We start from the raw sequence: 131,963 nt of genomic DNA on the forward strand, positions 1-131,963 counted from the left end.
TTTTAATTAATTTATTTGCAAATTATGGTGGAAAATAAGTATTTGGTCACCTACAAACAAGCAAGATTTCTGCTCTCACAGACCTGTAACTTCTTCAAGAGGCTCCTCTGTCCTCCACTCATTACCTGGCACCTGTTTGAACTAATCAGTATAAAAGACACCTGCCCACAACCTCAAACAGTCACACTCCAAACTACACTATGGCCAAGACCAAAGAGCTGTCAAAGGACACCAGAAACAAAATTGTAGGAATTGTGAAAACTGAGTTTAAATGTATTTGGCTAAGGTGTATGTAAACTTCCGACTTCAACTAGGTGGTGTCAGACGAAGGCCCCAAAAATGGTTGAAGACTCCAGCCAACCTAGTCATAGACTGTTTTCTCTGCTACCGCACGGCAAGTGGTGCCGGAGCGCCAAGTCTAAGACCAAAAGGCACTTTAACAGCCTCTACCCCCCAAGCCATAAGACTGCTGAACAATGAATCAAAATGGTGACCCGGACAAGCAGGCTGTCATGTGCCTTTTACTGAGGAGTGGCTTCTGTCTGGCCACTCTATGGTAAAGGCCTGATTGGTGGAGTGCTGCAGAGATGGGAGAACCTTCCAGAAGGACAACCATTTCCACAGAGGAACTCTGGAGCTCTGTCAGAGTGACCATCAGGTTCTTGGTCACCTCCATGACCCTTCTCCCCCGATTGCTCAGTTTGGCCGGGCGGCCAGCTCTAGGAAGAGTCTTGGTGGTTCCAAACTTCTTCCATTTAAGAATGATGGAGGCCACTGTGTTCTTGGGGACCTTCAATGCTGAAGAAATGTTTTGGTACCCCTTTCCCTGATCTGTACCTCACAACACAATCCTGTCTTGGAGCTCTATGGACAATTCCTTCAGCCTCATGGCTTGGTTTTTGCTCTGACATACACTGATATTGTGATGTCATTATGGAGTATTGTGATGTCATTATGGGGTATTGTGATGTCATTATGGGGTATTGTGATGTCATTATGGGGTATTGTGATGTCATTATGGGTTATTGTGATGTCATTATGGGGTATTGGGATGTCATTATGGGGTATTGTGATGTCATTATGGGGTATTGGGATGTCATTATGGGGTATTGGGATGTCATTATGGGGTATTGTGATGTCATTATGGGGTATTGTGTGTAGATTATGAGGATTTTATTTAATCCATTTTAGAATAAGGCTGTATTGGGATGTCATTAAAAGGGAAAGGGGTCTGAATACTTTCAGAAATGCCCTGTGTCTGGTATTGTGTATTAGACCTCGGTATTGTGTTGATATGTAGTGTATTGATATGTAGGCTCTGTGTGATTGATATGTAGGCTCTGTGTGGATTGTCATTGATATGTAGGCTATTGTGTATTGATATGTAGGCTCTGTGATGTCATTTGATATGTAGGCTCATTATGTGTATTGGGATGTAGGCTCTGTGTGTATTGGATATGTAGGCTATGTGTGTATTGTGTTGATATGTAGGCTCTGGGATGTATTGTATTGGGATGTCATTATGTGTGTATTGGGATGTCATTATGTGTGTATTGGGATGTATTATGGGCTATTGGGATTGATATGTAGGCTCTGTGTGTATTGTGTTGATATGTAGGTTCTGGTGTATTGGGATGTCATGTAGGCTCTGTGTGTATTGATATGTAGGTTCTATGTGTATTGTGATTGATATGTAGGCTCTGGATGTATTGATATGTAGGCTCTGGGATGTATTGTATTGATATGTAGGTTATGTGTGTATTGGGATGTAGGCTCTGTGTGTATTGGATTGATTATGTAGGCTCTGTGATGTCATTTGATATTAGGCTCTGTGTGTATTGATATGTAGGCTCTGTGTGTATTGATATGTAGGCTCTGTGTGTATTGTGTTGATATGTAGGCTCTGTGTGTATTGATATGTAGGCTCTGTGTGTATTGTGTTGATATGTAGGTTCTGGGTGTCATTGTGTTGATATGTAGGCTCTGTGTGTATTGATATGTAGGCTCTGTGTATTGTGTTGATATGTAGGCTCTGTGATGTATTGTGTTGATATGTAGGCTCTGTGTGTATTGTGTTGATATGTAGGCTCTGTGTGTATTGATGTCATTAGGCTCTGGGTGTGTTGATATGGAGGCTCTGTGTGTATTGTGATTGATATGTAGGCTCTGTGATGTCATTATGTTGATATGGATGGCTTATGTGTATTGGGATGTCAGGCTCTGTGTGTATTGTGTTATGTAGGCTCTGTGTGTATTGATATGTAGGCTCTGTGTGTATTGATATGTAGGCTCTGTGTGTATTGATATGTAGGCTCTGTGTGTATTGATATGTAGGCTCTGTGTGTATTGATATGTAGGCTCTGTGTGTATTGTGTTATGTAGGCTCTGTGTGTATTGATATGTAGGCTCTGGGATGTATTGATATGTAGGCTCTGTGTGTATTGTGTTGATATGTAGGCTCTTGTGATGTTTATATGTAGGCTCTGTGTGTATTGATATGATGTCATTGTGTATTGTGATGTGATTATGTAGGCTATTGTGTGTATTGGATATGTAGGCTCATTGTGTGTATTGTATTGATATGTAGGATGTCTGTGTGTATTGTATTGATATGTAGGCTCTGTGTGTATTGTATTGATATGTAGGCTCTGTGTGTATTGATATGGAGTCATTATGTGTGTATTGATATGTAGGCTCTGTGTGTATTGATATGTAGGTTCTGTGTGTATTGATATGTAGGCTCTGTGTGTATTGATATGTAGGCTCTGTGTGTGTTGATATGTAGGTTCTGTGTGTATTGATATGTAGGCTCTGTGTGTATTGATATGTAGGTTCTGTGTGTATTGATATGTAGGCTCTGTGTGTATTGATATGTAGGCTCTGTGTGTATTGATATGTAGGCTCTGTGATGTATTGATATGTAGGCTCTGTGTGTATTGATATGTAGGCTCTGTGTGTATTGTGTTGATATGTAGGCTCTTGTGTATTGTGTTGATATGTAGGCTCTGTGTGTATTGATATGTAGGCTTATGTGTGTATTGATATGTAGGCTCTTGTGTATTGATATGTAGGCTCTGTGTGTATTGTGTTGATATGTAGGTTCTGTGTGTATTGATATGTAGGCTCTGTGTGTATTGTGTTGATATGTAGGCTCTGTGTGTATTGTGTTGATATGTAGGCTCTGTGTGTATTGATATGTAGGCTCTGTGTGTATTGTGTTGATATGTAGGCTCTGTGTGTATTGATATGTAGGCTCTGTGTGTATTGTGTTGATATGTAGGCTCTGTGTGTATTGATATGTAGGCTCTGTGTGTATTGTGTTGATATGTAGGCTCTGTGTGTATTGATATGTAGGCTCTGTGTGTATTGTGTTGATATGTAGGCTCTGTGTGTATTGTGTTGATATGTAGGCTCTGTGTGTATTGATGTAGGCTCTGTGTGTATTGATATGTAGGCTCTGTGTGTATTGTGTTGATATGTAGGCTCTGTGTGTATTGTATTGATATGTAGGCTCTGTGTGTATTGATATGTAGGCTCTGTGTGTATTGATATGTAGGCTCTGTGTGTGTTGATATGTAGGCTCTGTGTGTATTGTGTTGATATGTAGGCTCTGTGTGTATTGTGTTGATATGTAGGCTCTGTGTGTATTGATATGTAGGCTCTGTGTGTATTGTGTTATGTAGGCTCTGTGTGTATTGATATGTAGGCTCTGTGTGTATTGATATGTAGGCTCTGTGTGTATTGATATGTAGGCTCTGTGTGTATTGATATGTAGGCTCTGTGTGTATTGTGTTATGTAGGCTCTGTGTGTATTGATATGTAGGCTCTGTGTGTATTGATATGTAGGTTCTGTGTGTATTGTGTTGATATGTAGGTTCTGTGTGTATTGTGTTGATATGTAGGCTCTGTGTGTGTTGATATGTAGGCTCTGTGTGTATTGTGTTATGTAGGCTCTGTGTGTATTGTGTTGATATGTAGGCTCTGTGTGTATTGATATGTAGGCTCTGTGTGTATTGATATGTAGGCTCTGTGTGTATTGATATGTAGGCTCTGTGTGTATTGATATGTAGGCTCTGTGTGTACTGTGTTGATATGTAGGCTCTGTGTGTATTGATATGTAGGCTCTGTGTGTATTGATATGTAGGCTCTGTGTGTATTGTGTTGATATGTAGGCTCTGTGTGTATTGATATGTAGGCTCTGTGTGTATTGATATGTAGGCTCTGTGTGTATTGATATGTAGGCTCTGTGTGTATTGTATTGATATGTAGGCTCTGTGTGTATTGTGTTGATATGTAGGCTCTGTGTGTATTGTATTGATATGTAGGCTCTGTGTGTATTGATATGTAGGCTCTGTGTGTATTGATATGTAGGCTCTGTGTGTATTGTGTTGATATGTAGGTTCTGTGTGTATTGATATGTAGGCTCTGTGTGTATTGATATGTAGGTTCTGTGTGTATTGTGTTGATATGTAGGCTCTGTGTGTATTGATATGTAGGCTCTGTGTGTATTGTATTGATATGTAGGTTATGTGTGTATTGATATGTAGGCTCTGTGTGTATTGTATTGATATGTAGGCTCTGTGTGTATTGATATGTAGGCTCTGTGTGTATTGATATGTAGGCTCTGTGTGTATTGATATGTAGGCTCTGTGTGTATTGTGTTGATATGTAGGCTCTGTGTGTATTGATATGTAGGCTCTGTGTGTATTGTGTTGATATGTAGGTTCTGTGTGTATTGTGTTGATATGTAGGCTCTGTGTGTATTGATATGTAGGCTCTGTGTGTATTGTGTTGATATGTAGGCTCTGTGTGTATTGATATGTAGGCTCTGTGTGTATTGTGTTGATATGTAGGCTCTGTGTGTATTGTGTTGATATGTAGGCTCTGTGTGTATTGTGTTGATATGTAGGCTCTGTGTGTATTGATATGTAGGCTCTGTGTGTGTTGATATGTAGGCTCTGTGTGTATTGTGTTGATATGTAGGCTCTGTGTGTATTGTGTTGATATGTAGGCTCTGTGTGTATTGATATGTAGGCTCTGTGTGTATTGTGTTATGTAGGCTCTGTGTGTATTGATATGTAGGCTCTGTGTGTATTGATATGTAGGCTCTGTGTGTATTGATATGTAGGCTCTGTGTGTATTGATATGTAGGCTCTGTGTGTATTGTGTTATGTAGGCTCTGTGTGTATTGATATGTAGGCTCTGTGTGTATTGATATGTAGGCTCTGTGTGTATTGTGTTGATGTGTAGGCTCTGTGTGTGTTGATATGTAGGCTCTGTGTGTATTGTGTTGATATGTAGGCTCTGTGTGTATTGATATGTAGGCTCTGTGTGTATTGTATTGATATGTAGGCTCTGTGTGTATTGTATTGATATGTAGGCTCTGTGTGTATTGTATTGATATGTAGGCTCTGTGTGTATTGATATGTAGGCTCTGTGTGTATTGATATGTAGGCTCTGTGTGTATTGATATGTAGGTTCTGTGTGTATTGATATGTAGGCTCTGTGTGTATTGATATGTAGGCTCTGTGTGTGTTGATATGTAGGTTCTGTGTGTATTGATATGTAGGCTCTGTGTGTATTGATATGTAGGTTCTGTGTGTATTGATATGTAGGCTCTGTGTGTATTGATATGTAGGCTCTGTGTGTATTGATATGTAGGCTCTGTGTGTATTGATATGTAGGCTCTGTGTGTATTGATATGTAGGCTCTGTGTGTATTGATATGTAGGCTCTGTGTGTATTGATATGTAGGCTCTGTGTGTATTGTGTTGATATGTAGGCTCTGTGTGTATTGTGTTGATATGTAGGCTCTGTGTGTATTGATGTAGGCTCTGTGTGTATTGATATGTAGGCTCTGTGTGTATTGATATGTAGGCTCTGTGTGTATTGATATGTAGGCTCTGTGTGTATTGATATGTAGGCTCTGTGTGTATTGTGTTGATATGTAGGCTCTGTGTGTATTGATATGTAGGCTCTGTGTGTATTGATATGTAGGCTCTGTGTGTATTGTGTTGATATGTAGGCTCTGTGTGTATTGATATGTAGGCTCTGTGTGTATTGTGTTGATATGTAGGCTCTGTGTGTATTGATATGTAGGCTCTGTGTGTATTGTGTTGATATGTAGGCTCTGTGTGTATTGTGTTGATATGTAGGCTCTGTGTGTATTGATGTAGGCTCTGTGTGTATTGATATGTAGGCTCTGTGTGTATTGTGTTGATATGTAGGCTCTGTGTGTATTGTATTGATATGTAGGCTCTGTGTGTATTGTGTTGATATGTAGGCTCTGTGTGTATTGATATGTAGGCTCTGTGTGTATTGTGTTGATATGTAGGCTCTGTGTGTATTGTGTTGATATGTAGGCTCTGTGTGTATTGATGTAGGCTCTGTGTGTATTGATATGTAGGCTCTGTGTGTATTGTGTTGATATGTAGGCTCTGTGTGTATTGTGTTGATATGTAGGCTCTGTGTGTATTGTATTGATATGTAGGCTCTGTGTGTATTGTGTTGATATGTAGGCTCTGTGTGTATTGATATGTAGGCTCTGTGTGTATTGTGTTGATATGTAGGCTCTGTGTGTATTGATATGTAGGCTCTGTGTGTATTGTGTTGATATGTAGGCTCTGTGTGTATTGATATGTAGGCTCTGTGTGTATTGATATGTAGGTTCTGTGTGTATTGATATGTAGGCTCTGTGTGTATTGTATTGATATGTAGGCTCTGTGTGTATTGATATGTAGGCTCTGTGTGTATTGATATGTAGGCTCTGTGTGTATTGATATGTAGGCTCTGTGTGTATTGTGTTGATATGTAGGCTCTGTGTGTATTGTGTTAAGTTAATATAATGTGTTAAGTTAATATAATATTATGTTCAGTTAATATAATATAATATGTTAAGTTAATATAATATGTTCAGTTAATATAATATAATATAATATTATGTTGTTTAGTTAATATAATATAATATTATGTTCAGTTAATATAATATGTTAAGTTAATATAATATGTTCAGTTAATATAATATAATATAATATTATGTTGTTAAGTTAATATAATATGTTAAGTTAATATAATATGTTAAGTTAATATAATAATATGTTCAGTTAATATAATATAATATAATATTATGTTGTTAAGTTAATATAATATGTTAAGTTAATATAATATGTTAAGTTAATATAATATGTTAAGTTAATATAATATGTTAAGTTAATATAATGTTAAGTTAATATAATATTATGTTCAGTTAATATAATATAATATGTTAAGTTAATATAATATAATATAATATTATGTTCAGTTAATATAATATGTTAATATAATATAATATGTTCAGTTAATATAATATAATATAATATTATGTTCAGTTAATATAATATGTTAAGTTAATATAATATGTTAAGTTAATATAATATAATATAATATTATGTTGTTAAGTTAATATTATGTAAAGTTGCGTCACAAAATGTCTCCATTGACAGACAAGTCCGTCAACCAATCAGCTGAGCAGCCTGATCTCTTGTGTATAATTTCTATGAACCATAACATCTATCAATTCATCATCGATCCAGAGGGCTTTAACAGTTATCACGTCTTCACACACACACACACACACACACACACACACACACACACACACACACACACACCAGGTCTCCAATCCAGTCTGTTAGAGAGGCAGCCTGGGAAACAGAGATCCCCAGAGCCCCTCCCTGAGTCTGAATGAATGATTTAGCTGAAAAGATGAGTCACACTAATATGACCCAGATCCCTGCAACTCACACAGAGGGTTATGGGTAAAGAGTTGCGCTGCAGGCTGGTCCCCGGTCTCCCCCTCCTCTCCTCGCTTTCTCCCTGCGTCTGTGTCAGTCTCTCTCCATTTTGTCTCACTCCCTCTCCGTGTCACCCTCCCTCCCTCACTCCCTCTCTGTGTCACCCTCCCTCCCTCACTCCCTCTCTGTGTCAGCCTCCCTCCCTCTCTGTGTCACCCTCCCTCCCTCACTCCCTCTCTGTGTCAGCCTCCCTCCCTCCCTCCTCCCTCTCTGTGTCAGCCTCCCTCCCTCCCTCCCTCCCTGTGTCAGCCTCCCTCCCTCCCTCCCTCCCTCTGTGTCAGCCTCCCTCCCTCCCTCCCTCCCTCTGTGTCAGCCTCCCTCCCTCCCTTTTCCCTCCCTCTCTGTGTCAGTCTCTCATTTTGTCTCCCTCCGCCTGTGTCAGTCTCTCTCATTTTCTCTCCTCCCTCCCTCCCTCTCTGTGCCTCCCTCCCTCCCTCATTGTGCCTCCCTCCCTCCCTCCCTCTCTGTGCCTCCCTCCCTCCCTCCCTCTCTGTGCCTGCCTCCCTCTCTGTGCCTGCCTCTCTCTCTCTCTCTCTCTCTCTCTCTCTCTCTCTCTCTCTCCCTGCCTCTCCCTCTCTGTGCCTCTCTCTCTCTCTCTCTCTCTCTCTCTCTCTCTCTCTCCTCTCTCCCTCCCTCCCTCCCTCCCTCTCCCTCCCCCTCTCTCCCTCCCTCCCTCCCTCCCTCCCTCCCTCCCTCCCTCTGTGCCTCCCTCCCTCCGCCTGTGTCAGACTCTCTCTTCTCTCAGATTCTATCTCTATATTTTCTCCTCTCTCCAGTAGTGGTGATGGGGGCGATGGAAGACCGTGTCAAATGGCTGCTGCTTCCAACCACATCTGAAACCTCTGTTGCCATGGCAACACCAGCTGCAGCACAGAGCCAGCCACTCCCCTCCTCCCTCCCACCAGCCGGTCTGGAGGGGGGATCAGAGTGTGTGTGCGTGAGTGTGTTGAGGCATGTCATTGACAGAGACAGCCTACTTGTGAGAGACTGGGGACAGGCGTAATGAGAGGTGAGGGGACGGGGGTAAGGAGGGGTGAGGGGGCAGGGGACGGGGGTAAGGAGGGGTGAGGGGGCAGGGGACGGGGGTAAGGAGGGGTGAGGGGGCAGGGGGCTATGTGGGGTGGGTGTGTCTGGTGGTCTGGCTTTGATCATATGAGCTGTGATCATCAAGGAAGACTGAGAAAACTGATGAATACTCTGGTCTGAACAGCCTGATAGAACAGAATGATATACATCTCTGGTCTGAACAGAATGATAGAACAGAATGATATACTGCTCTGGTCTGAACAGAATGATAGAACAGAATGATATACTGCTCTGGTGTGAACAGAATGATAGAACAGAATGATATACTGCTCTGGTGTGAACAGAATGATAGAACAGAATGATATACTGCTCTGGTCTGAACAGAATGATAGAACAGAATGATATACTGCTCTGGTCTGAACAGAATGATATACTGCTCTGGTCTGAACAGAATGATATACTGCTCTGGTCTGAACAGAATGATATACTGCTCTGGTCTGAACAGAATGATAGAACAGAATGATATACTGCTCTGGTCTGAACAGAATGATAGAACAGAATGATATACTGCTCTGGTCTGAACAGAATGATATACTGCTCTGGTCTGAACAGAATGATATACTGCTCTGGTCTGAACAGAATGATTGAACAGAATGATATACTGCTCTGGTCTGAACAGAATGATAGAACAGAATGATATACTGCTCTGGTCTGAACAGAATGATATACTGCTCTGGTCTCAACAGAATGATATACTGCTCTGGTCTGAACAGAATGATATACTGCTCTGGTCTGAACAGAATGATAGAACAGAATGATATACTGCTCTGGTCTGAACAGAATGATATACTGCTCTGGTCTGAACAGAATGATAGAACAGAATGATATACTGCTCTGGTCTGAACAGAATGATATACTGCTCTGGTCTGAACAGAATGATATACTGCTCTGGTCTGAACAGAATGATATACTGCTCTGGTCTGAACAGAATGATAGAACAGAATGATATACTGCTCTGGTCTGAACAGAATGATATACTGCTCTGGTCTGAACAGAATGATATACTGCTCTGGTCTGAACAGAATGATATACTGCTCTGGTCTGAACAGAATGATATACTGCTCTGGTCTGAACAGAATGATATACTGCTCTGGTCTGAACAGAATGATATACTGCTCTGGTCTGAACAGAATGATATACTGCTCTGGTCTGAACAGAATGATATACTGCTCTGGTCTGACAGAATGATATACTGCTCTGGTCTGAACAGAACAGAATGATATACTGCTCTGGTCTGAACAGCCTGATAGAACAGAAAGATATACTGCTCTGGTCTGAACAGAATGATATACTGCTCTGGTCTGAACAGAATGATATACTGCTCTGGTCTGAACAGAATGATATACTGCTCTGGTCTGAACAGAATGATAGAACAGAATGATATACTGCTCTGGTCTGAACAGAATGATAGAACAGAATGATATACTGCTCTGGTCTGAACAGAATGATAGAACAGAATATACTGCTCTGGTCTGAACAGAATGATATACTGCTCTGGTCTGAACAGAATGATATAACAGAATGATAGAACAGAATGATATACTGCTCTGGTCTGAACAGAATGATATACTGCTCTGGTCTGAACAGAATGATATACTGCTCTGGTCTGAACAGAATGATATACTGCTCTGGTCTGAACAGAATGATATACTGCTCTGGTCTGAACAGAAATGATATACTGCTCTGGTCTGAACAGAATGATATACTGCTCTGGTCTGAACAGAATGATAGAACAGAATGATATACTGCTCTGGTCTGAACAGCCTGATAGAACAGAAAGATATACTGCTCTGGTCTGAACAGAATGATATACTGCTCTGGTCTGAACAGAATGATATACTGCTCTGGTCTGAACAGAATGATATACTGCTCTGGTCTGAACAGAATGATAGAACAGAATGATATACTGCTCTGGTCTGAACAGAATGATAGAACAGAATGATATACTGCTCTGGTCTGAACAGAATGATAGAACAGAATGATATACTGCTCTGGTCTGAACAGAATGATATACTGCTCTGGTCTGAACAGAATGATATACTGCTCTGGTCTGAACAGAATGATATACTGCTCTGGTCTGAACAGAATGATAGAACAGAATGATATACTGCTCTGGTCTGAACAGAATGATATACTGCTCTGGTCTGAACAGAATGATATACTGCTCTGGTCTGAACAGAATGATATACTGCTCTGGTCTGAACAGAATGATATACTGCTCTGGTCTGAACAGAATGATATACTGCTCTGGTCTGAACAGAATGATATACTGCTCTGGTCTGAACAGAATGATATACTGCTCTGGTCTGAACAGAATGATATACTGCTCTGGTCTGAACAGAATGATATACTGCTCTGGTCTGAACAGAATGATATACTGCTCTGGTCTGAACAGAATGATATACTGCTCTGGTCTGAACAGAATGATAGAACAGAATGATATACTGCTCTGGTCTGAACAGAATGATATAGAACAGAATGATATACTGCTCTGGTCTGAACAGAATGATATACTGCTCTGGTCTGAACAGAATGATATACTGCTCTGGTCTGAACAGAATGATATACTGCTCTGGTCTGAACAGTCTAGAACAGAATGATATACTGCTCTGGTCTGAACAGAATGATATACTGCTCTGGTCTGAACAGAATGATATACTGCTCTGGTCTGAACAGAATGATATACTGCTCTGGTCTGAACAGAATGATAGAACAGAATGATATACTGCTCTGGTCTGAACAGAATGATATACTGCTCTGGTCAGAACAGAATGATATACTGCTCTGGTCTGAACAGAATGATAACTGCTCTGGTCTGAACAGAATGATAATTCTGTCTGAACAGAATGATATACTGCTCTGGTCTGAACAGAATGATATACTGCTCTGGTCTGACAGAATGATATACTGCTCTGGTCTGAACAGAATGATAGAACAGAATGATATATACTGCTCTGATAGTCTGATATACTGCTCTGGTCTGAACAGAAAGATATACTGCTCTGGTCTGAACAGAATGATATACTGCTCTGGTCTGAACAGAATGATATACTGCTCTGGTCTGAACAGAATGATATACTGCTCTGGTCTGAACAGAATGATAGAACAGAATGATATACTGCTCTGGTCTGAACAGAATGATAGAACAGAATGATATACTGCTCTGGTCTGAACAGAATGATAGAACAGAATGATATACTGCTCAGGTCTGAACAGAATGATATACTGCTCTGGTCTGAACAGAATGATATACTGCTCTGGTCTGAACAGAATGATATACTGCTCTGGTCTGAACAGAATGATAGAACAGAATGATATACCTCCTGAACAGAATGATATACTGCTCTGGTCTGAACAGAATGATATACTGCTCTGGTCTGAACAGAATGATATACTGCTCTGGTCTGAACAGAATGATATACTGCTCTGGTCTGAACAGAATGATATACTGCTCTGCCTGGTCTGAACAGAATGATATACTGCTCTGGTCTGAGCAGAATGATATACTGCTCTGGTCTGAACAGAATGATAGAACAGAATGATATACTGCTCTGGTCTGAACAGCCTGATAGAACAGAAAGATATACTGCTCTGGTCTGAACAGAATGATATACTGCTCTGGTCTGAACAGAATGATATACTGCTCTGGTCTGAACAGAATGATATACTGCTCTGGTCTGACAGAATGATAGAACAGAATGATATACTGCTCTGGTCTGAACAGAATGATAGAACAGAATGATATACTGCTCTGGTCTGAACAGAATGATAGAACAGAATGATATACTGCTCTGGTCTGAACAGAATGATATACTGCTCTGGTCTGAACAGAATGATATACTGCTCCCCCTCAGAATGACTGCTCCTGAACAGAATGATAGAACAGAATGATATACCCCTCTGGTCTGAACAGAATGATATACTGCTCTGGTCTGAACAGAATGATAGAACAGAATGATATACTGCTCTGGTCTGAACAGAATGATATACTGCTCTGGTCCAGAATGATATACTGCTCTGGTCTGAACAGAATGATATACTGCTCTGGTCTGAACAGAATGATATACTGCTCTGGTCTGAACAGAATGATAGAACAGAATGATATACCCTGGTCCCAGAATGACCTGCTCTGGTCTGAACCCCTGGTCTGAACAGAATGATATACTGCCCTGGTCTGAACAGAATGATATACTGCTCTGGTCTGAACAGAATGATATACTGCTCTGGTCCAGACCTCATCTTTTCTTTCCATTTGACATTTTGGTCATTTATCCCCTCTTAACCAGAGCAACCTCTGAGCTCTAAGCTCCTAATCAAGGACACACACCATGACCTTTTTCCGGAGAGTCAAATCAGCGACCTTTCGGGTTACTGGCACAACGCTCTAAACCGGTAGGATACCTGCCTCCCCGCTCTCCCCCTCCCTGACCTCCCCGCTCTCCCTCCTCCCTGACCTCCCGCTCTCCATCCCCTCCCTGACCACCTCTCTCCCCCCCTCCCTGACCTCCTCTCCCTCCCTGACCTCCTCTCTCCCCCTCCCTGACCTCCTCTCCCCCCCGACCTCCTCTCTCCCCCTCCCTGACCTCCTCTCTCCCCCTCCCTGACCCTCTCCCCTCCCGACCTCCTCTCTCCCCCCTCCCTGACCTCCTCTCTCCCCCTCCCTGACCTCCTCTCTCCCCCTCCCTGACCTCTCTCCCCCCTCCCTGACCTCCTCCCCCTCCCTGACCTCCTCTCTCCCCCCCCCTCCTGACCTCCTCTCTCCTCCCTCCCTGACCTCCTCTCTCTCCCCCTCCCTGACCTCTCTCTCTCCCCCTCCCCCTCCCTCTCTCCCTCCCTGACCTCCTCTCTCCCCCTCCCTGACCTCCTCTCTCTCCCCCCTCCTGACCTCTCTCCCCCTCCCTGACCTCCTCTCTCCCCCTCCCTGACCTCCTTTCTCCCCTCCCTGACCTCCTCTCTCCCCCTCCCTGACCTCCTCTCTCCCCCTCCCTGACCTCCTCTCTCCCCTCCTTTCTCCCCCTCCCTGACCTCCTCTCTCCCCCTCCCTGACCTCCTCTCTCCCCCCTCCCTGACCTCCTCTCTCCCCTCCCTCTCCCCCTCCCTGACCTCCTCTCTCTCCCCCTCCCTGACCTCCTCTCTCCCCCTTCCTCTTGTACTCAGTCGCAACATGACACAAACACAAGTATGCAAGTACACAAACACACATTGTAAAACCCCCGTGGTAGCCAGTCTATGCAGTTTGTTGGTCAGTCTCTCTCTCTCTCTCTCTCTCTCTCTCTCTCTCTCTCTCTCTCTCTCTCTCTCTCTCTCCCTCTCTCTCTCCCCCTCCCTGACCTCCTCTCTCTCTACCTCTCTCTTGAAAACAGATTGAATGAATGAAGGACAGGACACAAACACACGACGGGGGTCACACCGGTCTCAGAGGTCACGGCACTGCGCTGCACAGCTGTAAAAACACACCGGATAAAAGAACACGCTGTGAGAGGGAGGAGAGAGGACCCGGGGGAACGCAGAGCAAGTTCCTACATAAACACAAGCTAGCCCAGGGGGTGAAAGGTAGAGGAGAGAGGACCCGGGGGAACGCAGAGCAAGTTCCTACATAAACACAAGCTAGCCCAGGGGGTGAAAGGTAGAGGAGAGAGGACCGGGGGAACGCAGAGCAAGTTCCTACATAAACACAAGCTAGCCCAGGGGGTGAAAGGTAGAGGAGAGAGGACCCGGGGGAACGCAGAGCAAGTTCCTACATAAACACAAGCTAGCCCAGGGGGTGAAAGGTAGAGGAGAGAGGACCTGGGGGAACGCAGAGCAAGTTCCTACATAAACACAAGCTAGCCCAGGGGGTGAAAGGTAGAGGAGAGAGGACCCGGGGAACGCAGAGCAAGTTCCTACATAAACACAAGCTAGCCCAGGGGGTGAAAGGTAGAGGAGAGAGGACCTGGGGAACGCAGAGCAAGTTCCTACATAAACACAAGCTAGCCCAGGGGTGAAAGGTAGAGGAGAGAGGACCGGGGGGAACGCAGAGCAAGTTCCTACATAAACACAAGCTAGCCCAGGGGTGAAAGGTAGAGGAGAGAGGACCTGGGGAACGCAGAGCAAGTTCCTACATAAACACAAGCTAGCCCAGGGGTGAAAGGTAGAGGAGAGAGGACACCTAGCCCAGGGGGGAACGAGAGGAGAGCAAGTTCCTACATAAACACAAGCTAGCCCAGGGGGTGAAAGGTAGAGGAGAGAGGACCTGGGGAACGCAGAGCAAGTTCCTACATAAACACAAGCTAGCCCAGGGGGTGAAAGGTAGAGGAGAGAGGACCCGGGGAACGAGAGCAAGTTCCTACATAAACACAAGCTAGCCCAGGGGGTGAAAGGTAGAGGAGAGAGGACCTGGGGGAACGCAGAGCAAGTTCCTACATAAACACAAGCTAGCCCAGGGGGTGAAAGGTAGAGGAGAGAGGACCCGGGGAAGCAGAGCAAGTTCCTACATAAACACAAGCTAGCCCAGGGGGTGAAAGGTAGAGGAGAGAGGACCGGGGAACGCAGAGCAAGTTCCTACATAAACACAAGCTAGCCCAGGGGGTGAAAGGTAGAGGAGAGAGGACCCGGGGAACGAGAGCAAGTTCCTACATAAACACAAGCTAGCCCAGGGGGTGAAAGGTAGAGGAGAGAGGACCTGGGGGAATGCAGAGCAAGTTCCTACATAAACACAAGCTAGCCCAGGGGGTGAAAGGTAGAGGAGAGAGGACCTGGGGGAACGCAGAGCAAGTTCCTACATAAACACAAGCTAGCCCAGGGGGTGAAAGGTAGAGGAGAGAGGACCCGGGGGAACGCAGAGCAAGTTCCTACATAAACACAAGCTAGCCCAGGGGGTGAAAGGTAGAGGAGAGAGGACCCGGGGAACGCAGAGCAAGTTCCTACATAAACACAAGCTAGCCCAGGGGGTGAAAGGTAGAGGAGAGAGGACCTGGGGGAAGGAGAGAGCAAGTTCCTACATAAACACAAGCTAGCCCAGGGGTGAAAGGTAGAGGAGAGAGGGGGGGGAACGCAGAGCAAGTTCCTACATAAACACAAGCTAGCCCAGGGGGTGAAAGGTAGAGAGAGAGGACCTGGGGGGTGAGCAAGTTCCTACATAAACACAAGCTAGCCCAGGGGGTGAAAGGTAGAGGAGAGAGGACCCGGGGAAGCAGAGCAAGTTCCTACATAAACACAAGCTAGCCCAGGGGGTGAAAGGTAGAGGAGAGAGGACCCGGGGAACGTAGAGGAGAGCAAGTTCCTACATAAACACAAGCTAGCCCAGGGGGTGAAAGGTAGAGGAGAGACATAAACACAAGCTAGCCCAGGGGTGAAGGTAGAGGAGAGGGGGAACGCAGAGCAAGTTCCTACATAAACACAAGCTAGCCCAGGGGGTGAAAGGTAGAGGAGAGAGGACCCGGGGGAACGCAGAGCAAGTTCCTACATAAACACAAGCTAGCCCAGGGGGTGAAAGGTAGAGGAGAGAGGACCCGGGGGAACGCAGAGCAAGTTCCTACATAAACACAAGCTAGCCCAGGGGGTGAAAGGTAGAGGAGAGAGGACCTGGGGGAACGCAGAGCAAGTTCCTACATAAACACAAGCTAGCCCAGGGGGTGAAAGGTAGAGGAGAGAGGACCCGGGGAACGCAGAGCAAGTTCCTACATAAACACAAGCTAGCCCAGGGGGTGGGTGAAAGGTAGAGGAGAGAGGAGGGTGGGGGAACGCAGAGCAAGTTCCTACATAAACACAAGCTAGCCCAGGGGGTGAAAGGTAGAGGAGAGAGGACCTGGGGGAACGCAGAGCAAGTTCCTACATAAACACAAGCTAGCCCAGGGGGTGAAAGGTAGAGGAGAGAGGAGAGAGGAGGTGAAGGGTAGAGGAGAGAGGAGAGAGGAGGTGAAGGGTAGAGGAGGGAGGAGAGAGGGGGTGAAGGGTAGAGGAGAGAGGAGAGAGGAGAGAGGGGGTGAAGGGTAGAGGAGAGAGGGGGTGAAGGGTAGAGGAGAGGGGGTGAAAGGTAGAGGAGGAGAGAGGGGGTGAAGGGTAGAGGAGAGGGGAGGGGATGAAAGGTAGAGGAGAGAGAGGGTGAAGGGTAGAGGAGAGAGGTAGAGGAGAGAGGGGGTGAAAGGTAGAGGAGAGAGAGGGTGAAGGGTAGAGGGGAGAGGTAGAGGAGAGAGGTAGAGAGGAGAGAGGGGTGAAGGGTAGAGGAGAGAGGTAGAGGAGAGAGGGGGTGAAAGGTAGAGGAGAGAGAGGGTGAAGGGTAGAGGAGAGAGAGGGTGAAAGGTAGAGGAGAGAGAGGGTGAAAGGTAGAGAGAGGGTGAAGGGTAGAGGGTAGAGGAGAGAGAGAGGGTGAAGGGTAGAGGGTAGAGGAGAGAGAGAGGGTGAAGGGTAGAGGGTAGAGGAGAGAGAGAGGGTGAAGGGTAGAGGGTAGAGGAGAGAGAGAGGGTGAAAGGTAGAGGAGAGAGAGGGTGAAAGGTAGAGGAGAGAGAGGGTGAAAGGTAGAGGAGAGAGAGGGTGAAAGGTAGAGAGAGGGTGAAAGGTAGAGGAGAGAGGAGAGAGAGAGGGTGAAAGGTAGAGGGTAGAGGAGAGAGAGAGAGGGTGAAAGGTAGAGAGTAGAGGAGAGAGAGGGTGAAAGGTAGAGAGTAGAAGAGAGAGAGAGGGTGAAAGGTGTAGAGGAGAGAGGGGGCGAATGGTAGAGAGAGAGGGTGAAAGGTAGAGGAGAGAGAGGGTGAAAGGTAGAGGGTAGAGGAGAGAGAGAGAGGGTGAAAGGTAGAGGGTAGAGGAGGAGAGAGAGAGAGGGTGAAAGGTAGAGGGTAGAGGAGAGAGAGGGTGAAAGGTAGAGGGTAGAGGAGAGAGAGAGGGTGAAAGGTAGAGGAGAGAGAGGGTGAAAGGTAGAGGAGAGAGGAGAGAGAGGGTGAAAGGTAGAGAGTGAAAGGAGGGTCAGGCTGCTCTACACCACTACAGACTGGGAGGGTCAGGCTGCTCTACAACAGACTGGGAGGGTCAGGCTGCTCTACACCACAACAGACTGGGAGGGTCAGGCTGCACTACAACAGACTGGGAGGGTCAGGCTGCACTACAACAGACTGGGAGGGTCAGGCTGCTCTACACCACAACATACTGGGAGGGTCAGGCTGCTCTACACCACAACAGACTGGGAGGGTCAGGCTGCCCTACAACAGACTGGGAGGGTCAGGCTGCACTACAACAGACTGGGAGGGTCATGCTGCACTACACCACAACAGACTGGGAGGGTCAGGCTGCTCTACACCACAACAGACTGGGAGGGTCAGGCTGCTCTACACCACTACAGACTGGGAGGGTCAGGCTGCTCTACACCACTACAGACTGGGAGGGTCAGGCTGCTCTACACCACTACAGACTGGGAGGGTCAAGCTGCTCCACCACTACAGACTGGGAGGGTCAGGCTGCTCTACACCACTACAGACTGGGAGGGTCAGGCTGCTCTACACCACTACAGACTGGGAGGGTCAGGCTGCTCTACACCACAACAGACTGGGAGGGTCAGGCTGCTCTACAACAGACTGGTAGGGTCATGCTGCACTACAACAGACTGGGAGGGTCATGCTGCACTACACCACAACAGACTGGGAGGGTCAGGCTGCTCTACACCACAACAGACTGGGAGGGTCAGGCTGCTCTACACCACTACAGACTGGGAGGGTCAGGCTGCTCTACACCACAACAGACTGGGAGGGTCAGGCTGCTCCACCACAACAGACTGGGAGGGTCAGGCTGCTCTACAACAGACTGGGAGGGTCAGGCTGCTCTACACCACAACAGACTGGGAGGGTCAGGCTGCTCTACAACAGACTGGGAGGGTCAGGCTGCTCTACACCACTACAGACTGGGAGGGTCAGGCTGCTCTACAACAGACTGGGAGGGTCAGGCTGCTCTACACCACTACAGACTGGGAGGGTCAGGCTGCTCTACAACACTACAGACTGGGAGGGTCAGGCTGCTCTACAACAGACTGGGAGGGTCAGGCTGCACTACAACAGACTGGGAGGGTCAGGCTGCACTACACCACAACAGACTGGGAGGGTCAGGCTGCTCTACACCACAACAGACTGGGAGGGTCAGGCTGCTCTACACCACAACAGACTGGGAGGGTCAGGCTGCTCCACACCACAACAGACTGGGAGGGTCAGGCTGCTCTACACCACAACAGACTGGGAGGGTCAGGCTGCTCTACACCACAACAGACTGGGAGGGTCAGGCTGCTCTACACCACAACAGACTGGGAGGGTCAGGCTGCTCTACAACAGACTGGGAGGGTCAGGCTGCTCTACAACAGACAGGGAGGGTCAGGCTGCTCTACAACAGACTGGGAGGGTCAGGCTGCTCTACACCACTACAGACTGGGAGGGTCAGGCTGCCCTACAACAGACTGGGAGGGTCAGGCTGCTCTACACCACAACAGACTGGGAGGGTCAGGCTGCTCTACACCACAACAGACTGGGAGGGTCAGGCTGCTCTACAACAGACTGGGAGGGTCAGGCTGCTCTACACCACAACAGACTGGGAGGGTCAGGCTGCTCTACACCACAACAGACTGGGAGGGTCAGGCTGCTCTACAACAGACTGGGAGGGTCAGGCTGCTCTACACCACAACAGACTGGGAGGGTCAGGCTGCACTACACCACAACAGACTGCTCTACACCACTACAGACTGGGAGGGGCAGGCTGCTCTACACCACTACAGACTGGGAGGGTCAGGCTGCTCTACACCACAACAGACTGGGAGGGTCAGGCTGCTCTACAACAGACTGGTAGGGTCATGCTGCACTACAACAGACTGGGAGGGTCATGCTGCACTACACCACAACAGACTGGGAGGGTCAGGCTGCTCTACACCACAACAGACTGGGAGGGTCAGGCTGCTCTACACCACTACAGACTGGGAGGGTCAGGCTGCTCTACACCACAACAGACTGGGAGGGTCAGGCTGCTCCACCACAACAGACTGGGAGGGTCAGGCTGCTCTACAACAGACTGGGAGGGTCAGGCTGCTCTACACCACAACAGACTGGGAGGGTCAGGCTGCTCTACAACAGACTGGGAGGGTCAGGCTGCTCTACACCACTACAGACAGGGAGTGTCAGGCTGCTCTACAACAGACTGGGAGGGTCAGGCTGCTCTACACCACTACAGACTGGGAGGGTCAGGCTGCTCTACAACACTACAGACTGGGAGGGTCAGGCTGCTCTACAACAGACTGGGAGGGTCAGGCTGCACTACAACAGACTGGGAGGGTCAGGCTGCACTACACCACAACAGACTGGGAGGGTCAGGCTGCTCTACACCACAACAGACTGGGAGGGTCAGGCTGCTCTACACCACAACAGACTGGGAGGGTCAGGCTGCTCCACACCACAACAGACTGGGAGGGTCAGGCTGCTCTACACCACAACAGACTGGGAGGGTCAGGCTGCTCTACACCACAACAGACTGGGAGGGTCAGGCTGCTCTACAACAGACAGGGAGGGTCAGGCTGCTCTACAACAGACTGGGAGGGTCAGGCTGCTCTACAACAGACAGGGAGGGTCAGGCTGCTCTACAACAGACTGGGAGGGTCAGGCTGCTCTACACCACTACAGACTGGGAGGGTCAGGCTGCCCTACAACAGACTGGGAGGGTCAGGCTGCTCTACACCACAACAGACTGGGAGGGTCAGGCTGCTCTACACCACAACAGACTGGGAGGGTCAGGCTGCTCTACAACAGACTGGGAGGGTCAGGCTGCTCTACACCACAACAGACTGGGAGGGTCAGGCTGCTCTACACCACAACAGACTGGGAGGGTCAGGCTGCTCTACAACAGACTGGGAGGGTCAGGCTGCACTACACCACAACAGACTGGGAGGGTCAGGCTGCACTCCACCACTACAGACTGGGAGGGTCAGGCTGCTCCACCACTACAGACTGGGAGGGTCAGGCTGCTCTACACCACTACAGACTGGGAGGGTCAGGCTGCTCCACCACAACAGACTGGGAGGGTCAGGCTGCTCCACCACAACAGACTGGGAGGGTCAGGCTGCTCTACACCACAACAGACTGGGAGGGTCAGGCTGCACTACACCACAACAGACTGGGAGGGTCAGGCTGCACTACACCACAACAGACTGGGAGGGTCAGGCTGCTCTACACCACAACAGACTGGGAGGGTCAGGCTGCTCTACACCACAACAGACTGGGAGGGTCAGGCTGCTCTACACCACAACAGACTGGGAGGGTCAGGCTGCTCTACAACAGACTGGGAGGGTCAGGCTGCTCTACACCACTACAGACTGGGAGGGTCAGGCTGCTCTACAACAGACTGGGAGGGTCAGGCTGCTCTACACCACTACAGACTGGGAGGGTCAGGCTGCTCTACAACACTACAGACTGGGAGGGTCAGGCTGCTCTACAACAGACTGGGAGGGTCAGGCTGCACTACAACAGACTGGGAGGGTCAGGCTGCACTACACCACAACAGACTGGGAGGGTCAGGCTGCTCTACACCACAACAGACTGGGAGGGTCAGGCTGCTCTACACCACAACAGACTGGGAGGGTCAGGCTGCTCCACACCACAACAGACTGGGAGGGTCAGGCTGCTCTACACCACAACAGACTGGGAGGGTCAGGCTGCTCTACACCACAACAGACTGGGAGGGTCAGGCTGCTCTACACCACAACAGACAGGGAGGGTCAGGCTGCTCTACAACAGACTGGGAGGGTCAGGCTGCTCTACAACAGACAGGGAGGGTCAGGCTGCTCTACACCACTACAGACTGGGAGGGTCAGGCTGCCCTACAACAGACTGGGAGGGTCAGGCTGCTCTACACCACTACAGACTGGGAGGGTCAGGCTGCCCTACAACAGACTGGGAGGGTCAGGCTGCTCTACACCACAACAGACTGGGAGGGTCAGGCTGCTCTACACCACAACAGACTGGGAGGGTCAGGCTGCTCTACAACAGACTGGGAGGGTCAGGCTGCTCTACACCACAACAGACTGGGAGGGTCAGGCTGCTCTACACCACAACAGACTGGGAGGGTCAGGCTGCTCTACAACAGACTGGGAGGGTCAGGCTGCTCTACAACAGACAGGGAGGGTCAGGCTGCACTACACCACAACAGACTGGGAGGGTCAGGCTGCTCTACACCACAACAGACTGGGAGGGTCAGGCTGCTCTACAACAGACTGGGAGGGTCAGGCTGCACTACACCACAACAGACTGGGAGGGTCAGGCTGCTCTACACCACAACAGACTGGGAGGGTCAGGCTGCTCTACACCACAACAGACTGGGAGGGTCAGGCTGCTCTACACCACAACAGACTGGGAGGGTCAGGCTGCTCTACACCACAACAGACTGGGAGGGTCAGGCTGCTCTACAACAGACTGGGAGGGTCAGGCTGCTCTACACCACAACAGACTGGGAGGGTCAGGCTGCTCTACAACAGACTGGGAGGGTCAGGCTGCACTAAAATAGACTGTGTGTGTGTGTGTGTGTGTGTCGTGTGTTGCAGAACCACATCAGTCTCTGAGTCAGCACTCCCGTCGGCTGCAGCAGTAGTAGACCTCAGGACCCGGTTAGAGGAAAACTCCCCGGACTGTAAGCACACAAGGAACATAAAGCCCCAGGTCTACATTTTCCTCCTCTGTCTCTGCTGCTAAAGCCACTTTCTACCACTCTAAATTCCAAGCATCTGCCTCTAACCCTAGGAAGCTCTTTGCCACCTTCTCCTCCCTCTTGAATCCTCCTCCCCCTCCCCCCCCCTCCTCCCTCTCTGCAGATGACTTCGTCAACCATTTTGAAAAGAAGGTCGACGACATCCGATCCTCGTTTGCTAAGTCAAACGACACCGCTGGTTCTGCTCACACTGCCCTACCCTGTGCTCTGACCTCTTTCTCCCCTCTCTCTCCAGATGACATCTCACGTCTTGTGACGGCCGGCCGCCCAACAACCTGCCCGCTGACCCTATCCCCTCCTCTCTTCTCCAGACCATCTCCGGTGACCTTCTCCCTTACCTCACCTCGCTCATCAACTCATCCCTGACCGCTGGCTACGTCCCTCCCGTCTTCAAGAGAGCGAGAGTTGCACCCTTCTGAAAAAACCTACACTCGATCCCTCCGATGTCAACAACTACAGACCAGTATCCCTTCTTTCTTTTCTCTCCAAAATCTTGAACGTGCCGTCCTTGGCCAGCTCTCCCGCTATCTCTCTCAGAATGACCTTCTTGATCCAAATCAGTCAGGTTTCAAGACTAGTCATTCAACTGAGACTGCTCTTCTCTGTATCACGGAGGCGCTCCGCACTGCTAAAGCTAACTCTCTCTCCTCTGCTCTCATCCTTCTAGACCTATCGGCTGCCTTCGATACTGTGAACCATCAGATCCTCCTCTCCACCCTCTCCGAGTTGGGCATCTCGGCGCGGCCCACGCTTGGATTGCGTCCTACCTGACAGGTCGCTCCTACCAGGTGGCGTGGCGAGAATCCGTCTCCTCACCACGTGCTCTCACCACTGGTGTCCCCAGGGCTCTGTTCTAGGCCCTCTCCTATTCTCGCTATACACCAAGTCACTTGGCTCTGTCATAACCTCACATGGTCTCTCCTATCATTGCTATGCAGACGACACACAATTAATCTTTCCTTTCCCCTTCTGACGACCAGGTGGCGAATCGCATCTCTGCATGTCTGGCAGACATATCAGTGTGGATGACGGATCATCACCTCAAGCTGAACTCGGCAAGACGGAGCTGCTCTTCCTCCCGGGAAGGACTGCCCGTTCCATGATCTCGCCATCACGGTTGACAACTCCATTGTGTCCTCGTCCCAGAGCGCTAAGAACCTTGGCGTGATCCTGGACAACACCCTGTCGTTCTCAAATAACATCAAGGCGGTGGCCCGTTCCTGTAGGTTCATGCTCTACAACATCCGCAGAGTACGACCCTGCCTCACACAGGAAGCGGCGCAGGTCCTAATCCAGGCACTTGTCATCTCCCGTCTGGATTACTGCAACTCGCTGTTGGCTGGGCTCCCTGCCTGTGCCATTAAACCCCTACAACTCATCCAGAACGCCGCAGCCCGTCTGGTGTTCAACCTTCCCAAGTTCTCTCACGCCACCCCGCTCCTCCGCTCTCTCCACTGGCTTCCAGTTGAAGCTCGCATCCGCTACAAGACCATGGTGCTTGCCTACGGAGCTGTGAGGGGAACGGCACCTCACTACCTCCAGGCTCTGATCAGGCCCTACACCCAAACAAGGGCACTGCGTTCATCCACCTCTGGCCTGCTCGCCTCCCTACCACTGAGGAAGTACAGTTCCCGCTCAGCCCAGTCAAAACTGTTCGCTGCTCTGGCCCCCCAATGGTGGAACAAACTCCCTCACGACGCCAGGACAGCGGAGTCAATCACCACCTTCCGGAGACACCTGAAACCCCACCTCTTTAAGGAATACCTAGGATAGGATAAAGTAATCCTTCTCCCCCTCCCCCCCTTAAAAGACCTAGATGCACTATTGTAAAGTGGCTGTTCCACTGGATGTCATAAGGTGAAAGCACCAATTTGTAAGTCGCTCTGGATAAGAGCGTCTGCTAAATGACTTAAATGTTAAATGTAATCAACAACTCCACATCTGAGGCCCAGACGAGAGACCAGAGCAGAGGAAGGAGACACAGGATCTCTCTATACAAAATGAGTGATCTCCGAAACACGACAGATATGATGCCCTGAAGACCACCCACAGCCCAGGTTGCTCTCTCTGTCTCAGTTGTGGGTCCAACCTCCAACCAGGACCAAACCTAGAAGGGTGTGGGACACTTTGAAACCTCCTGAGTTGACGACTCAGTCCTGGACGAGCTCCCAACGCAGCCCAACATCCTGGTGACCAGCCCAGCCGTAACGTAGTCTAGTCAGACAGATATGATGCCCTGAAGACCACCCACAGCCCAGGTTGCTCTCTCTGTCTCAGTTGTGGGTCCAACCTCCAACCAGGACCAAACCTAGAAAGGTGTGGGACACTTTGAAACCTCCTGAGTTGACGGCTCCCAACGCAGCCCAACATCCTGGTGACCAGCCCAGCCGTAACGTAGTCTAGTCAGACAGATATGATGCCCCGAAGACCACCCACAGCCCAGCCGTAACGTAGTCTAGTCAGGGTCATATCCCTGTAACGTAGTCTACAGCTGTGTCCGTGGCCTTGGTGTGCTCTGTCCGTGGCCTTGGTGTGCTCTGTCCGTGGCCTTGGTGTGCTCTGTCCGTGGCCTTGGTGTGCTCTGTCCGTGGCCTTGGTGTGCTCTGTCCGTGGCCTTGGTGTGCTCTGTCCGTGGCCTTGGTGTGCTCTGTCCGTGGCCTTGGTGTGCTCTGTCCGTGGCCTTGGTGTGCTCTGTCCGTGGCATTGGTGTGCTCTGTCCGTGGCCTTGGTGTGCTCTGTCCGTGGCCTTGGTGTGCTCTGTCCGTGGCATTGGTGTGCTCTGTCCGTGGCATTGGTGTGCTCTGTCCGTGGCCTTGGTGTGCTCTGTCCGTGGCCTTGGTGTGCTCTGTCCGTGGCCTTGGTGTGCTCTGTCCGTGGCCTTGGTGTGCTCTGTCCGTGGCCTTGGTGTGCTCTGTCCGTGGCCTTGGTGTGCTCTGTCCGTGGCCTTGGTGTGCTCTGTCCGTGGCCTTGGTGTGCTCTGTCCGTGGCCTTGGTGTGCTCTGTCCGTGGCCTTGGTGTGCTCTGTCCGTGGCCTTGGTGTGCTCTGTCCGTGGCCTTGGTGTGCTCTGTCCGTGGCCTTGGTGTGCTCTGTCTGTGGCAGACAGTGTGCTCTGTCTGTGGCCTTGGTGTGCTCTGTCTGTGGAAGACAGTGTGCTCTGTCTGTGGCCTTGGTGTGCTCTGTCTGTGGAAGACAGTGTGCTCTGTCTGTGATTGATGGACTCTGTCCGTAAGGTATAAAGGTGCTCTGTCTGTGTGATACGATGGACTACCTTAAACTAGACAGTATAAAGGTCTGTGATACGATGGACTACCTTAAGCTAAGAGTATAAAGGTCTGTGGATACAGATGGACTCTGTAAACTAAGAGTATAAAGGTCTGTCTGTCCGATGGACTACCTTAAACTAAGAGTATAAAGGTCTGTGATACGATGGACTACCTTAAACTAAGAGTATAAAGGTCTGTGATACGATGGACTACCTTAAACTAAGAGTATAAAGGTCTGTGATACGATGGACTACCTTAAGCTAAGAGTATAAAGGTCTGTGATACGATGGACTACCTTAAGATAAGCTAAGAGTATAAAGGTCTGTGATACGATGGACTACCTTAAGCTGAGAGTATAAAGGTCTGTGATACGATGGACTACCTGAAGATAAGGTAAGATAAGTGTATGGAACCACCAGACAGGACCAGAATGTGAAAACTAAAATATTTATTGAGCAGAAACACTCAGAACAACATTATGCTTTAATCAAAAATATCTCTGGAACAGTAGCAAGGTCAATGGGTCAGAGGTCAGCACCCCCCCCCCGAAACAAAACAAACGTAAAGCAGGGTTCGCTCTGCCATGATCACATCTCAGTCTATTAACTGATGGAGACACCTGGTACTAGATAACAGTCTGGAAGAGGAGGACGAGAAGTAGAGGATGAAGGTCTGTAGAGGAGGAGGGGGTTATAGGTGTCTGTAGTAGAGGAGGAGGAGGAGGGTTACAGGTGTCTGTAGTAGAGGAGGAGGGTTATAGGTGTCTGTAGTAGAGGAGGAGGAGGGTTATAGGTGTCTGTAGTAGAGGAGGAGGGTTATAGGTGTCTGTAGTAGAGGAGGAGGAGGGTTATAGGTGTCTGTAGTAGAGGAGGAGGAGGGTTATAGGTGTCTGTAGTAGAGGAGGGGGTTATAGGTGTCTGTAGTAGAGGAGGAGGAGGGTTATAGGTGTCTGTAGTAGAGGAGGAGGAGGGTTATAGGTGTCTGTAGTAGAGGAGGAGGAGGGTTATAGGTGTCTGTAGTAGAGGAGGAGGGTTATAGGTGTCTGTAGTAGAGGAGGAGGAGGGTTATAGGTGTCTGTAGTAGAGGAGGAGGAGGGTTATAGGTGTCTGTAGTAGAGGAGGAGGGTTATAGGTGTCTGTAGTAGGAGGAGGAGGGTTATAGGTGTCTGTAGTAGAGGAGGAGGGTTATAGGTGTCTGTAGTAGAGGAGGAGGGTTATAGGTGTCTGTAGTAGAGGAGGAGGAGGGTTATAGGTGTCTGTAGTAGAGAGGAGGAGGGGTTATAGGTGTCTGTAGTAGAGGAGGAGGAGGGTTATAGGTGTCTGTAGTAGAGGAGGAGGAGGGTTATAGGTGTCTGTAGTAGAGAGGAGGAGGGTTATAGGTGTCTGTAGTAGAGGAGGAGGAGGGGTTATAGGTGTCTAGTAGAGGAGGAGGAGGGTTATAGGTGTCTGTAGTAGAGGAGGAGGGTTATAGGTGTCTGTAGTAGAGGAGGAGGGTTATAGGTGTCTGTAGTAGAGGAGGAGGAGGGTTATAGGTGTCTGTAGTAGAGGAGGAGGGTTATAGGTGTCTGTAGTAGAGGAGGAGGAGGGTTATAGGTGTCTGTAGTAGAGGAGGAGGGTTATAGGTGTCTGTAGTAGAGGAGGAGGAGGGTTATAGGTGTCTGTAGTAGAGGAGGAGGAGGGTTATAGGTGTCTGTAGTAGAGGAGGAGGAGGGTTATAGGTGTCTGTAGTAGAGGAGGAGGAGGGTTATAGGTGTCTGTAGTAGAGGAGGAGGGTTATAGGTGTCTGTAGTAGGAGGAGGAGGGTTATAGGTGTCTGTAGTAGAGGAGGAGGGTTATAGGTGTCTGTAGAGGAGGAGGAGGGTTATAGGTGTCTGTAGTAGAGGAGGAGGAGGGTTATAGGTGTCTGTAGTAGAGGAGGAGGGTTATAGGTGTCTGTAGTAGGAGGAGGAGGGTTATAGGTGTCTGTAGTAGAGGAGGAGGAGGGTTATAGGTGTCTGTAGTAGAGGAGGAGGAGGGGTTATAGGTGTCTGTAGTAGAGGAGGAGGAGGGTTATAGGTGTCTGTAGTAGAGGAGGAGGAGGGTTATAGGTGTCTGTAGTAGAGGAGGAGGAGGGTTATAGGTGTCTGTAGTAGAGGAGGAGGAGGGTTATAGGTGTCTGTAGAGAGGAGGAGGGTTATAGGTGTCTGTAGTAGAGAGGAGAGGTTATAGGTGTCTGTAGTAGAGGAGGAGGGGTTATAGGTGTCTGTAGTAGAGGAGGAGGAGGGTTATAGGTGTCTGTAGTAGTCTGGAGGAGGAGGGTTATAGGTGTCTGTAGTAGAGGAGGAGGGTTATAGGTGTCTGTAGAGGAGGAGGGAGGTGTCTGTAGGAGGAGGGGGTTATAGGTGTCTGTAGTAGAGGAGGAGGGTTATAGGTGTCTGTAGTAGGAGGAGGAGGGTTATAGGTGTCTGTAGTAGAGAGGAGGAGGGTTATAGGTGTCTGTAGTAGAGGAGGAGGAGGGTTATAGGTGTCTGTAGTAGAGGAGGAGGAGGGTTATAGGTGTCTGTAGTAGAGGAGGAGGAGGGTTATAGGTGTCTGTAGTAGAGGAGGAGGAGGGTTATAGGTGTCTGTAGTAGAGGAGGAGGGTTATAGGTGTCTGTAGTAGAGGAGGAGGAGGGTTATAGGTGTCTGTAGTAGAGGAGGAGGAGGGTTATAGGTGTCTGTAGTAGAGGAGGAGGAGGGTTATAGGTGTCTGTAGTAGAGGAGGAGGAGGGTTATAGGTGTCTGTAGTAGAGGAGGAGGGTTATAGGTGTCTGTAGTAGAGGAGGAGGAGGGTTATAGGTGTCTGTAGTAGAGGAGGAGGAGGGTTATAGGTGTCTGTAGTAGAGGAGGAGGGGTTATAGGTGTCTGTAGAGGAGGAGGAGGGTTATAGGTGTCTGTAGTAGAGGAGGGAGGGTTATAGGTGTCTGTAGTAGAGGAGGAGGAGGGTTATAGGTGTCTGTAGAGGAGGAGGAGGGTTATAGGTGTCTGTAGTAGAGGAGGAGGGTTATAGGTGTCTGTAGTAGAGGAGGAGGAGGGTTATAGGTGTCTGTAGTAGAGGAGGAGGAGGGTTATAGGTGTCTGTAGTAGAGGAGGAGGGTTATAGGTGTCTGTAGTAGAGGAGGAGGGTTATAGGTGTCTGTAGTAGAGGAGGAGGAGGGTTATAGGTGTCTGTAGTAGAGGAGGAGGGTTATAGGTGTCTGTAGTAGAGGAGGAGGAGGGTTATAGGTGTCTGTAGTAGAGGAGGAGGAGGGTTATAGGTGTCTGTAGTAGAGGAGGAGGGTTATAGGTGTCTGTAGTAGAGGAGGAGGGTTATAGGTGTCTGTAGTAGAGGAGGAGGAGGGTTATAGGTGTCTGTAGTAGAGGAGGAGGAGGGTTATAGGTGTCTGTAGTAGAGGAGGGAGGGTTATAGGTGTCTGTAGTAGAGGAGGAGGAGGGTTATAGGTGTCTGTAGTAGAGGAGGAGGAGGGTTATAGGTGTCTGTAGTAGAGGAGGAGGGTTATAGGTGTCTAGAGGAGGAGGGGGGTTATAGGTGTCTAGTAGAGGAGGAGGGTTATAGGTGTCTGTAGTAGAGGAGGAGGGTTATAGGTGTCTGTAGTAGAGGAGGAGGAGGGTTATAGGTGTCTGTAGTAGAGGAGGAGGAGGGTTATAGGTGTCTGTAGTAGAGGAGGAGGGTTATAGGTGTCTGTAGTAGAGGAGGAGGAGGGTTATAGGTGTCTGTAGTAGAGGAGGAGGGTTATAGGTGTCTGTAGTAGAGGAGGAGGAGGGTTATAGGTGTCTGTAGTAGAGGAGGAGGAGGGTTATAGGTGTCTGTAGTAGGAGGAGGAGGGTTATAGGTGTCTGTAGTAGAGGAGAGGTTATAGGTGTCTGAGTAGAGGAGGAGGAGGGTTATAGGTGTCTGTAGTAGAGGAGGAGGGGTTATAGGTGTCTGTAGTAGAGGAGGAGGAGGGTTATAGGTGTCTGTAGTAGAGGAGGAGGAGGGTTATAGGTGTCTGTAGTAGAGGAGGAGGGAGGGTTATAGGTGTCTGTAGTAGAGGAGGAGGAGGGTTATAGGTGTCTGTAGTAGAGGAGGAGGAGGGTTATAGGTGTCTGTAGTAGAGGAGGAGGAGGGTTATAGGTGTCTGTAGTAGAGGAGGAGGGTTATAGGTGTCTGTAGTAGAGGAGGAGGAGGGTTATAGGTGTCTGTAGTAGAGGAGGAGGGGGTTATAGGTGTCTGTAGTAGAGGAGGAGGAGGGTTATAGGTGTCTGTAGTAGAGGAGGAGGAGGGGTTATAGGTGTCTAGTAGAGGAGGAGGAGGGTTATAGTAGTAGAGGAGGAGGGTTATAGGTGTCTGTAGTAGAGGAGGAGGAGGGTTATAGGTGTCTGTAGTAGAGGAGGAGGAGGGTTATAGGTGTCTGTAGTAGAGGAGGAGGAGGGTTATAGGTGTCTGTAGTAGAGGAGGAGGAGGGTTATAGGTGTCTGTAGTAGAGGAGGAGGAGGGTTATAGGTGTCTGTAGTAGAGGAGGAGGAGGGTTATAGGTGTCTGTAGTAGAGGAGGAGGGTTATAGGTGTCTGTAGTAGAGGAGGAGGGGGGTTATAGGTGTCTGTAGTAGAGGAGGAGGGTTATAGGTGTCTGTAGTAGAGGAGGAGGGGTTATAGGTGTCTGTAGTAGAGGAGGAGGAGGGTTATAGGTGTATAGGAGGGTTATAGGTGTCTGTAGTAGAGGAGGAGGAGGGTTATAGGTGTCTGTAGTAGAGGAGGAGGAGGGTTATAGGTGTCTGTAGTAGAGGAGGAGGGTTATAGGTGTCTGTAGTAGAGGAGGAGGAGGGTTATAGGTGTCTGTAGTAGAGGAGGAGGAGGGTTATAGGTGTCTGTAGTAGAGGAGGAGGAGGGTTATAGGTGTCTGTAGTAGAGGAGGAGGGTTATAGGTGTCTGTAGTAGAGGAGGAGGAGGGTTATAGGTGTCTGTAGTAGAGGAGGAGGAGGGTTATAGGTGTCTGTAGTAGAGGAGGAGGAGGGTTATAGGTGTCTGTAGTAGAGGAGGAGGGTTATAGGTGTCTGTAGTAGAGGAGGAGGGTTATAGGTGTCTGTAGTAGAGGAGGAGGAGGGTTATAGGTGTCTGTAGTAGAGGAGGAGGAGGGTTATAGGTGTCTGTAGTAGAGGAGGAGGAGGGTTATAGGTGTCTGTAGTAGAGGAGGAGGAGGGTTATAGGTGTCTGTAGTAGAGGAGGTTATAGGTGTCTGTAGTAGAGGAGGAGGAGGGTTATAGGTGTCTGTAGTAGAGGAGGAGGGGTTATAGGTGTCTGTAGTAGAGAGGAGGAGGGTTATAGGTGTCTGTAGTAGAGGAGGAGGAGGGTTATAGGTGTCTGTAGTAGAGGAGGAGGAGGGTTATAGGTGTCTGTAGAGGAGGGGGTTATAGGTGTCTGTAGTAGAGAGGAGGAGGGTTATAGGTGTCTGTAGTAGAGGAGGAGGAGGGTTATAGGTGTCTGTAGTAGAGGAGGAGGGGGTTATAGGTGTCTGTAGTAGAGGAGGAGGAGGGTTATAGGTGTCTGTAGAGGAGGAGGAGGGGTTATAGGTGTCTGTAGTAGAGGAGGAGGAGGGTTATAGGTGTCTGTAGTAGAGGAGGAGGAGGGTTATAGGTGTCTGTAGTAGAGGAGGAGGAGGGTTATAGGTGTCTGTAGTAGAGGAGGAGGAGGGTTATAGGTGTCTGTAGTAGAGGAGGAGGAGGGTTATAGGTGTCTGTAGTAGAGGAGGAGGAGGGTTATAGGTGTCTGTAGTAGAGGAGGAGGAGGGTTATAGGTGTCTGTAGTAGAGGAGGAGGAGGGGTTATAGGTGTCTGTAGAGGAGGAGGAGGGTTATAGGTGTCTGTAGTAGAGGAGGAGGAGGGTTATAGGTGTCTGTAGTAGAGGAGGAGGAGGGTTATAGGTGTCTGTAGTAGAGGAGGAGGGTTATAGGTGTCTGTAGTAGAGGAGGAGGAGGGTTATAGGTGTCTGTAGTAGAGGAGGAGGAGGGTTATAGGTGTCTGTAGAGGAGGAGGAGGGTTATAGGTGTCTGTAGTAGAGGAGGAGGAGGGGTTATAGGTGTCTAGTAGAGGAGGAGGAGGGTTATAGGTGTCTGTAGTAGAGGAGGAGGAGGGTTATAGGTGTCTGTAGTAGAGGAGGAGGAGGGTTATAGGTGTCTGTAGTAGAGGAGGAGGAGGGTTATAGGTGTCTGTAGTAGAGGAGGAGGAGGGTTATAGGTGTCTGTAGAGAGGAGGAGGGTTATAGGTGTCTGTAGTAGAGGAGGAGGAGGGTTATAGGTGTCTGTAGTAGAGGAGGAGGAGGGTTATAGGTGTCTGTAGTAGAGGAGGAGGAGGGTTATAGGTGTCTGTAGTAGAGGAGGAGGAGGGTTATAGGTGTCTGTAGAGGAGGAGGAGGGTTATAGGTGTCTGTAGTAGAGAGGAGGAGGGTTATAGGTGTCTGTAGTAGAGGAGGAGGAGGGGTTATAGGTGTCTGTAGTAGAGGAGGAGGAGGGTTATAGGTGTCTGTAGTAGAGGAGGAGGAGGGGTTATAGGTGTCTGTAGAGAGGAGGAGGGTTATAGGTGTCTGTAGTAGAGGAGGAGGAGGGTTATAGGTGTCTGTAGTAGAGGAGGAGGGTTATAGGTGTCTGTAGTAGAGGAGGAGGAGGGTTATAGGTGTCTGTAGTAGAGGAGGAGGAGGGTTATAGGTGTCTGTAGTAGAGGAGGAGGAGGGTTATAGGTGTCTGTAGTAGAGGAGGAGGAGGGTTATAGGTGTCTGTAGTAGAGGAGGAGGGTTATAGGTGTCTGTAGTAGAGGAGGAGGAGGGTTATAGGTGTCTGTAGTAGAGGAGGAGGAGGGTTATAGGTGTCTGTAGTAGAGGAGGAGGAGGGTTATAGGTGTCTGTAGTAGAGGAGGAGGAGGGTTATAGGTGTCTGTAGTAGAGGAGGAGGGTTATAGGTGTCTGTAGAGGAGGAGGGTTATAGGTGTCTGTAGGAGAGGAGGAGGGTTATAGGTGTCTGTAGTAGAGAGGAGGAGGGTTATAGGTGTCTGTAGTAGAGGAGGAGGAGGGTTATAGGTGTCTGTAGTAGAGAGGAGGAGGGGTTATAGGTGTCTGTAGTAGAGGAGGAGGAGGGTTATAGGTGTCTGTAGTAGAGGAGGAGGAGGGTTATAGGTGTCTGTAGTAGAGGAGGAGGAGGGTTATAGGTGTCTGTAGTAGAGGAGGAGGGTTATAGGTGTCTGTAGTAGAGGAGGAGGAGGGTTATAGGTGTCTGTAGTAGAGGAGGAGGAGGGTTATAGGTGTCTGTAGTAGGAGGAGGAGGGTTATAGGTGTCTGTAGTAGAGGAGGAGGAGGGTTATAGGTGTCTGTAGTAGAGGAGGAGGAGGGTTATAGGTGTCTGTAGTAGAGGAGGAGGAGGGTTATAGGTGTCTGTAGTAGAGGAGGAGGGTTATAGGTGTCTGTAGTAGAGGAGGAGGAGGGTTATAGGTGTCTGTAGTAGAGGAGGAGGAGGGTTATAGGTGTCTGTAGTAGGAGGAGGGGTTATAGGTGTCTGTAGTAGAGGAGGAGGGTTATAGGTGTCTGTAGTAGAGGAGGAGGGGTTATAGGTGTCTGTAGTAGAGGAGGAGGAGGGTTATAGGTGTCTGTAGTAGAGGAGGAGGAGGGTTATAGGTGTCTGTAGTAGAGGAGGAGGAGGGTTATAGGTGTCTGTAGTAGAGGAGGAGGAGGGTTATAGGTGTCTGTAGTAGAGGAGGAGGAGGGTTATAGGTGTCTGTAGTAGAGGAGGAGGAGGGTTATAGGTGTCTGTAGTAGAGGAGGAGGGTTATAGGTGTCTGTAGTAGAGGAGGAGGGGGTTATAGGTGTCTGTAGTAGAGGAGGAGGAGGGTTATAGGTGTCTGTAGTAGAGAGGAGGAGGGTTATAGGTGTCTGTAGTAGAGGAGGAGGAGGGTTATAGGTGTCTGTAGTAGAGGAGGAGGAGGGTTATAGGTGTCTGTAGTAGAGGAGGAGGAGGGTTATAGGTGTCTGTAGTAGAGGAGGAGGAGGGTTATAGGTGTCTGTAGTAGAGGAGGAGGAGGGTTATAGGTGTCTGTAGTAGAGGGAGGAGGGTTATAGGTGTCTGTAGTAGAGGAGGAGGGTTATAGGTGTCTGTAGTAGAGGAGGAGGGGTTATAGGTGTCTGTAGTAGAGGAGGAGGAGGGTTATAGGTGTCTGTAGTAGAGGAGGAGGAGGGTTATAGGTGTCTGTAGTAGAGGAGGAGGAGGGTTATAGGTGTCTGTAGTAGAGGAGGAGGAGGGTTATAGGTGTCTGTAGTAGAGGAGGAGGAGGGTTATAGGTGTCTGTAGTAGAGGAGGAGGAGGGTTATAGGTGTCTAGAGGAGGAGGGTTATAGGTGTCTGTAGTAGAGGAGGAGGAGGGTTATAGGTGTCTGTAGTAGAGGAGGAGGAGGGTTATAGGTGTCTGTAGTAGAGGAGGAGGGTTATAGGTGTCTGTAGTAGAGGAGGAGGGTTATAGGTGTCTGTAGTAGAGGAGGAGGAGGGTTATAGGTGTCTGTAGTAGAGGAGGAGGAGGGTTATAGGTGTCTGTAGTAGAGGAGGAGGAGGGTTATAGGTGTCTGTAGTAGAGGAGGAGGAGGGTTATAGGTGTCTGTAGTAGAGGAGGAGGAGGGTTATAGGTGTCTGTAGTAGAGGAGGAGGAGGGTTATAGGTGTCTGTAGTAGAGGAGGAGGGTTATAGGTGTCTGTAGTAGAGAGGAGGAGGGTTATAGGTGTCTGTAGTAGAGGAGGAGGAGGGTTATAGGTGTCTGTAGTAGAGGAGGAGGGTTATAGGTGTCTGTAGTAGAGGAGGAGGAGGGTTATAGGTGTCTGTAGTAGAGGAGGAGGGGGGTTATAGGTGTCTGTAGTAGAGGAGGAGGAGGGTTATAGGTGTCTGTAGTAGAGGAGGAGGAGGGTTATAGGTGTCTGTAGTAGAGGAGGAGGAGGGTTATAGGTGTCTGTAGTAGAGGAGGAGGAGGGTTATAGGTGTCTGTAGTAGAGGAGGAGGAGGGTTATAGGTGTCTGTAGTAGAGGAGGAGGGTTATAGGTGTCTGTAGTAGAGGAGGAGGGTTATAGGTGTCTGTAGTAGAGGAGGAGGGTTATAGGTGTCTGTAGTAGAGGAGGAGGGTTATAGGTGTCTGTAGTAGAGGAGGAGGAGGGTTATAGGTGTCTGTAGTAGAGGGAGGAGGAGGGTTATAGGTGTCTGTAGTAGAGGAGGAGGGTTATAGGTGTCTGTAGTAGAGGAGGAGGAGGGTTATAGGTGTCTGTAGTAGAGAGGAGGAGGGTTATAGGTGTCTGTAGTAGAGAGGAGGAGGGTTATAGGTGTCTGTAGTAGAGGAGGAGGAGGGTTATAGGTGTCTGTAGTAGAGGAGGAGGAGGGTTATAGGTGTCTGTAGTAGAGGAGGAGGGTTATAGGTGTCTGTAGTAGAGGAGGAGGAGGGTTATAGGTGTCTGTAGTAGAGGAGGAGGGTTATAGGTGTCTGTAGTAGAGAGGAGGAGGAGGGTTATAGGTGTCTGTAGTAGAGGAGGAGGAGGGTTATAGGTGTCTGTAGTAGAGGAGGAGGGTTATAGGTGTCTGTAGTAGAGGAGGAGGGGTTATAGGTGTCTGTAGTAGAGGAGGAGGAGGGTTATAGGTGTCTGTAGTAGAGGAGGAGGGGTTATAGGTGTCTGTAGTAGAGGAGGAGGAGGGTTATAGGTGTCTGTAGTAGAGGAGGAGGAGGGTTATAGGTGTCTGTAGTAGAGAGGAGGAGGGTTATAGGTGTCTGTAGTAGAGGAGGAGGAGGGTTATAGGTGTCTGTAGAGAGGAGGAGGGTTATAGGTGTCTGTAGTAGGAGGAGGAGGGTTATAGGTGTCTGTAGTAGAGGAGGAGGAGGGTTATAGGTGTCTGTAGTAGAGGAGGAGGAGGGTTATAGGTGTCTGTAGTAGAGGAGGAGGAGGGTTATAGGTGTCTGTAGTAGAGGAGGAGGAGGGTTATAGGTGTCTGTAGTAGAGGAGGAGGAGGGTTATAGGTGTCTGTAGTAGAGGAGGAGGAGGGTTATAGGTGTCTGTAGTAGAGGAGGAGGAGGGTTATAGGTGTCTGTAGTAGAGGAGGAGGAGGGTTATAGGTGTCTGTAGTAGAGGAGGAGGGGGGTTATAGGTGTCTGTAGTAGAGGAGGAGGAGGGTTATAGGTGTCTGTAGTAGAGGAGGAGGGTTATAGGTGTCTGTAGTAGAGGAGGAGGAGGGTTATAGGTGTCTGTAGTAGAGGAGGAGGAGGGTTATAGGTGTCTGTAGTAGAGGAGGAGGAGGGGTTATAGGTGTCTGTAGTAGAGGAGGAGGGTTATAGGTGTCTGTAGTAGAGGAGGAGGAGGGTTATAGGTGTCTGTAGTAGAGGAGGAGGAGGGGTTATAGGTGTCTGTAGTAGAGGAGGAGGAGGGTTATAGGTGTCTGTAGTAGAGAGGAGGAGGGTTAGGTGTCTGTAGTAGAGGAGGAGGGTTATAGGTGTCTGTAGTAGAGAGGAGGAGGGTTATAGGTGTCTGTAGAGGAGGAGGAGGGTTATAGGTGTCTGTAGGAGGAGGGTTATAGGTGTCTGTAGTAGAGGAGGAGGAGGGTTATAGGTGTCTGTAGTAGAGGAGGAGGAGGGTTATAGGTGTCTGTAGTAGAGGAGGAGGAGGGTTATAGGTGTCTGTAGTAGAGGAGGAGGAGGGTTATAGGTGTCTGTAGTAGAGGAGGAGGAGGGTTATAGGTGTCTGTAGTAGAGGAGGAGGAGGGTTATAGGTGTCTGTAGTAGAGGAGGAGGAGGGTTATAGGTGTCTGTAGTAGAGGAGGAGGAGGGTTATAGGTGTCTGTAGTAGAGGAGGAGGAGGGTTATAGGTGTCTGTAGTAGAGGAGGAGGGTTATAGGTGTCTGTAGTAGAGGAGGAGGAGGGTTATAGGTGTCTGTAGTAGAGGAGGAGGGTTATAGGTGTCTGTAGTAGAGGAGGAGGAGGGTTATAGGTGTCTGTAGTAGAGGAGGGGGTTATAGGTGTCTGTAGTAGAGGAGGAGGAGGGTTATAGGTGTCTGTAGTAGAGGAGGAGGAGGGTTATAGGTGTCTGTAGTAGAGAGGAGGAGGGTTATAGGTGTCTGTAGTAGAGGAGGAGGAGGGTTATAGGTGTCTGTAGTAGAGGAGGAGGAGGGTTATAGGTGTCTGTAGTAGAGGAGGAGGGTTATAGGTGTCTGTAGTAGAGGAGGAGGAGGGTTATAGGTGTCTGTAGTAGAGGAGGAGGAGGGTTATAGGTGTCTGTAGTAGAGGAGGGGGGTTATAGGTGTCTGTAGTAGGAGGAGGAGGGTTATAGGTGTCTGTAGTAGAGGAGGAGGAGGGTTATAGGTGTCTGTAGTAGAGGAGGAGGAGGGTTATAGGTGTCTGTAGTAGAGGAGGAGGGTTATAGGTGTCTGTAGTAGAGGAGGAGGAGGGGTTATAGGTGTCTGTAGTAGAGGAGGAGGGTTATAGGTGTCTGTAGTAGAGGAGGAGGAGGGTTATAGGTGTCTGTAGTAGAGGAGGAGGAGGGGTTATAGGTGTCTGTAGTAGAGGAGGAGGGGGTTATAGGTGTCTGTAGTAGAGGAGGAGGAGGAGGGTTATAGGTGTCTGTAGTAGAGGAGGAGGAGGGTTATAGGTGTCTGTAGTAGAGGAGGAGGGTTATAGGTGTCTGTAGTAGAGGAGGAGGAGGGTTATAGGTGTCTGTAGTAGAGGAGGAGGAGGGTTATAGGTGTCTGTAGTAGAGGAGGAGGGTTATAGGTGTCTGTAGTAGAGGAGGAGGAGGGTTATAGGTGTCTGTAGTAGGAGGAGGGTTATAGGTGTCTGTAGTAGAGGAGGAGGAGGGTTATAGGTGTCTGTAGTAGAGGAGGGGGGTTATAGGTGTCTGTAGTAGAGGAGGAGGAGGGTTATAGGTGTCTGTAGTAGAGGAGGAGGAGGGTTATAGGTGTCTGTAGTAGAGGAGGAGGGTTATAGGTGTCTGTAGTAGAGGAGGAGGAGGGTTATAGGTGTCTGTAGTAGAGGAGGAGGAGGGGTTATAGGTGTCTGTAGTAGAGGAGGAGGAGGGTTATAGGTGTCTGTAGTAGAGGAGGAGGAGGGTTATAGGTGTCTGTAGGAGAGGAGGAGGGTTATAGTAGAGGAGGAGGGTTATAGGTGTCTGTAGTAGAGGAGGAGGAGGGTTATAGGTGTCTGTAGTAGAGGAGGAGGGTTATAGGTGTCTGTAGTAGAGGAGGAGGAGGAGGGTTATAGGTGTCTGTAGTAGAGGAGGAGGAGGGTTATAGGTGTCTGTAGTAGAGGAGGAGGGTTATAGGTGTCTGTAGTAGAGGAGGGGGGTTATAGGTGTCTGTAGTAGAGGAGGAGGGTTATAGGTGTCTGTAGTAGAGAGGAGGAGGGTTATAGGTGTCTGTAGTAGAGGAGGAGGGGTTATAGGTGTCTGTAGTAGAGGAGGAGGGTTATAGGTGTCTGTAGTAGAGGAGGAGGAGGGTTATAGGTGTCTGTAGTAGAGGAGGAGGAGGGTTATAGGTGTCTGTAGTAGAGGAGGAGGAGGGTTATAGGTGTCTGTAGTAGAGGAGGAGGGTTATAGGTGTCTGTAGTAGAGGAGGAGGAGGGTTATAGGTGTCTGTAGTAGAGGAGGAGGAGGGTTATAGGTGTCTGTAGTAGAGGAGGAGGAGGGTTATAGGTGTCTGTAGTTATAGGTGTCTGTAGTAGAGGAGGAGGGGGTTATAGGTGTCTGTAGTAGAGGAGGAGGAGGGTTATAGGTGTCTGTAGTAGAGGAGGAGGAGGGTTATAGGTGTCTGTAGTAGAGGAGGAGGAGGGTTATAGGTGTCTGTAGTAGAGGAGGAGGAGGGTTATAGGTGTCTGTAGTAGAGGAGGAGGGTTATAGGTGTCTGTAGTAGAGGAGAGGAGGGTTATAGGTGTCTGTAGTAGAGGAGGAGGAGGGTTATAGGTGTCTGTAGTAGGAGGAGGAGGGTTATAGGTGTCTGTAGTAGAGGAGGAGGAGGGTTATAGGTGTCTGTAGTAGAGGAGGAGGGTTATAGGTGTCTGTAGTAGAGGAGGAGGGTTATAGGTGTCTGTAGTAGAGGAGGAGGGTTATAGGTGTCTGTAGTAGAGGGAGGAGGGTTATAGGTGTCTGTAGAGGAGGAGGAGGGTTATAGGTGTCTGTAGTAGAGGAGGGGGTTATAGGTGTCTGTAGTAGAGGAGGAGGAGGGTTATAGGTGTCTGTAGTAGAGGAGGAGGGTTATAGGTGTCTGTAGTAGAGGAGGAGGAGGGTTATAGGTGTCTGTAGTAGAGGAGGAGGAGGGTTATAGGTGTCTGTAGTAGAGAGGAGGAGGGTTATAGGTGTCTGTAGTAGAGGAGGAGGAGGGGGTTATAGGTGTCTGTAGTAGAGGAGGAGGAGGGTTATAGGTGTCTGTAGTAGAGGAGGAGGAGGGTTATAGGTGTCTGTAGTAGAGGAGGAGGGGGTTATAGGTGTCTGTAGTAGAGGAGGAGGAGGGTTATAGGTGTCTGTAGCAGAGGAGGAGGGTTATAGGTGTAGTAGAGGAGGAGGAGGGTTATAGGTGTCTGTAGTAGAGGAGGAGGAGGGTTATAGGTGTCTGTAGTAGAGGAGGGAGGGGGTTATAGGTGTCTGTAGTAGAGAGGAGGAGGGTTATAGGTGTCTGTAGAGGAGGAGGAGGGTTATAGGTGTCTGTAGTAGAGGAGGAGGAGGGTTAGGTGTCTGTAGTAGAGGAGAGGAGGGTTATAGGTGTCTGTAGTAGAGGAGGAGGAGGGTTATAGGTGTCTGTAGTAGAGGAGGAGGAGGGTTATAGGTGTCTGTGTAGAGGAGGAGGAGGGTTATAGGTGTCTGTAGTAGAGGAGGAGGAGGGTTATAGGTGTCTGTAGTAGAGGAGGAGGAGGGGTTATAGGTGTCTGTAGTAGAGGAGGAGGGGGGTTATAGGTGTCTGTAGTAGAGGAGGAGGAGGGTTATAGGTGTCTGTAGTAGAGGAGGAGGGTTATAGGTGTCTGTAGTAGAGGAGGGTTATAGGTGTCTGTAGTAGAGGAGGAGGGTTATAGGTGTCTGTAGTAGAGGAGGAGGGGGGTTATAGGTGTCTGTAGAGAGGAGGGTTATAGGTGTCTGTAGTAGAGGAGGAGGGTTATAGGTGTCTGTGGTAGAGGAGGGTTATAGGTGTCTGTAGTAGAGGAGGAGGAGGGTTATAGGTGTCTGTAGTAGAGGAGGAGGAGGGTTATAGGTGTCTGTAGTAGAGGAGGAGGGTTATAGGTGTCTGTAGTAGAGGAGGGGGGGTTATAGGTGTCTGTAGTAGAGGAGGAGGGTTATAGGTGTCTGTAGTAGAGAGGAGGAGGGTTATAGGTGTCTGTAGTAGAGGAGGAGGAGGGTTATAGGTGTCTGTAGTAGAGGAGGAGGAGGGTTATAGGTGTCTGTAGTAGAGGAGGAGGGGGGTTATAGGTGTCTGTAGTAGAGGAGGAGGAGGGTTATAGGTGTCTGTAGTAGAGAGGAGGAGGGTTATAGGTGTCTGTAGTAGAGGAGGAGGAGGGTTATAGGTGTCTGTAGTAGAGGAGGAGGAGGGTTATAGGTGTCTGTAGTAGAGGAGGAGGGTTATAGGTGTCTGTAGTAGAGGAGGAGGGGGTTATAGGTGTCTGTAGTAGAGGAGGAGGAGGGTTATAGGTGTCTGTAGTAGAGGAGGAGGGGTTATAGGTGTCTGTAGTAGAGGAGGAGGAGGGTTATAGGTGTCTGTAGTAGAGGAGGAGAGGGTTATAGGTGTCTGTAGTAGAGGAGGAGGAGGGTTATAGGTGTCTGTAGTAGAGGAGGAGGAGGGTTATAGGTGTCTGTAGTAGAGAGAGGAGGAGGGTTATAGGTGTCTGTAGTAGAGGAGGAGGAGGGGTTATAGGTGTCTGTAGTAGAGGAGGAGGGTTATAGGTGTCTGTAGTAGAGGAGGAGGAGGGTTATAGGTGTCTGTAGTAGAGGAGGAGGAGGGTTATAGGTGTCTGTAGTAGAGGAGGAGGAGGGTTATAGGTGTCTGTAGTAGAGGAGGAGGGTTATAGGTGTCTGTAGTAGAGGAGGAGGGTTATAGGTGTCTGTAGTAGAGGAGGAGGAGGGTTATAGGTGTCTGTAGTAGAGGAGAGGAGGGTTATAGGTGTCTGTAGTAGAGGAGGAGGGTTATAGGTGTCTGTAGTAGAGAGGAGGAGGGTTATAGGTGTCTGTAGTAGAGGAGGAGGAGGGTTATAGGTGTCTGTAGTAGAGGAGGAGGTTATAGGTGTCTGTAGTAGAGGAGGAGGAGGGGTTATAGGTGTCTGTAGAGGAGGAGGAGGGTTATAGGTGTCTGTAGTAGAGGAGGAGGAGGGTTATAGGTGTCTGTAGTAGAGGAGGAGGGTTATAGGTGTCTGTAGTAGAGGAGGAGGGGGGTTATAGGTGTCTGTAGTAGAGGAGGAGGAGGGTTATAGGTGTCTGTAGTAGAGGAGGAGGGTTATAGGTGTCTGTAGTAGAGGAGGAGGGTTATAGGTGTCTGTAGTAGAGGAGGAGGGAGGGTTATAGGTGTCTGTAGAGAGGAGGAGGGTTATAGGTGTCTGTAGTAGAGGAGGGAGGGTTATAGGTGTCTGTAGTAGAGGAGGAGGAGGGTTATAGGTGTCTGTAGTAGAGGAGAGGAGGAGGGTTATAGGTGTCTGTAGTAGAGGAGGAGGAGGGTTATAGGTGTCTGTAGTAGAGGAGGAGGGGGTTATAGGTGTCTGTAGTAGAGGAGGAGGGTTATAGGTGTCTGTAGTAGAGGAGGAGGAGGGTTATAGGTGTCTGTAGTAGAGGAGGAGGGTTATAGGTGTCTGTAGTAGAGGAGGAGGAGGGTTATAGGTGTCTGTAGTAGAGGAGGAGGGTTATAGGTGTCTGTAGTAGAGGAGGAGGAGGGTTATAGGTGTCTGTAGTAGAGGAGGAGGGTTATAGGTGTCTGTAGTAGAGGAGGAGGAGGGTTATAGGTGTCTGTAGTAGAGGAGGGGAGGTGTCTGTAGTAGAGAGGAGGGGTTATAGGTGTCTGTAGTAGAGGAGGAGGGGGTTATAGGTGTCTGTAGTAGAGGAGGAGGGTTATAGGTGTCTGTAGTAGAGGAGGAGGAGGGTTATAGGTGTCTGTAGTAGAGGAGGAGGAGGGTTATAGGTGTCTGTAGTAGAGGAGGAGGGTTATAGGTGTCTGTAGTAGAGGAGGAGGAGGGTTATAGGTGTCTGTAGTAGAGGAGGAGGAGGGTTATAGGTGTCTGTAGTAGAGGAGGAGGGTTATAGGTGTCTGTAGTAGGAGGAGGAGGGTTATAGGTGTCTGTAGTAGAGGAGGAGGGGTTATAGGTGTCTGTAGTAGAGGAGGAGGGGGTTATAGGTGTCTGTAGAGAGGAGGAGGGTTATAGGTGTCTGTAGTAGAGGAGGAGGAGGGTTATAGGTGTCTGTAGTAGAGGAGGAGGAGGGTTATAGGTGTCTGTAGTAGAGGAGGAGGAGGGTTATAGGTGTCTGTAGTAGAGAGGAGGAGGGTTATAGGTGTCTGTAGTAGAGGAGGGGGTTATAGGTGTCTGTAGTAGGGTTATAGGTGTCTGTAGTAGAGGAGGAGGAGGGTTATAGGTGTCTGTAGTAGAGGAGGAGGGTTATAGGTGTCTGTAGTAGAGGAGGAGGAGGGTTATAGGTGTCTGTAGTAGAGAGGAGGAGGGTTATAGGTGTCTGTAGTAGAGGAGGAGGGTTATAGGTGTCTGTAGTAGAGGAGGAGGAGGGTTATAGGTGTCTGTAGTAGAGGAGGAGGGGTTATAGGTGTCTGTAGTAGAGGAGGAGGAGGGTTATAGGTGTCTGTAGTAGAGGAGGAGGAGGGTTATAGGTGTCTGTAGTAGAGGGAGGAGGGGGTTATAGGTGTCTGTAGTAGAGGAGGAGGAGGGTTATAGGTGTCTGTAGTAGAGGAGGAGGGGTTATAGGTGTCTGTAGTAGAGAGGAGGAGGGTTATAGGTGTCTGTAGTAGAGGAGGAGGGGGAGGTGTCTGTTAGAGGAGGAGGGTTATAGGTGTCTGTAGTAGAGGAGGAGGAGGGTTATAGGTGTCTGTAGTAGAGGAGGAGGGGGTTATAGGTGTCTGTAGTAGGAGGAGGAGGGTTATAGGTGTCTGTAGTAGAGGAGGAGGGAGGAGGGTTAGTAGAGGAGGAGGAGGGTTATAGGTGTCTGTAGTAGAGGAGGAGGAGGGTTATAGGTGTCTGTAGTAGAGGAGGAGGAGGGTTATAGGTGTCTGTAGTAGAGGAGGAGGAGGGTTATAGGTGTCTGTAGTAGAGGAGGAGGGTTATAGGTGTCTGAGTAGAGGAGGAGGGTTATAGGTGTCTGTAGTAGAGGAGGAGGGTTATAGGTGTCTGTAGAGGAGGAGGAGGAGGGTTATAGGTGTCTGTAGTAGAGGAGGAGGAGGGTTATAGGTGTCTGTAGTAGAGGAGGAGGAGGTTATAGGTGTCTGTAGTAGAGGAGGAGGAGGGGGTTATAGGTGTCTGTAGTAGAGGAGGAGGAGGGTTATAGGTGTCTGTAGTAGAGGAGGAGGAGGGTTATAGGTGTCTGTAGTAGAGGAGGAGGAGGGTTATAGGTGTCTGTAGTAGAGGAGGAGGAGGAGGGTTATAGGTGTCTGTAGTAGAGGAGGAGGGTTATAGGTGTCTGTAGTAGAGGAGGAGGAGGGTTATAGGTGTCTGTAGTAGAGGAGGAGGAGGGTTATAGGTGTCTGTAGTAGAGGAGGAGGGGGTTATAGGTGTCTGTAGTAGAGGAGGAGGAGGGTTATAGGTGTCTGTAGTAGAGAGGAGAGGGTTATAGGTGTCTGTAGTAGAGGAGGAGGGGGTTATAGGTGTCTGTAGTAGAGGAGGAGGAGGGTTATAGGTGTCTGTAGTAGAGGAGGAGGGGTTATAGGTGTCTGTAGTAGAGGAGGAGGGTTATAGGTGTCTGTAGTAGAGAGGAGGAGGAGGGTTATAGGTGTCTGTAGTAGAGAGGAGGAGGGTTATAGGTGTCTGTAGTAGAGGAGGAGGAGGGTTATAGGTGTCTGTAGTAGAGGAGGAGGAGGGTTATAGGTGTCTGTAGTAGAGGAGGAGGAGGGTTATAGGTGTCTGTAGTAGAGGAGGAGGAGGGTTATAGGTGTCTGTAGTAGAGGAGGAGGGGGTTATAGTGTCTGTAGTAGAGGATAGGGGGTTATAGGTGTCTGTAGTAGAGGAGAGGAGGGTTATAGGTGTCTGTAGTAGAGGAGGAGGAGGGTTATAGGTGTCTGTAGTAGAGGAGGAGGAGGGTTATAGGTGTCTGTAGTAGAGGAGAGGAGGGTTATAGGTGTCTGTAGTAGAGGAGGAGGAGGGGTTATAGGTGTCTGTAGTAGAGGAGGAGGAGGGTTATAGGTGTCTGTAGTAGAGGAGGAGGAGGGTTATAGGTGTCTGTAGTAGAGGAGGAGGGGGGTTATAGGTGTCTGTAGTAGAGGAGGAGGAGGGTTATAGGTGTCTGTAGTAGAGGAGGAGGAGGGTTATAGGTGTCTGTAGTTATAGTGTCTGAGGAGGAGGAGGGTTATAGGTGTCTGTAGTAGAGGAGGAGGAGGGTTATAGGTGTCTGTAGTAGAGAGGAGGAGGGTTATAGGTGTCTGTAGTAGAGGAGGAGGGTTATAGGTGTCTGTAGTAGAGGAGGAGGAGGGTTATAGGTGTCTGTAGTAGAGGAGGAGGAGGGTTATAGGTGTCTGTAGTAGAGGAGGAGGAGGGGTTATAGGTGTCTGTAGTAGAGGAGAGGTTATAGGTGGTAGTAGAGGAGGAGGAGGGGTTATAGGTGTCTGTAGTAGAGGAGGAGGAGGGGTTATAGGTGTTAGTAGAGGAGGAGGAGGTTATAGGTGTCTGTAGTAGAGGAGGAGGGGGTTATAGGTGTCTGTAGTAGAGGAGGGGGGTTATAGGTGTCTGTAGTAGAGGGGGGGGTTATAGGTGTCTGTAGTAGAGGAGGAGGGTTATAGGTGTCTGTAGTAGAGGAGGGGGTTATAGGTGTCTGTAGTAGCGAGGGGGTGGTCCATAGTGCATGGGCATGTTGACGTCTCACATTGTTCAGGTTGTTGTTGACCTGGTTGAGGGGGGTGGTTCCTGAGGGGGCAGGTGGAGGAGCGGGGCACAGGGGGCGGGGGCAAGGGCTGGCGATGAGGCAGAATGACACGAGGAGGGACCAATAAGGGCGTCGCACCGCCTGCGGAGGGGGCTGCTCGAGGTCGCTAGCAACCACCACAGGTTCCGGGGGCGGGCCCACTCTCTTCCCTGAAGTCTCTGAGAGAGAGAGAGAGAAATGTCAGTTAGTCAGGGTGATGGTCAGGACGATAGTCAGGGTGATAGCTGTTAGTCAGGGTGATAGTCAGGGTGATAGCAGTTAGTCAGGGTGATAGCAGTTAGTCAGGGTGATAGCAGTTAGTCAGGGTGATAGCAGTTAGTCAGGGTGATAGCAGTTAGTCAGGGTGATAGCAGTTAGTCAGGGTGATAGCAGTTAGTCAGGGGGATAGCAGTTAGTCAGGGTGATAGCTGTTAGTCAGGGTGATAGTCAGGGTGATAGCTGTTAGTCAGGGGGATAGTCAGGGTGATAGCTGTTAGTCAGGGGGATAGTCAGGGTGATAGCTGTTAGTCAGGGGGATAGTCAGGGTGATAGCAGTTAGTCAGGGTGATAGTCAGGGGGATAGCAGTTAGTCAGGGTGATAGTCAGGGTGATAGCAGTTAGTCAGGGTGATAGTCAGGGTGATAGCAGTTAGTCAGGGTGATAGCAGTTAGTCAGGGTGATAGTCAGGGTGATAGCAGTTAGTCAGGGTGATAGTCAGGGTGATAGCAGTTAGTCAGGGTGATAGTCAGGGTGATAGCAGTTAGTCAGGGTGATAGTCAGGGTGATAGCAGTTAGTCAGGGTGTTAGTCAGGGTGATAGCCAGGGTGATAGCTGTTAGCCAGGGTGATAGCCAGGGTGATAGTCAGGGTGATAGCCAGGGTGATAGTCAGGGTGATAGCCAGGGTGTTAGTCAGGGTGATAGCCAGGGTGATAGCTGTTAGCCAGGGTGATAGTCAGGGTGATAGTCAGGGTGATAGCCAGGGTGATAGCCAGGGTGATAGTCAGGGTGATAGCCAGGGTGATAGCCAGGGTGATAGTCAGGGTGATAGCCAGGGTGATAGCTGTTAGCCAGGGTGATAGCCAGGGTGATAGTCAGGGTGATAGCCAGGTGTTAGCCAGGGTGATAGCCAGGGTGATAGCCAGGGTGATAGCCAGGGTGATAGCCAGGGTGATAGTCAGGGTGATGGCTGTTAGTAGATTACCCATAGTTCCTGAAGGACAGTATTACAGCATCAGGGTGATAGTCAGGGTGATAGCTGTTAGTCAGGGGGATAGTCAGGGTGATAGCTGTTAGTAGATTACCCATAGTTCCTGAAGGACAGTATTACAGCATCAGGATGATAGTCAGGGTGATGGCTGTTAGTAGATTACCCATAGTTCCTGAAGGACAGTATTACAGCATCAGGGTGATAGTCAGGTGATAGCTGTTAGTAGATTACCCATAGTTCCTGAAGGACAGTATTACAGCATCAGGGTGATAGTCAGGTGATGGCTGTTAGTAGATTACCCATAGTTCCTGAAGGACAGTATTACAGCATCAGGGTGATAGTCAGGGTGATGGCTGTTAGTAGATTACCCATAGTTCCTGAAGGACAGTATTACAGCATCAGGGTGATAGTCAGGGTGATAGCTGTTAGTAGATTACCCATAGTTCCTGAAGGACAGTATTACAGCATCAGGGTGATGGCTGTTAGTAGATTACCCATAGTTCCTGAAGGACAGTATTACAGCATCAGGGTGATAGTCAGGGTGATGGCTGTTAGTAGATTACCCATAGTTCCTGAAGGACAGTATTACAGCATCAGGGTGATAGTCAGGGTGATGGCTGTTAGTAGATTACCCATAGTTCCTGAAGGACAGTATTACAGCATCAGGGTGATAGTCAGGGTGATGGCTGTTAGTCAGGGTGATGGCTGTTAGTAGATTACCCATAGTTCCTGAAGGACAGTATTACAGCTGTTAGTCAGGGGGATAGTCAGGGTGATAGCTGTTAGTCAGGGGGATAGTCAGGGTGATGGCTGTTAGTAGATTACCCATAGTTCCTGAAGGACAGTATTACAGCTGTTAGTCAGGGGGATAGTCAGGGTGATAGCTGTTAGTCAGGGGGATAGTCAGGGTGATAGCAGTTAGTCAGGGTGATAGTCAGGGTGATAGCTGTTAGTCAGGGTGATAGTCAGGGTGATAGCTGTTAGTCAGGATGATAGTCAGGGTGATGGCTGTTAGTAGATTACCCATAGTTCCTGAAGGACAGTATTACAGCATCAGGATGATAGTCAGGGTGATAGCTGTTAGTAGATTACCCATAGTTCCTGAAGGACAGTATTACAGCATCAGGGTGATGGCTGTTAGTAGATTACCCATAGTTCCTGAAGTATTACAGCATCAGGATTTATAAAGAAACACACTGACCTGCGTTCTTCTTGTTGAGCTCTTTCTCGCCCTCTTTCTGAATGTCCTGAATGATGCGCTCGTCATCTTGCTGTAGGGAGACACACACACATTAGCTGGTCCTCTGTCAGCTCAGCTGGTAGAGACACACACACACACATTAGCTGGTCCTCTGTCAGCTCAGCTGGTAGAGACACACACACACATTAGCTGGTCCCCTGCTCAGCTGGTAGAGAGACACACACACATTAGCTGGTCCTCTGCTCAGCTGGTAGAGAGACACACACATTAGCTGGTCCCCTGCTCAGCTGGTAGAGAGACACACACACATTAGCTGGTCCCCTGTCAGCTCAGCTGGTAGAGACACACACACATTAGCTGGTCCTCAGCTCAGCTGGTAGAGACACACACATTAGCTGGTCAGCTGGTAGAGAGACACACACACATTAGCTGGTCCTCTGCTCAGCTGGTAGAGACACACACACACATTAGCTGGTCCTCTGTCAGCTGGTAGAGACACACACACATTAGCTGGTCCCCTGTCAGCTCAGCTGGTAGAGAGACACACACACATTAGCTGGTCCTCTGCTCAGCTGGTAGAGAGACACACACATTAGCTGGTCCCCTGTCAGCTCAGCTGGTAGAGACACACACACATTAGCTGGTCCCCTGCTCAGCTGGTAGAGAGACACACACATTAGCTGGTCCCCTGTCAGCTCAGCTGGTAGAGACACACACACATTAGCTGGTCCTCTGCTCAGCTGGTAGAGACACACACACATTAGCTGGTCCCCTGTCAGCTCAGCTGGTAGAGACACACACACATTAGCTGGTCCCCTGCTCAGCTGGTAGAGAGACACACACACATTAGCTGGTCCCCTGTCAGCTCAGCTGGTAGAGAGACACACACACATTAGCTGGTCCTCTGCTCAGCTGGTAGAGAGACACACACATTAGCTGGTCCCCTGTAAGCTCAGCTGGTAGAGCATGGTGCTAGCAACGGCAGGGTAGTGGGTTCGATTCCCGGGAACCACCCATACGCAAAACGCATGACTAAGTCGCTTTGGATAAAAGCATCTGCTGAAAGCCATATTATATTATTATAATTAGGTGTTGGCCAAGAACGCCTTGCTTGGCTAGCGCGTTAGCTCTTTGTTGGTTTGGAATGGCTAGCGCGTTAGCTCTTTGTTGGTTTGGAATGGCTAGCGCGTTAGCTCTTTGTTGGTTTGGAATGGCTAGCGTGTTAGCTCTTTATTGGTTTGGAATGGCTAGCGCGTTAGCTCTTTGTTGGTTTGCAATGGTTGGGGGTCCCCGAGGAGAGGTTTGGAACGGCTGGGGGTCCCCAAGGAGAGGTTTGGAACGGTTGGGGGTCCCCAAGGAGAGGTTTGGAACGGCTGGGGGTCCCCAAGGAGAGGTTTGGAACGGTTGGGGGTCCCCAAGGAGAGGTTTGGAACGGCTGGGGGTCCCCGAGGAGAGGTTTGGAACGGCTGGGGGTCCCCGAGGAGAGGTTTGGAACGGCTGGGGGTCCCTGAGGAGAGGTTTGGAACGGCTGGGGGTCCCCGAGGAGAGGTTTGGAACACTGGGGGTCCCCAAGGAGAGGTTTGGAACACTGGGGGTCCCAGAGGAGAGGTTTGGAACGGCTGGGGGTCCCCAAGGAGAGGTTTGGAACGGCTGGGGGTCCCCGAGGAGAGGTTTGGAACGGCTGGGGGTCCCCGAGGAGAGGTTTGGAACGGCTGGGGGTCCCCGAGGAGAGGTTTGGAACGGCTGGGGTCCCCGAGGAGAGGTTTGGAACACTGGGGGTCCCCAAGAAGAGGTTTGGAACGGCTGGGGGTCCCTGAGGAGAGGTTTGGAATGGCTGGGGGTCCCCGAGGAGAGGTTTGGAAAGGCTGGGGGTCCCTGAGGAGAGGTTTGGAATGGCTGGGGGTCCCCGAGGAGAGGTTTGGAATGGCTGGGGGTCCCCGAGGAGAGGTTTGGAACACTGGGGGTCCCCAAGAAGAGGTTTGGAACGGCTGGGGGTCCCTGAGGAGAGGTTTGGAATGGCTGGGTGTCCCCTGAGGAGAGGTTTGGAATGGCTGGGGGTCCCCGAGGAGAGGTTTGGAATGGCTGGGGGTCCCCGAGGAAAGGTTTGGAATGGCTGGGGGTCCCTGAGGAGAGGTTTGGAACAGCTGGGGGTCCCTGAGGAGAGGTTTGGAACACTGGGGGTATCCTATTTAGTTAGCTTGCTGTTGCTAGCTAATTTGTCCTGGAACATAATCATGGAGGTGTTATTTTACCTGAAAAGCGCAAGGTCCTCTACTCCGACAATTAAACCACACATAAAAACGGTCAACCGAATCGTTTCTAGGCTTCTTCTCTGGACGTTATATTGCGACTGGCAAATTTAATAAATTAGGTGCATTATCGCCACCGACCTTGTTCGTCTTTCAGTCACCCACGTGGTTATAACCAATGAGGAGATGTCACGTGGGTACCTGCTTCTATAAACCAATGAGGAGATGGCACGTGGGTACCTGCTTCTATAAACCAATGAGGAGATGTCACGTGGGTACCTGCTTCTATAAGCCAATGAGGAGATGTCACGTGGGTACCTGCTTCTATAAACCAATGAGGAGATGTCACGTGGGTACCTGCTTCTATAAGCCAATGAGGAGATGTCACGTGGGTACCTGCTTCTATAAGCCAATGAGGAGATGTCACGTGGGTACCTGCTTCTATAAACCAATGAGGAGATGGCATGTGGGTACCTGCTTCTATAAACCAATGAGGAGATGGCACGTGGGTACCTGCTTCTATAAACCAATGAGGAGATGGGAGAGGCAGGACTGGCAGCGAGATCTGTGTCAGAAATAGAACTGACTTCTATTTTAGCCCTTGGCAACGCAGACGCTGGTTGGCATGTGTGCGAGCAGTGTGGGTGCAATAATTGAATAATATAGATTTCTAAATTTATTTTGCACCGACGGATTAAATATGTTTTCATTCTACACACAATACCCCATAATGACATCACAATACCCCATAATGCCATCACAATACCCCATAATGACATCACAATATCCCATAATGCCATCACAATACCCCATAATGACATCACAATATCCCATAATGACAAACCAAAAACAGGGTAAGAGTTTTTTCCAAATGTTTAACAAATAAAAATTTGAAACATCACATTGACATTAGTATTCAGACCCTTTACTCAGTACTTTGTTGAAGCACCTTTGGCAGCGATTACAGCCTCTAGTCTTCTTGGGTATGACGCTATAAACCTGGTACACCTGTATTCGGGGAGTTTCTCCCATTCTTCTCTGCAGATCCTCTCAAGCTCTGTCAGGTTGGATGAGGAGCGTCGCTGTACAGCTATTTTCAGGTCTCTCCAGAGATGTTCGATCGGGCTCTGGCTGGGCAACTCAAGGACAGACTCAAGGAGGATCAATGGGAACAGGATGCAGCTGAGCTCAATTTCGAGTCTCATAGCAAAAGGTCTGAATACTTGTGTAAATAAGATCTGTTTTTTATCTTTAATAAATGTGCAAAAATGTATAAAAACTCTTTTTTGCTTCGTCATTATGGGGTATTGTGATGTCATTATGGGGTATTGTGATGTCATTATGGGGTATTGTGATGTCATTATGGGGTCTTGTGATGTCATTGTGGGGTCTTGTGATGTCATTATGGGGTATTGTGATGTCATTGTGGGGTAATTGTGATGTCATTATGGGGTATTGTGATGTCATTGTGGGGTAATTGTGATGTCATTATGGGGTATTGGGATGTCATTATGGGGTATTGTGATGTCATTATGGGGTATTGTGATGTCATTGTGGGGGGATGTATGGGGTATTGTGATGTCATTATGGGGTATTGTGATGGGGTATTGGGATGTCATTATGGGGTATTGTGATGTCATTATGGGGTATTGGGATGTCATTATGGGTATTGTGATGTCATTATGGGGTATTGTGATGTCATTATGGGGTATTGTGATGTCATTATGGGGTATTGTGATGTCATTATGGGGTATTGGGATGTCATTGTGGTTTTAATCTATTGTAGAATAAGGCTTTAATGTGGAAAAAGTCAATTGGTCTGAATACTTTATGAATTATACTGTATATAATAGGTAGGGTTCACAGTGGGGTCTGTGTGTGTGTGTGTGTGTGTGTGTGCTCACCGTGGGGTCTGTGTGTGTGTGTGTGTGTGTGTGTGTGCTCACAGTGGGGTCTGTGTGTGTGTGTGTGTGTGTGTGTGTGTGTGTGTGCTCACCGTGGGGTCTGTGGGGTGTGTGTGTGTGTGTGTGTGTGTGTGCTCACCGTGGGGTCTGTGTGTGTGTGTGTGTGTGTGCTCACCGTGGGGTCTGGTGTGTGTGTGTGTGTGTGTGTGTGTGTGTGTGTGTGTGTGTGTGTGCTCACCGTGGGGTCTGTGTGTGTGTGTGCTCACCGTGGTGTCTATGTGTGTGTGTGTGCTCACCGTGGGGTCTGTGTGTGTGTGTGTGTGTGTGTGTGTGTACTCACCGTGGGGTCTGTGGGTGTGTGTGTGTTACTGTGGTGTGTGTGTGTGTGTGTGTGTGTGTGCTCACCGTGGGGTCCGTCCAGAGGGAACACTTGCGGCAGTGTCTACAGGGGGCGCCAGGGGACCGGGCGTGCTGACAGAAGTGGTTGTATCCACTGATTGGCTCTCGGCACAGGTAACACATGTAGCTTCCACAACGACACCACATCCTGTTGCATCCCTCAGACTTCACCAGACCTGTTCCACACTTCACACACTTCCTGACCCGAGCTGCTGTCATCCGCTCCTCACTGTAGGGGATAGAGAGGAGTTAGGACCCTAGTTGGGACCCTAGTTAGGACCCTAGTTAGGGCCCAACACCAGACCTGTTCCACACTGTAGGGGATAGAGAGGAGTTGGGACCCTAGTTAGGACCCTAGTTAGGGCCCAACACCAGACCTGTTCCACACTGTAGGGGATAGAGAGGAGTTAGGACCCTAGTTGGGACCCTAGTTAGGACCCTAGTTAGGGCCCAACACCAGACCTGTTCCACACTGTAGGGGATAGAGAGGAGTTAGGACCCTGGTTAGGACCCTAGTTAGGACCCTAGTTAGGACCCTAGTTAGCGCCCAACACCAGACCTGTTCCACACTTCACACACTTCCTGACCCGAGCTGCTGTCATCCGCTCCTCACTGTAGGGGATAGAGAGGAGTTAGGACCCTAGTTGGGACCCTAGTTAGTGCCCTAGTTAGGACCACAGTTAGTGCCCCAGTTAGTGCCCCAGTTAGGACCCTAGTTAGTTAGTTAGTGCCCTGAATAGTCAGATCTGATGGTTCTGGCAGGCCACTTCCTGTCTGTCAGCTGCAGGAAGTCTGAGGAGCTGTGGACAGCAACAACAGGAAGTACTGGACGTGTATGGTAAGTGTGTTTGTAGTGAGTGTATTAACACTGTGTGTTTTAGAGTGTGTGTGTGTGTGTGTGCGTGTATGTGTGTGTGTGTGTGTGTATGTGTGTGTGTGTGTGTGTGGAGAGACAGGAAGCACCCGCCTGCTAAACTTCCTGCCCAGTCATCCGGGAAACAGAGCTGTTTACCCAGTACCCTCTCTGTTGTGAGAGGAACAGGACACAGAGCAGGGTTTAGCTCCATGCCCGCACGAACACCTGGGGGGTAATTCACTATGAACGAAACAGAACCAACCGAGTTCGTCCATTTAGAAACACTCATGACCAATCACAGCCCAGAGAGTCAACAAGGTCATTGTCCAGACGACACAGCTGGTATGTCACTAGGTCGGCCCCTGTGACCAATCACAGCCCAGAGAGTCAACAAGGTCATTGTACAGACGACACAGCTGGTATGTCACTAGGTCGGCCCCTGTGACCAATCACAGCCCAGAGAGTCAACAAGGTCATTGTACAGACGACACAGCTGGTACGTCACTAGGTCGGCCCCTGTGACCAATCACAGCCAAGAGAGTCAACAAGGTCATTGTACAGACGACCTAGCTGCTATGTCACTAGGTCGGCCCCTGTGACCAATCACAGCCCAGAGAGTCAACAAGGTCATTGTCCAGACGACACAGCTGCTATGTCACTAGGTCGGCCCTGTGACCAATCACAGCCAAGAGAGTCAACAAGGTCATTGTCCAGACGACACAGCTGGTATGTCACTAGGTCGGCCCTGTGACCAATCACAGCCCAGAGAGTCAACGAGGTCATTGTACAGACGACACAGCTGATATGTCACTAGGTCGGCCCTGTGACCAATCACAGCCCAGAGAGTCAACGAGGTCATTGTACAGACGACACAGCTGGTACGTCACTAGGTCGGCCCCTGTGACCAATCACAGCCCAGAGAGTCAACAAGGTCATTGTCCAGACGACACAGCTGGTATGTCACTAGGTCGGCCCCTGTGACCAATCACAGCCCAGAGAGTCAACAAGGTCATTGTACAGACGACACAGCTGGTATGTCACTAGGTCGGCCCTGTGACCAATCACAGCCCAGAGAGGTCAACAAGGTCATTGTACAGACGACACAGCTGGTATGTCACTAGGTCGGCCCTGTGACCAATCACAGCCCAGAGAGTCAACGAGGTCATTGTACAGACGACACAGCTGCTATGTCACTAGGTCGGCCCTGTGACCAATCACAGCCCAGAGAGGTCAACAAGGTCATTGTACAGACGACACAGCTGGTATGTCACTAGGTCGGCCCCTGTGACCAATCACAGCCCAGAGAGTCAACAAGGTCATTGTACAGACGACACAGCTGGTATGTCACTAGGTCGGCCCCTGTGACCAATCACAGCCCAGAGAGTCAACAAGGTCATTGTACAGACGACACCTAGGTCGGCCCTGTGACCAATCACAGCCAAGAGAGGTCAACAAGGTCATTGTACAGACGACCTAGCTGCTATGTCACTAGGTCGGCCCTGTGACCAATCACAGCCAAGAGAGTCAACAAGGTCATTGTCCAGACGACACAGCTGGTATGTCACTAGGGGGCCCCTGTGACCAATCACAGCCCAGAGAGTCAACGAGGTCATTGTACAGACGATTACAGCTGATATGTCACTAGGTCGGCCCTGTGACCAATCACAGCCCAGAGTCAACAAGGTCATTGTCCAGACGACACAGCTGGTATGTCACTAGGTCGGCCCCTGTGACCAATCACAGCCCAGAGAGTCAACGAGGTCATTGTACAGACGACACAGCTGATATGTCACTAGGTCGGCCCTGTGACCAATCACAGCCCAGAGAGTCAACGAGGTCATTGTACAGACGACACAGCTGGTACGTCACTAGGTCGGCCCCTGTGACCAATCACAGCCCAGAGAGTCAACAAGGTCATTGTACAGACGACACAGCTGGTATGTCACTAGGTCGGCCCCTGTGACCAATCACAGCCAAGAGAGTCAACAAGGTCATTGTACAGACGACCTAGCTGCTATGTCACTAGGTCGGCCCTGTGACCAATCACAGCCAAGAGAGTCAACAAGGTCATTGTCCAGACGACACAGCTGGTATGTCACTAGGTCGGCCCCTGTGACCAATCACAGCCCAGAGAGTCAACAAGGTCATTGTCCAGACGACACAGCTGGTATGTCACTAGGTCGGCCCCTGTGACCAATCACAGCCCAGAGAGTCAACAAGGTCATTGTCCAGACGACACAGCTGCTATGTCACTAGGTCGGCCCCTGTGACCAATCACAGCCCAGAGAGTCAACGAGGTCATTGTACAGTGACACAGCTGCTATGTCACAGGTCGGCCCTGTGACCAATCACAGCCCAGAGAGGTCAACAAGGTCATTGTACAGACTGACACAGCTGGTATGTCACTGTCGGCCCCTGTGACCAATCACAGCCCAGAGTCAACAAGGTCATTGTACAGACGACACAGCTGGTATGTCACTAGGTCGGCCCTGTGACCAATCACAGCCCAGAGAGGTCAACAAGGTCATTGTACAGACGACACAGCTGGTATGTCACTAGGTCGGCCCCTGTGACCAATCACAGCCCAGAGAGTCAACAAGGTCATTGTACAGACGACACCTAGGTCGGCCCTGTGACCAATCACAGCCAAGAGAGGTCAACAAGGTCATTGTACAGACGACACAGCTGGTACGTCACTAGGTCGGCCCCTGTGACCAATCACAGCCCAGAGAGTCAACAAGGTCATTGTACAGACGACACAGCTGGTATGTCACTAGGTCGGCCCTGTGACCAATCACAGCCAAGAGAGGTCAACAAGGTCATTGTCCAGACGACACAGCTGGTACGTCACTAGGTCGGCCCTGTGACCAATCACAGCCCAGAGAGGTCAACAAGGTCATTGTCCAGACGACACAGCTGGTACGTCACTAGGTCGCCCCTGTGACCAATCACAGCCCAGAGAGTCAACAAGGTCATTGTCCAGACGACACAGCTGGTATGTCACTAGGTCGGCCCTGTGACCAATCACAGCCAAGAGAGGTCAACAAGGTCATTGTACAGACGACACAGCTGGTACGTCACTAGGTCGGCCCTGTGACCAATCACAGCCAAGAGAGGTCAACAAGGTCATTGTCCAGACGACACAGCTGGTACGTCACTAGGTCGCCCCTGTGACCAATCACAGCCCAGAGAGTCAACAAGGTCATTGTCCAGACGACACAGCTGGTATGTCACTAGGTCGGCCCTGTGACCAATCACAGCCCAGAGAGGTCAACAAGGTCATTGTACAGACGACACAGCTGGTATGTCACTAGGTCGGCCCCTGTGACCAATCACAGCCCAGAGAGTCAACGAGGTCATTGTACAGACGACACAGCTGCAATGTCACTAGGTCGGCCCTGTGACCAATCACAGCCCAGAGAGTCAACAAGGTCATTGTCCAGACGACACAGCTGGTATGTCACTAGGTCGGCCCCTGTGACCAATCACAGCCCAGAGAGTCAACAAGGTCATTGTACAGACGACACCTAGGTCGGCCCTGTGACCAATCACAGCCAAGAGAGTCAACAAGGTCATTGTCCAGACGACACAGCTGGTATGTCACTAGGTCGGCCCCTGTGACCAATCACAGCCCAGAGAGTCAACGAGGTCATTGTACAGACGACACAGCTGATATGTCACTAGGTCGGCCCTGTGACCAATCACAGCCCAGAGAGTCAACAAGGTCATTGTACAGACGACACAGCTGGTATGTCACTAGGTCGGCCCTGTGACCAATCACAGCCAAGAGAGGTCAACAAGGTCATTGTCCAGACGACACAGCTGGTATGTCACTAGGTCGGCCCCTGTGACCAATCACAGCCCAGAGAGTCAACAAGGTCATTGTACAGACGACACAGCTGGTATGTCACTAGGTCGGCCCCTGTGACCAATCACAGCCCAGAGAGTCAACAAGGTCATTGTCCAGACGACACAGCTGGTATGTCACTAGGTCGGCCCCTGTGACCAATCACAGCCCAGAGAGTCAACAAGGTCATTGTACAGACGACACAGCTGCTATGTCACTAGGTCGGCCCTGTGACCAATCACAGCCCAGAGAGTCAACAAGGTCATTGTACAGACACAGCTGCTATGTCACTAGGTCGGCCCTGTGACCAATCACAGCCCAGAGAGTCAACAAGGTCACTGTACAGACGACACAGCTGGTACGTCACTAGGTCGGCCCCTGTGACCAATCACAGCCCAGAGAGTCAACAAGGTCATTGTCCAGACGACACAGCTGGTATGTCACTAGGTCGGCCCTGTGACCAATCACAGCCAAGAGAGGTCAACAAGGTCATTGTCCAGACGACACAGCTGGTACCTCACTAGGTCGGCCCTGTGACCAATCACAGCCCAGAGAGGTCAACAAGGTCATTGTCCAGACGACACAGCTGCTATGTCACTAGGTCGGCCCCTGTGACCAATCACAGCCCAGAGAGTCAACAAGGTCATTGTCCAGACGACAGCTGGTATGTCACTAGGTCGGCCCTGTGACCAATCACAGCCAAGAGAGGTCAACAAGGTCATTGTACAGACGGGACACAGCTGCTATGTCACTAGGTCGGCCCTGTGACCAATCACAGCCAAGAGAGGTCAACAAGGTCATTGTACAGACGACACAGCTGCTATGTCACTAGGTCGGCCCCTGTGACCAATCACAGCCCAGAGAGTCAACAAGGTCATTGTCCAGACGACACAGCTGGTAGGTCACTAGGTCGGCCCCTGTGACCAATCACAGCCCAGAGAGTCAACAAGGTCATTGTCCAGACGACACAGCTGGTATGTCACTAGGTCGGCCCTGTGACCAATCACAGCCAAGAGAGGTCAACAAGGTCATTGTACAGACGACACAGCTGCTATGTCACTAGGTCGGCCCTGTGACCAATCACAGCCCAGAGAGTCAACAAGGTCATTGTCCAGACGACACAGCTGGTATGTCACTAGGGTCGGCCCTGTGACCAATCACAGCCAAGAGAGGTCAACAAGGTCATTGTACAGACTGACACAGCTGCTATGTCACTAGGTCGGCCCCTGTGACCAATCACAGCCCAGAGAGTCAACAAGGTCATTGTCCAGACGACACAGCTGGTACGTCACTAGGTCGCCCCTGTGACCAATCACAGCCCAGAGAGTCAACAAGGTCATTGTACAGACGACACAGCTGGTATGTCACTAGGTCGGCCCTGTGACCAATCACAGCCAAGAGAGGTCAACAAGGTCATTGGCCAGACGACACAGCTGCTATGTCACTAGGTCGGCCCCTGTGACCAATCACAGCCCAGAGAGTCAACAAGGTCATTGTCCAGACGACACAGCTGCTATGTCACTAGGTCGGCCCCTGTGACCAATCACAGCCCAGAGAGTAGATTAGATTGTTACCAAACACAAGTAGCCTATTGAGATGGACAGTCGTGGTTGGCCAATAAGATCAGCTTTACAGTCATATCAGATGACTTGGGGGGTGGGACTACAGTAGATTTCAGTCGTGGTTGGCCAATAAGATCAGCTTTACAGTCATATCAGATGACTTGAGGGGCGGGACTACAGTAGATTTCAGTCGTGGTTGGCCAATAAGATCAGCTTTACAGTCATATCAGGTGACTTGGGGGGGTGGGACTACAGTAGGTTTCAGTCGTGGTTGGCCAATAAGATCAGCTTTACAGTCATATCAGGTGACTTGGGGGGCGGGACTACAGTAGGTCTCAGTCGTGGTTGGCCAATAAGATCAGCTTTACAGTCATATTAGATGACTTGGGGGGCGGGACTACAGTAGGTTTCAGTCGTGGTTGGCCAATAAGATCAGCTTTACAGTCATATTAGATGACTTGGGGGGCGGGACTACAGTAGGTCTCAGTCGTGGTTGGCCAATAAGATCAGCTTTACAGTCATATCAGATGACTTGGGGTCAGGACTACAGTAGGTTTCAGTCTGGTTGGACCAATAAGATCAGCTTTACAGTCATATTAGATGACTTGGGGGGCGGGACTACAGTAGGTTTCAGTCGTGGTTGGCCAATAAGATCAGCTTTACAGTCATATTAGATGACTTGGGGGGTGGGACTACAGTAGGTTTCAGTCGTGTTGGCTCATATTACCATATGAGGGAGAGATAGCAAGGACCCCTCTCTCTCTGGTCAGGCACTTACAAGGCCACCTGCATGGACCATATTAACATATGAGGGAGAGATAGCAAGGACCCCTCTCTCTCTGGTCAGGCACTTACAAGGCCACCTGCATGGACCATATTAACATATGAGGGAGAGATAGCAAGGACCCCTCTCTCTCTGGTCAGGCACTTACAAGGCCACCTGCATGGACCATATTAACATATGAGGGAGTTAGCAAGGACCCCTGTCTCTCTGGTCAGGCACTTACAAGGCCACCTGCATGGACCATATGAGGGAGAGATAGCAAGGACCCCTCTCTCTCTGGTCAGGCACTTACAAGGCCACCTGCATGGACCATATTAACATATGAGGGAGAGATAGCAAGGACCCCTCTCTCTCTGGTCAGTAACTTACAAGGCCACCCTCATGCGTATCTCATCTCGTTCCATGACCTGGTCACATGACTTCCCAGCATGCTCCTTCCACTGGACACGGCACTTCCTGCAGCTCTCCTGGAGAGAGGGGGAGAGGGGAGAGATTTGGTAAAAACAGTAACGTAGCATCCAAGGTTTAGGTTACCCCCCCCCCCCTAAATGAGGGGAGAGGTGAGGAGGAGAGGGAAGGGAAGGGGAGGGGAGAGGAAAGGAGGAGGAGAGGGGAGGGGAGAGGAAAGGAGGAGAGGTGAGGAGGAGAGATGGTCACATGTTCTCCTCCCCTCGTCTCAATCAAAACACAGGTTACAACATCCAACATCCAGGACACAATAGTGAGACTTGAGACTGTAGAAATAATGGAAAGGAGGAGGAGAGGGGAGGGGAGAGGGAGGAGAGGGTGAGGAGGGGAGAGGTGAGGAGGAGTGAGGAGGAGAGGGGAGGGGAGAGGTGAGGAGGATAGGGGAGAGGAGAGGTGAGGAGGATAGGGGACGGGAGAGGTGAGGAGGAGAGGTGAGGAGGAGAGGGAAGGGGAGGTGAGGAGGAGAGGGAAGGGAGAGGTGAGGAGGAGAGGGAAGGGAAGGGAGGGAGGAGAGGAGGAGGAGGATAGGGACGGGGAGAGGTGAGGAGGATAGGGGACGGGAAGAGGTGAGGAGGAGAGGGGAGGGAGAGGTGAGGAGGAGAGGGGAGGGAGAGGAGGAGGATAGGAGGAGAAGGGAAGGGGAGGAGAGAAGGAAGGGAGGAGAGGGGGGGGAGAGGTGAGGAGGAGAGGGAGGGGAGAGGTGAGGAGGAGAGGGAAGGAGAGAGGTGAGGAGGATAGGGGACGGGAGAGGTGAGGAGGAGAGGGAAGGGGAGGAGAGGGACGGGAGAGGTGAGGAGGAGGAGGGAAGGGGAGGAGAGGGACGGGGAGAGGTGAGGAGGAGGGAGAGGCAATGGGAGGGGAGGCGAGAGGAAAGGAGATGAGGGGAGGAGAGGTGGGGAGGTGAGAGGAAAGGAGATGAGGGGAGGAGAGGTGAGAAAGGAGAGGGAGAGGAGAGAGGAAATCTCTTCCTAACTAGTTCACGGCTGGGTTGCAAAGTAGAACCAGTAGAATGTTTTAAAAAGGGAGTTGTCCTAAACCAAGTGTTCCCGAGCCACTGCAACAGACAGCAGCATTTAGCTACTGCCACTACCACTGCAGAGGCTGCCTCAAACACTGCCTAGCTGTGGCTCTGGGAGTGACTGGGTGTGTGTGTGTGTGTGTGTGAGCGAGAGAGAGAGACAGACAGAGAGACAGACAGAGAGAGAGAGGGAGAGAGAGAAGAAAGAGAAGAGAGAGAGAGAGAGAGAGAGAGAGAGACAGAGAGAGAGACAGAGAGAAGAAAGAGAAGAGAGAGAGAGAGACAGAGAGAAGAGAGAAGAGAGAGAGAGAGAGACAGAGAGAGACAGAGAGCGAGAGAGAGAGAGAAAGAGAGAGACAGAGACAGAGAGAGAGAGAGAGAGAGAAAGAGAGAGAGAGAGAGAGAGAGAGAGAGAGAGAGAGAAAAGAGAGAGAGAGAGAGAGAGAGAGAGAGAGAGAGAGAAGAGAGAGAAGAGAGAGAGAGACAGAGAGAGAGAGAGAGAGAGAGAGAGAGAGAGAGAGAGACAGAGAGAGAGGCAGCAGCAGCAGAAGTGTGATCCGTCCCTGACTGCGTGGTTGCCTAGTAACAGCATCTCCACCGGCTCAACATGCTGAAGGACATCTGGGGGACACACTCAGTTTCATTAAGAAGAAGTGCATCGATGTCGTCGTCCCCACAGTGACCGTACGTACATATCCCAACCAGAAACCATGGATTACAGGCAACGTCCGCACTGAGCTAAAACGGCTCTGTTTCGTGGTCCCCAATTTCGTTTTTTTTTGTCCATTAAAATAACATGAAATTGATCAGAAATACATCGTTAATGTTGTTATTGACTATTGTAGTTGGAAACTGCAGATTTTAAAATGATTTTTTATCCCGTTTTCTCGGTATCCAATTATTTTAGTAGCTACTATCTCGTCTCATCGCTACAACTCCCGTACGGGCTCGGGAGAGACGAAGGTCGAAAGCCATGCGTCCTCCGAAACACAACCCAACCAAGCCGCACTGCTTCTTAACACAGCGCCCATCCAACCCGGAAGCCAGCCGCACCAATGTGTCAGAGGAACCACCGTGCCCCTTGCGTGCACTGCGCCCGGCTTGCCACAGGAGTCGCTAGTGTGCGATGAGACAAGGATATCCCTACCGGCCAAACCCTCCCTAACCTGGACGAGGCTAATTGTGCGTCGCCTCACGGACCTCCCGGTCGCGGCCGGCTGCGACAGAGCCTGGGCTCGAACCCAGAGTCTCACTGCACCAACCGGGAGGCCCAAAGCTGCAGTCTGGACACTAATCCAGACGCTTAAAAGAAATCCCGCAAAAGGAACACCTACGTGAGAATGCTGTCCATTGACGACAGCTCAGCGTTGAACACCAGGCTTTGTCCCCTCCTGTACCCCCCTGCTCACCCACGACTACATGACCAAGCATAGAGGACCCAGCTCAGCGTTCACCACCAGGCTTTGTCCCCTCCTGTACCCCCCTGCTCACCCACGACTACGTGACCAAGCATAGAGGACCCAGCTCAGCGTTCACCACCAGGCTTTGTCCCCTCCTGTACCCCCCTGCTCACCCACGACTACATGACCAAGCATAGAGGACCCAGCTCAGCGTTCACCACCAGGCTTTGTCCCCTCCTGTACCACCCTGCTCACCCACGACTACGTGACCAAGCATAGAGGACCCAGCTCAGCGTTCACCACCAGGCTTTGTCCCCTCCTGTACCCCCCTGCTCACCCACGAATACGTGACCAAGCATAGAGGACCCAGCTCAGCGTTCACCACCAGGCTTTGTCCCTCCTGTACCCCCTGCTCACCCACTTGACTACATGACCAAGCATAGAGGACCCAGCTCAGCGTTCACCACCAGGCTTTGTCCCCTCCTGTACCCCCCTGCTCACCCACGACTACTTTTTTTCCTACTTCCGGGTTGGAGCGAGCAGTCGCATCCGCACTTCGGTCTGCACTTCGGTCTGCAGGTAGTATAACTTTTCATTACATTTCATTACATTTCATTATAGTACAACGGTTTGATTTGTCTAATCTTAGCAATTTCTTCTTAGCTTGTGTAGTCCCAAAGCGATTTTCTAGGTTACCTAGCCAGCTATTGTCGTTCTTTTAACGAACACGTAACGTAATCAACACTGCTAGCTAGCCAGCTAGCCCCTGAATCAACAAAGCCACAGCAGGCTTTGTCAACCCTCCACTGCCCTAGCCTACTTCAGCAGTACTGTATCATTTTTAATCATTTTAGCATAAGAATAGCAGCACCACCAGAAACTATTACCCTGTACCCCCCTGCTCAACGACTTGATTAGTGTAGTGTTAGCTAGCTCACATAGTTGTCTTTGCTGTCTTCATACCCCAAGATAATTGTGTAGTTTAGAGTGTGTAGTTTTAGAGTGATTATCTTAATTTCGAGGGTTAGCTAGCCAGCTATTTGTCGTCCTCAACGTAGGAGACACTGCTACTAGCCAACAGCTAGCCAACGTCTACCGATTAGAACTCAACACCGGTCGCATTCGGTCTGCTCCACAGTAGTATCACATTTTCATTTCATTTCATTACAGTACAACGGTTTGATTTGTTTGATAATCTACATAGCTAGCAATTTCTTCAAAGATAATTGTGTAGTCTAGAGCGATTTTCTAGGTTACCTAGCCAGCTATTGTCGTTCTTTAACGCAACGTAACGTAATCAACACTGCTAGCTAGCCAGCTAGCCCCCCGAATCAACAACGCAGCCACTGCCAGCTAGCCTACAAAGTCAACAACGCAGCCACTGCCAGCTAGCCTACTTCAGCAGTACTGTATCATTTTTAATCATTTTAGTCAATAAGATTCTTGCTACGTAAGCTCAACTTTCTGAACATTCGAGACGTGTAGTCCACTTGTCATTACAATCTCCTTTGCATTAGCGTAGCCTCTTCTGTAGCCTGTCAACTATGTGTCTGTCTATCCCTGTTCTCTCCTCTCTGCACAGACCATACAAACGCTCCACCGCGTGATTGCCACCCTAATCTGGTGGTCCCAGCGCACGACCCACGTGGAGTTCCAGGTCTCCGGTAGCCTCTGGAACTGCCGATCTGCGGCCAACAAGGCAGAGTTCATCTCAGCCTATGCCTCCCTCCAGTCCCTCGACTTCTTGGCACTGACGGAAACATGGATCACCACAGATAACACTGCTACTCCTACTGCTCTCTCTTCGTCCGCCCACGTGTTCTCGCACACCCCGAGAGCTTCTGGTCAGCGGGGTGGTGGCACCGGGATCCTCATCTCTCCCAAGTGGTCATTCTCTCTTTCTCCCCTTACCCATCTGTCTATCGCCTCCTTTGAATTCCATGCTGTCACAGTTACCAGCCCTTTCAAGCTTAACATCCTTATCATTTATCGCCCTCCAGGTTCCCTCGGAGAGTTCATCAATGAGCTTGATGCCTTGATAAGCTCCTTTCCTGAGGGACGGCTCACCTCTCACAGTTCTGGGCGACTTTAACCTCCCCCACGTCTACCTTTGACTCATTCCTCTCTGCCTCCTTCTTTCCACTCCTCTCCTCTTTTGACCTCTCCCTCTCACCTTCCCCCCCTACTCACAAGGCAGGCAATACGCTCGACCTCATCTTTACTAGATGCTGTTCTTCCACTAACCTCATTGCAACTCCCTCCAAGTCTCCGACCACTACCTTGTATCCTTTTCCCTCTCGCTCTCATCCAACACTTCCCACACTGCCCCTACTCGGATGGTATCGCGCCGTCCCAACCTTCGCTCTCTCTCCCGCTACTCTCTCTCTCCTCTCATCTCTTCCCTCTGCTCAAACCTTCTCCAACCTATCTCCTGATTCTGCCTCCTCAACCCTCCTCTCCTCCTTTCTGCATCCTTTGACTCTCTATGTCCCCTATCCTCCAGGCCGGCTCGGTCCTCCCCTCCCGCTCCGTGGCTCGACGACTCATTGCGAGCTCACAGAACAGTGCTCCGGGCAGCCGAGCGGAAATGGAGGAAAACTCGCCTCCCTGCAGACCTGGCATCCTTTCACTCCCTCCTCTCTACATTTTCCTCTTCTGTCGCTGCTGCTAAAGCCACTTTCTACCACTCTAAATTCCAAGCATCTGCCTCTAACCCTAGGAAGCTCTTTGCCACCTTCTCCTCCCTCCTGAATCCTCCTCCCCCTCCCCCTCCTCCTCCCTCTCTGCAGATGACTTCGTCAACCATTTTGAAAAGAAGGTCGACGACATCCGATCCTCGTTTGCTAAGTCAAACGACACCGCTAGTTCTGCTCACACTGCCCTACCCTGTGCTCTGACCTCTTTCTCCCTCTCTCTCCAGATGAATTCTTGCGTCTTTGACGGCCGGCCGCCCAACAACCTGCCCGCTTGACCCTATCCCCTCCTCTCTTCTCCAGACCATTTCCGGAGACCTTCTCCCTTACCTCACCTCGCTCATCAACTCATCCCTGACCGCTGGCTACGTCCCTTCCGTCTTCAAGAGAGCGAGAGTTGCACCCCTTCTGAAAAAACCTACACTCGATCCCTCCGATGTCAACAACTACAGACCAGTATCCCTTCTTTCTTTTCTCTCCAAAACCCTTGAACGTGCCGTCCTTGGCCAGCTCTCCCGCTATCTCTCTCAGAATGACCTTCTTGATCCAAATCAGTCAGGTTTCAAGACTAGTCATTCAACTGAGACTGCTCTTCTCTGTATCACGGAGGCGCTCCGCACTGCTAAAGCTAACTCTCTCTCCTCTGCTCTCATCCTTCTAGACCTATCGGCTGCCTTCGATACTGTGAACCATCAGATCCTCCTCTCCACCCTCTCCGAGTTGGGCATCTCATGCGCGGCCCACGCTTGGATTGCGTCCTACCTGACAGGTCGCTCCTACCAGGTGGCGTGGCGAGAATCCGTCTCCTCACCACGTGCTCTCACCACTGGTGTCCCCCAGGGCTCTGTTCTAGGCCCTCTCCTATTCTCGCTATACACTAAGTCACTTGGCTCTGTCATAACCTCACATGGTCTCTCCTATCATTGCTATGCAGACGACACACAATTAATCTTCTCCTTTCCCCCTTCTGATGACCAGGTGGCGAATCGCATCTCTGCATGTCTGGCAGACATATCAGTGTGGATGACGGATCACCACCTCAAGCTGAACCTCGGCAAGACGGAGCTGCTCTTCCTCCCGGGTAAGGACTGCCCGTTCTATGATCTCGCCATCACGGTTGACAACTCCACTGTGTCCTCCTCCCAGAGCGCTAAGAACCTTGGCGTGATCCTGGACAACACCCTGTCGTCCTCAACTAACATCAAGGCGGTGGCCCGTTCCTGTAGGTTCATGCTCTACAACATCCGCAGAGTACGACCCTGCCTCACACAGGAAGCGGCGCAGGTCCTAATCCAGGCACTTGTCATCTCCCGTCTGGATTACTGCAACTCGCTGTTGGCTGGGCTCCCTGCCTGTGCCATTAAACCCCTACAACTCATCCAGAACGCCGCAGCCCGTCTGGTGTTCAACCTTCCCAAGTTCTCTCACGTCACCCCGCTCCTCCGCTCTCTCCACTGGCTTCCAGTTGAAGCTCGCATCCGCTACAAGACCATGGTGCTTGCCTACGGAGCTGTGAGGAGAACGGCACCTCAGTACCTCCAGGCTCTGATCAGGCCCTACACCCAAACAAGGGCACTGCGTTCATCCACCTCTGGCCTGCTCGCCTCCCTACCACTGAGGAAGTACAGTTCCCGCTCAGCCCAGTCAAAACTGTTCGCTGCTCTGGCCCCCAATGGTGGAACAAACTTCCCTCACGACGCCAGGACAGCGGAGTCAATCACCACCTTCCGGAGACACCTGAAACCCCACCTCTTTAAGGAATACCTAGGATAGGATAAAGTAATCCTTCTCACCCCCCCTTAAAAGATTTAGATGCACTATTGTGAAGTGGCTGCTCCACTGGATGTCATAAGGTGAACGCACCAATTTGTAAGTCGCTCTGGATAAGAGCGTCTGCTAAATGACTTAAATGTAAATGTAAATGTGACCAAGCATAGAGGACCCAGCTCAGCGTTCACCACCAGGCTTTGTCCCCTCCTGTACCCCCCTGCTCACCCACGACTACGTGACCAAGCATAGAGGACCCAGCTCAGCGTTCACCACCAGGCTTTGTCCCCTCCTGTACCCCCCCCTGCTCACCCACGACTACGGTTATCCCCCCCCAACTACTGTACTCCCCTGCTCACCCACAACTACGTGACCAAAGCACCATCATTAAGTTTCCCGACCACACAACGAATGGTAGGCCTGAACACCGTCAACGATGAAGACAGCCAATAGGGAGGAGGTCAAAGACCTGGCAAGTGTGGTGCCAGGGACAACAACCTCTCTCCCTCAACGTCAGCAAGACTAAGGAGCTAAATCGTGGACTACAGGAAATGGAGGTCTGAACACGCCCCCCTCGTTTACATCGACGAGGCTGTAGTGAAGCAGGTCGAGAGGTTCATGTTCCTCGCTGTTCAAAAGTGTTATGTAATGAAATGTCATATTTTTTATTGTATAGAACTTCCTTAATGTTACAGGACCCCCAGAAGAAAAGCAGGGTAGCTGTTCCTCTGTCCAGTGTCTGTGTTCTTTTGCCAACTCTTAAATATGTTTTTATATTGGCCAGTCTGAGATATGGCTTTTTCTTTGCAACTCTGCCTCGAAAGTCCAGCATCCCGGAGTCGCCTCTTCACTGTTGCATTGTGGGTAGAAGGCTTGTAAAGTAAGCATTTCACTGTACAGTCCGGTTGTAAATGAGCACGTGACAAATACAAAATATTATTCGACACGTAGTAAATCCCACGATCCTTTAAACGACTGGTTGCCATCACAACCCCAAACTAAGTAGTGATGTCATGACGTTCATATTTACATATTCCTAATTAATATTGATGACTGTGGCAAACGACAGATTCAGCAACAACTAGCGTTAGCGTCCCAGGTGACAACTCTCAACTCACCGTTGGCTGCTCTTCCCGCTTTGTCATCAAACCCCTGCAATTTACCCACAATGCCACAGGCTTTCAGTCCAAGTCCCGCTTTGTCATCAAACCCTGCAATTTACCCACCCACAATGTTTCCCTTTGTCATCAAAGGCTTTCAGGCTTCCAGTCCAAGTCCTCGCTTTGTCATCAAACCCTGCAATTTACCCACAATGCCACAGGCTTCAGTCCAAGTCCCCGCTTTGTCATCAAACTCCTGCAATTTACCCACAATGCCACAGGCTTCCAGTCCAAGTCCCCGCTTTGTCATCAAACCCCTGCAATTTACCCACAATGCCACAGGCTTCCAGTCCAAGTCCCCGCTTTGTCATCAAACCCCTGCAATTTACCCACAATGCCACAGGCTTTCAGTTCAAGTCCCCGCTTTGTCATCAAACCCCTGCAATTTACCCACAATGCCACAGGCTTCCAGTCGAAGTTCACATCCACTACAACACCATGGTGCTTCACTACAAAGCAGCATGGGGATCTGACCCTCCCTCCTTCAGGCTCCAACTCTACACCCCAACCTGAGCACTCCGTTCTGCCACCTCTGGTCTCTTGGCCCTCCCTCCTTCAGGCTCCACCTCTACACCCCAACCTGAGCACCCCGTTCTGCCACCTCTGGTCTCTTGGCCCTCCCTCCTTCAGGCTCCAACTCTACACCCCAACCTGAGCACTCCGTTCTGCCACCTCTGGTCTCTTGGCCCTCCCTCCTTCAGGCTCCACCTCTACACCCCAACCTGAGCACTCCGTTCTGCCACCTCTGGTCTCTTGGCCCTCCCTCCTTCAGGCTCCACCTCTACACCCCAACCTGAGCAGTGGGTTCTGCCACCTCTGGTCTCTTGGCCCTCCCACCCCTACAGGAGGCAGCTCCTGCTCAGCCCAGTCCAAGCTCTTCTCTGTCCTACCACCCCTACAGGAGGCAGCTCCCGCTCAGCCCAGTCCAAGCTCTTCTCTGTCCTACCACCCCTACAGGAGGGCAGCTCCCGCTCAGCCCAGTCCAAGCTCTTCTCTGTCCTACCACCCCTACAGGAGTGGCAGCCCGCTCAGCCCAGTCCAAGCTCTTCTCTGTCCTACCACCCCTACAGGAGGCAGCTCCATCAGCCCAGTCCAAGCTCTTCTCTGTCCTGGTACCCCAATGGTGGAACCAGCTTCCCCTGATGCCAGGACAGCAGAGTCCCTGTCCATCTTCCCCTGATGCTAGGACAGCAGAGACCCTGTCCATCTTCCCCTGATGCTAGGACAGCAGAGACCCTGTCCATCTTCCCCCTGATGTTAGGACAGCAGAGTCCCTGGTTAGGATTAGCAGAGTCCCTGTCCATCTTCCCCTGATGCTAGGACAGCAGAGACCCTGTCCATCTTCCCCCTGATGCTAGGACAACAGAGTCCCTGCCCATCTTCCCCTGATGCTAGGACAGCAGAGTCCCTGTCCATCTTCCCCCCTGATGCTAGGACAGCAGAGACCCTGTTCCATCTTCTCCCTGATGCTAGGAGCAGAGACCCTGTCCATCTTCCCCCTGATGCTCGGACAGCAGAGTCCATCTTCCCCTGATGCTAGGACAGCAGAGTCCCTGTCTATCTTACCAAAGCGTCTGAAACCCTACCTCTTCAAAGTGAGTTAGCATTAAATAATCCCACAGCACCCTTGCTTCTTTATGTAGTGTTGTGTTATGTCTGGGGCGGCAGGGTAGCCTAGTGGTTAGAGCATTGGACTAGTAACCGGAAGGTTGCAAGTTCAAATCCCCGAGCTGACAAGGTACAAAATCTGTCGTTCTGCCCCTGAACAAGGCAGTTAACCCATTGTTCAGGCCGTCATTGTAAATAAGAAATTGTTCTTAACTGACTTGCCTCGTTAAATAAAAGTTAAATAAAAATGTAAAAATACAAATAGCCTTAGTAGAGCAGTGGGTTAGCATTAGCCAGTTAGCTATATAGCCTGTCTCCATGATAGTAGAGCAGTGGGTTAGCATTAGCCAGTTAGCTATAGAGCCTGTCTCCATGATAGCAGAGCAGTGGGTTAGCATTAGCCAGTTAGCTATAGAGCCTGTCTCCATGATAGCAGAGCAGTGGGTTAGCATTAGCCAGTTAGCTATAGAGCCTGTCTCCATGATAGCAGAGCAGTGGGTTAGCATTAGCCAGTTAGCTATAGAGCCTGTCTCCATGATAGCAGAGCAGTGGGTTAGCATTAGCCAGTTAGCTATAGAGCCTGTCTCCATGATAGCAGAGCAGTGAGTTAGCATTAGCCAGTTAGCTATATAGCCTGTCTCCATGATAGCAGAGCAGTGGGTTAGCATTAGCCAGTTAGCTATAGAGCCTGTCTCCATGATGGCCTTAGTAGAGCAGTGGGTTATAGCATTAGCCAGTTAGCTATAGAGCCTGTCTCCATGATGGCCTTAGTAGAGCAGTGGGTTATAGCATTAGCCAGTTAGCTATAGAGCCTGTCTCCATGATAGCAGAGCAGTGGGTTAGCATTAGCCAGTTAGCTATAGAGCCTGTCTCCATGATGGCCTTAGTAGAGCAGTGGGTTATAGCATTAGCCAGTTAGCTATAGAGCCTGTCTCCATGATGGCCTTAGTAGAGCAGTGGGTTATAGCATTAGCCAGTTAGCTATAGAGCCTGTCTCCATGATGGCCTTAGTAGAGCAGTGGGTTATAGCATTAGCCAGTTAGCTATAGAGCCTGTCTCCATGATGGCCTTAGTAGAGCAGTGGGTTATAGCATTAGCCAGTTAGCTATAGAGCCTGTCTCCATGATGGCCTTAGTAAAGCAGTGGGTTAGCATTAGCCAGTTAGCTATAGAGCCTGTCTCCATGATGGCCTTAGTAGAGCAGTGGGTTAGCATTAGCCAGTTAGCTATAGAGCCTGTCTCCATGATAGCCTTAGTAGAGCAGTGGGTTATAGCATTAGCCAGTTAGCTATAGAGCCTGTCTCCATGATGGCCTTAGTAGAGCAGTGGGTTATAGCATTAGCCAGTTAGCTATAGAGCCTGTCTCCATGATGGCCTTAGTAAAGCAGTGGGTTAGCATTAGCCAGTTAGCTATATAGCCTGTCTCCATGATGGCCTTAGTAGAGCAGTGGGTTATAGCATTAGCCAGTTAGCTATATAGCCTGTCTCCATGATGGCCTTAGTAGAGCAGTGGGTTAGCATTAGCCAGTTAGCTATAGAGCCTGTCTCCATGATAGCAGAGCAGTGAGTTAGCATTAGCCAGTTAGCTATAGAGCCTGTCTCCATGATAGCAGAGCAGTGGGTTAGCATTAGCCAGTTAGCTATAGAGCCTGTCTCCATGATAGCCTTAGTAGAGCAGTGGGTTAGCATTAGCCAGTTAGCTATAGAGCCTGTCTCCATGATGGCCTTAGTAAAGCAGTGGGTTAGCATTAGCCAGTTAGCTATAGAGCCTGTCTCTATGATGGCCTTAGCAGAGCAGTGGGTTAGCATTAGCCAGTTAGCTATAGAGCCTGTCTCCATGATAGCAGAGCAGTGAGTTAGCATTAGCCAGTTAGCTATAGAGCCTGTCTCCATGATAGCAGAGCAGTGGGTTAGCATTAGCCAGTTAGCTATAGAGCCTGTCTCCATGATAGCAGAGCAGTGGGTTAGCATTAGCCAGTTAGCTATAGAGCCTGTCTCCATGATAGCAGAGCAGTGGGTTAGCATTAGCCAGTTAGCTATAGAGCCTGTCTCCATGATTCAGAGCAGTGAGTTAGCATTAGCTAACCCAGACATTAGGGTGTATAGAGAGAGTATAGGGAAGGAGTGGATGAATAAAGACAGTGAAATATCACACCCTTGTGGCAACAGCCAGAGGATGGACATGAGTGTGTGTGTATTCAGTGTGTGTATTCAGTGTGTGTATATTCAGTGTGTGTATATTCAGTGTGTATATGAGAGTGTGTGTATTCAGTGTGTGTATATTCAGTGTGTGTATTCAGTGTGTGTATTCAGTGTGTGTGTATTCAGTGTGTGTATTCAGTGTGTGTGTATTCAGTGTGTGTATTCAGTGTGTGTATTCAGTGTGTGTATATTCAGTGTGTGTATTCAGTGTGTGTGTATTCAGTGTGTGTATTCAGTGTGTGTGTATTCAGTGTGTATATTCAGTGTGTGTATATTCAGTGTGTGTATTCAGTGTGTATATATTCAGTGTGTGTATATGAGAGAGTGTGTGTATTCAGTGTGTGTGTATTCAGTGTGTATATTCAGTGTGTGTATATGAGAGAGTGTGTGTATTCAGTGTGTGTGTATTCAGTGTGTGTATTCAGTGTGTGTATATGAGAGTGTGTGTGTATTCAGTGTGTATATTCAGTGTGTGTGTATTCAGCGTGTGTGTATTCAGTGTGTGTATTCAGTGTGTGTGTATTCAGTGTGTGTGTATTCAGTGTGTGTGTATTCAGTGTGTGTGTATTCAGTGTGTATATTCAGTGTGTGTGTATTCAGTGTATGTGTATTCAGTGTGTGTGTATTCAGTGTGTGTATTCAGTGTGTGTATTCAGTGTGTATATTCAGTGTGTGTATATGAGAGAGTGTGTGTATTCAGTGTGTGTGTATTCAGTGTGTGTGTATTCAGTGTGTATATTCAGCGTGTGTGTATTCAGTGTGTGTGTATTCAGTGTGTGTATATTCAGTGTGTGTATATGAGAGTGTGTGTGTATTCAGTGTGTGTGTATTCAGTGTGTGTGTATTCAGTGTGTATATTCAGCGTGTGTGTATTCAGTGTGTGTGTATTCAGTGTGTGTATATTCAGTGTGTGTATATTCAGTGTGTGTATATTCAGTGTGTGTGTATTCAGTGTGTGTGTATTCAGTGTGTGTGTATTCAGTGTGTGTGTATTCAGTGTGTATATTCAGTGTGTGTATTCAGTGTGTGTATTCAGTGTGTGTATTCAGTGTGTGTATTCAGTGTGTGTATTCAGTGTGTGTATATGAGAGAGTGTGTATATTCAGTGTGTGTGTATTCAGTGTGTGTATATGAGAGTGTGTGTATTCAGTGTGTGTGTATTCAGTGTATATATTCAGTGTGTGTATATGAGAGAGTGTGTATATTCAGTGTGTGTGTATTCAGTGTGTGTATATGAGAGTGTGTGTATTCAGTGTGTGTGTGTATTCAGTGTGTGTGTATTCAGTGTGTATATTCAGTGTGTGTATATTCAGTGTGTGTGTATTCAGTGTGTATATATTCAGAGTGTGTATATGAGAGAGTGTGTGTATTCAGTGTGTGTGTAGTCAGTGTGTGTATATGAGAGAGTGTGTGTATTCAGTGTGTGTGTATTCAGTGTGTATATATTCAGTGTGTGTATATGAGAGAGTGTGTGTAGTCAGTGTGTGTAGTCAGTGTGTATATATTCAGTGTGTGTATATGAGAGAGTGTGTGTAGTCAGTGTGTGTAGTCAGTGTGTATATATTCAGTGTGTGTGTATTCAGTGTGTGTGTATTCAGTGTGTATATATTCAGTGTGTGTATATGAGAGAGTGTGTGTATTCAGTGTGTGTGTATTCAGTGTGTATATATTCAGTGTGTGTATATTCAGTGTGTGTATTCAGTGTGTGTATATTCAGTGTGTATATATTCAGTGTGTGTATATGAGAGAGTGTGTGTATTCAGTGTGTGTGTATTCAGTGTGTGTATTCAGTGTGTGTATATTCAGTGTGTATATATTCAGTGTGTGTATATGAGAGTGTGTATATTCAGTGTGTGTATATGAGAGAGTGTGTGTATTCAGTGTGTGTGTATTCAGTGTGTGTGTATTCAGTGTGTATATATTCAGAGTGTGTATATGAGAGAGTGTGTGTATTCAGTGTGTGTGTAGTCAGTGTGTGTATATGAGAGAGTGTGTGTATTCAGTGTGTGTGTATTCAGTGTGTATATATTCAGTGTGTGTATATGAGAGAGTGTGTGTAGTCAGTGTGTGTAGTCAGTGTGTATATATTCAGTGTGTGTATATGAGAGAGTGTGTGTAGTCAGTGTGTGTAGTCAGTGTGTATATATTCAGTGTGTGTGTATTCAGTGTGTATATATTCAGTGTGTGTATATGAGAGAGTGTGTGTAGTCAGTGTGTGTGTATTCAGTGTGTATATATTCAGTGTGTGTATATGAGAGAGTGTGTGTATTCAGTGTGTGTGTATTCAGTGTGTATATATTCAGTGTGTGTATATGAGAGAGTGTGTGTATTCAGTGTGTGTGTATTCAGTGTATATATTCAGTGTGTGTATATGAGAGTGTGTATATTCAGTGTGTGTATATGAGAGAGTGTGTGTATTCAGTGTGTGTGTATTCAGTGTGTATATATTCAGTGTGTGTGTATTCAGTGTGTGTGTATTCAGTGTGTGTATATTCAGTGTGTGTGTATTCAGTGTGTGTGTATTCAGTGTGTATATATTCAGTGTGTGTATATGAGAGAGTGTGTGTATTCAGTGTGTGTGTATTCAGTGTGTATATATTCAGTGTGTGTATATGAGAGAGTGTGTGTATTCAGTGTGTGTGTATTCAGTGTGTATATATTCAGTGTGTGTATATGAGAGTGTGTGTAGTCAGTGTGTGTATTCAGTGTGTATATATTCAGTGTGTGTATATGAGAGAGTGTGTGTATTCAGTGTGTGTGTAGTCAGTGTGTGTATATGAGAGAGTGTGTGTATTCAGTGTGTGTATATGAGAGTGTGTGTAGTCAGTGTGTGTATTCAGTGTGTGTGTATTCAGTGTGTATATATTCAGTGTGTGTATATGAGAGTGTGTGTGTAGTCAGTGTGTGTATATATATTCAGTGTGTGTATATTCAGTGTGTGTATATGAGAGTGTGTGTGTAGTCAGTGTGTGTGTATTCAGTGTGTATATATTCAGTGTGTGTATATGAGAGAGTGTGTGTATTCAGTGTGTGTGTATTCAGTGTGTATATATTCAGTGTGTGTATTATGTGAGAGTGTGTGTATTCAGTGTGTGTGTAGTCAGTGTGTGTATATGAGAGAGTGTGTGTATTCAGTGTGTGTGTATTCAGTGTGTATATATTCAGTGTGTGTATATGAGAGAGTGTGTGTATTCAGTGTGTGTGTATTCAGTGTGTATATATTCAGTGTGTGTATATGAGAGAGTGTGTGTATTCAGTGTGTGTGTAGTCAGTGTGTGTATATGAGAGAGTGTGTGTATTCAGTGTGTGTGTATTCAGTGTGTATATATTCAGTGTGTGTATATGAGAGAGTGTGTGTATTCAGTGTGTGTGTATTCAGTGTGTATATATGAGAGAGTGTGTGTATTCAGTGTGTATATATTCAGTGTGTGTATGAGAGAGTGTGTGTATTCAGTGTGTGTGTATTCAGTGTGTATATATTCAGTGTGTGTATATGAGAGAGTGTGTGTATTCAGTGTGTGTAGTCAGTGTGTGTAGTCAGTGTGTGTATATGAGAGAGTGTGTGTAGTCAGTGTGTGTAGTCAGTGTGTATATATTCAGTGTGTGTATATGAGAGAGTGTGTGTAGTCAGTGTGTGTGTAGTCAGTGTGTATATATGAATGAGGTACGGTCAGAGCACATGGTCTGGGGAGGGGGGGTACGGTCAGAGCACATGGTCTGGGGGGGGGTACGGTCAGAGCACATGGTCTGGGGAGGGGGTACGGTCAGAGCACATGGTCTGGGGAGGGGGGTACGGTCAGAGCACATGGTCTGGGGAGGGGGTACGGTCAGAGCACATGGTCTGGGGAGGGGGGTACGGTCAGAGCACATGGTCTGGGGAGGGGGTACGGTCAGAGCACATGGTCTGGGGAGGGGGGTACGGTCAGAGCACATGGTCTGGGGAGGGGGTACGGTCAGAGCACATGGTCTGGGGAGGGGGTACGGTCAGAGCACATGGTCTGGGGAGGGGGTACGGTCAGAGCACATGGTCTGGGGAGGGGGGTACGGTCAGAGCACATGGTCTGGGGAGGGGGGTACGGTCAGAGCATGGTCTGGGGAGGGGGTACGGACAGGGCACATGGTCTGGGGAGGGGGGTACGGTCAGGGCACATGGTCTGGGGGAGGGGGGTACGGTCAGAGCACATGGTCTGGGGGAGGGGGTACGGTCAGAGCACATGGTCTGGGGAGGGGGGTACGGTCAGAGCACATGGTCTGGGGAGGGGGGTACGGTCAGAGCACATGGTCTGGGAGGGGGTACGGTCAGAGCACATGGTCTGGGGAGGGGGGTACGGTCAGAGCACATGGTCTGGGAGGGGGTACGGTCAGAGCACATGGTCTGGGGAGGGGGGGCGGTCAGAGCACATGGTCTGGGGAGGGGGTACGGTCAGAGCACATGGTCTGGGGAGGGGGGGTAACGGTCAGAGCACATGGTCTGGGGAGGGGGTAACGGTCAGAGCACATGGTCTGGGGAGGGGGCTCTAACCATGTACGGTCAGAGCACATGGTCTGGGGAGGGGGCGGTCAGAGCACATGGTCTGGGGAGGGGGGTACGGTCAGGGCACATGGTCTGGGGAGGGGGGGTACGGTCAGAGCACATGGTCTGGGGAGGGGGGTACGGTCAGAGCACATGGTCTGGGGGGGGGTACGGTCAGAGCACATGGTCTGGGGAGGGGGTACGGTCAGAGCACATGGTCTGGGGAGGGGGGTACGGTCAGAGCACATGGTCTGGGGAGGGGGTACGGTCAGAGCACATGGTCTGGGGAAAGAGGAGCTCCCCAACACAGATATACTGTGTGACTCCTCACACACAGTTTCAGCTACTAACACACACACACACACACACAATTATTTTACCTTTATTTTACTAGGCAAGTCAGTTAAGAACAAATTCTTATTTTCAATGACGGCCTAGGAACTAGGAACAGTGCCTAGGAACTGGGTTAACTACAGCCTAGGAACAGTGGGTTAACTGGCCTAGGAACAGTGGGGGTTAACTGGTCTAGGAACAGTGGGTTAACTGGTCTAGGAACAGTGGGTTAACTGGTCTAGGAACAGTGGGTTACTGGTCTGGTCTAGGACCAGTGGGTTAACTGCCTATTCAGGGGCAGAACGACAGATTTGTACCTTGTCAGCTCTGGGATTAGTTTTTGCAACAAGGTTACTGGCCCAACGCTCTAACCACTAGGCTACCCTGCCGCCCTACAAATCTCATAACCACATGTGGAAAACAGTGTGTGTGTGTGTGTGTGTGTGTGTGTGTGTGTGTGTGTCAGTGTGTGTATGTGTGTGTATGTGACAGTGTGTGTGTGTGTGTGTATGTGTGTGTGTGTGTGTGGAAGAGAATCTGTGATGTGTGTGTGTGTGTGTGTGTGTGTGTGTTTGACATGGATGGAAAACTGGTTTCAGCCAATGGGAGAGGGCAGGATAAGAACTGGTTTCAGCCAATGGGAGGGCAGGATAAGAAGGGGGGCATGAGTAGTATTGAGCTCTTCCTCACATCACTGTGTGTGTGTGTGTGTGTGTGTGTGTGTGTGTGTGTGTGTGTGTGTGAGAGAGAGTGTGTGTACTTAGCCCCAGGAATGAGGAGGAGAGAGACGGAGAGTGTGTGTACTTAGTCCATCCAGGAATGCAGACCCCTCTGTCACACACTGAGGAGGAGGTAGGAGACAGGAGAGAGGAAGACTAGACTAGGACAGAGAGAGAGAGAGAGGAGAGAACTACAGGACAGAGAGGAGAGAGGAGAGAACTACAGGACAGAGAGGAGAGAACTACAGGACAGAGAGGAGAGAACTACAGGACAGGAGAGAACTACAGGACAGAGAGGAGAGAACTACAGGACAGAGAGGAGAGAACTACAGGACAGAGAGAACTACAGGACAGAGAGGAGAGAACTACAGGACAGAGAGGAGAGAACTACAGGACAGAGAGGAGAGAACTACAGGACAGAGAGGAGAGAACTACAGGACAGAGAGGAGAGAACTACAGGACAGAGAGGAGAGAACTACGGGACAGAGAGAGGAGAGAACTACGGACAGAGAGGAGAGAGGAGGAGAGAACTACAGGACAGAGAGGAGAGAACTACAGGACAGAGAGGAGAGAACTACAGGACAGAGAGGAGAGAACTACAGGACAGAGAGGAGAGAACTACAGGACAGAGAGGAGAGAACTACAGGACAGAGAGAGAACTACAGGACAGAGAGGAGAGAACTACAGGACAGAGAGGAGAGGAGAGAACTACAGGACAGAGAGGAGAGAACTACAGGACAGAGAGGAGAGAACTACGGGACAGAGAGGAGAGAACTACAGGACAGAGAGGAGAGAACTACGGGACAGAGAGGAGAGAACTACGGGACAGAGAGGAGAGAACTACGGGACAGAGAGGAGAGAACTACAGGGACAGAGAGGAGAGAACTACAGGACAGAGAGGAGAGAACTACAGGACAGAGAGGAGAGAACACAGGACGGGACAGAGAGGAGAGAACTACGGGACACGGGACAGAGAGGAGAGAACTACGGGACAGAGAGGAGAGAACTACAGGACAGAGGAGAGAACTACAGAGGAGAACTACAGGACAGAGAGGAGAGAACTACAGGACAGAGAGGAGAGAACTACAGGACAGAGAGGAGAGAACTACGGGACAGAGAGGAGAGAACTACGGGACAGAGAGGAGAGAACTACAGGACAGAGAGGAGAGAACTACAGGACAGAGAGGAGAGAACTACAGGACAGAGAGGAGAGAACTACAGGACAGAGAGAGACAGGGAGAGAGAGAACTACGGGACAGAGAGGAGAGAACTACGGGACAGAGAGGAGAGAACTACGGGACAGAGAGGAGAGAACTACAGGACAGAGAGGAGAGAACTACAGGACAGAGAGGAGAGAACTACGGGACAGAGAGGAGAGAACTACGGGACAGAGAGAAGACGGGACAGAGAGGAGAGAACTACACAGGGAGGAGAGAGGAGGAGAGAACTACGGGACAGAGAGGAGAGAACTACGGGACAGAGAGGAGAGAACTACGGGACAGGAGAGAACTACAGGACAGAGAGGAGAGAACTACGGGACAGAGAGGAGAGAACTACGGGACAGAGAGGAGAGAACTACAGGACAGAGAGGAGAGAACTACGGGACAGAGAGGAGAGAACTACAGGGACAGAGAGGAGGGACACAGGACAGAGAGGAGAGAACTACAGGACAGAGAGGAGAGAACTACGGGAGAGAACTACGGGACAGAGAGGAGAGAACTACGGGACAGAGAGAGGACAGAGAAGAGAACTACAGAGAGAGAGAACTACAGGACAGAGAGGAGAGAACTACAGGACAGAGAGGAGAGAACTACAGGACAGAGAGGAGAGAACTACAGGACAGAGAGGAGAGAACTACAGGACAGAGAGGAGAGAACTACAGGACAGAGAGGAGAGAACTACGGGACAGAGAGGAGAGAACTACAGGACAGAGAGGAGAGAACTACAGGACAGAGAGGAGAGAACTACGGGACAGAGAGAGAGAACTACAACTACAGGAGAGAGGAGAGAACTACAGGACAGAGAGGAGAGAACTACAGGACAGAGAGGAGAGAACTACAGGACAGAGAGGAGAGAGAACTACGGGACAGAGGAGAGAGGACAGGAGAGAACTACGGGACAGAGAGGAGAGAACTACAGGACAGAGAGGAGAGAACTACAGGACAGAGAGGGGAACTACAGGACAGAGAGGAGAGAACTACAGGACAGAGAGGAGAGACAGGACAGAGAGGAGAGAACTACGGGACAGAGGAGAGAACTACAGGACAGAGAGGAGGAACAGAGGACAGAGAGAGAGAACTACAGGACAGAGAGGAGAGAACTACGGGACAGAGAGGAGAGAACTACGGGACAGAGAGGAGAGAACTACAGGACAGAGAGAACTACAGGACAGAGAGGAGAGAACTACAGGACAGAGAGGAGAGAACTACAGGACAGAGAGGAGAGAACTACAGGACAGAGAGGAGAGGACAGAGAGGAGAGAACTACAGGACAGAGAGGAGAGAACTACAGGACAGAGAGGAGAAACTACAGGACAGAGAGGAGAGAACTACAGGACAGAGAGGAGAGAACTACGGGACAGAGACAGAGAGAGGAGAGAACAGAGAGGAGAGAACTACAGGACAGAGAGAGAGAGAACTACAGGACAGAGAGGAGAGAACTACGGGACAGAGAGGGGAGAGGAGAGAACTACAGGACAGAGAGGAAGAACTACGGGACAGAGAGGAGAGAACTACAGGACAGAGAGGAGGAACACGGGAGAGAGAGAACTACAGGACAGAGAGGAGAGAACTACAGGACAGAGAGGAGAGAACTACAGGACAGAGAGGAGAGACAGGAGAGACAGAGAGAGAACTACAGGACAGAGAGGAGAGAACTACAGGACAGAGAGGAGAGAACTACAGGACAGAGAGGAGAGAACTACAGGACAGAGAGGAGAGAACAGAGAGGAGAGAACTACAGGACAGAGAGGAGAGACGGGACAGAGAGAACTACAGGACAGAGAGGAGAGAACTACGGGACAGAGAGGAGAGAACTACGGGACAGAGAGGAGAGAACTACAGGACAGAGAGGAGAGAACTACAGGACAGAGAGGAGAGAACTACAGGACAGAGAGGAGAGGACAGAGAGGAGAGAACTACAGGACAGAGAGGAGAGAACTACAGGACAGAGAGGAGAGAACTACGGGACAGAGAGAGAGAGAACTACAGGACAGACAGGAGAGAACTACAGGACAGAGAGGAGAGAACTACGGGACAGAGAGGAGAGAACTACGGGACAGAGAGGAGAGAACTACAGGACAGAGAGGAGAGAACTACAGGACAGAGAGGAGAGAACTACAGGACAGAGAGGAGAGAACTACAGGACAGAGAGGAGAGAAACAGGACAGAGAGGAGGACAGAGAGGAGAGAACTACGGGACAGAGAGGAGAGAACTACGGGACAGAGAGGAGAGAACTACAGGACAGAGAGGAGAGAACTACAGGACAGAGAGGAGAGAACTACAGGACAGAGAGGAGAGAACTACAGAGGGACAGAGAGGAGAGAACTACAGGACAGAGAGGAGAGAACTACGGGACAGAGAGGAGAGAACTACAGGACAGAGAGGAGAGAACTACAGGACAGAGAGAGGACAGGAGAGGAGAGAACTACGGGACAGAGAGGAGAGAACTACAGGACAGAGAGGAGAGAGAACTACAGGACAGAGAGGAGAGAACTACAGGACAGAGAGGAGAGAACTACAGAGAGGAGAGGACAGAGAGGAGAGAACTACAGGACAGAGAGGAGAGAACTACAGGACAGAGAGGAGAGAACTACAGGACAGAGAGGAGAGAACTACAGGACAGAGAGGAGGAACAGACAGAGGAGGAGAACTACAGGACAGAGAGGAGAGAACTACGGGACAGAGAGGAGAGAGGAGAGAACTACAGGACAGAGAGGAGAGAACTACAGGACAGAGAGGAGAGAACAGAGAGGAGAGAACTACAGGACAGAGAGGAGAGAACTACAGGACAGAGAGGAGAGAACTACGGGACAGAGAGGAGAGAACTACGGGACAGAGAGGAGAGAACTACAGGACAGAGAGGAGAGAACTACAGGACAGAGAGGAGAGAACTACAGGACAGAGAGGAGAGAACTACAGGACAGAGAGGAGAGAACTACAGGACAGAGAGGAGAGAACTACAGGACAGAGAGGAGAGAACTACAGAGAGGAGAGAACTACAGGACAGAGAGGAGAGAACTACAGGACAGAGAGGAGAGAACTACAGGACAGACAGAGAGGAGAGAACTACAGGACAGAGACAGAGAGAGAACTACAGGACAGAGAGGAGAGAACTACAGGACAGAGAGGAGAGAACTACAGGACAGAGAGGAGAGAACTACAGGACAGAGAGGAGAGAACTACAGGACAGAGAGGAGAGAACTACAGGACAGAGAGGAGAGAACTACAGGACAGAGAGGAGAGAACTACAGGACAGAGAGGAGAGAACTACGGGACAGAGAGAGAGGAGAGAACTACAGGACAGAGAGGAGAGAACTACAGGACAGAGAGGAGAGAACTACAGGACAGAGAGGACAGAGAGAACTACAGGGACAGAGAGAACTACAGGACAGAGAGGAGAGAACTACAGGACAGAGAGGAGAGAACTACGGGACAGAGAGAGAGAGAACTACAGGACAGAGAGGAGAGAACTACAGGACAGAGAGGAGAGAACTACAGGACAGAGAGAGAGGAGAGAACTACAGAGAGGAGAGAACTACAGAGAGGAGAGAACTACAGACAGAGAGGAGAGAACTACAGGACAGAGAGGAGAGAACTACAGAGAGGAGAGAACTACAGGACAGAGAGAGAGAACTACAGGACAGAGAGGAGAGAACTACGAGGACAGAGAGGAGAGAACTACGGGACAGAGAGGAGAGAACTACAGGACAGAGAGGAGAGAACTACGGGACAGAGAGGAGAGAACTACAGACAGAGAGGAGAGAACTACGGGACAGAGAGGAGAGAACTACAGGAACAGAGAGAGGAGAGAACTACGGGACAGAACTACAGGACAGAGAGGAGAGAACTACAGGACAGAGAGGAGAACTAGGACAGAGAGGAGAGAACTACGGGACAGAGAGGAGAGAACTACAGGACAGAGAGGAGAGAACTACAGGACAGAGAGGAGAGGGACAGAGAGGAGAGAACTACAGAGAGGAGGACAGAGAGGAGAGAACTACAGGACAGAGAGGAGAGAACTACAGGACAGAGAGGAGAGAACTACAGGACAGAGAGGAGAGAACTACGGGACAGAGAGGAGAGAACTACAGGACAGAGAGGAGAGAACTACAGGACAGAGAGGAGAGAACTACAGGACAGAGAGGAGAGAACTACGGGACAGAGAGGAGAGAACTACAGGACAGAGAGGAGAGAACTACGGGACAGAGAGGAGAGAACTACGGGACAGAGAGGAGAGAACTACAGAGAACAGAGAGGAGAGAACTACAGGACAGAGAGGAGAGAACTACAGAGAGGAGAGACAGAGAGAGGAGAGAACTACAGGACAGAGAGGAGAGAACTACAGGACAGAGAGGAGAGAACTACAGGACAGAGAGGAGAGAACTACAGGACAGAGAGGAGAGAACTACAGGACAGAGAGGAGAGAACTACGGGACAGAGAGGAGAGAACTACGGGACAGAGAGGAGAGAACTACAGGACAGAGAGGAGAGAACTACGGGACAGAGAGGAGAGAACTACAGGACAGAGAGGAGAGAACTACGGGACAGAGAGGAGAGAGGACAGAGAGAACTACAGGACAGAGAGGAGAGAACTACAGGACAGAGAGGAGAGAACTACAGGACAGAGAGGAGAGAAACTAGAGAGGAGGACAGAGAGGAGAGAACTACAGGACAGAGAGGAGAGAACTACAGGACAGAGAGGAGAGAACTACAGGACAGAGAGGAGAGAACTACAGGACAGAGAGGAGAGAACTACGGGACAGAGAGGAGAGAACTACAGGACAGAGAGGAGAGAACTACAGGACAGAGAGGAGAGAACACTAGGACAGAGAGGAGAGAACTACAGGACAGAGAGGAGAGAACTACAGGACAGAGAGGAGAGAACTACAGGACAGAGAGGAGAGAACTACAGGACAGAGAGAACTACAGGACAGAGAGGAGAGAACTACAGAACAGAGAGGAGAGAACTACAGAACAGAGAGGAGAGAACTACAGGACAGAGAGGAGAGAACTACAGGACAGAGAGGAGAGAACTACAGGACAGAGAGGAGAGAACTACAGGACAGAGAGGAGAGAACTACAGGACAGAGAGGAGAGAACTACAGGACAGAGAGGAGAGAACTACAGGACAGAGAGGAGAGAACTACAGGACAGAGAGGAGAGAACTACAGGACAGAGAGGAGAGAACTACAGGACAGAGAGGAGAGAACTACAGGACAGAGGAGAGAACTACAGGACAGAGAGGAGAGAACTACAGGACAGAGAGGAGAGAACTACAGGACAGAGAGGAGAGAACTACAGGACAGAACAGAGAGGAGAGAACTACAGAACAGAGAGGAGAGAACTACAGGACAGAGGAGAGAACTACAGGACAGAGAGGAGAGAACTACAGGACAGAGAGGAGAGAACTACAGGACAGAGAGGAGAGAACTACAGAGAGGAGAGAACTACAGAGAGGAGAGAACTACAGAGAGGAGAGAACTACAGGACAGAGAGGAGAGAACTACAGGACAGAGAGAGATGAAGGGGGGAAGACTACATCAGTCATGGAGCTCTGTCTCCATCTACAGGACAGAGGAGAGAACTACATCTCAAGACATCAGTCAGGAAGTTAAAAGCTTGGTCGCAAATGGGTCTTCCAAATGGACAATGACCCCAAGCATACTTCCAAAGTTGTGGCAAAATGGCAGGAAGGACAACAACGTCAAGGTATTGGAGTGGCCATCACAAAGCCCTGACCTCAATCCTATAGAAAATATGTGGGCAGAAATGAAAAAGCGTGTGCGAGCAAGGAGGCCTACAAACCTGACTCCGTTACACCAGCTCTGTCTGGAGGAATGGGCCAAAATTCACCGAACTTATTGTGGGAAGCTTGTGGAAGGCTACCTGAAACGTTTGACCCAAGTTAAACAATTTAAAGGCAATGCTACCTAATACTAATTGAGTGTATGTAAACTTCTGACCCACTGGGAATGTGATGAAAGAAATAAAAGCTGAAATAAATCATTCTCTCTACTATTATTCTGACATTTCACATTCTTAAAATAAAGTGGTGATCCTAACTGACCTAGGACAGGGAATATTTTACTAGGATTAAATGTCAGGAATTGTGAAAAACTGAGTTTAAATGTATTTGGTGAAGGTGCATGTAAAACTTCCGACTTCAACTGTATAAGGACTCCCACATCACCCCTCTGGGCTGACACAGACCGCCCTGGGCTGACACAGACCCCTCTGGGCTGACACAGACCCCTCTGGGCTGACACAGACCCCTCTGGGCTGATACAGACCCCTCTGGGCCGGACCAGACCCCTCTGGGCTGACAGAGACCCCTCTGGGCTGACACAGACCGCCCTGGGCTGACAGAGACCCCTCTGGGCTGACACAGACCCCTCTGGGCTGACACAGACCGCCCTGGGCTGACACAGACCCCTATGAGGCTGACACAGACCCCTATGAGGCTGACACAGACCCCCCTGGGCTGACACAGACCCCTATGAGGCTGACACAGACCCCTATGAGGCTGACACAGACCCCTATGAGGCTGACACAGACCCCTATGAGGCTGACACAGACCCCTATGAGGCTGACACAGACCCCCCTGGGCTGACACAGACCCCCCTGGGCTGACACAGACCCCTATGAGGCTGACACAGACCCCCCTGGGCTGACACAGACCCCTATGAGGCTGACACAGACCCCTATGAGGCTGACACAGACCCCTATGAGGCTGACACAGAACCCCTATGAGGCTGACACAGACCCCTATGAGGCTGACACAGACCCCTATGAGGCTGACACAGACCCCTATGAGGCTGACACAGACCCCTATGAGGCTGACACAGACCCCTATGAGGCTGACACAGACCCCCTGAGGCTGACACAGACCCCCTGGGCTGACACAGACCCCCTGGGCTGACACAGACCCCTATGAGGCTGACACAGACCCCTATGAGGCTGACACAGACCCCTATGAGGCTGACACAGACCCCTATGAGGCTGACACAGACCCCCTGGGCTGACACAGCTGGGCTGACACAGACCCCCTGGGCTGACACAGACCCCTGAGGCTGACACAGACCCCTGGGCTGACACAGACCCCCCTGAGGCTGACACAGACCCCTATGAGGCTGACACAGACCCTCTGGGCTGACACAGACCCCTATGAGGCTGACACAGACCCCTATGAGGCTGACACAGACCCCTCTGAGGCTGACACAGACCCCTATGAGGCTGATACAGACCGCTATGAGGCTGATACAGACCCCTATGAGGCTGATACAGACCCCTATGAGGCTGACACAGACCCCTATGAGGCTGACACAGACCCCTATGAGGCTGACACAGACCCCCCTGGGCTGACACAGACCCCTATAAGGCTGACACAGACCCCTATAAGGCTGACACAGACCCCTCTGGGCTGACACAGACCGCCCTGGGCTGACACAGACCCCCCTGGGCTGACACAGACCCCCATGGGCTGACACAGACCCCCCTGGGCTGACACAGACCCCCCTGGGCTGACACAGACCCCCCTGGGCTGACACAGACCGCCCTGGGCTGACACAGACCCCTCTGGGCTGACACAGACCCCTCTGGGCTGACACAGACCCCTCTGGGCTGATACAGACCCCTCTGGGCCGGACCAGACCGCCCTGGGCTGACACAGACCCCTATGAGGCTGACAGAGACCCCTCTGGGCTGACACAGACCGCCCTGGGCTGACACAGACCCCTATGAGGCTGACAGAGACCCCTATGAGGCTGACACAGACCCCTCTGGGCTGACAGAGACCCCCCTGGGCTGACACAGACCCCTATGAGGCTGACAGAGACCCCTCTGGGCTGACACAGACCCCTCTGGGCTGACACAGACCGCCCTGGGCTGACACAGACCCCCCTGGGCTGACACAGACCCCCCTGGGCTGACACAGACCCCTATGAGGCTGACACAGACCCCTATGAGGCTGACACAGACCCCCCTGGGCTGACACAGACCCCTATGAGGCTGACACAGACCCCTATGAGGCTGACACAGACCCCTATGAGGCTGACACAGACTCCCCTGGGCTGACACAGACCCCTATGAGGCTGACACAGACCCCTATGAGGCTGACACAGACCCCTATGAGGCTGACACAGACCCCTATGAGGCTGACACAGACCCCTATGAGGCTGACACAGACCCCTCTGGGCTGCCACAGACCCCCCTGGGCTGACACAGACCGCCCTGGGCTGACACAGACCGCCCTGGGCTGACACAGACCCCTATGAGGCTGACACAGACCCCTATGAGGCTGACACAGACCCCTATGAGGCTGACACAGACCCCTATGAGGCTGACACAGACCCCTCTGGGCTGATACAGACCGCTATGAGGCTGATACAGACCCCTATGAGGCTGATACAGACCCCTATGAGGCTGACACAGACCCCCCTGGGCTGACACAGACCCCTATAAGGCTGACACAGACCCCTATAAGGCTGACACAGACCCCTATAAGGCTGACACAGACCGCCCTGGGCTGACACAGACCCCCCTGGGCTGACACAGACCCCTATGAGGCTGACACAGACCCCCCTGGGCAGACACAGACCCCTACGAGGCTGACACAGACCCCTATGAGGCTGACACAGACCCCTATGAGGCTGACACAGACCCCTATGAGGCTGACACAGACGGCCCTGGGCTGACACAGACCCCTCTGGGCTGACACAGACCCCCCTGGGCTGACACAGACCCCTCTGGGCTGACACAGACCCCTCTGGGCTGACACAGACCCCTCTGGGCTGACACAGACCCCTCTGGGCTGACACAAACCCCTATGAGGCTGACACAGACCCCTATGAGGCTGACACAGACCCCCCTGGGCTGACACAGACCCCCCTGGGCTGACACAGACCCCTATGAGGCTGACACAGACCCCTATGAGGCTGACACAGACCCCTATGAGGCTGACACAGACCCCCCTGGGCTGACACAGACCCCCCTGGGCTGACACAGACCCTCCTGGGCTGACACAGACCCCTATGAGGCTGACACAGACCCCTATGAGGCTGACACAGACCCCTATGAGGCTGACACAGACCCCTATGAGGCTGACACAGACCCCTATGAGGCTGACACAGACCCCTATGAGGCTGACACAGACCCCTCTGGGCTGACACAGACCCCTCTGGGCTGACACAGACCACTATGAGGCTGACACAGACCCCTATGAGGCTGACACAGACCCCTATGAGGCTGACACAGACCCCTATGAGGCTGACACAGACCCCTATGAGGCTGACACAGACCCCCCTGGGCTGACACAGACCCCCCTGGGCTGACACAGACCCCTATGAGGCTGACACAGACCCCCCTGGGCTGACACAGACCCCTATGAGGCTGACACAGACCCCTATGAGGCTGACACAGACCCCTATGAGGCTGACACAGACCCCTATGAGGCTGACACAGACCCCTATGAGGCTGACACAGACCCCTATGAGGCTGACACAGACCCCTATGAGGCTGACACAGACCCCTATGAGGCTGACACAGACCCCTATGAGGCTGACACAGACCCCTATGAGGCTGACACAGACCCCTATGAGGCTGACACAGACCCCTCTGGGCTGACACAGACCCCTCTGGGCTGACACAGACCACTATGAGGCTGACACAGACCCCTATGAGGCTGACACAGACCCCTATGAGGCTGACACAGACCCCTATGAGGCTGACACAGACCCCCCTGGGCTGACACAGACCCCCCTGGGCTGACACAGACCCCTATGAGGCTGACACAGACCCCTCTGGGCTGACACAGACCCCCTATGAGGCTGACACAGACCCCCTATGAGGCTGACACAGACCCCTCTGGGCTGACACAGACCCCTATGAGGCTGATACAGACCGCTATGAGGCTGATACAGACCCCTATGAGGCTGATACAGACCCCTATGAGGCTGACACAGACCCCTATGAGGCTGACACAGACCCCTATGAGGCTGACACAGACCCCCCTGGGCTGACACAGACCCCTATAAGGCTGACACAGACCCCTATAAGGCTGACACAGACCCCTATAAGGCTGACACAGACCCCTCTGGGCTGACACAGACCGCCCTGGGCTGACACAGACCGCCCTGGGCTGACACAGACCCCTATGAGGCTGACACAGACCCCCCTGGGCAGACACAGACCCCTATGAGGCTGACACAGACCCCCCTGGGCTGACACAGACCCCTCTGAGGCTGACACAGACCCCTCTGAGGCTGACACAGACCCCCCTGGGCTGACACAGACCCCTATGAGGCTGACACAGACCCCTATGAGGCTGACACAGACCCCTATGAGGCTGACACAGACCCCTATGAGGCTGACACAGACCCCTATGAGGCTGACACAGACCCCTATGAGGCTGACACAGACCCCTATGAGGCTGACACAGACCCCTATGAGGCTGACACAGACCCCCCTGGGCTGACACAGACCCCTATGAGGCTGACACAGACCCCTATGAGGCTGACACAGACCCCTATGAGGCTGACACAGACCCCTATGAGGCTGACACAGACCCCTATGAGGCTGACACAGACCCCTATGAGGCTGACACAGACCCCTCTGGGCTGACACAGACCCCTATGAGGCTGACACAGACCCCTATGAGGCTGACACAGACCCCTATGAGGCTGACACAGACCCCTATGAGGCTGACACAGACCCCTATGAGGCTGACACAGACCCCTATGAGGCTGACACAGACCCCCCTGGGCTGACACAGACCCCCCTGGGCTGACACAGACCCCTCTGGGCTGACACAGACCCCTCTGGGCTGACACAGACCCCTCTGGGCTGACACAGACCCCTCTGGGCTGACACAGACCCCTCTGGGCTGACACAGACCCCTCTGGGCTGACACAGACCCCCCTGGGCTGACACAGACCCCCCTGGGCTGACACAGACCCCTCTGGGCTGACACAGACCCCCCTGGGCTGACACTGGTCTGTGTCAGCCCAGGGCAGTCCGGACTGGGGATATTCTGTAGTGGACTGGGGATATTCTGTAGTGGACTGGGGATATTCTGTAGCGGACTGGGGATATTCTGTAGCGGACTGGGGATATTCTGTAGCGGACTGGGGATATTCTGTAGCGGACTGGGGATATTCTGTAGCGGACTGGGGATATTCTGTAGCGGACTGGGGATATTCTGTAGCGGACTGGGGATATTCTGTAGCGGACTGGGGATATTCTGTAGCGGACTGGGGATATTCTGTAGCGGACTGGGGATATTCTGTAGCGGACTGGGGATATTCTGTAGCGGACTGGGGATATTCTGTAGCGGACTGGGGATATTCTGTAGCGGACTGGGGATATTCTGTAGCGGACTGGGGATATTCTGTAGCGGACTGGGGATATTCTGTAGCGGACTGGGGATATTCTGTAGCGGACTGGGGATATTCTGTAGCGGACTGGGGATATTCTGTAGCGGACTGGGGATATTCTGTAGCGGACTGGGGATATTCTGTAGCGGACTGGGGATATTCTGTAGCGGACTGGGGATATTCTGTAGTGGACTGGGGATGTGGACTGGGGATATTCTGTAGCGGACTGGGGATATTCTGTAGCGGACTGGGGATATTCTGTAGCGGACTGGGGATATTCTGTAGCGGACTGGGGATATTCTGTAGCGGACTGGGGATATTCTGTAGCGGACTGGGGATATTCTGTAGCGGAGCGGACTGGGGATATTCTGTAGCGGACTGGGGATATTCTGTAGCGGACTGGGGATATTCTGTAGCGGACTGGGGATATTCTGTAGCGGACTGGGGATATTCTGTAGCGGACTGGGGATATTCTGTAGCGGACTGGGGATATTCTGTAGCGGACTGGGGATATTCTGTAGCGGACTGGGGATATTCTGTAGTGGACTGGGGATATTCTGTAGTGGACTGGGGATATCCTGTAGTGGACTGGGGATATTTTGTAGTGATGAAATACACATGGACTGGTGTTTATTATGGATCCCCATTAGTTCCGGCCAAGGCAGCAGCTACTCTTCTACTAGGGCCTGTAGGACCTGCCTTGTTGACAGTGTTGTTAAGAAGGTAGAAACTAGGGCCTGTAGGACCTGCCTTGTTGATAGTGTTGTTAAGAAGGTAGAAACTAGGGCCTGTAGGACCTGCCTTGTTGATAGTGCTGTTAAGAAGGTAGAAAATAGGGCCTGTAGGACCTGCCTTGTTGATAGTGTTGTTAAGAAGGTAGAAACTAGGGCCTGTAGGACCTGCCTTGTTGATAGTGTTGTTAAGAAGGTAGAAACTAGGGCCTGTAGGACCTGCCTTGTTGATAGTGTTGTTAAGAAGGTAGAAACTAGGGCCTGTAGGACTTGCCTTGTTGATAGTGTTGTTAAGAAGGTAGAAACTAGGGCCTGTAGGACCTGCCTTGTTGATAGTGTTGTTAAGACGGTAGAAACTAGGGCCTTGTTGATAGTGCTGTTAAGAAGGACCTGCCTTGTGTTGTTTGAAACTAGTGCTGTTAAGAAGGTAGAAAATAGGGCCTGCCTTGTTGATAGTGTTGTTAAGAAGGTAGAAACTAGGGCCTGTAGGACCTGCCTTGTTGATAGTGCTGTTAAGAAGGTAGAAAATAGGGCCTGTAGGACCTGCCTTGTTGATAGTGTTGTTAAGAAGGTAGAAACTAGGGCCTGCCTTGTTGATAGTGTTGTTAAGACGGTAGAAACTAGGGCCTGTAGGACCTGCCTTGTTGATAGTGTTTGTTAAGGTAGAAACTAGGGCCTGTAGGACCTGCCTTGTTGATAGTGTTGTTAAGAAGGTAGAAACTAGAGCCTGTAGGACCTGCCTTGTTGATAGTGTTGATAAGAAGGTAGAAACTAGGGCCTGTAGGACCTGCCTTGTTGATAGTGTTTGTTAAGGTAGAAACTAGGGCCTGTAGGACCTGCCTTGTTGATAGTGTTGATAAGAAGGTAGAAACTAGGGTCTGTAGGACCTGCCTTGTTGATAGTGTTTGTTAAGGTAGAAACTAGGGCCTGTAGGACCTGCCTTGTTGATAGTGTTGTTAAGAAGGTAGAAACTAGGGCCTGTAGGACCTGCCTTGTTGATAGTGTTGATAAGAAGGTAGAAACTAGGGCCTGTAGGACCTGCCTTGTTGATAGTGTTGTTAAGAAGGTAGAAACTAGGGCCTGTAGGACCTGCTTGTTGATAGTGCTGTTAAGAAGGTAGAAAATAGGGCCTGTAGGACCTGCCTTGTTGATAGTGCTGTTAAGAAGGTAGAAACTAGGGCCTGTAGGACCTGCCTTGTTGATAGTGTTGTTAAGGTAGAAACTAGGGCCTGTAGGACCTGCCTTGTTGATAGTGTTGTTAAGAAGGTAGAAACTAGGACCTGTAGGACCTGCCTTGTTGATAGTGTTGTTAAGAAGGTAGAAACTAGGGCCTGTAGGACCTGCCTTGTTGATAGTGCTGTTAAGAAGGTAGAAACTAGGACCTGCCTTGTTGATAGTGCTGTTAAGAAGGTAGAAACTAGGGCCTGTAGGACCTGCCTTGTTGATAGTGCTGTTAAGAAGGTAGAAACTAGGGCCTGTAGGACCTGCCTTGTTGATAGTGTTGTTAAGAAGGTAGAAACTAGGACCTGTAGGACCTGCCTTGTTGATAGTGTTGTTAAGAAGGTAGAAACTAGGGCCTGTAGGACCTGCCTTGTTGATAGTGTTGTTAAGAAGGTAGAAACTAGGGCCTGTAGGACCTGCCTTGTTGATAGTGCTGTTAAGAAGGTAGAAAACTAGGACCTGCCTTGTTGGCCTGTAGGACCTGCCTTGTTGATAGTGTTGTTAAGAAGGTATAAACTAGGGCCTGTAGGACCTGCCTTGTTGATAGTGTTGTTAAGAAGGTAGAAACTAGGGCCTGTAGGACCTGCCTTGTTGATAGTGTTGATAAGAAGGTAGAAACTAGGGCCTGTAGGACCTGCCTTGTTGATAGTGTTGATAAGAAGGTAGAAACTAGAGCCTGTAGGACCTGCCTTGTTGATAGTGTTGATAAGAAGGTAGAAACTAGAGCCTGTAGGACCTGCCTTGATGATAGTGTTGATAAGAAGGTAGAAACTAGAGCCTGTAGGACCTGCCTTGTTGATAGTGTTGATAAGAAGGTAGAAACTAGAGCCTGTAGGACCTGCCTTGTTGATAGTGTTTGTTAAGGTAGAAACTAGGGCCTGTAGGACCTGCCTTGTTGATAGTGTTGTTAAGAAGGTAGAAACTAGGACCTGCCTTGTTGATAGTGTTTGTTAAGGTAGAAACTAGGGCCTGTAGGACCTGCCTTGTTGATAGTGTTTGTTAAGGTAGAAACTAGGGCCTGTAGGACCAGCCTTGTTGATAGTGTTGATAAGAAGGTAGAAACTAGGGCCTGTAGGACCTGCCTTGTTGATAGTGTTGTTAAGAGGTAGAAACTAGGGCCTGTAGGACCTGCCTTGTTGATAGTGTTGATAAGAAGGTAGAAACTAGGACCTGCCTTGTTGATAGTGCTGTTAAGAAGGTAGAAACTAGGACCTATAGGACCTGCCTTGTTGATAGTGTTGTTAAGGTAGAAACTAGGGCCTGTAGGACCTGCCTTGTTGATAGTGTTGTTAAGGTAGAAAATAGGGCCTGTAGGACCTGCCTTGTTGATAGTGTTGTTAAGAAGGTAGAAACTAGGACCTATAGGACCTGCCTTGTTGATAGTGTTGTTAAGGTAGAAAATAGGGCCTGTAGGACCTGCCTTGTTGATAGTGTTGTTAAGAAGGTAGAAACTAGGGCCTGCCTTGTTGATAGTGTTGATAAGAAGGTAGAAACTAGGGCCTGTAGGACCTGCCTTGTTGATAGTGTTGTTAAGAAGGTAGAAACTAGGGCCTGTAGGACCTGCCTTGTTGATAGTGTTGTTAAGGTAGAAACTAGGGCCTGTAGGACCTGCCTTGTTGATAGTGTTGTTAAGAAGGTAGAAACTAGGGCCTGTAGGACCTGCCTTGTTGATAGTGTTGTTAAGAAGGTAGAAACTAGGGCCTGTAGGACCTGCCTTGTTGATAGTGTTGTTAAGAAGGTAGAAACTAGGGCCTGTAGGACCTGCCTTGTTGATAGTGTTGTTAAGAAGGTAGAAACTAGGGCCTGTAGGACCTGCCTTGTTGATAGTGCTGTTAAGAAGGTAGAAACTAGGGCCTGTAGGACCTGCCTTGTTGATAGTGTTGTTAAGGTAGAAACTAGGGCCTGTAGGACCTGCCTTGTTGATAGTGTTGTTAAGAAGGTAGAAACTAGGGCCTGTAGTACCTGCCTTGTTGATAGTGTTGTTAAGAAGGTAGAAACTAGGACCTGCCTTGTTGATAGTGCTGTTAAGGTAGAAACTAGGGCCTGTAGCACCTGCCTTGTTGATAGTGTTGATAAGAAGGTATAAACTAGGGCCTGTAGGACCTGCCTTGTTGATAGTGTTGATAAGAAGGTAGAAACTAGAGCCTGTAGGACCTGCCTTGTTGATAGTGTTGATAAGAAGGAAGAAACTAGGGCCTGTAGGACCTGCCTTGTTGATAGTGTTTGTTAAGGTAGAAACTAGGGCCTGTAGGACCTGCCTTGTTGATAGTGTTGTTAAGAAGGTAGAAACTAGGACCTGCCTTGTTGATAGTGTTTGTTAAGGTAGAAACTAGGGCCTGTAGGACCTGCCTTGTTGATAGTGTTTGTTAAGGTAGAAACTAGGGCCTGTAGGACCCTTGTTGCCTTGTTAAGAAGGTGAGGGCCTGTAGGAGCCTTGTTGATAGTGTTGTTAAGAAGGTAGAAACTAGGGCCTGTAGGACCTGCCTTGTTGATAGTGTTGTTAAGAAGGTAGAAACTAGGGCCTGTAGGACCTGCCTTGTTGATAGTGTTGTTAAGAAGGTAGAAACTAGGGCCTGTTAAGGACCTAGGACCTTGTTGATAGTGTTGTTAAGAAGGTAGAAACTAGGGCCTGTAGGACCTGCCTTGTTGATAGTGTTGTTAAGAAGGTAGAAACTAGGGCCTGTAGGACCTGCCTTGTTGATAGTGTCGATAAGAAGGTAGAAACTAGGACCTGCCTTGTTGATAGTGTGGTCTAGAAGGTCGTTCGTTCCATCTCACGTGATTTATACCTCGACTGAGGGGATCGTATCCGACACGCGTGTCAACTCACCTTTCGACAGCGAGGGTTGGGACAGCTGAACAGCGACACACCCTTATCCAACAACGCTGGGAAGTTACAGGAAGGACAACTGGAGATAAAAGACAGGAAACCATCAGACAGACAGGAAACCATCAGACAGACAGACAGGAAACCATCAGACAGACAGGAAACCATCAGACAGACAGACAGAGACACACAGAGACAGACAGGAAACGACCGATGCAGGTTAGAACATTCTAGAAACCATCAGACAGACAGACAGAGACAGACAGGAAAGGTGCAGGTCAGAACATTCTAGAAACCATCAGACAGACAGACAGAGACAGACAGGAAGACGACCGATGCAGGTCAGAACATTCTAGAAACCATCAGACAGACAGACAGGAAACGACCGATGCAGGTCAGAACATTCTAGAAACCATCAGACAGACAGGAAACGACCGATGCAGGTCAGAACATTCTAGAAACCATTAGACAGACAGACAGGAAACGACGATGCAGGTCAGAACATTCTAGAAACCATTAGACAGACAGACAGGAAAACCGATGCAGGTCAGAACATTCTAGAAACCATTAGACAGACAGACAGGAAAGACCGATGCAGGTCAGAACATTCTAGAAACCATTAGACAGACAGACAGGAAACGACCGATGCAGGTCAGAACATTCTAGAAACCATTAGACAGACAGACAGGAAACGACCGATGCAGGTCAGAACATTCTAGAAACCATCAGACAGACAGGTCAGAACATTCTAGAAACCATTAGACAGACAGGAAAGAAACAGAACATTCTAGAAACCATCAGACAGACAGGAAACGACCGATGCAGGTCAGAACATTCTAGAAACCATTAGACAGACAGACAGAACATTCTAGAAAGACAGACCGATGCAGGTCAGAACATTCTAGAAACCATTAGACAGACAGACAGGAAACGACCGATGCAGGTCAGAACATTCTAGAAACCATTAGACAGACAGACAGGAAACGACCGATGCAGGTCAGAACATTCTAGAAACCATCAGACAGACAGACAGAGACAGACCGATGCAGGTCAAACATTCTAGAAACCATCAGACAGACAGACAGACAGACAGATGCAGGTCAAAGACAGAGACAGACAGACAGACAGACAGACAGACAGACAGACAGACAGAGATCAACAGAGATCCTATTAAATTGACTAGATGTCATAAACCTTCAAAGTTCTAGAATTTAGTTGAAAATGGCGGCCATCTTGTTCAGGGAGAAATCCAAAAACATACAAAATAATTTGGAATGAATGGCAGTAGAGGGAGAAATACAGATTTTTACTATACAGCCAAATAAAAGGCATTTGATATCAGAAATTGTGAAACATAATTATAGTCAAATCTAAAATACTATTTAGACTGAAGATGAAACGTTGTGTTTTGAGTGTTTTCTCCTCGTTCTGCTCTTTTCTCACGCTTCATGTTATGGCCACCATGTTTAAATAAACGTCTTCGTTTTGCCTTCAAGCCTTGGTGTCTTAGTTTTAGTGTTTTCTTTCTTTATTTGGTCAGGCCAGGGTGTGACATGGGTTATTGTGGTGTGTTTTTGTCTTAGGGGTTTTGTGGGGTGTCTACGTAGTCTATGGCTGCCTGAGGCGGTTCTCAAATCAGAGTCAGGTGATTATCGTTGTCTCTGATTGGGAACCATATTTAGGCAGCCATATTCCTTGGGTATTTTTTGTGGGTTATTGTCTATGGGTAGTTGTCTAGGGGTTTTGTATGTCTATGGTTGTATGTCTATGGTTTATCGTTGTCTCTGATTGGGAACCATATTTAGGCAGCCATATTCCTTGGGTATTTTTGTGGGTTATTGTCTATGGGTAGTTGTCTAGGGGTTTTGTATGTCTATGGTTGTATGTCTATGGTTTATCGTTGTCTCTGATTGGGAACCATATTTAGGCAGCCATATTCTGTGAGTGTTTGGTGGGTGATTGTTCCTGTCTTTGTGTTTTGGTTTTCGTTATTTTTGTAGTTTCTTCATGTATAGTTTTTCCTTCATTAAAAAAAAATCATGAATCCTCATCACGCTGCATTTTGGTCCGATCCTTGTTCTACCTCTTCGTCAGAGGAGGAGATAGAAGTTACAGATTTGCCTTCAAGCCTCCGTTTCGGATGGATTTGATTTGATTTGGACAGCGGCTCCAACAAAAACCTAAAATACTGTCCTAATTATCAATTCAGTTTATATGGGGTTTTATAGACATTTTTCTGTATAAATAGTATCTAAAAAACAATATATGTAAACAGACGACAAATGTCTACATTTGAGTTTTCTTGGACAGCTGTGAGTGCTGTTATATGACACAATATAAGAACTTTGTTGGACAGCTGTTATAGAAACCATCAGACAGACAGGAAACAACCGATGCAGGTCAGAACATTCTAGAAACCATCAGACGGACAGGAAACGACCGATGCAGGTCAGAACATTCTAGAAACCATCAGACAGACAGGAAACAACCGATGCAGGTCAGAACATTATAGAAACCATCAGACAGACAGGAAACAACCGATGCAGGTCAGAACATTCTAGAAACCATCAGACAGACAGGAAACAACCGATGCAGGTCAGAACATTCTAGAAACCATCAGACAGACAGGAAACAACCGATGCAGGTCAGAACATTCTAGAAACCATCAGACGGACAGGAAACGACCGATGCAGGTCAGAACATTCTAGAAACCATCAGACAGACAGGAAACGACCGATGCAGGTCAGAACATTCTAGAAACCATCAGACAGACAGGACAGGAAACGACCGATGCAGGTCAGAACATTCTAGAAACCATCAGACGGACAGGAAACGACCGATGCAGGTCAGAACATTCTAGAAACCATCAGACAGACAGGAAACGACCGATGCAGGTCAGAACATTCTAGAAACCATCAGACAGACAGACAGGAAACGACCGATGCAGGTCAGAACATTCTAGAAACCATCAGACAGACAGGAAACGACCGACAATATAAGAACTTGTTGCGTTTCCAATTTGTTTAAAGGCTGGTTTATAGTCCCGTCTATCGACATGTCTCTAGAACATTCTATTGTCTGACATCTTGTCTAAAGGCTGGTTTATAGTCCGTCTATCGACATGTCTCTAGAACATTCTATTGTCTGACATCTTGTCTAAAGGCTGGTTTATAGTCCCGTCTATCGACATGTCTCTAGAACATTCTATTGTCTAAACATCTTGTTTAAAGGCTGGTTTATAGTCCCGTCTATCGACATGTCTCTAGAACATTCTATTGTCTGACATCTTGTCTAAAGGCTGGTTTATAGTCTATCGACATGTCTCTAGAACATTCTATTGTCTGACATCTTGTCTAAAGGCTGGTTTATAGTCCCGTCTATCGACATGTCTCTAGAACATTCTATTGTCTAAACATCCATCTTGTCTAAAGGCTGGTTTATAGTCCCGTCTATCGACATGTCTCTAGAACATTCTATTGTCTGACATCTTGTCTAAAGGCTGGTTTATAGTCTGTCTATCGACATGTCTCTAGAACATTCTATTGTCTGACATCTTGTCTAAAGGCTGGTTTATAGTCCCGTCTATCGACATGTCTCTAGGACATTCTATTGTCTAAACATCCATCTTGTTTAAAGGCTGGTTTATAGTCCCGTCTATCGACATGTCTCTAGAACATTCTATTGTCTGACATCTTGTTTAAAGGCTGGTTTATAGTCCCGTCTATCGACATGTCTCTAGAACATTCTATTGTCTAAACACATCTTGTCTAAAGGCTGGTTTATAGTCCCGTCTATCGACATGTCTCTAGAACATTCTATTGTCTAAACATCCATCTTGTTAAAGGCTGGTTTATAGTCCCGTCTATCGACATGTCTCTAGAACATTCTATTGTCTAAACATCCATCTTGTCTAAAGGCTGGTTTATAGTCCCGTCTATCGACATGTCTCTAGAACATTCTATTGTCTAAACATCCATCTTGTTTAAAGGCTGGTTTATAGTCCCGTCTATCGACATGTCTCTAGAACATTCTATTGTCTAAACATCCATCTTGTCTAAAGGCTGGTTTATAGTCCCGTCTATCGACATGTCTCTAGAACATTCTATTGTCTAAACATCCATCTTGTCTAAAGGCTGGTTTATAGTCCCGTCTATCGACATGTCTCTAGAACATTCTATTGACATCTAAACTGGTATAGTCCGTCTATCGACATGTCTCTAGAACATTCCATCTTGTTTAAAGGCTGGTTTATAGTCCCGTCTATCGACATGTCTCTAGAACATTCTATTGTCTGACATCTTGTTTAAAGGCTGGTTTATAAACATCCATCTTGTCTAAAGGCTGGTTTATAGTCCCGTCTATCGACATGTCTCTAGAACATTCTATTGTCTGACATCTTGTTTAAAGGCTGGTTTATAGTCCGTCTATCGACATGTCTCTAGAACATTCTGTTGTCTGACATCTTGTCTAAAGGCTGGTTTATAGTCCCGTCTATCGACATGTCTCTAGAACATTCTATTGTCGTCTGACATCTTGTTTAAAGGCTGGTTTATAGTCCGTCTATCGACATGTCTCTAGAACATTCTATTGTCTAAACATCCATCTTGTCTGACATCTTTCTATTGTCTAAAATCCATCTTGTCTAAAGGCTGGTTTATAGTCCGTCTATCGACATGTCTCTAGACATTCTAACATCTTGTCTAAAGGCTGGTTTATAGTCCCGTCTATCGACATGTCTCTAGAACATTCTATTGTCTGACATCTTGTCTAAAGGCTGGTTTATAGTCCCGTCTATCGACATGTCTCTAGAACATTCTATTGTCTAAACATCCATCTTGTTTAAAGGCTGGTTTATAGTCCCGTCTATCGACATGTCTCTAGAACATTCTATTGTCTAAACATCCATCTTGTCTAAAGGCTGGTTTATAGTCCCGTCTATCGACATGTCTCTAGAACATTCTATTGTCTAAACATCCATCTTGTTTAAAGGCTGGTTTATAGTCCGTCTATCGACATCACAAGAAGGTTCATGTCTAGTATTTGTATCACCACGGTTACCCAACTCCCTGAACAACATGGCCGACCCTTTAGACAATCACAAGAAGGGTCATGTCTAATATTGGTATGGTCATACCGTACTAGTTCGTCGGCGCAGGTCGCGGCCACGGCCTCTTCAGCTTGTCTCTCGTAGTATTTACACAACACCGTGTCCGGCAAAACCTTTTCCAACTCGCACACCGGGAAGGAACAGGGACAGTCTGCTTCCATACAGCTGAGAGAGGACTGGAACACAGAGACACCCTGTTAACACCTAAACCACACAGCTGAGAGAGGACTGGAACACAGAGACACCCTGTTAACACCTAAACCACACAGCTGAGAGAGGACTGGAACACAGAGACACCCTGTTAACACCTAAACCACACAGCTGAGAGGACTGGAACACAGAGACACCCTGTTAACACCTAAACCACACAGCTGAGAGAGGACTGGAACACAGGGACACCCTGTTAACACCTAAACCACACAGCTGAGAGAGGACTGGAACACAGAGACACCCTGTTAACACCTAAACCACACAGCTGAGAGAGGACTGGAACACAGAGACACCCTGTTAACAGCCTAAACCACACAGCTGAGAGAGGACTGGAACACAGAGACACCCTGTTAACAGCCTAAACCACACAGCTGAGAGAGGACTGGAACACAGAGACACCCTGTTAACACCTAAACCACACAGCTGAGAGAGGACTGGAACACAGAGACACCCTGTTAACACCTAAACCACACAGCTGAGAGAGGACTGGAACACAGAGACACCCTGTTAACACCTAAACCACACAGCTGAGAGAGGACTGGAACACAGAGACACCCTGTTAACAGCCTAAACCACACAGCTGAGAGAGGACTGGAACACAGAGACACCCTGTTAACAGCCTAAACCACACAGCTGAGAGAGGACTGGAACACAGAGACACCCTGTTAACACCTAAACCACACAGCTGAGAGAGGACTGGAACACAGAGACACCCTGTTAACACCTAAACCACACAGCTGAGAGAGGACTGGAACACAGAGACACCCTGTTAACACCTAAACCACACAGCTGAGAGAGGACTGGAACACAGAGACACCCTGTTAACACCTAAACCACACAGCTGAGAGAGGACTGGAACACAGAGACACCCTGTTAACACCTAAACCACACAGCTGAGAGAGGACTGGAACACAGAGACACCCTGTTAACACCTAAACCACACAGCTGAGAGAGGACTGGAACACAGAGACACCCTGTTAACACCTAAACCACACAGCTGAGAGAGGACTGGAACACAGAGACACCCTGTTAACACCTAAACCACACAGCTGAGAGAGGACTGGAACACAGAGACACCCTGTTAACACCTAAACCACACAGCTGAGAGAGGACTGGAACACAGAGACACCCTGTTAACACCTAAACCACACAGCTGAGAGAGGACTGGAACACAGAGACACCCTGTTAACACCTAAACCACACAGCTGAGAGAGGACTGGAACACAGAGACACCCTGTTAACACCTAAACCACACAGCTGAGAGAGGACTGGAACACAGAGACACCCTGTTAACACCTAAACCACACAGCTGAGAGAGGACTGGAACACAGAGACACCCTGTTAACACCTAAACCACACAGCTGAGAGAGGACTGGAACACAGAGACACCCTGTTAACACCTAAACCACACAGCTGAGAGAGGACTGGAACACAGAGACACCCTGTTAACACCTAAACCACACAGCTGAGAGAGGACTGGAACACAGAGACACCCTGTTAACACCTAAACCACACAGCTGAGAGAGGACTGGAACACAGAGACACCCTGTTAACAGCCTAAACCACACAGCTGAGAGAGGACTGGAACACAGAGACACCCTGTTAACACCTAAACCACACAGCTGAGAGAGGACTGGAACACAGAGACACCCTGTTAACACCTAAACCACACAGCTGAGAGAGGACTGGAACACAGAGACACCCTGTTAACACCTAAACCACACAGCTGAGAGAGGACTGGAACACAGAGACACCCTGTTAACACCTAAACCACACAGCTGAGAGAGGACTGGAACACAGAGACACCCTGTTAACACCTAAACCACACAGCTGAGAGAGGACTGGAACACAGAGACACCCTGTTAACACCTAAACCACACAGCTGAGAGAGGACTGGAACACAGAGACACCCTGTTAACACCTAAACCACACAGCTGAGAGAGGACTGGAACACAGAGACACCCTGTTAACACCTAAACCACACAGCTGAGAGAGGACTGGAACACAGAGACACCCTGTTAACACCTAAACCACACAGCTGAGAGAGGACTGGAACACAGAGACACCCTGTTAACACCTAAACCACACAGCTGAGAGAGGACTGGAACACAGAGACACCCTGTTAACACCTAAACCACACAGCTGAGAGAGGACTGGAACACAGAGACACCCTGTTAACAGCCTAAACCACACAGCTGAGAGAGGACTGGAACACAGAGACACCCTGTTAACACCTAAACCACACAGCTGAGAGAGGACTGGAACACAGAGACACCCTGTTAACACCTAAACCACACAGCTGAGAGAGGACTGGAACACAGAGACACCCTGTTAACACCTAAACCACACAGCTGAGAGAGGACTGGAACACAGAGACACCCTGTTAACACCTAAACCACACAGCTGAGAGAGGACTGGAACACAGAGACACCCTGTTAACACCTAAACTAGACAGCTGAGAGAGGACTGGAACACAGAGACACCCTGTTAACACCTAAACCACACAGCTGAGAGAGGACTGGAACACAGAGACACCCTGTTAACACCTAAACCACACAGCGTACCCACCCCCACATACCTGTCCCCACCCCCACATACCTGTCCCCACCCCCACCCCCACATACCTGTCCCGACCCGAACACAGCCTCCTCGGCATATTTAACCAGACATTCTTTACAGAAGAGATGTCCATCAGAACACTGGGTCATCTTCTCGAAGGCAAAGTCCCCACAGCAACACCCACACTCTATCAGCTGTCCGTCCTAGAGAGAGAGAAAGAGAGAGAGAGAGAGAGAAAGAGAGAGAGAGACAGAGAAAGAGAGAGAGAGAGAGAGAGAGAGAGACAGAGAAAGAGAGAGAGAGAGAGAGAGAGAGAGAGAGATGTTCACTACACAACCCAACACCCAGGTAGTGAGAGGTAGAGAGAGAGGAAGTGAGAGGTAGAGAGAGAGGAAGTGAGAGGTAGAGAGAGAGGAAGTGAGAAGTAGAGAGAGGAAATGAGAGGTAGAGAGAGAGGAAGTGAGAGGTAGAGAGAGAGGAAGTGAGAGGTAGAGAGAGAGGAAGTGAGAGGTAGAGAGAGAGAGGAAGTGAGAGGTAGAGAGAGAGAGGAAGTGAGAGGTAGAGAGAGAGAGGAAGTGAGAGGTAGAGAGAGAGGAAGTGAGAGACAGATGAAGTGAGAGGTAGAGAGAGAGAGGAAGTGAGAGGTAGAGAGAGAGAGGAAGTGAGAGGTAGAGAGAGAGGAAGTGAGAGACAGATGAAGTGAGAAGTAGAGAGAGAGGAAGTGAGAGAGACAGAGAGAGGAAGTGAGAGAGACCGAGAGAGAGGAAGTGAGAGGTAGAGAGAGAGGAAGTGAGAGACACAGAGAGAGGAAGTGAGAGGAAGAGAGAGAGGAAGTGAGAGGAAGAGAGAGAGAGGAAGTGAGAGGAAGAGAGAGAGGAAGTGAGAGGAAGAGAGAGAGGAAGTGAGAAGTAGAGAGAGAGGAAGTGAGAAGTAGAGAGAGAGGAAGTGAGAAGTAGAGAGAGAGGAAGTGAGAGAGACCGAGAGAGGAAGTGAGAGAGACCGAGAGAGAGGAAGTGAGAGAGACCGAGAGAGAGGAAGTGAGAGACACAGAGAGAGGAAGTGAGAAGTAGAGAGAGAGGAAGTGAGAGAGACAGAGAGAGGGGAAGTGAGAGAGACAGAGAGAGAGGAAGTGAGAGGTAGAGAGAGAGGAAGTGAGAGAGACAGAGAGAGAGGAAGTGAGAAGTAGAGAGAGAGGAAGTGAGAGAGACAGAGAGAGAGGAAGTGAGAGGTAGAGAGAGAGAGGAAGTGAGAGGTAGAGAGAGAGGAAGTGAGAGAGACAGAGAGAGAGGAAGTGAGAAGTAGAGAGAGAGGAAGTGAGAGAGACAGAGAGAGAGGAAGTGAGAGGTAGAGAGAGAGAGGAAGTGAGAGGTAGAGAGAGAGGAAGTGAGAGGTAGAGAGAGAGAGGAAGTGAGAAGTAGAGAGAGAGAGGAAGTGAGAAGTAGAGAGAGAGGAAGTGAGAGACACAGAGAGAGGAAGTGAGAAGTAGAGAGAGAGGAAGTGAGAGAGACAGAGAGAGGGGAAGTGAGAGAGACAGAGAGAGAGGAAGTGAGAGGTAGAGAGAGAGAGGAAGTGAGAGGTAGAGAGAGAGGAAGTGAGAGAGACAGAGAGAGAGGAAGTGAGAAGTAGAGAGAGAGAGGAAGTGAGAGGTAGAGAGAGAGAGGAAGTGAGAGGTAGAGAGAGAGGAAGTGAGAGAGACAGAGAGAGAGGAAGTGAGACAGACCGAGAGAGAGAGGAAGTGAGAGGTAGAGAGAGAGGAAGTGAGAGAGACCGAGAGAGAGGAAGTGAGAGGTAGAGAGAGAGGAAGTGAGAGGTAGAGAGAGAGGAAATGAGAAGTAGAGAGAGAGGAAGTGAGAGAGACAGAGAGGAAGTGAGAGGTAGAGAGAGAGGAAGTGAGAGGTAGAGAGAGAGGAAGTGAGAGGTAGAGAGAGAGGAAGTGAGAAGTAGAGAGAGAGGAAATGAGAAGTAGAGAGAGAGGAAGTGAGAGAGACAGAGAGGAAGTGAGAGGTAGAGAGAGAGGAAGTGAGAGGTAGAGAGAGAGGAAGTGAGAGGTAGAGAGAGAGGAAGTGAGAGGTAGAGAGAGAGAGGAAGTGAGAGGTAGAGAGAGAGAGGAAGTGAGAGGTAGAGAGAGAGAGGAAGTGAGAGGTAGAGAGAGAGGAAGTGAGAGAGACAGAGAGAGAGGAAGTGAGAGGTAGAGAGAGAGAGGAAGTGAGAGGTAGAGAGAGAGAGGAAGTGAGAGGTAGAGAGAGAGGAAGTGAGAAGTAGAGAGAGAGGAAGTGAGAGACACAGAGAGGGGAAGTGAGAGACACAGAGAGGGGAAGTGAGAGAGACAGAGAGAGGAAGTGAGAGGTAGAGAGAGAGGAAGTGAGAGGTAGAGAGAGAGGAAGTGAGAGAGACAGAGAGAGAGGAAGTGAGAGAGACAGAGAGAGAGGAAGTGAGAAGTAGAGAGAGAGGAAGTGAGAAGTAGAGAGAGGAAGTGATGTTTGGGTAGATGTACCTTCTCATACTCCTCCTCATTAACCTGCAGAGCCAGCAGGAAGTCTTCATGCTGCACAGAGAGAGAACATCATGTTATATAACAGACCCAGACCCCTCATCAGTTATATAACAGACCCCTCATCAGATATATAACAGATCCCTCATCAGATATATAACAGACCCCTCATCAGATATATAACAGACCCCTCATCAGATATATAACAGACCCCTCATCAGTTATATAACAGACCCCTCATCAGTTATATAACAGACCCCTCATCAGATATATAACAGACCCCTCATCAGTTATATAACAGACCCCTCATCAGTTATATAACAGACCCCTCATCAGATATATAACAGACCCCTCATCAGTTATATAACAGACCCCTCATCAGTTATATAACAGACCCCTCATCAGTTATATAACAGACCACTCATCAGTTATATAACAGACCCCTCATCAGTTATATAACAGACCCCTCATCAGTTATATAACAGACCCCTCATCAGTTATATAACAGACCCCTCATCAGATATATAACAGACCCCTCATCAGATATATAACAGACCCTCATCAGATATATAACAGACCCCTCATCAGATATATAACAGACCCCTCATCAGATATATAACAGACCCCTCATCAGATATATAACAGACCCCTCATCAGTTATATAACAGACCCCTCATCAGTTATATAACAGACCCCTCATCAGTTATATAACAGACCCCTCATCAGTTATATAACAGACCCCTCATCAGTTATATAACAGACCCCTCATCAGTTATATAACAGACCCCTCATCAGATATATAACAGACCCCTCATCAGATATATAACAGACCCCTCATCAGATATATAACAGACCCCTCATCAGATATATAACAGACCCCTCATCAGATATATAACAGACCCCTCATCAGATATATAGCAGACCCCTCATCAGTTATATAACAGCGAGGGGTCCAGAGAGAGAGTGTGTGTGTGTGTGTGTGTACCTCAGCATGCTCCTTGGCTTTCTGCTGATAGAAGGTGACCTCCCTCTGCAACAAGGGGTCCAGAGAGAGAGTGTGTGTGTGTGTGTACCTCAGCATGCTCCTTGGCTTTCTGCTGATAGAAGGTGACCTCCCTCTGCAACAAGGGGTCCAGAGAGAGAGTGTGTGTGTGTGTGTGTGTGTGTACCTCAGCATGCTCCTTGGCTTTCTGCTGATAGAAGGTGACCTCCCTCTGCAACAAGGGGTCCAGAGAGAGAGTGTGTGTGTGTGTGTGTGTGTGTGTGTGTACCTCAGCATGCTCCTTGGCTTTCTGCTGATAGAAGGTGACCTCCCTCTGCAACGAGGGGTCCAGAGAGAGTGTGTGTGTGTGTGTGTGTGTGTGTGTGTGTGTGTGTGTGTGTACCTCAGCATGCTCCTTGGCTTTCTGCTGATAGAAGGTGACCTCCCTCTGCAACAAGGGGTCCAGAGAGAGTGTGTGTGTGTGTGTGTGTGTGTGTGTGTGTACCTCAGCATGCTCCTTGGCTTTCTGCTGATAGAAGGTGACCTCCCTCTGCAACAAGGGGTCCAGAGAGAGTGTGTGTGTGTGTGTGTGTGTGTGTGTGTGTGTGTGTACCTCAGCATGCTCCTTGGCTTTCTGCTGATAGAAGGTGACCTCCCTCTGCAACAAGGGGTCCAGAGAGAGTGTGTGTGTGTGTGTGTGTGTGTGTGTGTGTACCTCAGCATGCTCCTTGGCTTTCTGCTGATAGAAGGTGACCTCCCTCTGCAACGAGGGGTCCAGAGATGCTCCGTACGTCCTGCAGCCGCGACGGTTCTTCTCCAGGAAGTACATCCTCCTCTCCAACTTCACCGAACCTGACGGAAGGAGAGAGATACAGGGTTAGGGGTCAACTGGACCTGATAGAGAGAGATACAGGGTTAGGGGTCAACTGGACCTGATAGAGAGAGATACAGAGTTAGGGGTTAACTGGACCTGATAGAGAGAGATACAGGGTCAACTGGACCTGATAGAGAGAGATACAGGGTCAACTGGACCTGATAGAGAGAGATACAGGGTTAGAGGTCAACTGGACCTGATAGAGAGAGATACAGGGTTAGGGGTCAACTGGACCTGATAGAGAGAGATACAGGGTTAGGGGTCAACTGGACCTGATAGAGAGAGATACAGGGTTAACTGGACCTGATAGAGAGAGATACAGGGTTAGGGGTCAACTGGACCTGAGAGAGATATACAGGGTTAGGGGTTTACTGGACCTGATAGAGAGAGATACAGGGTTAACTGGACCTGATAGAGAGAGATACAGGGTTAGGGGTCAACTGGACCTGATAGAGAGAGATACAGGGTTAGAGGTTAACTGGACCTGATAGAGAGAGATACAGGGTTAACTGGACCTGATAGAGAGAGATACAGGGTTAGGGGTCAACTGGACCTGATAGAGAGAGATACAGGGTTAGGGGTCAACTGGACCTGATAGAGAGAGATACAGGGTCAACTGGACCTGATAGAGAGAGATACAGGGTTAGGGGTTAACTGGACCTGATAGAGAGAGATACAGGGTTAGGGGTTAACTGGACCTGATAGAGAGAGATACAGGGTTAACTGGACCTGATAGAGAGAGATACAGGGTTAGGGGTCAACTGGACCTGATAGAGAGAGATACAGGGTTAGGGGTCAACTGGACCTGATAGAGAGAGATACAGGGTCAACTGGACCTGATAGAGAGAGATACAGGGTTAGGGGTTAACTGGACCTGATAGAGAGAGATACAGGGTTAGGGGTTAACTGGACCTGATAGAGAGAGATACAGGGTTAGAGGTCAACTGGACCTGATAGAGAGAGATACAGGGTCAACTGGACCTGATAGAGGGAGATACAGGGTTAACTGGACCTGATAGAGAGAGATACAGGGTTAGAGGTCAACTGGACCTGATAGAGAGAGATACAGGGTCAACTGGACCTGATAGAGAGAGATACAGGGTCAACTGGACCTGATAGAGAGAGATACAGGGTCAACTGGACCTGATAGAGAGAGATACAGGGTCAACTGGACCTGATAGAGAGAGATACAGGGTTAGGGGTCAACTGGACCTGATAGAGAGAGATACAGGGTTAACTGGACCTGATAGAGAGAGATACAGGGTCAACTGGACCTGATAGAGAGAGATACAGGGTTAGGGGTTAACTGGACCTGATAGAGAGAGATACAGGGTTAGAGGTCAACTGGACCTGATAGAGAGAGATACAGGGTTAACTGGACCTGATAGAGAGAGATACAGGGTTAACTGGACCTGATAGAGAGAGATACAGGGTTAGGGGTCAACTGGACCTGATAGAGAGAGATACAGGGTTAGGGGTCAACTGGACCTGATAGAGAGAGATACAGGGTTAACTGGACCTGATAGAGAGAGATACAGGGTTAGGGGTCAACTGGACCTGATAGAGAGAGATACAGGGTTAGGGGTTAACTAGACCTGATAGAGAGAGATACAGGGTCAACTGGACCTGATAGAGAGAGATACAGGGTTAGAGGTCAACTGGACCTGATAGAGAGAGATACAGGGTTAGGGGTCAACTGGACCTGATAGAGAGAGATACAGGGTTAGAGGTCAACTGGACCTGATAGAGAGAGAGTGTTAGGTTAGTGCGTAGTGTGTAGTATGTAGTGTGTAATGTGTAGTGTGTAGGGTGTAGTGTGTAGGGAGTAGTGTGTAGGGTGTAGTGTGTAGGGTGTAGTGTGTAGTATGTAAGGTGTAGTATGTAGTGTGTAGGGTGTAGTGTGTAGTATGTAGGGTGTAGTATGTAGTGTGTAGGGTGTAGTGTGTAGGGTAGGGTGTAGTGTGTAGGGTGTAGTGTGTAGGGTGTAGTGTGTAGGGTGTAGTGTGTAGGGTGTAGTGTGTAGTGTGTAGGGTGTAGTCTGTAGTCTGTAGTGTGTAGTGTGTAGGGGGTAGTGTGTAGGGTGTAGTGTGTAGGGTGTAGTATGTAGTGTGTAGTATGTAGTGTGTAGGGTGTAGTCTGTAGGGTGTAGTCTGTAGGGTGTAGTGTGTAGGGTGTAGTGTGTAGTGTGTAGTATGTAGGGTGTAGTATGTAGGGTGTAGTATGTAGTGTGTAGGGTGTAGTATGTAGGGTGTAGTGTGTAGTGTGTAGGGTGTAGGGTGTAGTCTGTAGGGTGTAGTGTGTAGTGTGTAATTCACCGTGCTGATACTTGAAGTCTATATAGCAGCGTTCTGCAGTCTGTAGTGTGTAGTGTGTAGGGTGTAGTCTGTAGTGTGTAGTGTGTAGGGTGTAGTCTGTAGTGTGTAGGGTGTAGGGTGTAGTCTGTAGTGTGTAGGGTGTAGTGTGTAGTATGTAGGGTGTAGTCTGTAGGGTGTAGTGTGTAGTGTGTAATTCACCGTGCTGATACTTGAAGTCTATATAGCAGCGTTCTGCAGTCTGTAGGGTGTAGTGTGTAGGGTGTAGTCTGTAGGGTGTAGTGTAATTCACTGTGCTGATACTTGAAGTCTATATAGCAGCGTTCTGCAGTCTGTAGTGTGCAGTCTGTAGGGTGTAGTGTGTAGGGTGTAGTGTGTAGGGTGTAGTATGTAGGGTGTAGTCTGTAGGGTGTAGTCTGTAGGGTGTAGTGTGTAATTCACCGTGCTGATACTTGAAGTCTATATAGCAGCGTTCTGCAGTCTGTAGTGTGCAGTCTGTAGGGTGTAGTGTGTAGTGTGTAGTGTGTAGGGTGTAGTCTGTAGTGTGTAGTGTGTAGGGTGTAATTCACCGTGCTGATACTTGAAGTCTATATAGCAGCGTTCTGCAGTCTGTAGGGTGTAGTGTGTAGGGTGTAGTGTGTAGGATGTAGTGTGTAGGGTGTAGTCTGTAGGGTGTAGTGTGTAGTATGTAGGGTGTAGTGTGTAGTGTGTAATTCACCGTGCTGATACTTGAAGTCTATATAGCAGCGTTCTGCAGTCTGTAGTCTGTAGTGTGTAGGGTGTAGTGTGTAGGGTGTAGGGTGTAGTCTGTAGGGTGTAGTGTGTAGTGTGTAGTGTGTAATTCACCGTGCTGATACTTGAAGTCTATATAGCAGCGTTCTGCAGTCTGTAGGGTGTAGTGTGTAGGGTGTAGTCTGTAGGGTGTAGTGTGTAATTCACCGTGCTGATACTTGAAGTCTATATAGCAGCGTTCTGCAGTCTGTAGTGTGCAGTCTGTAGGGTGTAGTGTGTAGGGTGTAGTGTGTAGGGTGTAGTATGTAGGGTGTAGTCTGTAGGGTGTAGTCTGTAGGGTGTAGTCTGTAGGGTGTAGTCTGTAGGGTGTAGTGTGTAATTCACCGTGCTGATACTTGAAGTCTATATAGCAGCGTTCTGCAGTCTGTAGTGTGCAGTCTGTAGGGTGTAGTGTGTAGTGTGTAGTCTGTAGTGTGTAGTGTGTAGTGTGTAGGGTGTAATTCACCGTGCTGATACTTGAAGTCTATATAGCAGCGTTCTGCAGTCTGTAGGGTGTAGTGTGTAGGGTGTAGGATGTAGTGTGTAGGGTGTAGTCTGTAGGGTGTAGTGTGTAGTATGTAGGGTGTAGTGTGTAGTGTGTAATTCACCGTGCTGATACTTGAAGTCTATATAGCAGCGTTCTGCAGTCTGTAGGGTGTAGTATGTAGTGTGTAGGGTGTAGTGTGTAGGGTGTAGTGTGTAGTCTGTAGGGTGTAGTGTGTAGTGTGTAGGGTGTAGGGTGTAGTGTGTAGGAGGGTGTAGTGTGTACTGGGTAGTGTGTAGGGTGTAGTGTGTAGGGTGTAATTCACCGTGCTGATACTTGAAGTCTATATAGCAGCGTTCTGCAGTCTGTAGGGTGTAGTCTGTAGGGTGTAGTGTGTAGGGTGTAGTGTGCAGGGTGTAGTGTGTAGTGTGTAGGAGGGTGTAGTGTGCAGGGTGTAGTGTGTAGTGTGTAGGAGGGTGTAGTGTGTAGTGTGTAATTCACCGTGCTGATACTTGAAGTCTATATAGCAGCGTTCTGCAGTCTGTAGGGTGTAGTCTGTAGTGTGTAGGGTGTAGTGTGTAGTGTGTAGTGTGTAGGGTGTAGTATGTAGGGTGTAGTATGTAGGGTGTAGTCTGTAGTGTGTAGTGTGTAGTGTGTAATTCACCGTGCTGATACTTGAAGTCTATATAGCAGCGTTCTGCAGTCTGTAGGGTGTAGTGTGTAGGGTGTAGGGTGTAGTGTGTAGGGTGTAGTCTGTAGGGTGTAGTGTGTAATTCACCGTGCTGATACTTGAAGTCTATATAGCAGCGTTCTGCAGTCTGTAGTGTGTAGTGTGTAGGGTGTAGTGTGTAGTGTGTAGGGTGTAGTCTGTAGGGTGTAGTGTGTAGGGTGTAATGTGTAGTGTGTAGTGTGTAGGGTGTAGTGTGTAGTGTGTAGGGTGTAGTCTGTAGGGTGTAGTGTGTAGTGTGTAGGGTGTAGTGTGTAGGGTGTAGTGTGTAGTGTGTAGTGTGTAGGAGGGTGTAGTGTGTAGTGTGTAATTCACCGTGCTGATACTTGAAGTCTATATAGCAGCGTTCTGCAGTCTGTAGTGTGTAGGGTGTAGTGTGTAGGGTGTAGTGTGTAGAGTGTAGTCTGTAGGGTGTAGTGTGTAGGGTGTAGTGTGTAGTGTGTAATTCACCGTGCTGATACTTGAAGTCTATATAGCAGCGTTCTGCAGTCTGTAGGGTGTAGTGTGTAGGGTGTAGTGTGTAGGGTGTAGGGTGTAGTCTGTAGGGTGTAGTGTGTAATTCACCGTGCTGATACTTGAAGTCTATATAGCAGCGTTCTGCAGTCTGTAGGGTGTAGTGTGTAGGGTGTAGTGTGTAGTGTGTAGTGTGTAATTCACCGTGCTGATACTTGAAGTCTATATAGCAGCGTTCTGCAGTCTGTAGGGTGTAGTGTGTAGTGTGTAGTCTGTAGGGTGTAGTCTGTAGTGTGTAGTGTGTAGGGTGTAGTGTGTAGGGTGTAGTCTGTAGTGTGTAGTGTGTAGGGTGTAGTGTGTAGTGTGTAATTCACTGTGCTGATACTTGAAGTCTATATAGCAGCGTTCTGCAGTCTGTAGTGTGTAGTGTGTAGGGTGTAGTCTGTAGTGTGTAGTGTGTAGTCTGTAGTGTGTAGTGTGTAATTCACCGTGCTGATACTTGAAGTCTATATAGCAGCGTTCTGCAGTCTGTAGGGTGTAGTGTGTAGGGTGTAGTGTGTAGGGTGTAGTCTGTAGTGTGTAGGGTGTAGTGTGTAGTGTGTAGGGTGTAGTCTGTAGGGTGTAGGGTGTAATTCACCGTGCTGATACTTGAAGTCTATATAGCAGCGTTCTGCAGTCTGTAGGGTGTAGTGTGTAGGGTGTAGTGTGTAGGGTGTAGTCTGTAGTGTGTAGGGTGTAATTCACCGTGCTGATACTTGAAGTCTATATAGCAGCGTTCTGCAGTCTGTAGGGTGTAGTGTGTAGGGTGTAGTGTGTAGTGTGTAGTGTGTAGGGTGTAGTCTGTAGTGTGTAGGGTGTAATTCACCGTGCTGATACTTGAAGTCTATATAGCAGCGTTCTGCAGTCTGTAGGGTGTAGTGTGTAGGGTGTAGTGTGTAGGGTGTAGTGTGTAGGGTGTAGTCTGTAGGGTGTAGTGTGTAGTGTGTAGTGTGTAATTCACCGTGCTGATACTTGAAGTCTATATAGCAGCGTTCTGCAGTCTGTAGGGTGTAGTGTGTAGGGTGTAGTCTGTAGGGTGTAGTGTGTAGGGTGTAGTCTGTAGGGTGTAGTGTGTAATTCACCGTGCTGATACTTGAAGTCTATATAGCAGCGTTCTGCAGTCTGTAGTCTGTAGTGTGTAGTGTGTAGTCTGTAGGGTGTAGTGTGTAGTGTGTAGGGTGTAGTGTGTAGTGTGTAGTGTGTAATTCACCGTGCTGATACTTGAAGTCTATATAGCAGCGTTCTGCAGTCTGTAGGGTGTAGTGTGTAGTGTGTAGTCTGTAGTGTGTAATTCACCGTGCTGATACTTGAAGTCTATATAGCAGCGTTCTGCAGTCTGTAGGGTGTAGTGTGTAGGGTGTAGTGTGTAGTCTGTAGTGTGTAGGGTGTAGGGTGTAGTGTGTAGGGTGTAGTCTGTAGTGTGTAGGGTGTAGGGTGTAATTCACCGTGCTGATACTTGAAGTCTATATAGCAGCGTTCTGCAGTCTGTAGGGTGTAGTCTGTAGGGTGTAGTCTGTAGGGTGTAGTGTGTAGTGTGTAATTCACCGTGCTGATACTTGAAGTCTATATAGCAGCGTTCTGCAGTCTGTAGTGTGTAGTGTGTAGGGTGTAGTCTGTAGGGTGTAGGGTGTAATTCACCGTGCTGATACTTGAAGTCTATATAGCAGCGTTCTGCAGTCTGTAGGGTGTAGTCTGTAGGGTGTAGTCTGTAGGGTGTAGTGTGTAGTGTGTAATTCACCGTGCTGATACTTGAAGTCTATATAGCAGCGTTCTGCAGTCTGTCTCCTGCGTCGTTTCTTCTCTAACGACTCAGAGTCTTGAAACTGCTTCACCGCTTCACATAAGGCCTGAAACACACAGAGAGAGAGACGCCGAGTGAGGCCTGAAACACACAGAGAGAGAGACGCCAGGTGAGGCCTGAAACACACAGAGAGAGAGACGCCAGGTGAGGCCTGAAACACACAGAGAGAGATGCCAGGTGAGGCCTGAAACATACAGAGAGAGAGACGCCAGGTGAGGCCTGAAACACACAGAGAGAGACGCCGAGTGAGGCCTGAAACACACAGAGAGAGAGACGCCAGGTGAGGCCTGAAACACACAGAGAGAGACGCCGAGTGAGGCCTGAAACACACAGAGAGAGAGACGCCAGGTGAGGCCTGAAACACACAGAGAGAGAGACGCCAGGTGAGGCCTGAAACACACAGAGAGAGATGCCAGGTGAGGCCTGAAACATACAGAGAGAGAGACGCCAGGTGAGGCCTGAAACATACAGAGAGAGAGACGCCAGGTGAGGCCTGAAACACACAGAGAGAGACGCCAGGTGAGGCCTGAAACACACAGAGAGAGACGCCGAGTGAGGCCTGAAACACACAGAGAGAGAGACGCCAGGTGAGGCCTGAAACACACAGAGAGAGAGACGCCAGGTGAGGCCTGAAACACACAGAGAGAGATGCCAGGTGAGGCCTGAAACATACAGAGAGAGAGACGCCAGGTGAGGCCTGAAACACACAGAGAGAGACGCCGAGTGAGGCCTGAAACACACAGAGAGAGAGACGCCAGGTGAGGCCTGAAACATACAGAGAGAGAGACGCCGAGTGAGGCCTGAAACACACAGAGAGAGAGACGCCGAGTGAGGCCTGAAACACACAGAGAGAGAGACGCCGAGTGAGGCCTGAAACACACAGAGAGAGAGACGCCAGGTGAGGCCTGAAACACACAGAGAGAGACGCCGAGTGAGGCCTGAAACACACAGAGAGAGAGACGCCAGGTGAGGCCTGAAACACACAGAGAGAGACGCCGAGTGAGGCCTGAAACACACAGAGAGAGAGACGCCGAGTGAGGCCTGAAACACACAGAGAGAGAGACGCCGAGTGAGGCCTGAAACACACAGAGAGACGCCAGGTGAGGCCTGAAACATACAGAGAGAGAGACGCCAGGTGAGGCCTGAAACATACAGAGAGAGACGCCGAGTGAGGCCTGAAACACACAGAGAGAGAGACGCCGAGTGAGGCCTGAAACACACAGAGAGAGAGACGCCAGGTGAGGCCTGAAACACACAGAGAGAGAGACGCCAGGTGAGGCCTGAAACACACAGAGAGAGAGACGCCGAGTGAGGCCTGAAACACACAGAGAGAGAGACGCCGAGTGAGGCCTGAAACACACAGAGAGAGAGACGCCAGGTGAGGCCTGAAACACACAGAGAGAGACGCCGAGTGAGGCCTGAAACACACAGAGAGAGAGACGCCAGGTGAGGCCTGAAACATACAGAGAGAGAGACGCCGAGTGAGGCCTGAAACACACAGAGAGAGAGACGCCGAGTGAGGCCTGAAACACACAGAGAGAGAGACGCCGAGTGAGGCCTGAAACACACAGAGAGAGAGACGCCAGGTGAGGCCTGAAACACACAGAGAGACGCCGAGTGAGGCCTGAAACACACAGAGAGAGAGACGCCAGGTGAGGCCTGAAACACACAGAGAGAGAGACGCCGAGTGAGGCCTGAAACACACAGAGAGAGAGACGCCGAGTGAGGCCTGAAACACACAGAGAGAGAGACGCCGAGTGAGGCCTGAAACACACAGAGAGACGCCAGGTGAGGCCTGAAACATACAGAGAGAGAGACGCCAGGTGAGGCCTGAAACATACAGAGAGAGACGCCGAGTGAGGCCTGAAACACACAGAGAGAGAGAGACGCCGAGTGAGGCCTGAAACACACAGAGAGAGAGACGCCAGGTGAGGCCTGAAACACACAGAGAGAGAGACGCCAGGTGAGGCCTGAAACACACAGAGAGAGAGACGCCGAGTGAGGCCTGAAACACACAGAGAGAGAGACGCCGAGTGAGGCCTGAAAAACACACAGAGCCTGAAACATACAGAGAGAGAGACGCCAGGTGAGGCCTGAAACATACAGAGAGAGAGACGCCGAGTGAGGCCTGAAACACACAGAGAGAGAGACGCCAGGTGAGGCCTGAAACACACAGAGAGAGAGACGCCAGGTGAGGCCTGAAACACACAGAGAGAGAGACGCCAGGTGAGGCCTGAAACACAGAGAGAGAGACGCCAGGTGAGGCCTGAAACACACAGAGAGAGACGAGTGAGGCCTGAAACACACAGAGAGAGAGAGACGTCGAGTGAGGCCTGAAACACACAGAGAGAGAGATGCCGAGTGAGGCCTGAAACACACAGAGAGAGACGAGTGAGGCCTGAAACACACAGAGAGAGAGACGCCAGGTGAGGCCTGAAACACACAGAGAGAGAGACGCCGAGTGAGGCCTGAAACACACAGAGAGAGAGACGCCAGGTGAGGCCTGAAACACACAGAGAGAGAGACGCCGAGTGAGGCCTGAAACACACAGAGAGAGACGCCGAGTGAGGCCTGAAACACACAGAGAGAGACGCCGAGTGAGGCCTGAAACACACAGAGAGAGACGCCGAGTGAGGCCTGAAACACACAGAGAGAGAGACGCCGAGTGAGGCCTGAAACACACAGAGAGAGACGAGTGAGGCCTGAAACACACAGAGAGAGACGAGTGAGGCCTGAAACACAGAGAGAGAGAGACGCCGAGCGAGTCCTGAAACACACAGAGAGAGAGACGCCGAGCGAGTCCTGAAACACACAGAGAGACGCCGAGCGAGTCCTGAAACACACAGACGCAGAGCGTACCTTGCGTGTGATTGCGTAGTGCCCCTTCAAGGCGTTGAGGCTCCATTTGATGTCCTGACAGGAAATCATCCTGAAGTCTCCCATCAAGAGGTCAGCTGCCTGCATCGACGCCTCCTGACCCACCTGACCTAACGACCCGAGGTCAAACAGGTCCTCTGCAGACTACAGAGAGAGAGAGAGAGACAGGGCTAACACTAGGGATGGGGGGGCGTTGAGAGAGACAGGGCTAACACTAGGGATGGGGGGACGTTGAGAGAGACAGGGCTAACACTAGGGATGGGGGGGTTTAGAGAGACAGGACTAACACTAGGGATGGGGGGGCGTTTAGAGAGACAGGACTAACACTAGGGATGGGGGGCGTTTAGAGAGACAGGACTAACACTAGGGATGGGGGGCGTTTAGAGAGACAGGACTAACACTAGGGATGGGGGACGTTGAGAGAGACAGGGCTAACACTAGGGATGGGGGGTTTAGAGAGACAGGACTAACACTAGGGATGGGGGCGTTTAGAGAGACAGGACTAACACTAGGGATGGGGGGTTTAGAGAGACAGGACTAACACTAGGGATGGGGGTTTAGAGAGACAGGACTAACACTAGGGATGGGGGGCGTTAGAGAGACAGGACTAACACTAGAGATGGGGGGTTTTAGAGACACAGGACTAACACTAGGGATGGGGGCGTTTAGAGAGACAGGACTAACACTAGGGATGGGGGCGTTGAGAGAGACAGGACTTAACACTAGGGATGGGGGGCGTTGAGAGAGACAGGGCTAACACTAGGGATGGGGGGCGTTGAGAGAGACAGGGCTAACACTAGGGATGGGGGGGCGTTTAGAGAGACAGGACTAACACTAGGGATGGGGGCGTTTAGAGAGACAGGACTAACACTAGGGATGGGGGCGTTGAGAGAGACAGGGCTAACACTAGGGATGGGGGGCGTTGAGAGAGACAGGGCTAACACTAGGGATGGGGGGCGTTTAGAGAGACAGGGCTAACACTAGGGATGGGGGGCGTTGAGAGAGACAGGGCTAACACTAGGGATGGGGGGCGTTGAGAGAGACAGGGCTAACACTAGGGATGGGGGGCGTTGAGAGACAGGGCTAACACTAGGGATGGGGGCGTTTAGAGAGACAGGACTAACACTAGGGATGGGGGCGTTCAGAGAGACAGGACTAACACTAGGGATGGGGGGGGCGTTGAGAGAGACAGGGCTAACACTAGGGATGGGGGGCGTTTAGAGAGACAGGACTAACACTAGGGATGGGGGGGCGTTGAGAGAGACAGGACTAACACTAGGGATGGGGGCGTTTAGAGAGACAGGGCTAACACTAGGGATGGGGGGCGTTTAGAGAGACAGGACTAACACTAGGGATGGGGGGCGTTCAGAGGACTAACACTAGGGATGGGGGCGTTTAGAGAGACAGGACTAACACTAGGGATGGGGGGGGCGTTTGGAGAGACAGGACTAACACTAGGGATGGGGGGGCGTTTAGAGAGACAGGACTAACACTAGGGATGGGGGGCGTTTAGAGAGACAGGACTAACACTAGGGATGGGGGGTTTAGAGAGACAGGACTAACACTAGGGACAGGGGGCGTTTAGAGAGACAGGACTAACACTAGGGATGGGGGGCGTTCAGAGGACTAACACTAGGGATGGGGGCGTTTAGAGAGACAGGACTAACACTAGGGATGGGGGGCGTTTAGAGAGACAGGAATAACACTAGGGATGGGGGGGCGTTTAGAGAGACAGGACTAACACTAGGGATGTTGGAGTTGTCGTTGCAGGGTTCCAGTAGCATGCTGCTCTGAGCCGCGGAGGCCCCATCCCTAGCTAACACACAGGGTTCCAGTAGCATGCTGCTCTGAGCCGCGGAGGCCCCATCCCTAGCTAACACACAGGGTTCCAGTAGCATGCTGCTCTGAGCCGCGGAGGCCCCATCCCCAGCTAACACACAGGGTTCCAGTAGCATGCTGCTCTGAGCCGCGGAGGCCCCATCCCCAGCTAACACACAGGGTTCCAGTAGCATGCTGCTCTGAGCCGCGGAGGCCCCATCCCCAGCTAACACACAGGGTTCACGCACGTCTCTACCTGTGAGTTGTCGTTGCAGGGTTCCAGTAGCATGCTGCTCTGAGCCGCGGCGGCTGAACTCTCTCTCTGAGGGAAGGCTGGGTTCTCCAGCAACATGTTACAGATACTGGACACAGACACTCACAGGTTAAATACACCGACACAGATATCAGAGAGTTACATAATGCTGGTACAGATCTCTCACACACACACAGAGAGAGAGAGAGAGAGAGAGAGAGAGAAAACTAAATAGCAGGAGTTTTATATTTTAGTCATGTAAGCTCTTATCTAGAGCAAGGTGAGACAACTAACAGACAACCACATTTCAGGTCAGTGGTAGTCATGGAGATAGTTGTAGTTCTAACAGATTGGAATTCTTTCAGGTCAGTGGTAGTCATGGAGATAGTTGTAGTTGTAACAGATTGGGATTCTTTCAGGTCAGTGGTAGTCATGGAGATAGTTGTAGTTCTAACAGATTGGGATTCTTTCAGGTCAGTGGTAGTCATGGAGATAGTTGTAGTTCTAACAGATTGGGATTCTTTCAGGTCAGTGGTAGTCATGGAGATAGTTGTAGTTCTAACAGATTGGGATTCTTTCAGGTCAGTGGTAGTCATGGGGATAGTTGTAGTTCTAACAGATTGGAATTCTTTCAGGTCAGTGGTAGTCATGGAGATAGTTGTAGTTCTTACACATTGAGGTCTTTCAGGTCAGTGGTAGTCATGGAGATAGTTGTAGTTCTTACACATTGAGGTCTTTCAGGTCAGTGGTAGTCATGGAGATAGTTGTAGTTCTTACACATCGAGGTCTTTCAGGTCAGTGGTAGTCATGGAGATAGTTGTAGTTCTTACACATTGAGGTCTTTCAGGTCAGTGGTAGTCATGGAGATAGTTGTAGTTCTAACGCATTGAGCTCTTTCAGGTCAGTGGTAGTCATGGAGATAGTTGTAGTTCTTACACATTGAGGTCTTTCAGGTCATTGGTAGTCATGGAGAAAGTTGTAGTTCTTACACATTGAGGTCTTTCAGGTCATTGGTCTGGATCAGTTCTGCTACATAGTTCTCCTGGACATCAGGAAACAGATCCACCTGGAGAGAAGAGGAGTTATAGACATACTAGATATAACTACCCATGAGAAGTGAGGGTCGCTACCCATTAGAAGTGAGGGTCGCTACCCATTAGAAGTGAGGGCCACTACCCATTAGAAGTGAGGGCCACTACCCATTAGAAGTGAGGGCCACTACCCATTAGAAGTGAGGGTCACTACCCATGAGAAGTGAGGGCCACTACCCATGAGAAGTGAGGGTCACTACCCATGAGAAGTGAGGGTCACTACCCATGAGAAGTGAGGGTCACTACCCATTAGAAGTGAGGGTCGCTACCCATTAGAAGTGTGGGTCGCTACCCATTAGAAGTGAGGGTCGCTACCCATTAGAAGTGAGGGTCGCTACCCATTAGAAGTGAGGGTCACTACCCATTAGAAGTGAGGGTCACTACCCATTAGGAGTGAGGGTCACTACCCATTAGGAGTGAGGGTCACTACCAGTCGTGTCTGTACGACTCACCACTCCTCTGACCAGTGCTCTAACGTGGGGCTGGAGCTGAGGTGTCTCTGGTCTCTGGACTTCCTGTTGGTCTTCTGAGGGACCTGCCCTCTCCTCCGCTGTCCTGGGGACGACTGGGACGACAGGGGCTGGGACTACGGGGTTAGGGTTCAGGGGAACAGCGAGAGCTGGGATGGGGGCAGGTTGACCGCCTGTGGCTCCAGGTCGCGTGTCAGCAGCGGAGCTCCAGACTGGGGGTTCAGGCCCCCAAGAGTCTGGCTGCCCAGGGTGATGCAATGGCCGGTCTCTGGGAGGCCCAGACGCTCGGGGGCAGCAGCTATCAGCACGGCGGGGGCAGGGACGCCACAGGGGCCCGCAGGGCACCGTTGGGGAGCAGGCACGGGCTGGGGGGCGACCTGGGGAACAGGTTGGGGATGAAGGGATCTGGGTTGTTGGATCTGGAAGGCATGGGTTAGGAGGAGAGCCTGGGGGGACAGGGGAGGTTGGTTGAGGGGTCCAGGGTGGAGCCGCTGTAGGGGGGATCGGGGCCGGGCATGGGGCTGAGGAGGTGCAGGGGACTGGACCTGAGGGAGCAAAACTAACTTGACCTCCTGCAGGACAGGCCTGGCGAAGGGTTGATGTCTGGTCTGGGTTGAGGTGGATTGGGCGGAGGTGTCTCGGTCTCTGTACTGTGAGGTGGATGGGGCGGAGGCGTCTCCGTCTCTGTACTGTGAGGTGGATGGGGCGGAGGCGTCTCCGTCTCTGTACTGCGAGGTGGATGGGGCGGAGGCGTCTCCGTCTCTGTACTGCGAGGTGGATGGGGCGGAGGCGTCTCTGTCTCTGTACTGTGAGGTGGATGGGGCGGAGGTGTCTCTGTCTCTGTACTGTGAGGTGGATGGGGCGGAGGCGTCTCCGTCTCTGTACTGTGAGGTGGATGGGGCGGAGGCGTCTCTGTCTCTGTACTGTGAGGTGGATGGGGCGGAGGTGTCTCTGTCTCTGTACTGTGAGGTGGATGGGGCGGAGGCGTCTCCGTCTCTGTACTGTGAGGTGGATGGGGCGGAGGCGTCTCTGTACTGTGAGGTGGATGGGGCGGAGGTGTCTCGGTCTCTGTACTGTGAGGTGGATGGGGCGGAGAAGTCTTGGTCTCTGTACTGTGAGGTGGATGGGGCGGAGGTGTCTCTGTACTGTGAGGTGGATGGGGCGGAGGTGTCTCTGTACTGTGAGGTGGATGGGGCGGAGGTGTCTCTGTACTGTGAGGTGGATGGGGCGGAGGTGTCTCTGTACTGTGAGGTGGATGGGGCGGAGGCGTCTCGGTCTCTGTACTGTGAGGTGGATGGGGCGGAGGTTTCTCTGTACTGCGAGGTGGATGGGGCGGAGGTTTCTCTGTACTGTGAGGTGGATGGGGCGGAGGCGTCTCTGTACTGCGAGGTGGATGGGGCGGAGGCGTCTCCGTCTCTGTACTGTGAGGTGGATGGGGCGGAGGTGTCTCTGTACTGTGAGGTGGATGGGGCGGAGGTGTCTCTGTACTGTGAGGTGGATGGGGCGGAGGTGTCTCTGTACTGTGAGGTGGATGGGGCGGAGCGTCTCCGTCTCTGTACTGTGAGGTGGATGGGGCGGAGGTTTCTCTGTACTGCGAGGTGGATGGGGCGGAGGTTTCTCTGTACTGTGAGGTGGATGGGGCGGAGGTTTCTCTGTACTGCGAGGTGGATGGGGCGGAGGTGTCTCTGTACTGCGAGGTGGATGGGGCGGAGGTTTCTCTGTACTGCGAGGTGGGTGGAAGGGGTGCAGTCCGATGACCGTCAACCTCTTTTAGCTCTATGATTGGTCCATCGCCTTCAGAGGCCACACCCCACAGTGCTGCTGGACGAATCACACGTCGCCGGGCAGGATTCAGGGCTGGAGAGAGAGAGGAGGGAGAGAGAAAGAGAGGAGGGGAGAGAGAAAGAGAGGAGGGGAGAGAGAGAAAGAAAGAGAGAAAGAGGAGGGGAGAGAGAGAAAGAGAGGGGAGAGAGAGTAAGAGAGGAGGGGAGAGAGAGAAAGAGAGGAGGGGAGAGAGAGAAAGAGGAGGGGAGAGAGAGAAAGAGAGGGGAAAGAGAAAGAGAAGATGGGAGAGAGAGAAAGAGAGGAGGGGAAAGAGAAAGAGAAGATGGGAGAGAGAGAAAGAGAGGAGGGGAGAGAGAAAGAGAGGAGGGGAGAGAGAAAGAGAGGAGGAGAGAGAGAAAGAGAGGAGGAGAGAGAGAAAGAGAGGAGGAGAGAGAGAAAGAGAGGAGGGGAGAGAGAAAGAGAAGAGGGGAGAGAGAGAGAAAGAGGGAGGGAGGAGAACGAGAAAAAGAGCGAAAGGAGGGGAGAGAGGAGAGCGAGAGAAAGAGAGAGATTGGAGGGGAGCGAGAGAAAGAGAGAGAGAGGACAGGTGGTTAGGACAAACACACAGTGTTAAGAGACTAGACACGGGTCACCTAGTCAGCTCCAAACCTATCCCAAGTCAGGGGTTAGAGGTCAAGGTTGGGATGCTAACCATTAACCGGTCAGGCGCTGAAAATGCATTTGACTGGTCATGTTTTTTCGTCTAGAGGTTCATTTGCATAATTTTGGTGCCATGTGTATTTTTGGTTAGTAGACACGAACAGAAAAATGTCTGCCAGCTTCATATTGATTAACAAGAGGAGGAGCCTCCCTGCTTCATATTGATTAACAAGAGGAGGAGGAGCCTCCCAGCTTCATATTGATTAACAAGAGGAGCCTCTCAGCTTTATTGATGAACAAGAGGAGCCTCCCAGCTTCATATTGATAAACAAGAGGAGACTCCCAGCTTCATATTGATTAACAAGAGGAGCCTCCTAGCTTCATATTGATTAACCTGAGGAGCCTCCCAGCTTCATATTGATTAACAAGAGGAGGAGCCTCCCAGCTTCATATTGATTAACAAGAGGAGCCTCCCAGCTTCATATTGATTAACAAGAGGAGGAGGAGCCTCCCAGGTTCATATTGATTAACAAGAGGAGCCTCCTAGCTTCATATTGATTAACAAGAGGAGGAGGAGCCTCCCAGCTTCATATTGATAAACAAGAGGAGGAGCCTCCCAGCATCATATTGATTAACAAGAGCAGGAGCCTCTCAGCCTCATATTGATTAACAAGAGGAGACTCCCAGCTTCATATTGATTAACAAGAGGAGACTCCCAGCTTCATATTGATTAACAAGAGGAGGAGGAGCCTCCCAGCTTCATATTGATTAACAAGAGGAGCCTCTCAGCTTCATATTGATTAACAAGAGGAGGAGCCTCCCTGCTTCATATTGATTAACAAGAGGAGCCTCCCAGCTTCATATTGATTAACAAGAGGAGGAGCCTCCCTGCTTCATATTGATTAACAAGAGGAGCCTCCTGCTTCATATTGATTAACAAGAGGAGCCGCTCAGCTTCATATTGATTAACAAGAGGAGGAGCCTCCTGCTTCATATTGATTAACAAGAGGAGCTTCCCAGCTTCATATTGATTAACAAGAGGAGGAGCCTCCCAGCTTCATATTGATTAACAAGAGGAGCCTCCCAGCTTCATATTGATTAACAAGAGGAGGAGCCTCCCAGCTTCATATTGATTAACAAGAGGAGGAGCCTCCCAGCTTCATATTGATTAACAAGAGGAGGAGACTCCCAGCTTCATATTGATTAACAAGAGGAGCCTCTCAGCTTCATATTGATTAACAAGAGGAGGAGGAGACTCCCAGCTTCATATTGATTAACAAGAGGAGCCTCTCAGCTTCATATTGATTAACAAGAGGAGGAGCCTCTCAGCTTCATATTGATTAACAAGAGGAGGAGCCTCCCAGCTTCATATTGATTAACAAGAGGAGGTGCTTCCCAGCTTCATATTGATTAACAAGAGGAGGTGCCTCCCAGCTTCATATTGATTAACAAGAGGAGGAGACTCCCAGCTTCATATGGATTAACAAGAGGAGGTGCCTCCCAGCTTCATATTGATTAACAAGAGGAGCCTCCCAGCTTCATATTGATTAACAAGAGGAGCCTCCCTGCTTCATATTGATTAACAAGAGGAGCCTCCCTGCTTCATATTGATTAACAAGAGGAGGAGCCTCCCTGCTTCATATTGATTAACAAGAGGAGCCTCCTGCTTCATATTGATTAACAAGAGGAGCCTCTCAGCTTCATATTGATTAACAAGAGGAGCCTCCCTGCTTCATATTGATTAACAAGAGGAGCCTCCCTGCTTCATATTGATTAACAAGAGGAGGAGCCTCCCTGCTTCATATTGATTAACAAGAGGATGAGCCTCCCTGCTTCATATTGATTAACAAGAGGAGGAGCCTCCTGCTTCATATTGATTAACAAGAGGAGCCTCCCTGCTTCATATTGATTAACAAGAGGAGGAGCCTCCCTGCTTCATATTGATTAACAAGAGGAGCCTCCCAGCTTCATATTGATTAACAAGAGGAGCCTCCCAGCTTCATATTGATTAACAAGAGGAGGAGCCTCCCAGCTTCATATTGATTAACAAGAGGAGCCTCCCAGCTTCATATTGATTAACAAGAGGAGGAGCCTCCCAGCTTCATATTGATTAACAAGAGGAGGAGCCTCCCAGCTTCATATTGATTAACAAGAGGAGCCTCCCATCTTCATATTGATTAACAAGAGGAGGAGGAGACTCCCAGCTTCATATTGATTAACAAGAGGAGCCTCTCAGCTTCATATTGATTAACAAGAGGAGGAGCCTCCCAGCTTCATATTGATTAACAAGAGGAGGAGGAGCCTCCCAGCTTCATATTGATTAACAAGAGGAGGTGCCTCCCAGCTTCATATTGATTAACAAGAGGAGGTGCCTCCCAGCTTCATATTGATTAACAAGAGGAGGTGCCTCCCAGCTTCATATTGATTAACAAGAGGAGGAGACTCCCAGCTTCATATTGATTAACAAGAGGAGGTGCCTCCCAGCTTCATATTGATTAACAAGAGGAGCCTCCCAGCTTCATATTGATTAACAAGAGGAGCCTCCCTGCTTCATATTGATTAACAAGAGGAGCCTCTCAGCTTCATATTGATTAACAAGAGGAGCCTCCCTGCTTCATATTGATTAACAAGAGGAGGAGCCTCCCAGCTTCATATTGATTAACAAGAGGAGCCTCCCAGCTTCATATTGATTAACAAGAGGAGCCTCCCAGCTTCATATTGATTAACAAGAGGAGCCTCCCAGCTTCATATTGATTAACAAGAGGAGCCTCTCAGCTTCATATTGATTAACAAGAGGAGGAGCCTCTCAGCTTCATATTGATTAACAAGAGGAGGAGCCTCTCTGCTTCATATTGATTAACAAGAGGAGCCTCCCTGCTTCATATTGATTAACAAGAGGAGCCTCCCTGCTTCATATTGATTAACAAGAGGAGGAGGAGCCTCTCAGCTTCATATTGATAAACAAGAGGAGGATCCCAGCTTCATATTGATTAACAAGAGGAGCCTCCCATCTTCATATTGATTAACAAGAGGAGCCTCCCAGCTTCATATTGATTAACAAGAGGAGGAGCCTCCCAGCTTCATATTGATTAACAAGAGGAGGAGCCTCCCTGCTTCATATTGATTAACAAGAGGAGCCTCTCAGCCTCATATTGATTAACAAGAGGAGCCTCCCTGCTTCATATTGATTAACAAGAGGAGCCTCCCTGCTTCATATTGATTAACAAGAGGAGGAGCCTCCCTGCTTCATATTGATTAACAAGAGGATGAGCCTCCCTGCTTCATATTGATTAACAAGAGGAGGAGCCTCCCTGCTTCATATTGATTAACAAGAGGAGCCTCCCAGCTTCATATTGATTAACAAGAGGAGGAGAGCCAGCTTCCTGCTTCATATTGATTAACAAGAGGAGCCTCCCAGCTTCATATTGATTAACAAGAGGAGCCTCCCAGCTTCATATTGATTAACAAGAGGAGGAGCCTCCCAGCTTCATATTGATTAACAAGAGGAGCCTCCCAGCTTCATATTGATTAACAAGAGGAGGAGCCTCCCAGCTTCATATTGATTAACAAGAGGAGGAGCCTCCCAGCTTCATATTGATTAACAAGAGGAGCCTCCCATCTTCATATTGATTAACAAGAGGAGGAGGAGACTCCCAGCTTCATATTGATTAACAAGAGGAGCCTCTCAGCTTCATATTGATTAACAAGAGGAGGAGCCTCCCAGCTTCATATTGATTAACAAGAGGAGGAGGAGCCTCCCAGCTTCATATTGATTAACAAGAGGAGGTGCCTCCCAGCTTCATATTGATTAACAAGAGGAGGTGCCTCCCAGCTTCATATTGATTAACAAGAGGAGGTGCCTCCCAGCTTCATATTGATTAACAAGAGGAGGAGACTCCCAGCTTCATATTGATTAACAAGAGGAGGTGCCTCCCAGCTTCATATTGATTAACAAGAGGAGCCTCCCAGCTTCATATTGATTAACAAGAGGAGCCTCCCTGCTTCATATTGATTAACAAGAGGAGGAGCCTCCCAGCTTCATATTGATTAACAAGAGGAGCCTCCCTGCTTCATATTGATTAACAAGAGGAGGAGCCTCCCATCTTCATATTGATTAACAAGAGGAGCCTCCCAGCTTCATATTGATTAACAAGAGAAGCCTCTCAGCTTCTTATTGATTAACAAGAGGAGGAGCCTCCCTGCTTCATATTGATTAACAAGAGGAGCCTCTCAGCTTCATATTGATTAACAAGAGGAGGAGCCTCCCTGCTTCATATTGATTAACAAGAGGAGACTCCCAGCTTCATATTGATTAACAAGAGGAGGTGCCTCCCAGCTTCATATTGATTAACAAGAGGAGCCTCCCAGCTTCATATTGATTAACAAGAGGAGCCTCCCTGCTTCATATTGATTAACAAGAGGAGCCTCTCAGCTTCATATTGATTAACAAGAGGAGCCTCCCTGCTTCATATTGATTAACAAGAGGAGCCTCCCAGCTTCATATTGATTAACAAGAGGAGCCTCCCAGCTTCATATTGATTAACAAGAGGAGCCTCCCAGCTTCATATTGATTAACAAGAGGAGCCTCCCAGCTTCATATTGATTAACAAGAGGAGCCTCTCAGCTTCATATTGATTAACAAGAGGAGCCTCCCAGCTTCATATTGATTAACAAGAGGAGGAGCCTCCCAGCTTCATATTGATTAACAAGAGGAGCCTCCCAGCTTCATATTGATTAACAAGAGGAGCCTCTCAGCTTCATATTGATTAACAAGAGGAGGAGCCTCTCAGCTTCATATTGATTAACAAGAGGAGGAGCCTCTCTGCTTCATATTGATTAACAAGAGGAGCCTCCCTGCTTCATATTGATTAACAAGAGGAGGAGGAGCCTCTCAGCTTCATATTGATAAACAAGAGGAGGATCCCAGCTTCATATTGATTAACAAGAGGAGACTCCCAGCTTCATATTGATTAACAAGAGGAGCCTCCCAGCTTCATATTGATTAACAAGAGAAGCCTCTCAGCTTCATATTGATTAACAAGAGGAGGAGCCTCCCAGCTTCATATTGATTAACAAGAGGAGGAGCCTCCCAGCTTCATATTGATTAACAAGAGGAGGAGCCTCCCAGCTTCATATTGATTAACAAGAGGAGCCTCCCAGCTTCATATTGATTAACAAGAGAAGCCTCTCAGCTTCATATTGATTAACAAGAGGAGGAGCCTCCCAGCTTCATATTGATTAACAAGAGGAGGAGCCTCCCAGCTTCATATTGATTAACAAGAGGAGGAGCCTCCCAGCTTCATATTGATTAACAAGAGGAGCCTCCCATCTTCATATTGATTAACAAGATGAGCCTCCCAGCTTCATATTGATTAACAAGAGGAGGAGCCTCCCAGCTTCATATTGATTAACAAGAGGAGGAGCCTCCCTGCTTCATATTGATTAACAAGAGGAGCCTCTCAGCCTCATATTGATTAACAAGAGGAGCCTCCCTGCTTCATATTGATTAACAAGAGGAGGAGCCTCCCTGCTTCATATTGATTAACAAGAGGATGAGCCTCCCTGCTTCATATTGATTAACAAGAGGATGAGCCTCCCAGCTTCATATTGATTAACAAGAGGAGGAGCCTCCCTGCTTCATATTGATTAACAAGAGGAGCCTCCCTGCTTCATATTGATTAACAAGAGGAGGAGCCTCCCAGCTTCATATTGATTAACAAGAGGAGCCTCCCAGCTTCATATTGATTAACAAGAGGAGCCTCCCAGCTTCATATTGATTAACAAGAGGAGGAGCCTCCCAGCTTCATATTGATTAACAAGAGGAGCCTCCCAGCTTCATATTGATTAACAAGAGGAGGAGCCTCCCAGCTTCATATTGATTAACAAGAGGAGGAGCCTCCCAGCTTCATATTGATTAACAAGAGGAGCCTCCCATCTTCATATTGATTAACAAGAGGAGGAGGAGACTCCCAGCTTCATATTGATTAACAAGAGGAGCCTCTCAGCTTCATATTGATTAACAAGAGGAGGAGCCTCCCAGCTTCATATTGATTAACAAGAGGAGGAGGAGCCTCCCAGCTTCATATTGATTAACAAGAGGAGGTGCCTCCCAGCTTCATATTGATTAACAAGAGGAGGTGCCTCCCAGCTTCATATTGATTAACAAGAGGAGGTGCCTCCCAGCTTCATATTGATTAACAAGAGGAGGAGACTCCCAGCTTCATATTGATTAACAAGAGGAGGTGCCTCCCAGCTTCATATTGATTAACAAGAGGAGCCTCCCAGCTTCATATTGATTAACAAGAGGAGCCTCACTGCTTCATATTGATTAACAAGAGGAGGAGCCTCCCAGCTTCATATTGATTAACAAGAGGAGCCTCCCATCTTCATATTGATTAACAAGAGGAGCCTCCCAGCTTCATATTGATTAACAAGAGAAGCCTCTCAGCTTCATATTGATTAACAAGAGGAGACTCCCAGCTTCATATTGATTAACAAGAGGAGGAGCCTCCCAGCTTCATATTGATTAACAAGAGGAGGAGCCTCCCAGCTTCATATTGATTAACAAGAGGAGACTCCCAGCTTCATATTGATTAACAAGAGAAGCCTCTCAGCTTCATATTGATTAACAAGAGGAGGAGCCTCCCAGCTTCATATTGATTAACAAGAGGAGGAGCCTCCCAGCTTCATATTGATTAACAAGAGGAGGAGCCTCCCAGCTTCATATTGATTAACAAGAGGAGCCTCCCATCTTCATATTGATTAACAAGATGAGCCTCCCAGCTTCATATTGATTAACAAGAGGAGGAGCCTCCCAGCTTCATATTGATTAACAAGAGGAGGAGCCTCCCTGCTTCATATTGATTAACAAGAGGAGCCTCTCAGCCTCATATTGATTAACAAGAGGAGCCTCCCTGCTTCATATTGATTAACAAGAGGAGGAGCCTCCCTGCTTCATATTGATTAACAAGAGGATGAGCCTCCCTGCTTCATATTGATTAACAAGAGGATGAGCCTCCCAGCTTCATATTGATTAACAAGAGGAGGAGCCTCCCTGCTTCATATTGATTAACAAGAGGAGCCTCCCTGCTTCATATTGATTAACAAGAGGAGGAGCCTCCCAGCTTCATATTGATTAACAAGAGGAGCCTCCCAGCTTCATATTGATTAACAAGAGGAGCCTCCCAGCTTCATATTGATTAACAAGAGGAGGAGCCTCCCAGCTTCATATTGATTAACAAGAGGAGCCTCCCAGCTTCATATTGATTAACAAGAGGAGGAGCCTCCCAGCTTCATATTGATTAACAAGAGGAGGAGCCTCCCAGCTTCATATTGATTAACAAGAGGAGCCTCCCATCTTCATATTGATTAACAAGAGGAGGAGGAGACTCCCAGCTTCATATTGATTAACAAGAGGAGCCTCTCAGCTTCATATTGATTAACAAGAGGAGGAGCCTCCCAGCTTCATATTGATTAACAAGAGGAGGAGGAGCCTCCCAGCTTCATATTGATTAACAAGAGGAGGTGCCTCCCAGCTTCATATTGATTAACAAGAGGAGGTGCCTCCCAGCTTCATATTGATTAACAAGAGGAGGTGCCTCCCAGCTTCATATTGATTAACAAGAGGAGGAGACTCCCAGCTTCATATTGATTAACAAGAGGAGGTGCCTCCCGGCTTCATATTGATTAACAAGAGGAGCCTCCCAGCTTCATATTGATTAACAAGAGGAGCCTCACTGCTTCATATTGATTAACAAGAGGAGGAGCCTCCCAGCTTCATATTGATTAACAAGAGGAGCCTCCCATCTTCATATTGATTAACAAGAGGAGCCTCCCAGCTTCATATTGATTAACAAGAGAAGCCTCTCAGCTTCATATTGATTAACAAGAGGAGGAGCCTCCCTGCTTCATATTGATTAACAAGAGGAGCCTCTCAGCTTCATATTGATTAACAAGAGGAGGAGCCTCCCTGCTTCATATTGATTAACAAGAGGAGACTCCCAGCTTCATATTGATTAACAAGAGGAGGTGCCTCCCAGCTTCATATTGATTAACAAGAGGAGCCTCCCAGCTTCATATTGATTAACAAGAGGAGCCTCCCTGCTTCATATTGATTAACAAGAGGAGCCTCTCAGCTTCATATTGATTAACAAGAGGAGCCTCCCTGCTTCATATTGATTAACAAGAGGAGGAGCCTCCCAGCTTCATATTGATTAACAAGAGGAGCCTCTCAGCTTCATATTGATTAACAAGAGGAGGAGCCTCCCAGCTTCATATTGATTAACAAGAGGAGGGTCCCAGCTTCATATTGATTAACAAGAGGAGCCTCTCAGCTTCATATTGATTAACAAGAGGAGGCCCCCAGCTTCATATTGATTAACAAGAGGAGGATCCCAGCTTCATATTGATTAACAAGAGGAGCCTCTCAGCTTCATATTGATTAACAAGAGGAGCCTCCCAGCTTCATATTGATTAACAAGAGGAGCCTCCCAGCTTCATATTGATTAACAAGAGGAGACTCCCAGCTTCATATGGATTAACAAGAGGAGACTCCCAGCTTCATATGGATTAACAAGAGGAGGAGCCTCCCAGCTTCATATGGATTAACAAGAGGAGCCTCTCAGCTTCATATTGATTAACAAGAGGAGGAGCCTCCCTGCTTCATATTGATTAACAAGAGGAGCCTCCCAGCTTCATATTGATTAACAAGAGGAGCCTCCCAGCTTCATATTGATTAACAAGAGGAGACTCCCAGCTTCATATTGATTAACAAGAGGAGGAGGAGCCTCCCAGCTTCATATGGATTAACAAGAGGAGGAGCCTCCCAGCTTCATATTGATTAACAAGAGGAGGAGCCTCCCAGCTTCATATGGATTAACAAGAGGAGGAGCCTCCCAGCTTCATATGGATTAACAAGAGGAGCCTCTCAGCTTCATATTGATTAACAAGAGGAGCCTCCCTGCTTCATATTGATTAACAAGAGGAGCCTCTCAGCTTCATATTGATTAACAAGAGGAGCCTCCCTGCTTCATATTGATTAACAAGAGGAGCCTCCCAGCTTCATATTGATTAACAAGAGGAGGAGCCTCCCAGCTTCATATTGATTAACACGAGGAGCCTCCCAGCTTCATATTGATTAACAAGAGGAGCCTCTCAGCTTCATATTGATTAACAAGAGGAGCATCTCAGCTTCATATTGATTAACAAGAGGAGCCTCTCAGCTTCATATTGATTAACAAGAGGAGGAGCCTCCCAGCTTCATATTGATTAACAAGAGGAGCCTCCCAGCTTCATATTGATTAACAAGAGGAGCCTCCCGGCTTCATATTGATTAACAAGAGGAGCCTCTCAGCTTCATATTGATTAACAAGAGGAGGCCCCCAGCTTCATATTGATTAACAAGAGGAGGATCCCAGCTTCATATTGATTAACAAGAGGAGCCTCTCAGCTTCATATTGATTAACAAGAGGAGCCTCCCAGCTTCATATTGATTAACAAGAGGAGCCTCCCAGCTTCATATTGATTAACAAGAGGAGACTCCCAGCTTCATATGGATTAACAAGAGGAGGAGCCTCCCAGCTTCATATGGATTAACAAGAGGAGCCTCTCAGCTTCATATTGATTAACAAGAGGAGGAGCCTCCCTGCTTCATATTGATTAACAAGAGGAGCCTCCCAGCTTCATATTGATTAACAAGAGGAGCCTCCCAGCTTCATATTGATTAACAAGAGGAGACTCCCAGCTTCATATTGATTAACAAGAGGAGGAGGAGCCTCCCAGCTTCATATGGATTAACAAGAGGAGGAGCCTCCCAGCTTCATATTGATTAACAAGAGGAGGAGCCTCCCAGCTTCATATGGATTAACAAGAGGAGGAGCCTCCCAGCTTCATATGGATTAACAAGAGGAGCCTCTCAGCTTCATAGCTTCATATTGATTAACAAGAGGAGCCTCCCTGCCTGCTTCATATTGATTAACAAGAGGAGCCTCTCAGCTTCATATTGATTAACAAGAGGAGCC

At 49.4% G+C, this 131,963-nt stretch overlaps 1 protein-coding gene across 1 annotated transcript; it reads right to left on the reverse strand.

The window, feature by feature from the left end:
* Nucleotides 1-25,097: 25,097 nt before the first annotated feature.
* LOC135564924 (E3 ubiquitin-protein ligase RNF216-like) lies at nucleotides 25,098-119,664 on the reverse strand. The gene is made up of 15 exons (XM_065011006.1): nucleotides 119,503-119,664; nucleotides 118,949-119,025; nucleotides 117,963-118,068; nucleotides 115,871-116,032; nucleotides 112,949-113,057; nucleotides 106,266-106,402; nucleotides 104,572-104,622; nucleotides 102,143-102,280; nucleotides 99,336-99,484; nucleotides 94,205-94,283; nucleotides 59,322-59,419; nucleotides 51,910-52,132; nucleotides 47,352-47,421; nucleotides 44,904-45,121; nucleotides 25,098-25,748 (listed from the first exon to the last, which is right to left on the reverse strand). The coding sequence occupies exons 3-15, from the start codon at nucleotides 118,056-118,058 to the stop codon at nucleotides 25,098-25,100; spliced, it is 2,181 nt and encodes a 726-aa protein (XP_064867078.1). The 5' UTR covers nucleotides 118,059-118,068; nucleotides 118,949-119,025; nucleotides 119,503-119,664.
* Between the last annotated feature and the right edge of the window lie 12,299 nt (nucleotides 119,665-131,963).

Source organism: Oncorhynchus nerka, linkage group LG26 (genome assembly GCF_034236695.1).
Source record: "Oncorhynchus nerka isolate Pitt River linkage group LG26, Oner_Uvic_2.0, whole genome shotgun sequence".
NCBI classification, from domain to species: domain Eukaryota; kingdom Metazoa; phylum Chordata; class Actinopteri; order Salmoniformes; family Salmonidae; genus Oncorhynchus; species Oncorhynchus nerka.

Bases quoted from the DNA above. Each gene is read 5' to 3' on its own strand.
- LOC135564924 (XM_065011006.1), bottom strand. From the start codon at position 118,058: ATGTTGCTGGAGAACCCAGCCTTCCCTCAGAGAGAGAGTTCAGCCGCC. The intron at 106,403-112,948 runs GTGAATTACACA...TCCTTCCGTCAG, and splicing joins AGACTTCAAGTATCAGCACG to GTTCGGTGAAGTTGGAGAGG. The intron at 59,420-94,204 runs GTGAGTTGACAC...CCCTCTCTCCAG, and splicing joins CCAACCCTCGCTGTCGAAAG to GAGAGCTGCAGGAAGTGCCG.